The following is a 140,597-nucleotide window of genomic DNA, read 5'->3' on the forward strand; positions in this document are numbered from 1 at the left end:
GACAGTCAGTGAGAAGAGACACGGGGTTGATTCAATGTCACTCCCACCACATGGATTGTAGCAGACTGGTTAGTCAGTCTGAGTAGCTATAGAAGGATTAACAGTAGTGGTGAATCCAATAGAAGTGTAAATAGTTTAATAAACGTGTTGAAGTTATCTCCACATCTGAACCTTCCTTTGTCAAGTGCACCACAAGGAAGCCGCTTATGCTACGCTTAGAGCATAACAAGACAGGTATGACCTATTTCTCTATAAAGCATTGCACATTTTCATTTGGTGCAAGCTATACTTGCCATCACTTCTGCCCCACCTCCCCATCCACACCATGCCAATCACACAACCACCTTGGAGAGAGAGAGAGAGGAGATAAGGAGAGAAAAAATTTTTTTAGGGTCAGACATTTTGTCTAATTCTTCTCCTTCCCCCAGTTCAAGAAGGCAGCTCACCACCACCCTCCAAAGGGCAACTACGGGTGGGAAATAAATGCTGACCTAGCCAGCAAAGCCTAGATCGCTTGAATGAATAAAAATAAAAGAATTGGCACATATATCCTTTTCAAAAAACTTCTTAACAGTCAAACCAGGAGTAGGAAAAGAGGGGAGCCAATCAACCCCTCCTCACCATATCATAACACCACCTGCAAGCTGAACTGTGATTTTAAAAAAAAAAATCATTCCTCCCGAAGCAATAATCTCTCCTTTCCAGAGAATTTCCGAAGAATCCAGAGGTGTCAACAGCTCCTCCTGTACATGAAAGACTAAGACAGTGAGTATCGACATGCCACTTGATTTTGGGCTTCATCCCAGGCTGATCTATATCCTGCCCTCTCTTCATGTCCACGGCAGTGCATTTTCTTTCTGGTTCGGTGAGTACCAATTAGTGCAAGAACTCTGACTGATTTCTTTCTCCTCCCAAGCTCTGGGGCACAGAGAAACGGCACTATTCCAATTACTGCCTTGGCTGAAAACAGCCAGCTCAGCATAAAATGGAAATGGAGCTGAAACCTTCCGCCCTGAATCGGTCCTTCCCACACCGAACGGTGCAGTTAACCATTTCATCGGCAAAGCTTCATTATCTGCAATTCCATCAATTCTAAGATAATAGTGGTGGAAAATATAAGAAGCGTTCCCAGTTATATTAGCATGCTTTAAAAGATCAGAGCCACCCTACAGCTTAACATTTATAATAAGGATCTGTGTAGGATTTGGGTGACAATTACAGTTGTGACCTGGTCAATGTGCTATAAGGAGAACCACATAATTTTGGGGAATTTAAACTAATTATTCAAGGAGTTTCAGAATACTCAAAATAAAAGAAAGACTTAGATTTATAAATACACCTCTTATAACCAAAGTTATTTGTCACTATAACTTTTGATATTTAAGTCACTGTTGTAATGTAGGAAACGTGGTAATGTCTTTGCCCATAGTCAGCTCCCACTCACAGTAATGTGGTAATGAGCTCCTCCTCCTCCTTCAGACACCATACTATAAGTGGTTTGCTTTTGCCTTCTGCAGTATATCTGGCCAGGTAACTCTCCTGGTGTTTTGGAAGGATTTACAGGCAGACAATCAATCTGGTTAGCTATGTTATGCCCACACCGTCCATGGGCATCAAGTCCTGAAGCTTGACTTGAACCTAAAAGTAGGGGTGATCCACTACTCCACAAAACGTCCCTCATGGTAATGACCAAATAATCTGTCTTTGTGATATTAACCAAGGGATAAATATTAGGAAGGTCATTGGGATAATTCACTGAAATAGAACATAGAACATACAGTGCAGAAGGAGGCCATTCAGCCCATCAAGTCTGCACCAACCCACTTAAGCCCTCACTTCCACCCTATCCCCGTAGCCCAATAACCCCTCCTAACTTTTTTGATCACTAAGGCAATTTATCATGGCCAATCCACCTAACCTGCACATCTTTGGACTGTGGGAGGAAACCGGAGCACCTGGAGGAAACTTACGCAGACACAGGAGAACGTGCAGACTCCGCACAGTGGTGAATCTGTAATAAATCCACAGAGGCAGATGTCCCATCACCAGAATTCCTTCTATTTACAAACCCAACATCTAAACAACCATGACCATTCAGTCTGCTGTCTACACCAGGAGTGCAGAGGATTTGTCACTCCCTGTTATATACACAGAAAGGGGTTCCCTGATTGGGCCACTAATCAGGGAACTCGTATTCTAATTGGCCAATCTCAAAGGCCTGGCCTAAGTCATTACAGGATCGAACCTGGGACCCTGGTGCTGTGAAGCCACAGTGCTATCCACTTGTGCTACCATGCTGCCCATAGTGCCATGGGATCTTTTACAACCTCTTTGAGGACAGTTTAATGTCTCATTGAAAACACAGCTCCTTTACCAAAGCAGCACTCACGTAGAACTGCACTGATCTGTCAGCCCAGATTTTGACTTTCAAGTCTCTGGAGAGGGATTTGAACCCCCAAAGGCTTTGACTAAGCCACAATATCATTAGATAAGTGACTGACAAATGAGTTAGTAATTTACTGCATCTGTGTGACACTACCAAAGCTGCTTCTTGAATATTAAAGGATAAAGGCCAAACATTAAACCATCTTTACCTCACATGTGCAATGGGACAATGCCCTTGCACTGTTAAAAAGTAGTTGGTCCAGTATCTGTTCTGCATAAATATCATTGATCTGAAACATTGTGCAGAATCATCCCAGAAATCAGAAATGTCCAATGTAGGGCGGAAAAAGCGCCATTTGACCCATTGACATCAATGGCAGGTTTTTAGGCTGTATTGTGCAGCACTTAGTGCAAAAGATAAGCAGGCACGGGTTTAACGTCAGGTCACTTGTGGGCTGGCTCTGATTCACTGGCCCTGCCATCACCAAGTTTGCTGATGACTTAACCGTAGTGGGTTGGATCTCGAACAAAGATGAACCAGCGTACAGGAGCGAGATAGAGAACCTCGTGGCATGGTGTAACAACGACAATCTCTCCCTCAATGTCATGAAAACTATTGACTCAGGAAGCAAAGTATTGTATACACCCCTATCTACATCAATGGTGCCGAGGTGGAGATGATTGACAGCTTCAATCACCAACAATCTGTCCTGGTTCACCCATGTCAAGAAAGCACAACAGCGCCTATACTTCCTCAGGAAACTAGGAAATTCGACATGTCCACATTGACTCTTAACAATTTTTACAGATGCAACATAGAAAGCATCCTATCTGGCCTATGATCAATCATACTGTCAAACCGTCGACCGTACATATACTAGTGGAATTTCTTCACACTGAATATAACTGCTAAGCCCTCCTTCTCAATCTGGGTGCAGTTTCGTTCTGCTTCAGAAACGGTCCCTGAGGCAAAGGCAGTAAGACGTTCTGAACCATCTACCAATTTGTGGGATAAAACAGCCCCTGTACCATAAGGGGACGGGACACATGCCAGCCCAATTGGTTTCCCCAGATCAAAATGTGCCAAGAAGTTTGCCGACTCTAATGCTTGCTTCACAGCTTGAAATGCTTCCTCTTGAGGTTCCCTCCAATGCCACCGCTGATTCTTCCTTAATAGTTGGTGTAATAGTGGTGTTAGATTCAAAATATATCTTCTATAGTAATGGACCATACCAAGAAATTAACTAGGCTCGCTGACATTTTTGGGTGTATGGCCTATGGCCGTGACCTTTTCTTCCAATGGGCATAACCCTGTCGCATCAGCACAAAATCCTAGGTACGTCACTTCTGAGGCCTGAAAAGTACATTATTTGCATTTTAGGTGGATCCCTGCATCACAAAACCTCTTTAACACTTCCTCTAGGCTGGTCATGTGTTTTTCCGGGGCAGTGCCAATGACTGGCATAGCATCAAGGTAAACTATCACCTTGGAATTTCCCCGGAGGAGATTTTCCATTGTACGCTGGAAGATAACGCAGGCTGCAGTGATGTCGGAAGGCATTCTGGAAGAGCCCTTTCTGGGTATTAATTACAGCAAACTTCTGAGACACCTCGTCCAACTCTAGTTACAGGTAGGTGTGACTGATGTCCAATTTTGAAAAGGTGAAGACTCTCGCCTGCTTGGCATAGAATTGTTCAATTCAGGAAATCTCATTCCAATCCACGTGGGAAGCTTAATCTATTGTCATTTTATAGTCCCCACAAATCCTGTTCGACCTATCAGGTTTAAGGACAAGGACTATTGGCGCTGACCTCTCTGAAAATTGAGCTGGTTTAATTAAATCCACCTCTTCCAATCTCTTTACCTCTGCTTTAACCTTCTGATCCAATGTATATGGCACTGGTCTAAAGAACTTGGGTGCCAAATCGGATTGATATTTTGATTTTTACCCCTTAATCCAGCCCAATTCTTTCTGAAAGACATCTTCATACCTCCTTCAGACATCTTGGAGGACGCCGCAGATATTTTGAAGATTTCCCACCAGTTGAGACTAATCATCAGTCACCAGTCCCTTTCCAGCAGACTGGGTCTATGTCCTTCCACCACAACCAAAGGCAGATTGGCCTCTTGCCCTCCGTAGGCCACGGAGGTCTTGACCGTTCCGAGGATCATCAAAATTTCCCTGGTGTATGTCGAAAGCTTGGCTGTAGAACTTCAAGTTTAAAGACTGTGTTCCTGCACAAAGGTATTGGGAACTCTGCTCACCCACTACAGTCATTGAAGCCTCAGTGTCAACTTCCATTTTATGGGGATTACCATTTACCCTTAAGACAATTTCAATCGAGCCATTTTATTCAATTGGACTGCATTCAACCGATACACAGCATGATCTTCTTCAGAGTTCTTATCCATCGCCAGAGCGATCTTGACTGCTTTTTCCAACATAATTGTGTTCTCCACCTGAAGCTTCTTCCGGATATTAAGGTTATGGATCCCACAAACTAGTCGATTGTGCAACATGTCGCTAAGCGCAATCCCAAACTCACAGTGTTCAGCGAGCTGGTGGAGGCTGGCTACAAAGGCTGAGACAGACACTTTATGATCCCTCACTGCAAAGTTAAACTTGTAACGTTGGAGGATAATCCAAGGCCTTGGGTTGTAATATTCTTTAACCAATTTTACTATCTGGTCTAAGGTCTTTGAGTCGGGATGTGAGGTTCCTAATTGAATTATGGGTCTGGCGCCCACAAACTGTCAGAAGTATCACCTTTTGCTTGTCCTTGCCTGTGATGTCATTCGCGGTAAAGAAGAAATGGAGCTCTTCGATGTACTGACTCCATGACTCAAGCCCTTGGTAAAATGGGTCCAGCTTCCCAATGATCTGCATTTCCATCATGGTTTAAATGATTCTGACTCTTGCTGGATCTTCTCTACTTTCTCAACTGTTCCTTCCTTCACTCCCCCCCCCCCCCCCCCCCCCCCCCCCCCCTCACTCATGGTGACTGTTGGCTGCAATGGAAGACCTTTATCTTGTTGCCAATGTGGTGGCTCGAGACATACACTGTACAACAGGGCTGGATTCGGCGCTCCCCGAAATTGCGTTCGGCGACGGAGCGGAATATCCATTTTGGCACCAAAATTGGGAGCGCCACTGGTTCTTGAATTCTCCGCCGCCTTAAACTTGGCGTACTTGAGGAATACGCCACGCCGAGTATCCACCGCCTCAGGCCATTGCCTGATGCCCGCCCCGCTATGCTCCGTTGCCGACCGGCAAATTCCCGATGGCGTGGGTTACGTGTGCTCACACCGTCCGGGACCTTGTGTGGCAGCTGCGGACTCAGTCCGGCGGCGCCACATTGGTGGAGGGCCAATCAGCGGGCAGGGGGGGCTGGGGGCAATGTGGGCGGGCGGTCCAGGGTGCGTGAGAAGTCGGAGGGAGGCACTACTTTGGTGGTCCAGGTCCACGGGCTGAGTCCGCCATGGAGCACACGTGGCCGCTGTAGGCCGGCGCCGTGCACATGTGCGGCCTCTAAACCGGAAGTGCTGGGGGCCTATCTGCAGCTGAGCTGTACACCGGCTCACTGCTAGCCCCCAGCAAAACAGGGAATCAGTGACCTTTTGACGCTAGTTTTCCGGCGTGGAGACTTAGTCTCCAAAACGGAGAATCCAGCCCCAGATCTTTACACTTCAGCTGCCTGACCCACACTGCCCAGGGTCCTGATCGCAAACTCCCCATTGGCTGGGGTTGGCGCGCTCCCAAGCCGGTCACCTGGTCTGTGGAGCCTGCCCCTTTAAAAGGGGCCATGCTACCACATCCCCCGATAATAATGTCTCAGCCTGCTGAAGATGTGGAAACTCTTTGTCCCTGGGGTACGAAGCCACGACAGACGAGCCTGTTAGAAAATCAATCATGTCCTCGGAAATATTATACGTGCTGATTTTGCCGCATTTTCTAATCTGTTCTGTAGTTGCGTTTTAAAAATGATAGCACAGTGCTCTCTTTGAAAGTCACGCTCTCACAGAATAAATCAAACAGAACGTTCTTGGGGGAATTTGGTGATTAGAAGAGCAAAGGACATCGGTGACGGTGAAATTAGTTTTTTTTAAAAACATGTCGCAATCAGTGTTGAGACCCCTCAGATCAAGCGAAGGTTCAGATTGTACAGTGAAAACCCCCTCTTCTCTGCCCCTCTGGGTATCAGCCTCGGAAGAGTGCTTGAATTTGCAGTAAGTGTTACATTTCTATTTCCCTCAGCATCTTTCATTAATACCTCAATTTAGTAGCTGTCACTTAAGTGTGAAATAATATGCAGTTTTACACTGTGACTGTCCAATCACCCGCTGCTTTCAGACCGCCCAAGATCATTTGGCTTGGGATCCTTAAGCCCTCAGGGAAGAGAGGAGACTCTCAGAGCATTCATTTGTTTAGGATCTGAAACCAGCCCCCCCCCCCCCCCCCCCCCCCCCCCCCCCACCCCAGGTGACAAGACAGTGTTTTAATATACTGCATTGCTCAGACACCAGGGAGAGGTTTGTTTCTGATTTTTAATCAGCGATGGATGTATTGCCTATTTCCCGGAGATCATGAGTCGTCTCTCTTCCCTCATAATGGAGGGCAGCACGGCGGCCTAGTGGTTAGCACAGCTGCCTCACGGCGCCGAGGTCCCAGGTTCGATCCCGGCTCTGGGTCACTCTCCGTGTGGAGTTTGCACATTCTCCCCGTGTCTGCGTGGGTTTCGCCCCCGCAACCCAAAAATGTGCAGATAGGTGGATTGGCCACGCTAAATTGCCCCTTAATTGGAAAAAATAATTGGGTAATCTAAATTGAGATTTAAAAAAATAATAATAATGGAAAACCCAAGGTTGGCATCAGTGAAGCGAAAGAAGCAAGTTACCATTTCAGGTGCAAAACTTCCTCTCAACTCAAAATCGAAAGCGAAGTATATTTGAATAAGATAATAACAAACAACACCAATAACAACAGCATATATTTATATCCCCAGGTTCTTCAGAAGAGGATTATAAAACAAAATTTTTCCCCAAACCACATAAGGACGATATTGTCCCGAATTCTCCGGCCGTTTGCTGGTGGGGGAACCACTGGTCTCGCCGGCAGCGCACACGCGCCCGTGAGTTTCCAGGCAGCGTGCAGTGGCTTTAATGGGAAATCCCATTGACAAGCGGCAAAGCAGAGAGTCCCGCCGCCAGTGAACGGTTCGCCACCTACCCCTGCCAAGAAACAGGTGACTGTGAGGGAGATGACCAAAGCATGGTCGAGGAGGTTGGGTGGGGTTCTCCCAAACCGCCGCCCCTTCCCCTCCGCAGACTCCGGAAAGCGGTGACCACACAACCAGTATTTTAGTACAATCACAGTTTATTTATTGAACATCGGGGTGGGATTCTCCGACCCACCACAGGGCCGGAGAATCGCCAGGGGGCGGCGTGAATCCCACCCCCGCCTGCTACCGAATTCTCCGGCACCGGGGTTTTGGTGGGGGCGGGAATCGCGCTGCGCCAGTCGGCGGCCGCTGGCAGTGGCCCCCCCCCCCCGCCGATTCTCCGGCCCGCGATGGGCCGAGTGGCCGCCCGTTTTCGGCCGGTCCCGCCGGCGTAAATCAAACCAGGTCCGTAACGGCGGGACCTGGCTCTACGGGCGGCCTGCAGAGTCCTCGGGGGGGCGGTGGGATCTTGCCCCGGGGGGTGCCCCCACGGTGGCCTGGCCCGCAATCGGGGCACACCGAACCGTGGGCGGGCCTGTGCTGTGGGGCCACTCTTTCCCTCCGCGCCAGCCGCTGTCAACCTCCACGATGGCCAGCGCGGAGAAGAACTCCCCCGCGCATGTGCTGGGAAGACGCCAGCACACGCTGGAGCTCCCGCGCATGCGGCAACTCGCGCCGGCCGGCGGAGGCCCTTCGCCGCTGGTTAGCGCAGCGCCGAGCCCCTCCACGGGCACCGGCCTAGCCCCTGAAGGTGCGGAGGATTCCGCACCTTCCGTGCGGCCCGATGCCGGAGTGGTTCACGCCACTCCTCGGAGCCGGTACAGCCCACCCTGCTGAGTAAGGGAGAATCCCGCCCAAGATTAGTTCTGTACTTGATAAATTACACGCTACTACACATTAGACTATATCTAGCAGTTTAAACGACCTTTACTTAATTTCCAAGTGACTGGCGCTGTGCAGGTTAGATAAGGCCTTTACCTGGTTCCCCATGTGTGGCAGCTGGAGGCTGTCTGATTCATCTAGGCTGAGTGTCGTCTTTCAGGTGGAGGTCGCAGGTCCTTGAACTTGGCTGGTCGAGGTGCTGCAGGTGGTACACAGAAGCCGGTCCCAAAAGAGACAGAATGTTGGTTCCTCAGTTCTTCTTATCCTCTGATCTTTTGCGCTCTTATGGGCGGTCCCAGGTAGGGATCCAATGGATCAATAATATTTCAATCACCCTAATTGATTCTGGCCAATGAGGGGTGGGCACCTCGATAGCTGGGCGGGTTGTTATTGTCCAATGCACATAGGCACTCCCAAATAAGGCAAATAGGCACCCCTGAGACTGTTACTAATGCTAAGTTTCAATCTGAAGCCCATTGTCCTGGGGAGACTTGTGAGTGGCCTCTAGCTGGTGCATGTTTCTGCATAAGTCTGAGATGTTGTTTGCAATCCACACAGGCTGTGTCCTGTCTGTGTCCCAACCTGACCACAATTCCCATCATCCTTTGTGGGCGACCATTTTAGATTGCCACAGGACTGACTGAAAGGAGGAAAGTGATGGAGAGAGGCGGAGAGGTGTAGGGAGTGCATTCCAGAGCTTTGGACCCAGGCACCAGAATGCACGGCCACTCCAGAGCACTCAACCGACTAGAATTAGAGGAGAGCAGATATCTCAGAGGGTTATGGGCCCCTGGAGAAGAGTACAGAGAAAGGGAGGGTGAGACTATGGAGCAATTTGCAAATAAGGTTGAGGATTCTAAAATCAACATATTGCTTGGCCACTTCAAAGGGAAGATGAGGGGGGGAAAATACACATCCAAGAAGAAATATGGATAATATGGACTGTCATTTACATAGAATTTACAATGCAGAAGGAGGCCATTCAGCCCATCGAGTCTGCACCGGCTCTTTGAAAGAGCACCCTACCCAAGCCCACACCTCCACCCTATCCCCATAACCCAGTAACCCCACCCAACACTAAGGGCAATTTTGAACACCAAGGGCACTCTAGCATGGTCAATCCACCTAACCTGCACATCTTTGGACTGTGGGGGGAAACCGGAGCATCCGGAGGAAACCCACGCATACACAGGGAGAATGTGCAGACTCCGCACAGACAGTGAACCAAGCCGTGAATTGAACGTGGGAACCTGGAGCTGTGAAGCAATTGTGCTAACCACCATGCTACCGTGCTGCCAAATTTGTTGAGAGGAAATGGCTGGAATTATCTCAACAAAATACAATGAGACAAAGGGTAATAAAATAAATTAAAGGCATAAAAGCTGGAATTGACCTTTGTCAGCAGTGTGAAATTGGCTCAGTGAATTAGAAGCTTGTATCTGAGTGGCTTATGCATTGAAGTTAGTGGTCAGGCATAGTGTGAAGTGAGTTGCCGATTCACTAGGAGCCCATTTCATGCTACTACTGTGTAGACTAATTTCACCCCCACCAACCCCCTTCAGTCTGTGCTGACTTAATTTTTAAAAATTAATTTAGGGGATATGGGTGTCGCTGGTTAGGCCAGCATTTATTGCCCATTCCTAGTTGGCCTTCAGAAGTTGCCTTCTGAAGGGCAAGTTGGTGGTGAGTTGCCTTCTTGAACCTTTGCAGTCCTTGTGGTGTAGGTACACTTATGGTGCTGTTCGGAAGGGAGTTCTAGGATTTTGCCCCAGCAACAGTGAAGGAATGGCGATATATTTCCAAGTCAGGGTGGTGAGTGATGGTGGAGTTCCCAGGTACCTGCTGTTCTTGTCCTTCTAGGTGGTACTGGTTGTGGGTTTGGAAGGTGCTGTCTAAGGAATGTTGGTGAGTTATTGCAGTGCATCTTGTTCATGGTACACATGGCTGCCACTGTTCGTCGGTGGTGGAGGGTTTGAATGTTTGTGGAAGGGGGAGCAATCAAGTGGGCTTCTTTGTCCTGGATGGTGTCGAGTTTCTTGAGTGTTGTTGGAGTTGCACTCATCCAGGCAAGGGGAGAGTGTTCGACTACACTCCTGACTTGTGCCTTGCAGATGGTGGACAGGCTTTGCTGGGTCGGGAATTGAGTTACTAGCCGTAGGATTCCTAGCCTTTGACCTGCCCTGGTAGCAACTTATTGACATACAGTGCATAGAGAACATACAGTGCAGAAGGAGGCAATTCGGCCCATCGAGTCTGCACAGACCCACTTAAGCCCTCACTTCCACCCTATCCCCGTAAACCAGTAAACCCTCCTAACCTTTTTGGTTACTAAGGGCAATTTATCATGGCCAATCTTCCTAACCTGCATGTCTTTGGACTGTGGGAGGAAACCGTCGCACCCGGAGGAAACTCACGCAGACACGGGGAGAATGTGCAGACTCCGCACACACAGTGACCCAGCGGGGAATCGAACCTGGGACCCTGGCGCTCTGAAGCCACAGTGCTATCCACTTGTGCTACCGTGCTGCACTAATGGCTAGTCCAGTTCAGTTTCTGATCAATGGTAATCCCCAGGATGTTGATTGTGGGGGAAGTTCCCAGACCCTGGATTTTTTGCAGACTGGCAATATTGATATTCATGTACCATTGGGTGCCAGTACCTGCGCTTTTCTGAATTGTTTCATGGTATGCTTTTTTTCCTTAATTTCCATTCTCTCTATGTGCATGCAAAATATGTAGAGCAAAGGGTTAACGTTAGAAGCATCCGTGAGGCAGATGTAGTCAGATCATAGATTGAGTAGTAAGATCTTGAAGAATGCAGAAGCTCTTACCTCGTGTGGAGGTGCAAATGTGTAAATATTTACTGTAAATAAATAGTTCTAGTTAAGATTCAGCAGCATACTTTTGGGAGACTAGACAATCCCCAAACCTACCACACGACAAAAGAAAACATAGGGGGCGGGATTTACTGACCACCCCGCCATATGTTTTTCAGCGGGGGGGGAGGGGGGGGGGGGGGGCTGCCCGCCAGCGGGAACTACCAGTCCCGCCGTGGTCAACAGGATTTCCCGTTGACAGCACCCTCCTTGCCAGGAAACCCATGCATCGGCGTGGGACCAGAATTTCCCACCAGCGTGAACAGCTGGTAAATCCCGCCCAGGGTCTCAGGACTATTTGACACTTTCAAATTTTAAATAACTTGATTGATGTCATAATATATACCAATAGGGCAGCACGGTGGCGCAGTGGGTTAGCCCTGCGGCCTCACGGCGCTGAGGTCCCAGGTTCGATCCCGGCTCTGGGTCACTGTCCATGTGGAGTTTGCACATTCTCCCCGTGTTTGCGTGGGTTTCGCCCCCACAACCCAAAATGATGTGCAGGCTAGGTGGATTGGCCATGCTAAATTTCCCCTTAATTGGAAAATGAATTGGGTACTCTAATTTTTTTTTTTTTAAATAAAATAATATATTTTAGGGATTTAGGGATTAGGGATAGTCAGCATGGTTTTGTGAAGGGTAGGTCATGCCTCACAAACCTTATCGAGTTCTTTGAGAAGGTGACTGAACAGGTAGACGAGGGTAGAGCAGTTGATGTGGTGTATATGGATTTCAGTAAAGCGTTTGATAAGGTTCCCCACGGTCGGCTATTGCAGAAAATACAGAGGCTGGGGATTGAGGGTGATTTAGAGATGTGGATCAGAAATTGGCTAGTTGAAAGAAGACAGAGAGTGGTAGTTGATGGGAAATGTTCAGAATGGAGTTCAGTTACGAGTGGCGTACCACAAGGATCTGTTCTGGGGCCGTTGCTGTTTGTCATTTTTATAAATGACCTAGAGGAGGGCGCAGAAGGATGGGTGAGTAAATTTGCAGACGACACTAAAGTCGGTGGAGTTGTAGACAGTGCGGATGGATGTTGCAGGTTACAGAGGGACATAGATAAGCTGCAGAGCTGGGCTGAGAGGTGGCAAATGGAGTTTAATGTGGAGAAGTGTGAGGTGATTCACTTTGGAAAGAATAACAGGAATGCGGAATATTTGGCTAATGGTAAAATTCTTGGTAGTGTGGATGAGCAGAGGGATCTCGGTGTCCATGTATATAGATCCCTGGAAGTTGCCACCCAGGTTGATAGGGTTGTGAAGAAGGCCTATGGTGTGTTGGCCTTTATTGGTAGAGGAATTGAGTTCCGGAGCCATGAGGTCATGTTGCAGTTGTACAAAACTCTAGTACGGCCGCATTTGGAGCATTGCGTACAGTTCTGGTCGCCTCATTATAGGAAGGACGTGGAAGCTTTGGAACGGGTGCAGAGGAGATTTACCAGGATGTTGCCTGGTATGGAGGGAAAATCTTATGAGGAAAGGCTGATGGACTTGAGGTTGTTTTCGTTAGAGAGAAGAAGGTTAAGAGGTGACTTAATAGAGGCATACAAAATGATCAGAGGGTTAGATAGGGTGGACAGCGAGAGCCTTCTCCCACGGATGGAGGTGGCTAGCACGAGGGGACATAGCCTTAAATTGAGGGGTAATAGATATAGGACAGAGGTCAGAGGTGGGTTTTTTACGCAAAGAGTTGTGAGGCCGTGGAATGCCCTACCTGCAACAGTAGTGAACTCGCCAACATTGAGGGCATTAAAAAATTTATTGGATAAGCATATGGATGATAAGGGCATAGTGTAGGTTAGATGGCCTTTAGTTTTTTTCCATGTCGGTGCAACATCGAGGGCCGAAGGGCCTGTACTGCGCTGTATCGTTCTATGTTCTATGTTCTATATACCAGTATATCATGGTGCAGACACACACTGATGGACACACACAGGGACCAATCAACATGTACAAACACCGCAGCCAATCACCAGTTAGAATACACACACTATGAAGGCAGAGGGCACCACGGTTCCCGCTCATTCTGGGTGCTGCCTCTGAGTGTAACAGGAACTTATTCAGCCCAGCACGGACTCACAGCACGTGCTGAGAGAATGAACTGGTTCGGACAAGGCTTAGGTCTCTAGTTCAAGTTAGCATTATTTAGACCCACAGTCATCGTGTGTTAGTTAGTTAGAAGTAGTTAATAAAATTGAGTTGAACCTTCATCTGTGTTGGAAGTGTCTGTTCATCTCTCCAGCCTACACAAGCCAACACATCAATTGATGCAAGTCCAAAGATGTGCGGGTTAGGTGGATTGACCATGCTAAATTGCTCCTTCGTGTTCAAAAGGTTAGGTGGGGTTACTGGGTTACAGGGATAGGATGGAGGCATGGTCTTGAGTGGGGTGTTACTTCCGAGGGTCGGTACCGGGTCGATGGATCGAATGGCCTCCTTCTGCACTGTAAATTCTATGATTTTCTTACAGGTGTGATTTGTATGCAATAAAAGAAGATGAGATGATCCCATCCTTTTCTGATGATTGACTGTCGACGGCCTTGCTGAAGGAACTAATTTAGAGGAAGGTGGTCCTCGTTCGATCTGAAGATCACCCTTACACTGATTCACAGATCCAAGGTAACTGGATGGAACGTCTCCTGAAGATGAGTGAATGAAGATCCCCTGTGCAACTTGAATGAAATGGTGAAGAAGTTGAGCTTCACCAATAGAATTGCCAAGGGAAGGATGTTGACTCGTGTACGCTCACTATTTGCACGCAGAGAATCGAAATGCTCATCCTCTGCAGCTTTACTGAGATGGTTTGCGAAAGATGCTTTTGGTGATTCACAACAAATGAGAAAGGGCAAACACAGGTGATGAGAAAAGTTAGATAAAGTGTTGCCCAGACTCAGAGTCAACACTGTTTTGCTGCTCAAAACCAAAATACTGGGACTGCCAGAACGAAAATGCTCCCAAGTATCCAGCAGGTCAGGCAGTGTCTGTTGATGAGAAACAGTTTTTACCTTGTCCCATTACCACTTTAGCCTGGCACTATGAACTCTTTCGTCCTTTAATAACTCCTATCTACCACCCTATCGCAGAGACCATTCATTTTATTTTATTTCTACTCTCCCCTTTCCTTGCTTAAATTACTATTAGATCACTGTTGCATTGCTAATTTCCCCCTCTATTTTGCTGAAAGGTTATTTAACACTGTTTTCTCGCCACAGGCTCTGCTACACCTGCTGAGTATTTGCAGCCCTTTCTGTTTTTATTTCAGAGTTCCAGCATCTGCAGTATTTTGCTTTGGTAGCGGTTTACATTGTTGGTTTTTGCCAGAACAGTGTTTGTTTCCAGATACCACAGAGCTTGGGGGACTGGCCTTTCTGACTCGTCCAATGCAGAATCCGGAGAAATATATGCAGGAGGGTATTTCTACGATCACTGCGGTTGAGTGAATTACTCCAATGCACAGCACCGGAAAGTAGGTACTTGACGTCCTTTCCGGCCTTTTCAGCAGGACCTCAAACATAGAACGAACAAGCACAAAACAAGTGTATCCCCTGGAATCATTGCCGCTTTTGCCTGCCCTGTAGCCCTCTGGGATGGCCACTTACAACCAAGGACAGAGAAACTCGCAAAGCATAGCGGGCAAAATGGACAAAGCAAGATTCAGGCAGGCTCAGAGCCTGAAATGTATATTTGCAAGTGAGGAGTCCGGACGGTATTGAAACTCTGACCAATCAGCATTTTGATGGACTGATTAGCATTTGATGGCCCATCTTCACCAAGACAAAGGACTGGTACTCGAGCGACCGGTACAGTCCCAGACATTTTGGCGCAACTCCCTGTTCTAGGGAAGCGTAAACAACAGGGTCAGTGACCGCTTGGGACACGCCCAGCCATCCAGGCACCCGCCCACTTATTGGTTAGAAATTGAACGTAGTGATCAGGGATCACCCAATTAGTGGGGTCCAAACTGAAGGACTGCCCAAAAGAGTGCAAAACCCCCCAAGCATAAGGAGAGAGTCCACCATGCGTTCGTCCTCTTTTGGACCTGGCGCCCCGTCAACGACCATCTCCAATCACAGAACCACCAGAAACAAGTCCAAATTCAACGCCCGCTACCAGACGGATGAGCCTAGCTGAGCAGCAGTTACTTCTCCAGACTTGATAGATCCAGAATCGAACAGCGGCCACTGTTCCTCTGACCTAAGCCAGGTGCCTGAAGTTAAGTACAGGTTGTCATAATCGATAGGTGTAGTTTAACTAGTAGTGTATATTGCATGACTAATTGTGCGTGTAAATAAAGTACCGTTGACCTTGAACTAACTAACTGGTGTTTGGCTCTTTGATCTCTAGCTGGTTGAACCTTGTGGTGGTATCATTTGATACCTGGCGACTCTGAGCATTAGAAATATAGATATCAAAAGAAAGAAGGGCAACCCCACTGATTGCCATAGTTACAGCAGAGCCTCAGAAAAGGCAACAGCCCATACTAATATGCTACTATACAGTCGAGACGCAGACAGTCGTGTAGTGGTAATGGCACCAGGCGTGTAGGACGAGGCTAATCCTCTGGGGTGTGAGTTAAAGTCCCACCATACCAGCTGGTGAGAGTTAAATTTAATTAGTCTCAATATGAAACTAATTGATTGTTGTAAAAAAAAAAAATCTGGTTCATCAGGCAAGAAATCTGCCAATCTTACCTGATCTGGCCGACATATGACTCTCGACCCACAACAATATGGTTGACTCTTAACTGCCCTCTGAAGTGGCCCAGCAAGCCACTCAATCCAAGAGCACTTAAGGAATGCTGGCCGTGCTGGCAATGCCCATATCTTATGAAATAATTAATTTTAAAATTGACAGAATGAGAGATTAGATCGGTGATGGGAAGGGGGCGGTTTAATTGGCATGGGAGTGACAACATGTTGACTGTAAGCAGATTGTTCACCATCTGGCTGGGCTGCCCAGTCCGTGCGGAATGATTCTTGGGAGCTCTTACATTTATCTAAGGATATGTGCCCTCTCAAAGTCACGTTGCCTTTCTGCTGGGAAAATGATAAAAGTGTTTCCCTGGCAAGTTGGATTTATTTAATAAAGAATTGCATACTTACTTGACTGGCAAGAATCCCTTGCAGTGGCCTAAAAGGATTCTCGAGCACAGAAAATGTGACAAGAACATAAGAAATAGGAGCAGCGGCTGGTTATATGCCCCACCTCCAACGCCATACCCCCACCTCTGAACCTGCTCTGCTATTCAATAAGATCCATGACTGGTTCTAATGTTAATGTGACCTTCACGGCCATGGGAAGATCCATTGCAATCTTCAGAGTTGCTAGTTAATCAACCAGTTTGCAGATGGTACAGTTTGGTCACAGTTCCAGCACTGAAATGAAGGAGGTACTGTTACAATCGGGATGGGAGAAGTGCACAGATTCTCTCGCCCCACTCCTCCACAGGTCAAACTGTAAGTATAAATGTTTAATTCACTCACCAGAATGGCCAATTGTTTACCTTCGCTACGGCTAGACCCAGAATAAAAGAGACTCTAACCAGGCTTCTTTCAATAAACTCAGAATAATTGATTTATTATTTTTAAAAACCGTGTTTAAAAAGTACATTGCAAAACTGATTAACCTACAGCTTGTAATTCACAAATATAATGATTTATCCCCTTTCAAACACACATACTCACACACACAAACACAACAAAGGACAAAACAAATTATGTCTCCGCAGAGGTTGGTGTAAGGAAACACCATAAAAAAAGGTCTTGATGCTGTCAATCTGACAGAGCGCTGATCACAGCAGTTATCTGGAAGTCCTTTTGGATGGATCTTTGGTGAAACACTGCCTTTTTTAACTTTCACACGACAACGCAGAATTGCCGAGCAAAAACTTATAGCTAAGTTCCGCACGCATGAGTGCGGCCTCAACAGGGATCTTGGATTCATGTCGCATTACATCCACCCCCCACCATCTGGCCTGGACTTGCAAAATCCCACCAACTGTTCTGGCTTGAGACAATTCACACCTCTTTAACCTGTGATTATCCCTCTCCCTGGATCTGTAGTGATTTGATTACCTGCAAATGCTCGCATTCCGAGCATTGTCCAGCATCTCTGACTTTGTCTATATAAATGTTTCTGGAACATACCTCGCCATTCACCTGAGGAAGGAGCTGCGCTCTGAAAGCTCGTGTTTGAAACAAACCTGTTGGACTTTAACCTGGTGTTGTAAGACTTCTTACTGTGCTCACCCCAGTCCAACGCCGGCATCTCCAGATCATAACTTTCACTTGCCACTGCTTTGTCAGCTTTCAGAATACAGATGAGTTATACTGAGATGAGAATTTTAATTTTCTGAGTCAAGACCTACAATTTGGGGACCCCTCCACTAGTCCAGCGGCACTCCGCATTATTGTGACTTGTCTTTTCCTGACAGGGGACATTACAAAGGCTCATTCTTGTTCCATCTTCCTTACGGACCATTCCAGATGCCCCCTCTCCTCACATGGGCATTTATTGGACTATTGCAGTGCAGCCTATTATGCTGACAGTCCCACCTTCGCAGGACAGGCCTCATTGCCAGTTGGCAAACACACTCTGACACCTGGCATCTCTGCACTTACCCTTGCCGGCAGCAGACGATCATTGAAACCTTTGCGGCACTGCAGACAGGTGTGGTGCATGCTGTGCCCACTTATCTCAGCAACCATCTTGGTCCAGATCTTCTGGGGCAGCCTTCTCTTCCCATCCCGAGGCATCAGGATGTTGGCACAGACCTCCTGCACCAACACAGACAGGCACTCATCTGTAAACGGTGGGGGGCACTTAGCCCACCAGTCTTGCCCCCCTGCCTTCTGTGGTCTCCTGGTGCTGATTAAATTCCTGGATAGCAGTGACATTCTCGATATCCAGCCGTACATTGTGCTCAGCCTCTCCGAAACCCCTGACAGCTTTCAGGGAGCTGCCTCCTCCCATTTTTAACCCGCTCGACGCGTTCCCGCCATGATCCGCACCGAGACACCACCGGAACACATGATACACACTGGACGGGCCTTGACTAGCCAACCAGCGTAATATTGCGTTGGCGACATGACCATGGACGGGAGCAGGTTTCACATCTGCTCCTGCTGAGGTTGGGGCGGATCCCGAGGGTAAAATGCAAACCAGAGAGCCCTTGGAGATATGGATTCCTCGCCGTAAAAACATACCTGTTCTCACACGCCCAGGTGGGAAGGGGGGGGGGGGGGGGGGGGGGGCTAGTTTATACAGAAAGTTGTGAAATTTGGCATGGAATCTTGGTTTAATTATTACTGCATTTAAATCAGGCTGTCCCCTCCCTCCTTTGGCCCATGTAAATGGCACCTCACAAAATTAGGCTCGCTATAAATCACGAGCTCAGCGGCTGCCATCCGATTTCAAGAACCCGTGGCTCTTTATTGAGACTCTGTGATGCCAGTAAAGCCTTGTTGAATCTGAACTCATACATAAACAGGGCACTCCAGATGGTACATATGTTTTAATGCTTTATCAACAGCAAGAATAATAGCAAGAACTTGCCCGTGTGGCTGGCCTACACAGAGAGGTGTTGATTTAACTTGAACCAACCTACTTTGAATTATTCTCTTACGAATTATGTTCTATCTTTACGTAGGTCCCCCTGGTAAATCTGAACTCGGTCACATTATGCTTGTGAGGGGGCAGGGAAATTAAACACGCCCGCTTTCTTTACATATTTAAATGAGTCATGAGGCTCAAATGGGGCCTGATTGCAAATGTGAAGAAGTAATGTTTCAGTTACACAGAGATTTGATCAAACACCCATCTGGAGTACTCCGTTCAGCTTCAGGTCCTCCACCTCAGGAAAGATATATTGATCTTAGACAGGGTGCACAGGGCAGATTCACCAGAATGATATCGGAGTTCAATTCTAAGGACAGGTTGCATAAACTTGGGGTGTATTACTCTGAAAATAGAACGTTGAGGGATAATTTGATTGATGTGTTGAAAATGTTAAAAGAATTTGATAGGGTAGACCCAAAGGAATTATTTCCTCTGATTGGGTCATAGTTGAAACAGTAGAACTAAACTTTCTAAGACATAAACCAGAAAGCATTTTTTCACACAAGCAGAAGTTAAAATCTGGAACGATATTGAGACAAGTAGAGGTGTCAGGAATGAGATTAGCAGATTTCTGGTGAATAAATATTTATTGGGTGGTATTCGCCGGGTGGGAGAATCGCTGGGGCGCCACACGAATCGCGTCATGCTGCCCCGACCCCCGCACGTGATCTTCCCACCCCCCCCCCCCGAAACCAGCGCCACGATAATCGCTCCGGCCCGCTTGGAGAATCGCCGCAAACGGCGAGCAGCGATTCTCCGGCCCGGATGGGCCGAGTGGCCGGCGAAAAAAATGACAGTCCTGCTGGCGCCGTCCTCACCTGGTTGCTGCCAGCGGGTACTTGTCGCAAAGGCTTGGGGGCAGCCTGTGGGGGGATGGGGGCTCCTTCACTGGGGGGGGGGGGGGGGCCTCCAAAGGGGTCTGGCCCACGATCGGGGCCCACCGATCAGCAGGACGGCCTCTTCCCCCCCCCCCCGCCCCCCCTCCCCCCCGGGCTTACTTTCCGCCATGGCCGGCCCCTGAACACCGACCCCATGTTGGGTCGGGGCCGGCGTGTGTAAGAAGTTCCCTGTGGGGGCCAGAATAGGAACGCGATGGCGTTCACGATGGCACGAACACTTGGCCTCAATATCGGAGAATCGCCCCCTTTGTTCTTCTTTCATGGGGTGTGAGCATTGCTGGCATGGCCATCATTTGTTGCTCATCCTTAATTTCCCTTGAGACAGTGACTGTGGGCCACCTTTTTGAGCCACTGCAGTCCATCTGGTGCAGGTATACCCAGAGTACCGTTAACTAGGGGAAGTTTCAAATTGTTGACCTATTGACAGTTGGCGATATGGTTCCAGTTCAGGATGGTGTGGGGCTTGGAGGGGAACTTGCTTGGAGCAAACATGGAGCAGTTGAGGTGCAATTGAATGGCAAAGCAGGCTCCAGAAATGAAACAGTCTCAGTTTGTACCTCCAATCCTATATTTCCAGTGTTTTTGGTTGAATTACACAAATCCGATGCCTTCCTTAAATTAGCGCCATGGGATCTTGTACTTTCACCCGAGAGGTTTAACTTTGCCTCCAAGAGATGGCAACCTTCAACGGTACAGCACTCCCATCAGTAAGACTGAAGTATCGAGCTCAAATCTCTGGAGTACAATTTAGAACAGCAGAGGTGAGAGGGCTACCACTGGACACTTTATCATTGGGACTAGAGATCAGATTATCTAAAGTGAAGTTTAACATAGAGAATAAGAGATATCTGGAAGTAATTCCAAGTAATTAATCGAACCAAGGTGCTCAGCTGGCTTCCAGAGGCAGTATAGATACGTTGCCAAGATCATAAGGTGGAAATCTAATCATAGAGTTCAGACGATTGGTCGTTATCATCAAGATTAGATTACATGCTTGGGATAATTCCCTTGGTGCTACTTTTTATGTAATTTGTGAAGAGGTTTTATTCAGGGCTGGTCATACTCGTGCATTTGTTCGATTTCAATGTTCAGAGAGAAATGTATAACTTGTCAGCGCTGAGCATCCAGTAAGTAGTGGAGCATGCGAGAAGCCATTCCGAATATCGCAATGCCAAAGTTCAATTTCCACCCAATGTTCACTTGGTATCAAAAGCTCGCAGGCCTTAAGGTTTGGACTTCAACAGCACGGATGTAAATGGATGCGCCTCATGTTTTATAGGTCAGTATTTGCCTGCAGGTTTATTCAAGTGCATTGCTGGCTTTGATGCCTACTCAGGTCTATTGATGTGAACTGTGTGAAGTAAATGGAAACGACATTTTAACTAGCTGGAAAAAATTGAGGCCACCCTACTTCAGTGGTTGATAAATTTTTGCACACTGTGTTCCATCTGAAATCGTCGTCGCAATCACCGGGATCCCCCGTCCTAGTTTCCGAAAAACAGTGTCAGCTGAAAAGAAAACATTGCTATGATTGCAGACTCATCCTGAGATGAAAGACACAGATTTGGGGCTGGATTCACCGTTTTTCAGGCTAAGTGCTGACGTCGGCATGGGAACTGTGGCGTTTTACGATGCCAAAATCAGCGGCGACCCTTCACCTTTTAAAAAAAAATATTTTTATTCTCCTCCTTTTTCACAATTTCTCTCCCGAATTTACACCCAACAACAATCAATAACCAACAACAAATATCTCAAACCCCATAACAGTAACAACGATCCCATCCTCCCACCATGCCCAGACACACCAGCCTGCATGTTAACATAAACAAATGACAAAGAAAATAAAAAGGAATCAGGGATTACCCACAGCCATCTTCAACATACACAGCCCCCCTCCCCCCCCGCACTCCACCCACCCTCCCCTCCCCCAACTAATGTTCGATGTTATCCAGTTCTTGATTGTGCATAATAAATAGTGCCCATGACTTGTAGAATCCCTCCAAGCTTCCCCTCAGTTCGAACTTAACCTTTTCAAGGGTCAAGTATTCCAACAGGTCCCCCCGCCACGCCAGGGCACAGGGTGGAGAGGCCGCTCTACATCCCAGCAGGATCCGCCTTTGGCCGATCAACAAGGCGAAGGCTATGATATCTGCCTCCACACTCGTTTCCAACCATGGCTGGTCCGACACCCCGAATATGGCCTCCCGGGGACCCAGGTCCAGCTTCACATGCACCACCTTGGAAATGACCCTAAAAACCTCCTTCCAGTAATCCTCTAGCTTTGGACAGGACCAAAACATATGAGCGTGATTAGCGCCCCCCCCCCCCCCCTCCCCCCCCAACCCCGCAACGTTCACACACGTCTTCTACCCCTTCAAAGAATCGGCTTATCATTGCCCTCGTGAGGTGTGCTCTGTACACCACCTTCAGCTGTATCAGCCCCAACCTCGCACACAAGGTGGAGGCGTTCACTCTCCGGAGCACCTCACGCCAGACCCCCTCCTCTATAACCTCTCCCAATTCTTCCTCCCACTTCGCTTTGATCCCCTCCAGTGGTGCCTTATCCTTTTCCAACATAGCTCCGTGTACCGCTGACACTGTCCCCTTCTCCAGTCCCCTTGCCACCAGCACCTCCTCCAACAACGTGGAGGCCGGTTCCTCCAGGAAACTCTGTATCTCCTTCCTGGCAAAGTCCCGAACCTGCATATAACTAAACACCTCTCCCTGCTCCAGCCCATACTTCGCTTCCAGCTCCCTCAATCCTGCAAATCGAACCCAAGGAAACAAATCTTTTAGAGTCTTAATCCCCTTCTCTTCCCATTTCTGAAAGCTTCCGTCCCACCTCCCTGGCTCAAATCTGTGGTTCTCCCGGATCGGCATTTCCCTCGACCCTGCCACCAACCTGAAGTGTTGGCGAAACTGCCTCCAGATTTTCAATGAAGCTATTACTACCGGACTCCCTGAGTATTTCCCCGGAGCTATCGGGAGCGGGGCTGTTGCTAGTGCCTTCAGCCCCGACCCCCTGCACGAACGCTCCTCCATTCTGACCCACTGGGAATCAACCCCTCCGACCCAGCCCCGCACCATCTCCACATTCGCCGCCCAGTAGTAGTACATCAGGTTCGGGAGACCCAAACCCCCTGTCTGCTTGTCCCTCTGTAGCAGCACCTTTCTAACTCTGGCCACCTTCCCTCCCCATATAAACGAGGGAATCCTTCCCTCAATCTCCCTGAAAAAAGACTTTGGCAGGAAAATCGGTAGGCATTGAAAAATAAACAGAAATCGCGGCAACACATTCATTTTAACCGCCTGCACCCGACCTGCCAGTGACAGAGGGAGACCATCCCACCTCGCCAGGTCGGCTTTCACTCTCTCCACCAAACTAGTGATGTTGTATCTGCAAAGCCTTCCCCACTCCCGGGCCACCTGCACCCCCAAATGCCTAAAGTGAGTCCCTGCCCTACGGAATGGCAGCCCCACCACCCCTGCCCCCACCCCCGGTTGAGACTCCACAAAATGCTCACTCTTGTCCAAGTTCAGCTTGTACCCAGAGAAAGACCCAAATTCCTGCAGCAACTCCAATATTCCTCCTATCGACGCACTCGGCTCCGACACATACAGCAGCAAGTTGGCGGCATACAAGGACACACTATGCTCTATCCCCCCCCCCCTCATTATTCCTTTCCATGCTCCCGAATCTCTTAATGCGATGGCCAACGGCTCAATCGCAAGCACAAACAGCAGGGGGATATAGGACATCCCTGCCTCGTCCCACGGTGGAGAGAGAAGTATCTCAAACTGATATTGTTTGTGCGGACACTCGCCTTCGGCTCCTTATATAATAACTTTACCCAGTTCACAAATCTTGGTCCAATCCTAAATCGTTCCAGCACTGCCATCAGGTACCCCCATTCCACCCGATCAAATGCCTTCTTGGCGTCCAGTGCCACCACCACCTCTGTTTCCTTCCCTTCCGCCGGTGCCATAACGACGTTCAAGACCCTCCTAATATTCAAAAACAGCTGCTTCCCTTTCACGAACCCTGTCTAATCCTCACCTATCATCTTCGGGAGGCACCCCTCCAGCCTACCTGCCAGTACCTTTGCCAATACCTTTGCGTCCACATTAAGAAGTCAAATGGGCCTATACGACCCACACTCCGTCGGGTTCTTATCCTTTTTAAGCGACAGCGAAATTGATGCCTGCCCCAAGGTTTGCGGTAGCACGCCCTTCCCTATCGCCTCTTCAAACATCCCTACCATCAGGGGTGCCAACGTATCCTTACATTTTTTATAATATTCCACCGGAAACCCATCCGGCCCTGCCACCTTCCCCGACTGCATCCTCCTAATCGCATCTTTTATCTCCTGCTCCAGTATTACTCCTTCTAATGTAGCCTTGTCTCCCTCCCCTAGCCTCAGGTACTCCAACCCATCTTACAGGTAGCACCTCTGACATAACAAAACATCACAAGTTACTTCACAGGAGCTTGACAAAGTAAGTGTGAAAGCAAATCACATCAGGAGGGATTAAGTAAGATGACCAAAAGAGGTGGTTTTAGAGAATCTCTTAAAAGGTTAAAGCTAGGTAGAAAGTTGGAAATATGTAGGGGGAAAGTGAGGTCTTAGGCAACCAAAGTCACAGCTACCAGGTGGAAACAGTAAAAGTGGGGATACACAAGGGGACTGAATTATCAGAGGACAGATATCTTGTGGGGCTATGGGACTGGAGGAGATGACAGAGATAGGGAGGAGATGACAGGGATAGGGAGGAGCAGAACCATGTATGGATTTGAAAACATGTATGGGATGTTCAAAATCAAGATGTTGGTTTACTGGGAGTTAATGTAAGGCAGCAAGTATAGGGCGTGATAGGTCAACAGGATTTGCTGAGCATTAGGACACGGATAGCAGAGTTTTGGATGATCTCAAGTTTACGGAGGGTAAGAATGTCGTGAGAAGCCAGGGGAGGTGGGTATATCTGAGCCCAGACGTAACAAAGGCCTGAATAATCTCTTAAATAAATGATGTGCTTTGACATTCAAACTTTGCCTTCAAAATGCGTACCAATGCTTACCAAAGGCCTACCTGTAACAAACGAAAGTGGACAATAATAGATTGATGAGTCATAGAAGCAAAGCCCTATGTCAACAACTTGTGAGAGAAACTAATAATGGAACACGTCTCTGGCTTTTCACCCTCTGGAATTAAAAGGGCATTTTGTTCCCCAAAAAATACTAAGTCCAGTACGACAAAAGATTTTCATCTAATGAAAATCCTAATTAAAGTTATAAAATTGCCTTCCACATTTATGACAGCTGGCTATAACGTACAATATAAAGGATGTAACTAATTGGAGATTTGGATGTAAATTTTTGTCTCCAGGATCAAATGACCTCAATAAAGTTACAGCCAACTGGCTCTCCTTCAGGACGTTTGGGCTGTTCTACTTCAAGCAAATGGCAGACAGGAAAGCCAAGAGGAGGGAAAGACCTTTCACCATCTCAGGATGTCCCACTTCTTATTACAAGTAATGAAATCTTTTTGAAGTACCGTGTACTATCATTGTCATGTAGGAAACACGTTAACCAGTTTATGCACAGCATGGTCCCACAAACAGAACTGTGATAATGACCCAATAAACTGTTTTTAGTCATGTTAATTGAGGCATGAATATTGGGTAGGATTCCATGAAGGGCTCTCCTGCCTTTCTTCAAAGTAGTCCCCTAGGATTCTGCACAACTGCGTGAAAGGGACAGCATGGCCTCAATTAAATATTTAATTTATAAAACAGCACCTCTGACAGCACTGTACTTCCTCAGTAGTGATTCTCTTACAGTGCAGCACTCCCCCCCTCCAGACACTCTAGTACAGTACTCCTTCAGTACTGACCCTCTGACAGTGCAGCACTCCTTCAGTACTGACCCTCTGACAATGCAGCACTTCCTCAGTACTGACCCTCTGACAGTGCAGCACTCCCTCAGTACTGACCCTCTGACAGTGCAGCACTTCCTCAGTACTGACCCTCTGACAGTGCAGCACTTCCTCAGTACTGGGCCTCTGACAGTGCAGCACTTCCTCAGTACTGACCCTCTGACAGTGCAGCACTCCCTCCCTCCTCTCACAGTTAGAGTGCAGCACTCCCTCAGAACTGACCCTCTGATAGTGCAGCACCCCCTCAGTACTGACCCTCTGACAGTGCAGCACTCCCTCAGTACTGACCCTCTGATAGTGCAGCACCCCCGCAGTATTGACCCTCTGACAGTGCAGCGCTCCCTCACTACTGACCTTATGGCAGTGCAGCGATCCCTCTGCCATTGTGGGGGACTCAGCGATGGTTCAGCCATTGAATGTCAAGGGGCAATGGTTAGTTCCTCTCTTGAAGGAGATAGTAATTGCCTGACACTTGTGTGGAGTGAATGTTACTACCCCTAGTTGTTGATCCCTCTACTGAGGGGAAACATCCCTTCCTAGCTACCTTATCTATGTCCCTCATAATTTTGTACACTTCAATCAGGTCCTCCCCTCAAACTTTCCCTGCTAGAAAGAGAACAACCCCAGGTGTCATATTGGCTTCTTAATGGCCACCTATTTGTGAGATATGGCACTAGAAGTGATGGCAAATGCTAGCTGCTTCTCCTCTAATATTCAAAATGGGGGATGGCAACAAATTATGCATTCCCCCAACATTCATAGCACATTTCTCTGGATGTATGTGCTAGGTTCCCGAAACACTGACAACGAATGCTGATAATGAACATTAGTTTATTCCACTAGCTTATCAGCTACATTATGATTGTACTCTGCCCGTGTTCCCGGTGAGAACTCCTGCGCACATGGCACGTGGCCCTTTTTGTAGGAGCGACGTCACGTGACCACTCAGTCCGCAATGTGGAACCCAAGTATGTGACAAAACAGGAGCCAATCTTGCAGCAGAAGAAACAGTGTTGGAATTCTGCTCTCAGATACGGCTCACTACGACATGGAGAGACTGGGTAATTCCAGATGTACCAGTTGAAGTGTAATGGTGCATTCAACCTGAACCTCCTAGCCCTCGGGGCAAATGTTACAAAACTGCATCATAATCCACCCGTCACAGCTTTTTAACTCTGCCTGGCACAGAATGATCCAGTGCTTGAATCTGAATTCCATCCTGTTTGTCCTAGTTTTTACAAATCTGTGTTTATATCGAGCTCCTCCATACCACCTTTGGAATCCCTGTACATCCGGGAATCCTTCATAATTTGTCCTAGACCTGAGAACGAGTGACTCGTTCCAGTCACTGATTATCACCGCCTTTACCTACAAGCCCCGATGGGTAATATGATGCAGTGTGTGTGCACCCAGGCACTTCCTTAATTTCAAGAACACACCTGGATTTTCGGTTGTGATCTGCCTTGATTTGTGTAATGGTGCAAAGGAAGCGGATTGCGCGCACTGCGGGCGTGATCCAGATCGCGACATTTCACAAGGTTCAGTTGAATCAGATGAGATGTTGTGAGCATTGGAAGTCTCGTGAGATGCCTCACCAAGTCGGGTCCGGTAAATCGCGCTGGTCTTTTATAACAGACTCCAGCATCAACCCCACTACTGATGTCAGGCTAACTGGCCGGTAATCCTCCCCTTTTTCTCTCGCTCCCTCCCTTTGTAAATAGTGTAGTTACATTTGTCATTCTCAGGTCTGTCGGAGCTGCTCCAGAGTCTATAGGATTTTGTAAGATGACCACCAATTGGAGACCCCTGTGTGGTCGTCCTCTGGGCAGGCTGGCACCCTGGCACCGCTGGTGGAACCTGGGTACCTTGGCACTGCCAGTCTGGCACCCTGGCAGAACCACCCAGGTGCTAGGCTGGCAGTGCCAAAGTGCCAAGCTGACATTCTTCCCACGCTGGGGATCGGGCACATGGATGCCGGAATGTGGTGTGGTGCAGTGAGCACGAGGACTCCCCAACAGTTGAGTTGGAGCATTGGGTGGGGGGGGGGGGGGGGGGTTCCGGTGCCATGTCGGGGGGGGGGGGGGGGGGGTGAGAGATCTGAGCGCCATTAAAAAATAGCACCCTGATTTATTTCTATGTTGAGGAGTTCTGCTCGTCCGAGCACCTCAATACAAGATTTGTGGCTAAGTGCGGCCTTGGAGGGGCGTTCCCCATCGGGCGCCAGAAAATAAACAGAATGGATGCCACCTTCACAAGGTGGAGACTGGGGCAGCATGGTGGCGCAGTGGGTTAGCCCTGTTGCCTCACGGCGCCGAGGTCCCAGGTTCGACCCCGGCTTTGTGTCACTGTCCGTGTGGAGTTTGCCCATTCTCCCCGTGTTTTCGTGGGATCTTAGGGATGGGGAATTGCTACGACCTGTATGGGCGACTACTGGGAAGACACAGCACTGGACGAGACAAGGGAAATGTGAGGGGAGGACCTAGATTTTGAAATAGCTGGGGGCTCTGGAGCGAAGCGCTGCACAGGGTCAACTCCACCTCACTTGCACAAAGCTGAACCTAATGCAGCCATAAGTGGTACAGACAGCTTACTTCACCAGAACCCGACTGAGCAGGTTCTTCCCGGAGGTGGAGGACAATGCAAACTGTGCCAAGGAGGCCCAGCCAATTTCGCCTACGTGTTCCGGTCTTGCCCCAGACGTGTTGGGTTCTGGACAGCCTTCCTCAAGGCAATATCCAAGGTGGTGATGATGAGAGTGGCGCCTTGCCCAAGACTCACAGTCGTCAGGGTATCAGAACAGCCAGATCTCTTCATGGGGAGGAGGGGCGATGCCCTTGCCTTTGTCTCCCTAATCGCCCACAGCACTGCAACAAACGCAGACAAAAGAGGGGGGGGGGGGTTCAGGAGGGGGGAATGGGTGAGGGAACAAACAAGCATGGCGCTCAACCATGCCCAGCAAGTAACAAAATACACGCCGCCACGCCAACCAAACAGGAACAGGATATAAGAACTGAAGAGGGAAGAGGGCATGCCAGATGACTAGAGGGGGAGGGGGAGAAAAGTGGTAGAGGAAGGCTGGGGACCCAGCTAGAAGTAAGAGCCCACAGAAGAACGCAAAACAAGAAGCGGCAACAATTGTAAATAACAAAAGACGATCAATGTATATTGTGGCGCTAACAATTGCACTCAAAGACGAGAGACAAGTACAATCGAGGCTTTATTGCTGTGTGATGCTATTCCTCCGGCTGCAACTGTAGACTAGGGTCTGAGTGACTCATACGCATATTTATACACAAGCTCCCTGTGGGCGGAGCTAGCCGGCAGGGGCTTACCGGAGGAACCTGTATTACAGGTACAGCCATACATCCCCCTACTGCAAGTATGCATATCTACAGTGGTTATCACCACATTCACCCCCTGTAAAAATGAGTCCGGCGGGGGTGACGTGTAACTATAATACAAAGGACGATATATGTACAAAAGGGTTCAAATAAAGAAAATCAAGAGTCCATCCGATTAGCAGGTTACAGGTTGAGCCGAACCGGCGGTCGAATGTTCCGCTATGATCGGCGTAGCTGTGGTGGCGACGTCGGTGAAGGTGCTGGCGGTGTTGGTGCTGGCTGCTGGCGGGATGACTCTGAGAGCGAGCCAAAATCTTCCGTGTCCTCCAGTGTGGGCAGGGGGACGAGGGATGGACCTGATGGGGACGAATAAGGGGGTGCCGGGGAAAAGGAGGGTAGCACGGGGGGAAAAAGGGGCGTGGGCATGGGATCGGCACCTGAGGGAGCCAGGTCCCGGAGCGAGACTGTGTCCTGGCGGCCGTCGGGGAACTCCACGTAGGCATATTGAGCGTTGGCGTGGAGAAGGCGTACTTTGTCCACCAGGGGTTCGCCTTGTGGTGCCGGACATGCCTACGGAGAAGGACTGGACCCGGAGTCGTGAGCCACGTCGGGGAGCGACACCCTGGATGTAGACTTCCGTGTCCGGGTGGACGAAGCTCTCGGTGATCCTGGAGTCGATGAGGCAGGAGGTCACGTGGCCGTTGACCAGCACCGATGTGGAAGAGGGTGCCGTAACGGAGGCGAGTAGCGGGCGATCGGCGGTTGAGTCAGATGAGTCTGACGAGGAGCGGTAGCGACCCGTGTCCCATGGCCCCGTCCCGGGGGAGGACAAAATGGCGACGTCTGGAATACCTGTGTAGGAGAAGGTGGTGGTGGACAAAATGGCGGCGCCCATGGAGCGCACGTTGTGGGGTCGGGACAAAATGGCGGCGCCCATGGAACGCACATGGCGGTGGGGGATGAAGATGGCGGCGCCCATGGAGCGCACGTGGCGGGGGCGGCGAAAGATGGCGACGCCCATTGATCACACGTGGGGTCGGGGGAAGCGGACGGCAGGGCCCATTGTGCGATCGGCTGAGGCGAGGGGAACAGGGGTGCGATAGCGGCAACCGTCCGGGACTGACACACCACTGCAAAGTGGCCTTTCTTGCCACAAGCTTTGCAGGTCGCGGTGGGGGCCGGGCAGCGTTGGCGGGGGTGCTTCTGCTGACCGCAGAAGTAACAGTGGGGACCCCCAGGGAGCGCGGTGCGGCGAGCAGCGCAGGCGTAGTGCGCGGGGGCGGCTGCTGGGGGGGGGAGTGCAGTTGTGGGGTCCGCGAGGGGTAGGACGGGTGGGCCTGGGGGGCCGTTTGCGGGGTCCACAAGGGGTAGGACAGGTGGGCCGAGCGGCTAGCGGAGTAAGATCGCGCACTACGGGAGGTGGCCGTCATGGAAAGCGCCAGAGTCTTTTGTGGCCGCGAAGTCGAGGGCTACCCCTTCCAGCAGTCGTTGCCGGATGGGGTCCGATGCAATGCCTGTAACAAAGGCATCGCGCATGAGTAAGGCAGAGTGTTCCGTGGCTGTGAGGGCCCGGCAGTCGCAGTCTCGTACCAGAGGTATAAGGGCCCTCCAGAAATCCTCAATCGACTCACCCGGCTGCTGGAAGCGAGTAGAGAATTGATGCCTCGCAAACAGGGTGTTCGTCGACTGTGCATAGTTCTCCTTGAGCAATTCCATAGCTCTGGTGTAGTCAGTCACATCTCGAATTAGCGGAAAGACACCGGAGCTATGTCTCGAGTACAGGAGTTGCTTTTTCTGAGCCTCCATCGGGGGAGGGTCCGCTGAAAAGATGTAGGCCTCGAAGACTGCAAGCCAGTGAACAAAGTCTTTCCTGGTGTGAGGCGACTGCGGATTCAGCTGCAGACGGTCAGGCTTGATTCTGATGACATGGTGAACGGAAAATCACACAGCAATAAATTGTGGCGCTAACAATTGCACTCAAAGACGAGAGACAAGTACAATCAAGGCTTTATTGCTGTATGATGCTATTCCTCCAGCTGCAACTGTAGACTAGGGTCTGAGTGACTCACACGCATATTTATACACAAGCTCCCTGTGGGCGGAGCTAGCTGGCAGGGGCTTACCGGAGGAACCTGTATTACAGGTACAGCCATACATCCCCCTACTGCAAGTATGCATATCTACAGTGATTATCACCACATATATTTATATATTTTTTGTTTTAGATGTACAACCACAACTACCTTTGTTCTGTATAACATAAAAAATCCTGAATAAAAACATCTAAAAAAACCAATAATAAAATGCAGAGATGGAGCACCAATCAGGAGTCACAACTCCTGGAGCCATTACTAGACCAATGGGGGACTAAGGCAAGAAGGGGTGTGACCAGAAACATGCATGTATAACAAAGCTTGACCCTTTGTGTGAATGGTTCTTTTCTTTGTTCTCTTTCTTTTGCTCCTTTGGGCCTCTGTTTGTGTTTTATATCTGAATTTGCACTAAACTCCGCAATAAACTCAATCTGAACCTACAAAAAAAAAACTTGCATTGAAACAGTTAATATTCATCCATCCATTGTAACATCATCAGGCTGATATGAAGACCCAAAACTGTTGTTTGGGATCATCCTTGACAAAGCCACAACACAAATTAGAGAGATAGATAATCCTGATTTGAAGGAACATTTAAGAAAAGCACAAAACTGCATCAAGCACTAACTCTTCAATGCGTTAATCCCACGTAATGTAATTCTTATGTAAATGGCGTTTTAATGAATTTGCTTCTGGGGAAAAAAAACAGTGAAATGGTTTAAAGTCACATTCGATGCTGGTTAAAGATTTCAAATTCCTTTGTGGATGGATTTAAATACATTTTGAAAATTCCAATCTGAATAACATTAATATTATTCTGAAGAGCCGAGGTGTTTTAATGGGGTGTTAAATTTGTGCAAATGTATTTTGCAAAGCTTTGTTTGTGGAAGATGAAATGACTTGTGTGTTATTTTTGTTACAATGACATGGCTCATAAATAATGGGAGAAATCTGACCAAAAAAAAGAGTCTGTTCTGGGCGGGAATCGAGGGGTTGTTCCCTCCGCCGCAGGTGGCGCTATCACAGATATGAGTCTTCAGCCAATACAAATCACTACATCTGATATCAAGAAATGACTGAAGGCACTGGATACTGCAACGGCTATGGGCCCTGACAATATCCCGGAAATAGTACTGAAGACTTGTGCTCCAGAACTTGCCGCACCCATAGCTAAGCTGTTCCAGTACAGCTACAACACTGGCATTTACCCGGCAATGTGGAAAACTGCTCAGGTATGTCCTGTGCAGGTGGGCAGCATGGTGGCGCAGTGGGTTAGCACTGCAGCCTCACGGCGCCGAGGTCCCAGGTTCGATCCCGGCCCTGGGTCACTGACCGTGTGGAGTTTGCACATTCTCCCTGTGTTTGCATGGGTTTCGCCCCCACAACCCAAAAAATGCGCAAGCTAGGTGGATTGCTGCTCTAAATTGCCCCTTAATTGGAAAAAATGAATTGGGTACTCTACATTTTTCACAAAAAAAAAGGTATGTCCTGTACACAAGAAACAGGACAAATCCAATCCTGCCAATTAACGTCCTATCAGTCTATTCTCCATCATCAGCAAAAGAATGGAAGAAGTCATCAACAGTGCTATCAAGCGGCACTTACTCAGCAATAACCTGCTCACGGACGCTCAATTTGGGTTCCGCCAGAGTCACTCAGCTTCTGACCTCATTACAGCCTTGGTTTAAACATGGGCAAAAGAGCTGAATGCCAGAGGTGAGGTGAGAGTTACTGTCCTTGACATCAAGGCAGCATTTGACCGAGTATGACATCAAGTAGCCCGAGCTAAACTGGAGTCATTGGGAATCGGGGGGGGGGGGGGGGGGGGGGGGGGGAGAGAAACACTCCTCTGGTTAGAGCTACACCTGGCACAAAGGAAGATGGTTGTGGTGGTTGGAGGTCAATCATCTCAGTTCCAGGGCATCACTGCAGGAGTTCTGCAGAGTAGTGTCCTAGGCCCAACCATTTTCAGCTGCTTCATCAATGATCTCCCTTCCATCATGAGATCAGAAGTGGCGATGTTTGTGGATGACTGCACAAATTTCAGCACCATTCGAAACTCCTCAGGTAATGAAGCAGTCCATGTCCAAATGCAGCAAGACCTGGACAATATCCAGGCTTGGGCTGACAAGTGGCAAGTTCCATTTGTGCCACACAAGTGGCAGGCAATGACATGTCCAACTAGAGAGGATCTAACCACCGCCCCTTGACATTCAATAGCATTACCATTGCTGAATCCCCCACAGTGAACATCCTGGGGATTGCCATTGATCCAAAACTGAACTGGACTAGTCATATTAATACTGTGGCTAGCAGGGCAGGTCAAAGGCTAGGAATCCTACAGCGAGTAACTCACCACCTGACCCCCGAAAGCCTGTCCCCCATCTACAAGGCACAAGAGTGTAATGGAATACTCTCCACTTGCCTGGATGAGTGCAGCTCCAACAACATTTGAGAAGCTCAACCACATCCAGGACAAAGCAGTCCGCTTGATTTCTCCTCCTTCCACAAATACAAAAACCCTCCACCACCGATGAACAGTGGCAGCGTGTGTACTACCTACAAGATGCACTGCAATAACTCACCAAGGTTCCTAAGACAGGACCTTCCAAACCCACAATCTCTACCATCCAGAGGACAAGAGCAACATTTATTTATTTTTTTGTTCATGAGACATTGGTGTCGCAGGCCGATCCCTAAATGCCCTTGAGGGGTCTGTTCAGAGTCAACCACATTGCTGTGGATCTGGAGTCACATGTGGGCCAGACCAGTTAAGAACGTCAGATTTCCTTCCCTAAAGTGACCCAGATGGGTTTTTACGACAATCGACAATGGTTTCATGGTCATTATTAGACTTTTGATTCTAGATTTTTAAAAAAAATTTAAATTTCACCATCTGCAGTGCATTACTCTGGGTCTCTGGTTTACTAGTCCATTGACAATACCAGGTTTTCCGGGGCACTGATCTCCTCACTGCAGAAAATGGCGCTGAATGTGGCTTAGGGAGCGCGTTCCCTGCTGAGGCCCCATATCTAACCGGATGGAGATTAGATAGTGGGGAGTTTCTCGGTGCTCACTATGCGACTGTCCCATGTGGTTAAATCGGGCTCTTTATTATTATTATTTTTGGTCCGTGGACTCACAATCAGAATATTCCTTCAAGGTGGGGACTTAAACTGAGGCAGCCTGCTCATCAGGATGTGTTTTTTTGGAGAGGAGAATACAGACTCGTCGAAGAACAGTTTATTGGGCTCAGCCAAGATCCTCAGGTATTTAAAATAACACCTAATTTTATTTGTGTTGTCAAGTGGGGCTGGAATTAACCATACACTAGCCCAGGGTATCATGACAAGGTCAATAAAAAATAGCAGGAATAAGAATTTGCTGTTTGGGCTGCGTTGGCAGAACCCAGGACTGACATGCCGACCATAAGTTGCAGTTTGGACACCCCCAGTTCCAAAGTTAACTGGAAGTGACTCATTCCTTATTGAAAAGCCCTACTCCTCATGACTGATCACCATCAGCGTCTCCTAGAGTAACGCAGGCCTTCCTGGCTCTGGATTGCTTGGTGGATATTGAGCCTATTTTCTGGGTTAAATGAAAAAATGAAATGAAAATCGCTTATTGTCACGAGTAGGCTTCAAAAGAAGTTACTGTGAAAGGTCCCTAGTCGCCACATTCCGGCGCCTATTCGGGGAGGCTGTTACGGGAATTGAACCGTGCTGCTGGCCTGCCTTGGTCTGCCTTCAAAGCCAGCGATTAGCCCAGTGAGCTAAAAAACGGGAGCACAACAGGACAAACCCTGCAAAGGAAAATTTGCTTGATTTTAAGCAGTTCCACTTCATAATTAGTTTTTTGTGTGTTATTACTGAGCTTAATCAAATAAAGAATCCCCAGAATGATGATAATGAGGCTAAAAATACAATTAGTACATTTACGGTACCTTTAGGAACCTGCATGTTTTTGTAATCAGGACGTGGGGCTCGCTGGCTAATTACAGGTTTCCTGGTAACATAAGTTAAATTGCAACCAGCATTTCTGTAGATGGAACATTTCTGACCCATACTGGGTTGGAGAAGGGAGATGTTTCTCTGTATACAAATCCTGCCTGACATTAAATAGGGTTACATGGAAACCAGCAGTAAAATGGCCCATGGGAGGATGTGAGATCATTGGAGGCACAGTGGCTAGCACTGCTGCCTCACAGCACCAGGGACCCGTGTTCAATTCCCACCTTGGGTGACTGCGTGAAGATTGCACGTCCTCCACGTGTCTGCGTGGGTTTCCTCCGGCTGCTCTGGTTTCTTCCCACTGTCCAAAGATGTGCAGGTTAGGTGGATTGGCCATGATAAATTGCCCCTTAGTGTCCACCGGTTAGGCGCGGTTATGGGGATAGGGTGGGGGAGTGGACCTGTGTTAGGGTGCTCTTTTCGATGGTCCGTGCAGACTCGACGGGCTGAATGGCCTTCTTCTGCATTGTCGGTATTCTATGATCAGTCTAAACCAGGATTACTGTTTCTGCTTTTGGGACTGCCAGCACCCATTCCTTCCATTTCTCCACCACTTATGTTTGGCAGTGAGTGGGGGGGAGGGGGGTGGGGTGGTGTGTGTGCTGCTGTGGCAGGAGAGTGGTGGGGACACTGGTTTGCATGGATTTTCCTTCTTCCAACACAGGCATTCTATTTCTCGGGCCACATCATGCTTAATGGTCGCACTCTCACTTCTGATGGAGAAATTCATAGGGTCAAGTCCCATTCTGCATATAACCTATGCTGACATCCAGTGCAATGTGGGGGGAGTGCTGCACTATCAGTTGTGTCTCCTTTCAGATAGTATATTAAACTGAGGTCCTATCTTCTCCTGCAGATGTACAAAATGCCTTGGTGCTATCTGAAGAAGAGGAGAGGCATTCCCCTGGAGTACAGTTGATCAAGACCTCAAACAGATTATCTGACTTCTTAATTCCTTGCTGTTGTGGGATTATGCGCACATTGGTTGCTGTGTTTTCAACATCACTTATGGGGTGCGGTCAGTTTACCCAGTCGGCTGGACAGCTGATTAGTGATGCGGAGCGGCGCCAAGAGCGTGGGTTCAATTCCCGTACCGGCTGACGTTGGTCCTTCTAAACCTTGTCCCTCGCTTGAGGTGTGGTTACCCTGAGGTTAAATCACCGACAGTCAGTGCTCTCTCTCTCTCAAAGGGGAGAGTAGCCTATGGTCCTCTGGGACTATGGCGACTTTCACATTGTTACAGCCGCCGTTACATGTCAAAAGTATCTAAATTCTTTTGGACATTCTCTGATCACGAAAAGTGTTGTATAAGACGCAGGTCTTTCTTATAAGCCCTTAAAAAAAATAAGCACAGAAACCAAGCTTTCATGGAATTGACTTTGTGTTGAATTTTGGGGATATGGCTATGTGTCAATGTATCGGGAATGCCTAGAAACAATGGAGCATAGAGGCAATGATGCACTGGAACACCATTGTGTAGTGACACGGTGCTGATGCACAACTTCACAAATAGGACTCTTCTGTACTATATAAGTGAAAGGATTATGTAATATGAACCAGGAAATGCTCAATGACCAAGAAAATAAGCTCCTGACACATTCATGTTAACAGTGACAGCCTGTGGGGTCATGAAAGAGCAGTTCCCGCTTCATAAAAGAGACCATAACAATCAGCATGCTAGGAAGTCATTTATTATCAGAAAGTGCCACAGTGATGGGCCAGCACGATAAAAAATGAACATCTCAAATGATTGCACTTGCTCTGTTGATATTGATGAAAGATGATAAATGAGGATGGATGAGCCAACAGCTGGGATGTGACTAGTTCCATTAAAAGGCATTAAATAGCGTTTGAAGCTGCATTAATATTTTTGCTGCTTTGCATTTTTTCCATTAGGGTTTCTTGCTTTCCAGAAGAGCTCCGACCCTTGAGGCAAGGAAGTGGAGAAGCTGACTGAATGATTGAGTTGCCATGTTTTTCCTGAAAACGAAGGTTGCGCCTGACTGTTGAGAAGATATAAACAGGTGACAACTTTACACAGACTGCCTCACCTCCTGGATCTGCGATTCATGGCAAGGGGGTCAGGCGGAGGGGGAGGAGGGTAACTGAGGACCGGACATTTAAGGCAGAACTGATGTTTCATTGCAAGCGCGTTAATTATCTACTATGGGAGTGAGGGGAGGACCGTCTAAAGATCATTATAAAAGGGAGGCGGAGGAATCACTTGGAAATAAAAATCCCTTTTGAGAGAGCAAGCTAATGTCATGCTGTTTGACATAATAATTCCAAAGAACAATGTCCCTGGCTTCACCTGTCGTACAAAATATTTTACGCACAAATAAATAAACCAGAATGCATTGAAGCAACTGATTGTGACAAGTTCACTGCATAACTAACTGTGCATTGCTGTGGTAAATTTTAATAACTGGTCCTAAAAATGAATATCAAAAGCACCTTGCCAACATGGTGCACCGAATGCCTGCTGCTGTATTATCCTACCCTAGTCGTCAACATGCCAGAGACTCGTTCTTCCCCTGTGTTCATAACAAAGGCCTTCATCAGAGAAGTGCACCTGGAATTAAATTTGTTGTGTTTTTGGAAGGCTACTGGAATAAGGAAGCAGTGCAGAATATACCTCCCATCACGCGATGTCACCAGTTAACACTGAACCTGTTTGGACCGACTTTTAATCTTTATTTTCACTGTGGACAAAGACAGTTAGCAGAGTCTGAACATAAGGCTACAGCCCTGAAACTGAACTGTGGTGACGGAATGCTTGGCGCTTATGTATGCAGCAGTGTGTACCATCCATAAGATGCACTGCACAAACTCAACAAGCTTCAAGTGCACCTTCCAAACACAACCCCCCACCCCCCCCCCCCCCCCACCCGTCCATACCACCTAGAAGGACAAGGGCAGCAGACACCTGGGAACACCACCACTTGGAGGTTCCCCTCCGAGTCACCCGCCATCATCACTTGGAAACATATCTCCGTTCCTTCACTGTCGCTGGGGCAAAATCCTGGAAATCCCTCCCTAACAGCACTGTGGGTGTATCTGCCCCTCAGGGACTTCAAGGGTTCAAGAAGGCAGCTCTCCACCACCTTCAGAAGAGCAATTCGGGATGGGCAATAAATGCTGGCCTAGCCAGCAATGCCCACTTCCCAGGAATGAATGGAACACAAAACATTTGTAAATGGGCCAACCCTTAAGTAGAAGAGCAGGAGGATGAATTTCAGGCTAGCAGAATAAACACTCGAACATTAGTGTGTAGCCACCTGGGTTGGCCACTTCCCGACTTTAAAATGGAGATCCGCTAAGAATGCAGGGAGAAATGGCCAAACGTAGGAAAACAAGCAGGTGCAAAATCTCCTGTATATTAGAACTTGCAGAAACCCAGACAGCACTGAAACTGACGACCATCTACATATTGATGAGCGATCCCCGGGAACAATTGAAACAGTTAAGATAATCGAGGCCAAGCCAGACTCCTCGGCGCCAGCGGGAGACAAAACAAAGGAAGGCCAACGGACACTTAGGCATCGCCCAGCGATCAGGGAACAGCTCCAGTATTGGAGAAATCGGTCCAAGTGATCAGAACTCAGTCCAATCACTTGGAACCAGGTACGGGGTCCGCCCAAAAGGGCACGAAGCCCATGGGGACTATAAAGTAGAGTCCCCAAGTTCAACTCATCCTTCTTGGCAGGGTCTCTCAGCAGCTCGAAACAACTCTTGACCGTGACCTGCCTAGCAGCTGCACCAACCAAGTAAGTGTCCAGTCAACGCACGCTACGAGATAGGGGATCCTAACCATTAGTCCATACCAGCTGGAAGCCTGCAGACTCATAAGCGAATGAAAGACCATTTGTTCCCCATACCTGGTGGGCCAGTTTCCAAAGCTACGTATTGGCCTATTAGTGTTAGTGATAGTCTAGTGAGTAGTATTTTATGCATGAGTAGCGATTGACTGTGTATATAATAAATGTGTTTTGATTTGAACCTTACTAACTGGTGTATTGAGTTATTGATCAGCACTTGAACTTGAACCTCGTGGTGGTATCATAAAGATACCTGGCAACTCCAGAGCAAGGTTATAAAATAGAGCAAATTAAGTGTAAAGCACACTTAGCACAACGAGCAACAAGTGTCCCTCTGCATAATTTCTGGATTCATTACATACGACACGATGGAGAAAATTTGATGCGTGCATTATATATAACACAATCATAAACTATTATTTATAAACAGGTTTATAATTTCTCACAGTTCACAGAAAAAGTTTTGATCCTTTTCAATTACTAGAAAAATAGTGACCTATTTTCATTACAGTCACTATTAGTCAAACACTTACCTTGTTATAACACACAAAATACCTGGGCCGGGATTCTTCCCTAACCGGCGGGGCGGGGGGTCCCGGCGTGTCGGAGTGGCATGAACCACTCCGGTGTCAGGCCGCACCTTTAGGGGCCAAGCCCTCACATTGAGGGGCTAGGCCCGCGCCGGAGTGGTTCCCACTCCGCCAGCTGGCGGGAACGGCCTTTGGCGCCATGCCAGCCAGGGACGAAAGGACTTCGCCGGCCGGCGTACGTCCGCGCATGCACCAGAGCGTCAGCGGCTGCTGACGTCACCCGGCGCATGCGCAGGGGAGGGGGTCTCTTCCGCCTCTGCCATGGTGAAGGCCATGGCAGGGGCGGAAGAAAAAGAATGCCCTCATGCCACAGGCCCGCCCGCCAATCGGTGGGTCCCGATCACGGGCCAGGCCACCCAGGGTCAGATCGCCCCGTGCCCCCCCCAGGACCCCGGAGCCCGCCCGCACTGCCAATCCCACCGGTCAGGTAGGTGGTTTAAACCACGCCGGCGGGAGAGGCCTGTCAGCCGCGGGACTTTGGCCCATCGCGGGCCAGAGAATCACCGCGGGGGGCCCGCCGACCGGCTCGGCGCGGTTCCCGCCCCCGCCAAATCTCGGGGGGTGGAGAATTCGGGACACGGCGGGGCCGGGATTGACGCCGGGCCCGGGCGATTCTCCAACACCCCGGGGGGGGGGGGGGGTTGGTGAATTCCGCCCCTTAGCTGGAAAATGAAGCACTGTTGGTTCTGTTGGTACACCTTCTACTCACATTGGAACAACGTTAGGTGCGTTAAAAACTTCAAGCGGTGTGGCACTAGCTGTGCACACAATGTGACTTGTGTTCTGAGGTATGTATTTCGAAAATGTACACCATAAGTCATTAACATCTGACTCACATCGGTATTAGCTGAGATCTGGCCCACTGCTTTTACTTTGTGTTGATAAATTAGCTGATTTTCAGCCCATTTAAACACATATTATGCTAAGAAATTATTGTACAACGGGAAGAAGCAGTAGGAATTTGATACTAAATAATCAAGAGGTAAAACCATTCTCAAATCAAAAATCACCTCAAGATTTGTACCTGTTTGGTAGCCAGAGTGAGAACCCCATCGCAGGATACCGGCAAGGTTGAAAAGAGAAGACAAGAAAACGGATAAGTAAAGTGTTGATCAATGGTGATGCCAAACCTAGAGATGAAAAGTTTCAATTTAGTACAATCAAGGGATGGTCAAAGAATTGCACAGTGTAATCCCAGAAAAGAATGAGAGTAGAAGACTGTACAATGTCCTGATTTCAACACTATGAGGATTCAAGAAGGAAGAGGATCACTGCGTCATATAACATTCTAATGAACTAAATGTTAATTCTATCTGGGCTCTATTAATCTTTTTAAAAAATTTAGAGTACCCAATTATTTTTTTCCAATTAAGTGTGGCCAATCCACCTACCCTGTACATCTTTGGATTGTGGGGGTGAAACCCACGCAGACACAGGGAGAATGTGTAAACTCCACACGGACAATGACCCAAGGCCGGGATTCGAACCCGGGTCCTCAACGCCATAGTCCCAGTGCTAACCACTGCGCCATGTGCCGCCCTGGGTTCTTTTAATCATAAAGAAGATTATGAGCACGATTCAACGGGACAAAAACAGAGGGCACAATTCTCCGGCCGCGTTGCACTCAAGTGAGAGCACAACGGGGCCGGAGAATCCTGGGAGAGGCATGCAGCGAGTCTCCCGACAGGCTCCGTGCCTCGCGGGATTCACTGAAGTCCTGCGAGACGTCGGAGATGGAACTCCGCCCCAAATGGCCATGACCGAATGACGCTCGAGGAGGTAGGTCGGAAACCTACTTACGACCTACCTGCCTGGGATCTACCGGCCTCCATTGATTCACCGGCCTCCCCAGGGAGGCTGCAACTGGGCGCCGATCAGTGCTGGTCCACACAGACATGTACGAGGCTGAATGGCACCCGTGGGGTCTCCCAGGCCATCGGAGACCCCTGAGTGATCAGGGTCAGTGCAGGGTGGCAGCTGGCCCTCCACTGGAATGTGAGAACCTTGGTATTGCCCAGTTTTCACCTTGGCACTGCCAAGATGGGGGGTGTACCCACAAGCTCACTTAGAGATCGGGGTACCCTTTCAAAATGGCGGCCCGATCTCTGAGTTCAGCTCCCCAGTGTTGAAAAGAATTCTAAGAGCTGGATTCTTCCGCCCCGCCCACCGCAAGACCGTCACAGGCGAGATGCCGACAATGGAAAAATCCATTGACCTCGGGCGGGATTCTCCGGTCGTCGGGCAAACGAGGACAGAGAATCCCACCCTAATTGTGGGCTAAACCAGTGAGAAACTCCCCAGGGGCCAAAAAAGTGTCATTGAATAGCAATGAGGAACTCGCCGCGGAGCCGACGGGAAACTCCCTGAAAAATCTGCCACAAATTAACTGAGAAAGTTTTGGGGAGAATTGCCCACCTAATCCCATTTCGGCTGCATTTGGCAGGGTGTTTCTCTTCACTTGCAGTGCCGAGTGAGACCCAGCTATTCAATGGCACTTTACCGTTTGTTTGGGCCTCAGTGGGGAACGCCCTGTCGAGGCTGCACTTACCATCATTTATAGACAACTCGGGGTTTAGGGCATCACTTTTAAAGGCAGCCCTGATCTTTCTACCCTCTTCAGTTACCTCACTGCGGTCTCTGGACACCCCGCCCCTCTGCACCCTTCCGGGGTCCTCGAGCCCCCTTCACCCCACCTCTTACAGGCAAGGCACCCCAGGCCCGACCCCTGGCACAGGCAACCTGGCACCCGGGAACCATGGCACTGCCAACCTGGCAGTGCTGCCAGGGTGGCACCACCAGGGTGCCCTGGCTGGCACTGCCAAGGTACCTGGGTGCCAGCAAGAGTGCCAGGGTACCATCTTGCCCAATGCCTGACCACCCGAGGGTCTCCAATGGCCTGCGAGACCCCCAAGGTGGCACCTTTGTGTGGACCAGTACAAAGTGGCGCCTGGCGAATTCTCCCAGGATCTGGATCATGCCTGGTGAGGGTGAGATGCAGATCGTGACGTCTCGCAAGGTTCCGTTGAATCTCGCAAGACCCTTGGAGCGTCGTGAATCCCCCGAGAGGCTTCTCACAAGATTCAACAGCCACGTCGTGTCACCAGGTTGGGTGCAACGAGGCTGGCAAATTGCGTCCATAATCTTACTCCAACTAATGTGCTTCATTATAACACATTTTAACAAGGAAGGGAGAACTCTAACGTAGAAAAAGAAAATATTGTGTTTTTGTAAGGATTCTTCAACTTTTCAGAGAAAAGCTCAATGTTTATGATTTATACAACTGTGGCATTAACCACTATGATTTACCTCATGGTCGCTCCCTATCAGTGGGGCAAAAACTGGGGTCAAGTTCAAAGGGTACAGGTCAGCAATACAACTACGTTTATTGGTTCCCCACTCTTAAAAATTCAGCACGGTGGCGCAGTGGTTAGCACTGCTGTCTCACGGCGCCGAGGTCCCAGGTTCGATCCCGGCTCTGGGTCACTGTCTGTGTGGAGTTTGCACATTCTCCCCGTGTTTGCGTGGGTTTCGCGCCCACAACACAAAGGTTCTATCCAGACACCGAGTTGGGGAAAGTGAAGCCTGGACGCTGCCTCTTTAACTGGCTCCATTTAAATCATACATGACACAATATTACACAATGAAGGATCATTGTGAATGAAAGACCAACTGCAGTGAAAAGACTTAATCAAAGATGGAAAATTGGGCCTATTCATCAATAAATGGATGAGTATACGTTGTTTGAAATCATTTTTCTTCCAAAGCTAAGTATTCCCAGATGGGGTGACACTAATTTTTCCAGCCTGTTTCATTTGGGGAGACAGATCTCCCACACACAGAATCTCAGCAGCTGGGACCTTTTCCCAAGGCAAGTTTAAATGGCCTGACAGCTGATGGGACCTCATTAATCAACAGGGGACACACACGGGTCATTTCTCTAAAGCAAAAATTATTATCGTAAATTGTTGCTATTTATCATCCACACTCACATGCTTAGTGGCTGACGAGGGTAATGTACCATTCTCCAAACGTACCGGCGCTCAGTGCTCCACACTACTGTAACTCAAATTCATTTGTTAAACACACATCAGTAAACATGACAGCAAGACCCAGATTCGATTGCCTGTGTCATCTTTGAATCAGTGTTATATTCTGTTTCATGGCAATTATTGAGCTTAATAAACTGTTCGTTTGAACATTCTGGTTGGCAGACTGTGACAGGATGTGGTTGTCTGCTGTGGAATTATGCTTTAAGCCAAGTTATACTTTTATTTTATTATTGATGGTGACTGAAGTGTTGAGTGCATTTTTGACATTGCATATGATCCATTTACAATATTTATCCTGTCCCCTTTTTTGTTTTGATTGAAGAGAGTATTGTTAGCATTAATAAACATTGAAACCCGTCTCTTTTTTCCATCCTGCCTTGGACGTTTGGATACTTTCACCCCCTGCTACATTGGCTACGTGGACATTTTTCAATTACCTGCCCTAATTCCCCTGCATAGACCACTGCCTGTTCCTCTATCTCAAGATATTTCAGTGCTTTGAAAGGTCGATATAAATTGTTGTTTGAGGTATTTGACGACGGGCGTATGGGGGAGCAAGGCAATCAAACCTAACCTGATCTTGTCTACGTTCCCACATGCAGTCATTTTCTATCACAAGGTAGCAAGCAGGAGAAGGCATAAGCTAACCTTACCCTGTCAGCCCAAGGGCCATGAGGTGCCATTGGCAGCACATAGAACAATAGAAAACAGAAGCAGGAGGAGGCCATTTGGCCCTTCGAGTCTGCTTCACCATTCATTATGATCACGGCTGATCATCACCCGGTCCCGCTTTCCCCCCATATCCCTTGATCCCAATGTTTTGGCCTCAACTACTTTCTATAGCAGTGAATGGCACAGATTTATCACTCTTTGGATGAAGAAATTTCTCCTCACCTCAGTCCTGAAATGTTTACCCCTTATCCTCAAACCTCTGGCCTTCCCACCATCAGGAACATTCTTTCTGAATCTACCCTGTCTAATCCTGTAGGAATTTTGTACTTTTCTATGAGCATGACATAGAAGGAGACCTTCTGGGCGCGATTCTCCGCAAAGGCGGAGAGTCGTGAAGGCTGCCATGAAAACGGCCGTGTTTCACGGCAGCCTCTGCGCCCCCACCCGGGATCCGATTCTGCTCCCCGGTCGGGGCTAGCATCGTGGCCCCGTGAACTACGGCATCGCGGGCTTAACGAATTTCACTAAGCCCGAGCGCCAAAGTTAGCGACGGCTGACGCATATGATGACATCAGCCGCGCATGTGTGGATTGGACGACTCCAACCTGCGCATGCGCGGATGACGTCATCCGCGCATATGCGTCAGACCCGCGCATGCGCGGTCTGTAATGCCCCTCAGCCGCCCCGCGGACTGATCCAGCGGGCGGCGGAGTAACAAAGAGTGCACAGGGTAAGTACCCGCTGCCCACGATCGGTGCCCACCGATTGCGGGCCCATGCCACCCTTGGCACGGCCGTGGTGCGGTCGTGCCAATCGGTGGCATGGTTGTGAAGAACGGCACTTTGGCACCGTTTTCACAAACTTGTATAGCAAGTGTATTCAAATTCGTGAAAACGGCCGTAAAGGCCTTGGAAATCGGCCCATCGGCCAGGGGAGAATCGCTGCTCGCCGTAAAAAAACGGCAAGCAGCAATTCGTGTCGGGGGGCGGGCGTGGGGGGGGGGGGGGGGGGGGGGGGGGGGGGGGATAGCGGGAGGGCGTCGGACCAGCGTCGCCGTAAAAATTTGCACCGCCCGCTATTCTCCGCCCCGTCGTGAGGGCGGAGAATCGCGCCCTCTGTTTCTTCTGGTTTGGCATTGAACTAACGAAAGCATTTATTCACTGAGCCAGTGAGGTTCATTCAAGTCGTGCCTGTGAGAATTCATTCCTTAACCACTATCACCACAGCCGTGTGACGGCATCATGGCTGGCGGTGCATTGCGAACACATCCGACAGGAAGATGTGACTTCCAGCGATGAGTCAATTCGTAGACCAGGTTCTGGGTAGAATTATATCACGGAAGACTGCTTGAGTGCTTCCTGCAAGGTTGGAACACAACAACATGGAACAGGAGTAGGCCGTTCGGCCCCTTCAATCTTGCTCCGCCATTTAATAAGACCATGGCTGCCCTGGGCCGGAATTCCCTGTTGCGAGTCCACCCTGCTGCCAGTGAGAACGGAGAATTTGCCACGGGTTCCGTCCCACAACATCATGCGGCTTAAGCACCCCATGGAACCTCCCCCACCCCCATGGACACAGGACACCCCCTCCCTTAACAGCCACGGTGTTCTCACGTGTGATGGTAGTATCTGTAATTTTCTTTGATTATGCTGATGTTGAATCTTGATGTGGTAGTGTTAACAAAGAACATTACACTTTGTTGAACAAAAAAACTATTTATTACTAACACTATGAAGGATTACTATAATATCTAAGATTAATACAGTTGGAAATAATGGTCCAACACTAACTTACACTAAGATACTACAGACCTACTCTAATTTGTGACTGCTATCAACTCCTTACTGATACCTTGTCCTGGAACACATGGGGCTGGATTCTCCGATTTACAGGCTATGTCCTGCTGCCAACATGGAAACAGTAGAGCCCCCCCCCGGCTCTAGCTGCCAATACAGCTGGAGAATTGCCGGGTCCACGCCCCCAACCCCAAACCTTCCCAACAGAACCCCCACCCTTCCCCGGCACGATCAGAGTACTTACTGTGCATGTCCCTTTCCCACCTTGGAGCTGTCTTACCTGGTCATCCCCGGCAGGTTCTGTTTACCAGGTCCCTGTTTGTCAACACCTGTTGTAAACCCTAAGTTGAGCGGTGGGATGTGTGTGTTTGTGTGTGTTGTGTGATACAACAGGGAAGCCTGCTAAGTGAATGCTAATGTATGCCAATAGGGTTCCTGACCTTTCATGGGGGGGGGGGGGGGGGGGGGGGGGGGGGGGGGTACAATCTCAATTGGAAATCCCGATGGGATAAAAGGATGTCCCGAGACGTGGTACATCATCAAGACCATGCAGACGCTGCGACATCAAAAGAACGGACTCTGCGCAAGAATTGCCAGACAGGAGTATTCCCTTCCCATCTCAAAAAGAAAGCATCACCGATTTCTGCGCTAACATTGATTCTCCGGCCGATTGCCGAACGCGATTTTGGCGTCGGCAACCGGAGAATCCCGCCCATGTTGCATCTGGATTACGTGCCTGCATACTCACACCACCTGCTGGTCAGATGCTAGAACTGCAACAGTAAAACATATAACTTATAATACTGTACACATACAGATGCTGATGATGATACTGATCTACTCACGTTACATACAAATGATAGTCCACCTGTCATCACTTATCCATGTCGATGATCCGACATGTCTTGCAGAGGTTGCCACGGCAGCGCTGTCACTGTTCTCCTGAAGGCTAGGTAGTTCTCTGGTCTGTTTGAGGTTAGGTGGATGTTGAAGGCAAATAGTTGAGGTGCGGTGACGGCTTTGGCGAAATGTTTGTCGTCATCGATGACATGTTGACGGGTCTGAAGAAGATGTTGTAGTTTCTCCGCTCTATTGATGTACTGGATGACAAAGGATACTCTGTCGGTCATGTCCCGTGTTCGTCTTTTGTGGAGGTTTTTGGCAGTGGTACGTCAGGACTGTTGATCGGTGAGTCAAGCACCATCTCCCATTCTTACGAGGGCATCCTTCCCTGTCTGGGAAGAATTGTAGAAACATAGAATTTACAGTGCAGAAGGAGGCCATTTAGCCCATCGAGTCTGCACCGGCCCTTGGAAAGAGCACCCTACTCAAGCCCCACGCCTCCACAATATTCCCCTTTATCCCTGTAACCCAGTAACCCCACCCAACCATTTTGGACACCATGGGCAATCCAGAATGGCCAATCCACCTAACCTGCACATCTTTGGACTGTGGGAGGAAACCGGAGCACCCGGAGGAAACCCACGCACACACGGGGAGAACGTGCAGACTCCAGACAGACAATGACTCAAGCCGGGAATCGAACCTGGGACCCTAAGCTTGAAGCGACTGTGCTAACCACTATGCTATCATTGTATCTCCGGCCGTCGATATGAAGGGTGAGGTCCTGACGAGATTTGAATTAATTTACTACATGGACAGGGAAAGGTACCTGATAACCTGTTTCCTTTAATTACCTGTGTAATACTTGCATGTGTTTTCATTATCTGTCCTTTATATTTACCGTCAGTATAACATGGGCCAAAGAGAGCTGTCAGATACATCTGCCCAACCCCCTTCCCTGCCAATCATCCCCTGCCTCCCCCACCCTTGCAACCTGTGCCACCAACAGGACAGATGCAGAGTGCAAAGGTCACAGGACCAGCTGCCTCAGCCTGTGCCTGCAAATAGCACTTTGGCCTCAGACACACTTGTCCCAAAATGAATGTCTAATTCATGCATCAATACCGATAAATTATTCAATGAGATGAACAACCTGTCTGACCTAATCTGCTAATGTGCACAGAGAAAAAGAAGATCGTAGAATGATCTGTTCCCCTTCCACCCAGCGTACTCACTCTTCCAACTTCTCCCATCAGGCAGGAGATACAGAAGTCTGAGAACACGCACTAACAGATTCAAAAACAGCTTCTTCCCCGCTGTTACCAGACTCCGAAACGACTCTCTTATGGACTGATCTGATTAATACTACACCCCTGTATGCTTCACCCAATGCCGGTATCTATGTATTTACATTATGTACCTTGTGTTTCCCTATTATGTATTTTCCTTTCATGTACTAAATGATCTGTTTGAGCTGCACACAGAAAAATACCTTTCACTGTACCTCGGTACACGTGACAATGAACAAATCCAATCCAATCATGTACTCAGCAATACGACCATAATACGTCCAAATCCTTTCTATTAGGTTAGATATTGATTTACATTTAGTTTTGTGCGATGTGAGGATTTTACTCATGTGAATCTCTGCCGATGGAGTTGCCCTGAAAGTTAGATAACCGGAGAGGTGGGTGTCATACGTATTTATGGACTAGCCCGGATTAACAAGGGGCCTGCTTTCAATCACTTCCTGTAGATGATAACAGGTAAAACAGCCACTCCAAATTCAGTGGTAGCCATATTAACCAGATTCAACCAAGTTGAACTGTGCTCCATGATCATGGCAGGTCTCGTGGTTCAGTGGGTAGCATCTGGGCCAGAATCTCTGGGTTCAAGTCCCGTCCCCTGGGCTTCATGGCCAAGGAAGGTGTGTTCCTAATGCCGGCCAACCAAGGTTTAGTATCGACCCGTAAATCTTTCCCAAAACACGCCAGTGCAGGCAGTAAGAGCGGGAGAAATCCCTGGTCAGCCAAGTGATAGGAAGAACATTGGAGCCTCTACCATCACTATTTACAATTGCAGACTCCAACATCAGGGCCGGCTCAAGGCACCGGCAACTCGGGCAGTCGCCCGGGGCGCCATGTGCTAGGGGGCGCCAGAGACTCGGGTCCCGCGCATGCGCAGTTGGGCCGGTGCCAACCAGCGCATGCGCGGTGGCCGCCCTCCCCCAGGCCGCCCCCCCCCCCCCCCCCCCGGTCCGTCCCCCTCGGGTCCGTCCCCCCCTCGGGTCCGCCCCCCCCTAGGGTCAGGCCCCCCCCGATCCCCATTCGGGTCCCCCCGGGTCCGACCCCCCCTCCTCGCCCCCCCCCCCCACCCCCCCCTCCCCCCCCCCACCCCCCCCGGCCCCCCCCCCCCCTCCCGCCCCCCCCCCCCCCTCGGCCCCGCCCCACACCACCCCCCCCCCCCCCCCCACTCTCGGTCCCCCCTCTCGGCCGCGGGGCCCCCCCCCTCTCGGCCCCCCCCCCCTCGGGCCCCGCCCCCCCCCTCTGGCCCCCGGCCCCCCCCTCCGGCCGCAGGCCCCCCCCCCCTCGGCCCCGCCCCGCCCCCTCTCGGCCCCCCCCCCCCCCCCCCCAAGGGCGCCGAAGTTTCAGCTTGCCCGGGGCGCCAGCAACCCTAGGGCCGGCGCTGTCCCAACATGCATGTAACAGTGGATGTTTGCAACAGTAACTGCGACTTCCTGAGTGAACTGTAACACAGCACCACCAGCTGGTCATGAAGAATCCCAAAAGACCTGCTAACTTCTGCACACTTATCGCAGGAAAGTAAGCCAAATAAAGTGCCCTGTATCGAAGATCATTGCAAGGCACATTCAAGAAGCCAGTTATGTGGCTGTTATAACTTAAGTGCGAAACTTGGTCCATGTTAGCTTGAGTATTCTCTGGACAGTAAAACAATAATGAAGCGCAGCGTGGCACGATGGCACAGTGGTTAGCATTGCTGTCTCACAGCACCAGGGACCCCGGTGACTGCGTGGGTTTCCTCTGAGTGTTCTGGTTTCCTCCCATAATCCAAAGATGTGCAGGTTAATAATAATCTTTATTAGTGCCACAAGTAGACTTTCATTAACACTGCAATGATGTTGCGGTGAAAAGTCCCGAGTCGCCATATTCCGGCGTCTGTTCGGGTACACGAGGGAGAATTCAGAATGTCCAAATTACCCAACAGCACGTCTTGTGGGAGGAAACCGGAGCATCCGGAGGAAACCCATGCAGACACGGGGAGAACGTGCAGACTCCGCACAGATAGTGACCCAAGCCGGAAATTGCACCCGGGATCCTGGAGCTGCGAAGCACCGTGCTATTGTGCGCTAGGTGGATTGGCCATGCTAAATTGCCCTTTAGTGTCCAAAGATATGCAGGTTAGGTGGGGTTACGAGGATAGGGTGGGGGAAGTGGGTCTGGACGGTGTAAAATCCCACCTACGGGGTGGGCATGCTTGTCTTCCCTGTGCTCCTTGTGGAGTACGAGCTTCCCCGCTAGGGACGGGTAATCTCAATTAACTAGGGTATATAAGGTCGACCAGTAAGACACCGCCCAGAGAGGAACCCGGTAGGGATCTACCGGGTACCGTATACATCGGTTTGCGTAAATAAAACTTTAAAAAACTCGGTGTGGACTCTCCTTGTCCTTATTAAAGGTGGGGGGTGCTCTTTCAGAGGGTCGGTGCTGACTCGATGGGCCAAATGGTTTCCTTCTGTACTGTAGGGATTCTACGGCTTCTATGGAAGAGGGTGTTAGCAATAAAACCCTTCACCCATTGTAGGTTCGCCCAGTTCTGCTTCCTGCCATTACATATCCAACATCACACTCGGCAACACCAAGAGACACAGGTTCAATTTCTACTTTGCGGCATGATTGTCAATTCCAGCACCCATTTCAAAGGTGATTCATTATCTCTCACGTATTTCTTTTAAAAAATAAATTTAGTGTACCCAATTATTTTCTTTCCCAATTAAGGGGCAATTTAGCATGGCCAATCTACCTAACCTGCACATCATTGGGTTGTGGGGGTGAAACCCACATAGACACGGGGAGAATGTGCAAACTCCACATGGACAGTGACCCAGGGCCAAGTTTCGAACCCGGGTCCTCTGTGCCGCAGTCCCAGTGCTAACCACTGCGCCACATGCCGCCCCTCCCACATACTTCTGCTCGAACATGTTTGTGTGTTGCTGAACACAGAAGCAGCCAATATAATTGCGTGGCATTTTACAACATAATTCTTCACCAAAGAAAACAAAAATCCTTGCTAGATTTAAGAGTGGCAACTCACTGCAGTTTGATTAATACAGCCGAAAATGGGTTTGTCTAAAAAAAACATTTTTAATTGCAGCGTCAATCTGCCACCTGTGCGTAATTAGGTTTCAAAAGGCTGAAAATGACTTTTAAAGAATATCTGAAGGTGACAACGCTTCGAAAATATTTATTTTGTCCGAAAGCTCTTTGGGATAGGCTGAGGTTGTGAAAGAAGGCAAGTCTTTAGTTTCGTCCTTTATCTTCTGGTTAGATTTGGGTACAGTAGCCAGTTCCTTAAAAAAAACATTTGAAACCTGTCAACATGTCCCTATTCGTAATGCGACATCCAGAAGATCCAGCTTAATTTTGGAGCCTCCAGACAAGGGCCACAAATGAGGGGCTTTTCACAGTAACTTCATTTGAAGCCTACTTGTGACAATAAGCGATTTTCATTTCACTTCATTTTCACTTTAATTTAACAATGGTGGTTCATTCACGCTGAGGATTTGACCAGTTTTGAGGGCGAGTGGCTTGTTGCTGGCACGATTAACTTTACAACCTACACAAAAGAAACCCAATTTGCTGAGCACAATTTGTCCTTAAAATCCCACAATCTTTGCCACTGGTATTAGGAGAACTGCACTGTAAAAAAAAAACAATGTAATTATGTGGAAACTCGAGGTCACAGACTCGAGGTCACAGACACGGTATGTGCAGTGTGTTTTATACTATGCATTCACCTGGGAGGGGGGATCTCAGTGACAGCATAGCTATAGGATGATGGAATGAAAGCTGCCTCTGGTTTACAGAGTATGGATGGCCGATATGAATCGAGTTTCGGCAGTTTCTCTTTTTGATTTATCACAGGCCAAAACACAGCGTTGGTAACAAATTGGCAATTTGTCAGGATGAGTGAAATGGAGAGGTATCACATTGTAAATTTTGGGGTGCTTGTCCGAGGTCAGGCCAGATGCAGACACCGTACCTTGTGGAGGCTTGAGCACATGTTCTAAGCTGTATGCTGGTGCAGTACAGAAGGAGTTCACATCTATTTATTGCCAATGTATCAGGGAGCATATATGAATATTCACTATCATCAGAATGGGAGAAAAGTACAAAGAACAAAGAAAAGTACAGCAGAGGAACAGGCCCTTCGGCCCTCTACGCCTGCACCGACCATGCTGCCCATCTAAACTAAAATCTTCCACACTTCCGGGGTCCGTATCCCTCTGTTCCCACCCTATTCATGTATTTGTCAAGATGCCCCTTAAATGTCACTATCGTTCCCGCTTCCACCACCTCCTCCGGCAGCGAGTTCCAGGCACCCACTAAAGTACATTCACTAAAAGTCTCAGAAGGCCTCCAGGCTGGCCTCTGAAATGAATAATTATTTAGTGCTTGCCAGCTTTGGCGAATAGTCCTGATCCGCACATAATGGGGAAAAGAATTAGATTGGTGAAAAGGGTCCCACAACATCTTGGTGCCTATGAAACAATTGTTACACTTGGGGCACAATGGTACCCAGGAGCGAACACAGACACAAGCCGACATCACTGCGTGTAGATAATATGTTAAAATAGCTGTATGCTAAGCTTTGTACTTACATGATGTAAGACTTTCAATGGTCATTGCTTAACAAAGCACCCTGAGCAATGTCACGGAAGTTCTGCTCGTATTTTGAAACAGTGCCAGTGCAGCAACCTAACAATGTTGGGGGCTCAGCTGCTGTTTTAGTTTAATTACAATTATCTCTTCAGTTACTGCGAAGTTCTCTGTGGTCGGAGGTTGGAGGGTGGCTGATGACCAGCTGAGGTTCCCAGCTTTGGGCAGATTTAGTCAAAGCCTCCCTGTACTGGGCCAGCAGCACCTTCAGGCCATTTGGGGATTAACGTCATTATGTTTTTGAGATTGTTACATGTCTCTCTCTGTGGCTTCCCTACCTCTGCCTCTTCATTCTGTGCAGCCAATAAATGCTAGCTTATCTTTGTCAAATGCTGGTTAGGCCACAGCTGGAGTACTGCGTGCAGTTCTGGTTACCACATTTTAGGAAAGATGTTACTGCACTGCAGAATGTGCAGAAGAGATTTGCCAGGATGCTGCCTGAGCTTTGAGGAGTGATTGGACAGGCTGGGGCTGTTTTCCTTAGAGCAGCAAAGGTTGAGATGGGACCTGATAGAGGTGTATAAGATTATGAGGGGCATAATAGGGTGTATAGGAAGGCACTTTTCCCATTAAGTACAGGGGTTAATAACCAGGAGGCATAGATTTAAGGTGAGAGGTAGAAGGCTAAGGAGGGGGGGGGGGGGGGGGGGGGGTACACCAGGTTGCCCTGCGCTATGTCGGGGGTACACCAAAGATGGGCTGGGGAATCACTCTTGGAACTTCCCAGGTAAGCATTTGCACAGCAATTGCCCAAAAGTGCTGACTTCCTCTGGGCAATTGTGCGATGTTCTGAACCATTTGAACATAGAACATAGAACATAGAACAGTACAGCACAGAACAGGCCCTTCGGCCCTCGATGTTGTGCCGAGCAATGATCACCCTACTCAAACCCACGTATCCACCCTGTACCCGTAACCCCCTCCCCCTTGAACCTTACTTTTTAGGACACTACGGGCAATTTAGCATGGCCAATCCACCTAACCCGCACATCTTTGGACTGTGGGAGGAAACCGGAGCACCCGGAGGAAACCCACGCACACACGGGGAGGACGTGCAGACTCCGCACAGACAGTGACCCAGCCGGGAATCGAACTTGGGACCCTGGAGCTGTGAAGCATTTATGCTAACCACCATGCTACCATGCTGCCCCCGTGAAGATGTGACTTAAATTGCAAACTTCGGATGGCCCCAGCTGTGTTATGCAAAACGTTATCCCAAAAATGTCTTCTAATTTCTGGGTATGTATTGTCAAGACAAAGACCAACCACCCCCGTGAGATTTCCCCAAATCCCCCAACCCCCAGGACATTACCCCCACCTCCATGGCACCCCCTCTCATTTCCCCAATGGCAGTCTGGACACTCACCCTGACCCAATTCCCTGACCTGCGACCGGACCACCCTCCGATCTGACTCCACACCAACAGGCCTGAGCCAACCCTCAGCTGTCCAACCACACCCTGAGTGCTGTTTGGAAACCCCTGCCTGATATCCAACCATTCCGATATCCAACCACCCCAAGTCCGCAACCTCTCAAATCCTATCCACTTAGCTCAGGCACTTACCTTTTTCATAGTATCCCTACAGTGCAGAAGGAAGCCAATCGACCAATCGAGTCTGCATCGAACTTCTGGAAGAGCACCTTGCCTAGTAGGCCCACTCCCCCGCGCGATCTCCATAACCCCATAACCTGCGCTAAGTGGCAATTTAGCATGTCCAATCCACCTAACCTGCACATCTTTAGACTGTGGGAGGAAACTGGAGCATCCGAAGGAAACCCACGCAGTCAAAGGGAGAACGTGAAAACTCCACAGTCACCCAAGGCCGGAATTGAAGCCCGGTCCCTGGAACAGTGATGCAGCAGTGCTAACCACTGTGTCACTGTGTCACCCTGATCTATCATTTTGTCACGGGACATTTAAACTTACCTGCTTTATGGCAGCTAGTGCCGTAAGAAGGGGTGCGCCCTGCTTCAATCTGAATCTGCTGGACTGCAACACTAGGCCACGGGGACAACTGAGCTGCTGGGATACCACCTGACCTGAGTCGGCTGATCGCGCGAAACAGGCATGGAAGAAACGTGGCACAGGTAAGTGAGCACAGAGGGGGAATCCAGAGCTGATTGCCACTCTGGGTAAGTTGGGGCCCATAATACTGTCCTGATTGAATACTCCATCAGCTGAAGTTTTATACAGTACAACAGCAATAATGATGTGCAGCAAAAGAAGCAGATCATAAGAAACAAGGGACACAATAAATGTGCGAACGCTTATCACGCTTCACTTAATTTCACTTATCAGGATTAATTTAATTCCAGTGACAATTCATTCTATGTAAAAAAAATGAATTTTAATAACCTTTTCTGTGAAATGAATTATTCTAATTGTGATGATCTAACAAAGGGACACCAACGGTAAAAATAAAGACGTCCATTTATAGCACTTTTCATGAACGCTGGGTCTCAAACCACTTTACAGCTAATGAAGTACTTTTGAAGTGATTATTGTAAATGCAATAAAAACAGTAGCCAATTTGCACACACAAACTCCCAACAACGGTGTTGAATCCGTCATAAGTGGAATGCGTAGACGATAGTAGAAATTGCGATTGGGGTTTATTTCATCATTCCGATACACCTCCACTCCCCCAAGGGTCTCTGTCCTCTATCTGCACCTATGCTGAGATTTTTGTACAGCCAGGATTCTCCTTGTAGGAGAAGCCCCACCACTTAAAGGTCTGTCCCTGCAGGGTAGGTAGATTGGTCATGATAAATCGCCCCTTAATTGGAAGAATTAAAAAATATATAATAATAATCTATTATTGCATATTTTAATAATAACCTAATTAGTGTCACAAGTAGGCTTATATTAAGAATGCACTGAAGTTAATGTAAAAATCCCCTAGTCACCACATTCCGGCGCTTGTTCGGGTACACTGAGGGAGAATTCAGAATGTCCAATTCATCTAAAGCACGTCTTTCGGGACTTGTGGGAGGAAACCGGAGCACCCGGAGGAAACCCCCACGCAGACACGGGGAGAACGTGCAGACTCCGCACAATGACCTAAGCGGGAATCAAACCCAGATCCCTGGCGTTGTAAAGCCACAGTGGTAACCACTGTGCTACTGTACTGCTTGTCTTCTGCCGAAGTGGACAAGCTCCCATTTTCCCACGTTATACGCATTCCAACCCACCTGGAGTACCGTGTTTGGTCTCCCAGGAGAGGATTGCTTACGGGAGCAGAGCAATTCAGAGAGAACTGACTCCGGGGACGATATTCCATTTTTCAGAGCGCATTTCGATATTTTTTATTTTGTCTCTCTCATGCTGGATCTGCCAGCATTGGCAGCGTCTTTCCTGCTGTCACAGCCAGACTTTGGGAAGCCCAGCTGTTTCCAGCCACTCCACTGTTGCCAATTCCCACTGGCCGGCTCGGGCCCTGGCGCCAGAGCGGCCCCTGCTGGTCGGGCGCCGGAATTTCCGCTCGGGGACGGGGTTTCCGGAAATGGCCGAAGCGGGTCGGCGGTCGGGCGACGCGCTGACGTCAACAAGGAAAGGCGAAAGGTCAGAACGACGTGCGTCAAGATGGCGGTGGATGCTGGAGGCTGGGTGGAGAAGTGCTTGTTTTGATCCCTGTTTCCCGAGCGTTTGTTTTTGGGGAGCGGGCGGATCCCCCTCCGCCGGGGTTGTTGTTGATAATATCAGTGTTTGGAGCCCGGGGCAGTTTGGGAATGGCGGAGGTGGCGCTGGACGAGCTCAGTAAGCTCGAGTACCTGTCCCTGGTGTCCAAGGTCTGCACTGAGCTGGACAACCACTTGGGCATCAACGACAAGGACCTGGGTAAGAAACTGGAGCGGCCAGACCGCCCCCAATCCCTCTGCTTCCCCTCAGCCATCCAACTGAAGAAACATTGAAGCTGAGCTCCAGGTGCTGAAGGTTCCAGCTGCTGCTGACACCCCCCCCCCCCCCCCCCCCCACACCAATGCCCCCCCCCACCAATGGTGAAAAAAGGATGTGGGCGCACCTGGGCATTAAATGCGTCTATTAACTGGTGACTGCCACCATTCCGAGAGATGAGAGCCACAGACTCGTCGGAACACTGCCACCCGCAAGTCTTCCCCCCACATCTCGACTTGCGACGCCGCCGTTCCTTCACCGGAATCAAAAGCTGGAGGGGTCTGTGCTCCATGGATCTTAGAATAGCTGAGGGAGGATTTCATTGAAACTTGCAGGATACTGAGAGGCCTGGATAGAGTGGGCTTGGAGAGGATATTTTTACTAGTAGGAGAGACTAGAACCCAAGGGTACAGCATCAGACTGAAGGGACGATCCATTAAAACAGAGACGAGGCAAATTTCTTCAGTTAGAGGGTGGTGAATCTGTGGAACTCTGCCGCAGAAGGCTGTGGAGACCAAGTCATTGAGTGTCTTTAAGGCAGAGATAGATAGATTTGTGATTAATAAAGGGATCAGGGGTTTTGCAGAGAAGGCAGGAGAATTGGGATGAGAAACATATCAGCCATGATTGAATGGCAGAGCAGACTAAATGGGCCGAATGGTCTAATTCTGCTCCTATGTCTTATAATCTAAATCCCGCCCTCACATTGTGGGTGCACCTATGGTACATGGACTACAGCAATTCAGGGTGCTAGCTCACTGCCACCTTCCTGAAAGGCAACTTGAATGATCAAAAAAACTGCTCGTCTCGCCGATGATGCTTATATCTGTTGAATGAAATTTTTTTAAATGGTCTGACTGTAGACCACAAATGAACTGGAAGATAAGTTCCTGATGATGGTCTGAATTTGTAGTACAGTGCTGGGGTTCTGTGATTCTATGAAAACGTATTTAGATGATTTGTCGCACTACTTAACATTAAAAAGACTGAATACATTAAGGGAGAGTGCTTGCTGTACTTTCCTAACTTAAAGTTGCCATTTGGGGTCCAGGGATCTGCATTTGAAGAGCAGCCAGAGTATGATTTATGACCCAGAAATGCCAAGAAGTCACTTGGCCTTGCTGGCTGTGCTGAAGATTCCAGAGTTACTGGTCTATACTGATAAAGCGGTAAAGCTGTAGCCCAATTGAAATTTGTGATATAAAAGCTGTAAGTACTAAACACGTCAGGCAGCATCAGTGGAGAGGGTCGCAGAGTTTAATATTTTTCAGGTCCATGACTTTTTGTCAGAGCAGAATGGTTTGTGATCTCTGATTCACACTTGATCAAAAATCTCATGCCCTGGGTCACTGTTCGTGTGGAGTTTGCACATTAGAACATAGAACAGTACAGCACAGAACAGGCCCTTCGGCCCTCGATGTTGTGCCGAGCAATGATCACTCTACTCAAACCCACGTATCCACCCTATACCCGTAATCCAACAACCCCCCCCTTAACCTTACTATTACACTACGGGCAATTTAGCATGGCCAATCCACCTAACCCGCACATCTTTGGACTGTGGGAGGAAACCGGAGCACCCGGAGGAAACCCACGCACACACGGGGAGGACGTGCAGACTCCACATTCTCCCCATGTCTGTGTGGGTTTCACCCCCACAACCCAAAGATGTGCAGGTTAGGTGGATTGGCCATGCTAAATTGCCCCTTAATTGGCAAAAATTAATTTGGCACACTACATTTATATTTTTTTAAAAATCTCATGCCTAGCACTTTGCAACTTTGGCTGTGGAATAATGTTTTAGGAGCTCAGTCTGTTTTAGTTCAGTAAAAATGTAAATTAATCAACTGATTCCTGAGTCGGTTCTGAAGGTAAACATGTATTTTCTATGTGTCAAAGATGAGAGACTCTCAAATAGGTTATGTTCCAACCTCTTGTGTGGATGGGGAGGGAGGGCAATATAGCAAAAGGTATGAAATTACGTGGAAAGGAAATAGTTGGATATCTGTGTTGTTGTTAGGTTTCCTGGTGAGTGAGTAAGAGTTGAGTTGCAACAAACATTTTCAGGTATTCTCTTTGCCAGTCATTGATTAACTGTTCCCATATATTGACACTGAAGACCAACAGCCTTCTGTGCCTCTTATTTTTGAAAACAATTAGCTTTGAACACATTTGAAATCTGTGTGAGAATCTTTATGTCTGGAGTGTCTGTGCCAAATATTGAAAATATATGGCAGGTCTTCTCGGGTGAAATTAGGGGCGGGGAGCAAATGCTACCAGTAATGCTCACATCCCGAGAAACAGTTTTTTTTAATTGAAAGATGAAATGCTGTTCTTCCATTAACCTCAATTGGAGCCCATGGTCAGAGTGAGAGCGTGATGAGAAATTAAAATGGCAAAGGACTTGAAGTTCAGGGTTATGCTTGTAGACTGAACAGAGCAAAGTGATCACTTGAGCCCCAGTGTAGAGGAGGCCACATTGTGAGAAGTGAGTACTGTGTATCAAGTTGAAAGAATTGCAACTGAGTTGCTGCTTGATGTGAAAGAGTGTTTTGGGGTCCTGGGTGAAGGGGAGGGGGGCGGTGAAAGGTGTCTAATTAAAACTGGTTTCAGTAATTTTGATTTTCCTGTTGATTCAATTTGAGTTGAACGACTGTCACTATTTGAATTTTTTAATGCATACTTTTAATTATCTTGTATATAATCAACAGTGGAATTTTAGAGATTTAGAAATTGCTAACAATCTTTAAACTGGGAAAGGAGCATGAATTCCACACCAAGGACTTGTGCACAACATTTAAGCTGATGCTCGAGTGCGGCGATGAGTGTGTGCTGCGTCTTTTGAATGAGACATTAAACCAACCTGTGCTCTCCGATGGACATAAAAGATCCCATTGCACTATTTCAGAGAACAAGGGAAGGTTGCTGCAATGCCCTGGCCAATATCTATCACTCCGACACCATCACTGAAAAGGGATTAACTAGACATTGTCTCATTGCTGTTTGTGGGACTTGCTGTGTATGAATTTTGTTGTGTGCTACATATTTCCTACATTATAAGTGACTACGTTTTAAGAAAAGTACTGAGTTGTCTGTAAGTGCTTTGGACACTGGGAAGTGTTACATGAGCCCGAACATGAACAAATCCTTTCATTGGGGGCGGTATTTGTGCTTAAATCGTTAATAATCTTTACCATTTGTTTCAAAATTATTAATTTGTGATTTCTAATGCAAGGAGGGACTTGATTTTATGCAATGCGATGAGCAAAATGAAAATCAGCCGCTTTTATTCTCAATGTGCCATTGTTTTTCTATTTCCAGCTGAATTTATCATCAGTTTGGCGGAGAAGAATGTTACTTTTGATACTTTTAAAGGAGCACTGGTGAAGAATGGAGCTGAGTTTACGGTAAGGTTGATAGAGGGAGGAATCCAATTTCAACTTTATTAATAAGCATAAAAACTGGAAATATTCAGCAGCTAGGGTAGCATCTGTGGCGAGAAAATGAAAGTTAACCTTTCATCAGAACTTATTCTGCTATGCAATTCAATTGGACCAAAATGATCCGACATATTTCCTAAAGCCCCCTGAAAAGTGGGGGGTGGTTATGGTGGCACAGTGGTAATGTCGTTAGACTAGTAATCCAGAGACCCAATTAATGCATGAGTTCAGATCCTACCATGGCAGCTGGTGGAATTTGAATTCCATTAGATCTGGAATTGTTAGCTCATTTCAGTAACTTTTGCTTCCAATTAAGGGGCAATTTAGCACTGCCAATCCACCTAGCTTGCACATCTCTTTGGGTTGTGGGGGTGAAATGCACGCAGACAGGGGAAGAATGTGCAAACTCAACACGGATAGTGACCCGGGGCCGGGATCAGACCCGGGTCCTTGGTGCCGTGAATTAGCAGTGCTAACCACTGCACCTCTGTCCCGCCTAACCCGTTCCGGTAACGGTGACCATGAAACATCGATTGTTTTGAAAACCTAGGGCTGGATTCGCCTGTCCCCAAGCCGCGTGTTTCTCGGCAGCAGGAGGCGGCGCGCCATTCGCCGGCGCGCCGTTCACTGGCAGTGGGGTACTCTGCTCCCACCGCTGTCAATAGGAATTGCCATTGAAACCAACCCACGCTGCTGGGAAACCCGCGGGCGGGGGTGCGCTGCCGGCAGAACCAGAGAATCTTGCCGCCAGCAAATGGACAGGGAATTCCAACCTTATTGTCCCTCACAGAGAAGAAAATCTGACCTACATGTGACTCCAGACCAGGTTGACTCTTAACTGTGCTCTGAAATAGCCTAGCAAGTCACTCAGTTGAAGGGCAATTAGGGATGGGCAATTAACAGCAATGCCCATATTCCATGACAGAATATAAACAGGTAATTTGGCGGCAGAAGAAACGGTCTATTTCTGGTTCTCCTCTGTTTCAGATGTTAATTTCTTCCAACTAATCTGCCCGAACATGAGCAGTACTGAAATATAGCCTTTTCAAGAATTGAGCAGAAGGGGCATTCCTAAATAGTTCGACATAACTTTTTATTTACTAGCTTATGTGCCATTTTCACGACCTGCTGTTTTCATTTCTGTAGACACTTGTACACAAATTCTTCTTTGTTCAAGTGTGCAACTTACACAACTGAAAGAAACATTGCTGGAAGTGGAAGAAATCAAGGGCCAATGAAAGATACTGTGAAAGGTCCAGTTAGTAGCCGAAACAGCAAAGAAATATTTTGGATAGAACAGTAGTATTAGCAAAGGAGCTTGATCTGAAAACCTGCTTGCTGACCAACATTGTTTGCTACATTGCCAAACGATTGTTGTTGTTACAAGAAAGAGGACTTATTTCACTACTTTGCTCAGATTCGCAGCATCTGGATAAATTTACAACACAGTGCTGTTTTTCCCAGCAATGGAGGCAGTAGTGGAAATGTAAACATGGTGAGGAGATTCCCATATTTGCAACCCCAATATTTTATGTTAATATTCAGAAAATTATGGCAACACGGTGGTGCTGACTCATGGCGCCAAGGTCCCAGGTTCAAAATCCCGGCTCTGGGTCACTGTCCATTTGGAGTTTGTGCATTCTCCCCGTCTTTACATGGGTTTCGCCTCCACAACCCAAAGACGTGCAGGTTAGGTGGATTGGCCGAGGTAAATTGCCCCTTAAATGGAAAAAATTAATTGGGCGCTCTTAAATTTTTTTATTAAAAAAAATTCAGAAAATTATGGGAGCTTGCTGGGCACTTTACTCAAATTCCTGATATGCATTCCCATTGCATGAAGCTCCCCATCAAAGATGCTGAATCATAGACCTAGATGTTTGGCTGGCCCGTCTTTTGGGGCACTAAGTGACTTCCTAAGCTTGGTGGGCAGGGCACGCATAATGATTATGAGCTAGAAATTGGTGAATGCCAGAAAATTAGTGTGCAGCTTTCCTGCCCGAAATAGGAGTCATCTCCTTGGCACTTCAAATAAAGGGCTCAATGTTTGCTCGAGGACCCCAAAAATTTGTAGTGTTCACTCATAATTCTTGTCAATCATTTTATTTAAGAAGTCAAAGTTGCTTAATTCAGTTGAATTAAAGTTTTTTTTGCTCTGAAAGCAAATTCTACATGATCAGAGGCAGATGACAACACCTTTTCCCACCTCCACATCTTCACATATGACCACATCTACGATTTAAATATTATCATGCAAATTAAAGGAATAAGTTGTTGCGAGGAATGATCCCCTTATGAGTACCCCACTTTATTTTGTACTGTTAATTGTTTGCTCTGATTAATATCAGTGTATTTTTTTGCTGTCTTCCAGGATTCGCTCATCAGTAATTTGTTACGTTTAATACAGACTATGCGACCTCCAGCCAAGCCATCGACCTCTTGCAAGGGTGAGAAATACACTACCATCTCTTCTTGTATCTATGTAACTGATTGAGTTTTCGTGGAATTTCAGAGCACACCAGGCCATTCGGCCTGTCATTGTTGCACTCTGAAAGAGCTGCTCATTTAGTGTCGGCTCCTTTTTCGTCCTTTATTTACGCATTTATGTGAATCCTTCTTTCTGTTAATATCTTTCGTACAGTGGAAATAGTCAAACCAAGATCGGAAAAGGAGAAAATGAAGGAGCTGTTCCCTGTACTGTGTCTACCTGATAATCCATCTTCAAGGGTATGTTCTGCATTTACTTCACTTCCAGTTTCCTTAATGGGGGATTTAATTGTTTCTGTGGCTGCTCTTTCTAACATCTGGCTGTCCTTTGAGGACAGTTGAGGAGGACTTCACTGAACAGGCTCATTTTTATTCTTGCATTGAAATCACAACAATAAATGTTAGAATGTAGCCAGTCAGTATCTGAAAGCGGAAAGACAGATGAAACTTTCACGGCACGGTAGCACAGTGGTTAGCACTGTTGCTTTGCAGCGCAAAGGACCTGGGTTGAATTCCCGGCTTGGGTCGCTGTCTGTGCGGAGTCCGCACGTTCTCCCAGTGTCTGCGTGGGTTTCCTCCGGGTGCTCCGGTTTCCTCCCACAAGTCCCAAAATACATGCTTGTTAGGTGAATTGGACTTCTGAATTCTCCCTCGGTGTACCCAAACAAGCGCCGGAGTGTGGATTCCCACAGTAACCTCATTGCAGTGTTCATTTAAGTCTATTTGTGACACTGATAAAGATTATTATTATTATGTTACCTTTCATCAGAGCCCAACTCTGATTTGCAAAATTCAGTATTTCTTCTAATCTCTACCATTAACACTTTGACAATATATTGTATGGCCATTATAATGGCGAATTGAAGGACAGTTAGATTTGGAAAATATGGGGGCAGCACGTTGGCGCAGTAGTTAGCACTTCTGCCTCACGGCACCGAGGTCCCAGGTTCGTTCCCGGCCCCAGGTCACTGTCCATGTGGAGTTTGCACATTCGTGTTTGCGTTGGTTTCACCCCACAACCCAAAGTTGTGCAGGGTAGGTGGATTGGCCAAATTAAATTGCCCCTGAATTGGAAAAAATGAATTGGGAACTCTTTAAATTTAAACAAAAGATTTGGAAAATGTAACCTTTAGTTTCAGCTTTCAAGTAACTTTGAGAGGATGCTTGGTTGCATTAGTTGTCTAAATGGTTTCTTCATCATAACAATGTAAGAAATAAGAGCAGGAGTGGACCATTTAACCCTATCGACCAATGCCTTGAATATACTCCATGACTGGGTGGCACGGTGTCAATGTGGTTAGCACTGCTGCCTCATAGCGCCAGGGACCTGGGTTCAATTCTGGCCTCGGGTGACTGTGGAGTTTGCACGTTGTCCTCGTGTCTGCGTGGGTTTCCTCCAGATGCTCTGGTTTCCTCCCACAATCCAGAGAAGTGTAGGTTAGATGGATTGGCCATGCTAAATTGCCCCTAAGTGTGTCCAAAAGATTAGGTGGGGTTACGGGGAAAGGGTGGGTGCCTGACACTAGATAGTGTGTTCTTTCAGAGAGCTGGCGCAGACTCAATGGTCTGAGTGGCGTTGTGCACTGTAGGGATTCTATAATTCTTTGATTTAATATCCCATAACACGCTGCAGTGGAGAATTCCAAAGATTTGCATCCAATTTAGTGAAGAAATTCCCCCTCATCTCTGTCCTAAATGACAGATCCCTTATCCTTTAGCCCCTGACCATTAATCTTGGATACCTCAACCAGGTGAAACAGTTTCGGAGCATTTACAGTGTCCAGCACTTTTAAAAATGTTACACTTTAAAAAAAAAAAATTAAAAATAAATTTAGAGTACCCAATTATTTTTTTTTCCAATTAAGGGGCAATTTAGCATGGCCAATCCACCTAACCTGCACATCTTTGGGTTGTGGGGGTGAAACCCACGCAGACTGGAGAGAATGTGCAAATTCCACACGGACAGTGACCCGGGGCCGGTATTCGAACCCAGGGCTTCAGCGCCGCAGTCCCAGTGCTAACCACTGCGCCGCGTGCCGCCCTATGAATGTTATGATTTTTAATGAAATCATCTCTCATTGTAAATTGTGTTAAACATAGGATTTGTTTCGCTTTTAAATATAATATTGATTCCATTAGGTGAAAGGCTGCATTAACGCATACTGCCCTTAAGAGATACCAAGGCTCCAAATTCCCATGGCAGGAATGTCAAAATATTGGCGGCTTTGCTCTGTTTTGTATTGTCAAATGAAATAACTTTCTATTATTTTAACCTGGACTTATTCAGTATTACTGCAGAAACTGGTAGCTATCTTGCTGGATGATCCTGAAGCATTTGAATGCTGTATGCATTTATGATAATCAAAGGTCTCTAGCACTTAACCGCTGACAACATAAAGTACATGCAACAAGCTATTCTTTAGTAATATAAAAACAAATTATAGCGGGTGCTGGAATCTGAATCAAAAACAGAAAATTTTAGACAATCTCAGCGGGTCTGACAGCATCTGTGGAGAGAGAGCGGAACTAATGTTTTGAGTCTAAATGGCTCTTGGCAAAGAATCATCCAGGCTCAGAATCTTAGTTCCATTCTTTAGTAATCTTTGAATGGCCTTGTTTCCATGTTGAAGTCTTGCATTATTTTGGATGAAGCCATTTATGAGTCATTCTGTGGATATGTCTCCATGACGACTATTGCATCTTGTTAACTGTTCTGATTGAAACCCAACCCGGTGTTTGTTTTGTAGACACTGCTGGATGAAGATGACATAAAAGTAGCCGCAGATGCATTGAAGGAGCTTGAGGCCTTGATGCCATCAAAGAATGATATTAAGAAGAGTAGCAAGCGCAGGTAGGTATGCAATGGGCAGTTTCCTTTCCATGTGGTTTAGTAACTTCCCTTCATTAATAGATGAGTAGAAAAATGCACAGTTTGATCTGGCAATAAGTTACTCACCAGAAAGTCCTTGGTTTTTTCCCCGATCTGTGCTGAACTACCCGGTGTCTGTGGTGTTCTTTGTGTTGCTTGTGTTTGGGTGGTTGGCGTAGTGTTCCACAAAGGCAGTATAGCTTTTACTTAAATAAAGCTATGATTTAATTTGCACTACTAAACTGGGTTTTCCCATTTAGTCCTTTTTAGAATACTAAATTGATCAATAACATCTAACTACACTCATCTACTGCTAATCTCACTAACATGTAAAACTATAATCTTACCTTCCCACACTAACTGGTCCTATGACCTTCACTAGCTGTCTCCTGCATACGTTCCTCCCCCAACGTCTAGCATCACTGCTTTATATAGTAGTATCCACAGCTCCGTTGAGTGGCTAGTCATGGTACTACATTAACCCTTGCAATGCTGATAGTTATGATAATACCACAGTGTCGAGTGTTTGGACTTTGAATCCTAGGTTAAGGGAGGGGTGGAATCAGCCAGGGGTCCCCACTTTGGATTCCTGTTCAGTGACTTCAGCTGAAAGGTGTGCACTAAGTGAAAGCCAAACTGAGTTTCCCTGTGATCCCCTCAGTCAGACACTCTGTTGGTGTTAGATTCAGAGGTGAACACCTACTTAGTCAAGGTGTGGGAGATTTCCTGTGTGCATGGAAGTATAACCTTAGCAAAGTTAACAAGCCAGTGTACATTAAGCTGCATGTCTGCCAGTGAATTAAATATGGAAATAGGTTTAATTTGGGACTTGAGTTACAATGGTATTAAATTTTATATTTACGTTTCAGCTCCAGTTCTGAGCAGGATTCTGATTCCCAGTAGGGTCAGGGAAAGCTGGCTGGAAAGGGTCTTGTTACCCAAGTGGATCTTTTAAGCCAGTTATGGGTGGTTTCTTTTTCCCTGATAAAGCAGGAGGTACCTTCTTTATTACTCTTTCTTTCATTCTATCTTATCCTCATCCTCCCAAGAAAATTGATCTCCTGTTAAACCAGTAGTTTTATGAAGGAACTCTTCTATTTCTAAATATATGAGAATGGTTTAATGAAGGTCTCTAAATCTAGAATTGCATGAACAATCTCAGCCTATATGAATTACTGTCACACAAACTAGAGATGGTGGCATAGGAAGAAGTACAATTTCCAAGTGATATCTCAACCTCTTGTTCCTTCAACTTCAAATATGCTATCTTAATCAATGGACCCTATTTAATTTGATTTTACCTTTTGAACATTCATCTTGTGTCTGATTATTGAAATTGGAGTTGTGTTTTACAGATTTATTAATTTTAATTTGAAATTACATTTTTATAGTTATTAAATTGTGCAGTTAAGGAACCATAATTCCCGCAAGGAATAATTGACTTCAAAGTGTTTGGGAAGTTGGTTAAACTCATTAATGGATAGGTGACACGGTAGCACTGCTGTCTCATGGCGCTGAGGACCTGTGTTCGATCCCGGCTCCGGGTCGCTGTCCGTGTGGAGTTTGCACATTCTCCCCGTGTCTGCCTGAGTCTCACCTCCACAACCCAAAGATGTACAGGGTAGGTGGATTGGCCATGCTAAATTGTCCCTTAATTGGACAAAAAGGAACTGGGTGCTCTAAATTTTAAAACAAACCTCATTAATGGAAATTTGTTCATGTTCTTTTGAAAACAAAAACTAGATGTAGTAGGGTAGTAAGTTTTTGCTCGGCCAAAACGCTGATGGTTAAAGGTTCTGGGTATAACTAGCCTGTACTTGTATCGGGTTTTCTAAGGCCACACAGTAATACATCAAGTATAATATTGAATTGATTGGCAGGACTTTTAAAAGAGGAATTTATTGTTTTTTTAAAAAAATAATTTTTATTGAAAAATTTTGAATTATACAACAAGATCAAACCATACTAAAATACCAACAATAGCAGTAATTACAACAATCATGAACCTTCGCCCCTCCTCAATGAACAACCCAACATATTAACAACAACTTAAGTTAACACAGTGTTAAGTTACATAACCGTAGCGAAAAAAATATAGAAACTATAGTAAGGAACACCTTACTATACCCTTACTTACTTATATACTTACTTACCCTTGCGCGCGCGCCCCCCCCGGTTGCTGCTGCTATTGACCAAGATACCTATCTTTGAGCCAGGAAGTCCAGAAAAGGCTGCCACCGTTTATAGAACCCTTGTACTGATCCTCTCAGGGCAAATTTGACCCTTTCCAACTTTATAAATCCCGCCATGTCATTGACCCAGGTCTCCACACTTGGGGGCCTCGCATTCTTCCACTGCAGCAAGATCCTTCGCCGGGCTACTGGGGACGCAAAGGCCAGGACATCGGCCTCTTTCGCCTCCTGCACTCCCGGCTCCACCGCAACTCCGAAAATCGCGAGTCCCCACCCTGGTTTGACCCTGGATCCAACCACCCTCGACACCATCCCCGCCACCCCCTTCCAGAATTCTTCCAGTGCCGGGCATGCCCAGAACATATGGGCATGATTCGCTGGACTCCCCAAACACCTGGTGCACCTGTCCTCGCCCCCAAAGAACCTACTCATCCTAGTCCCGGACATGTGGGCCCGGTGCAGCACCTTAAATTGGATGAGACTAAGCCTCGCACATGAGGAGGAAGAGTTGACTCTCTCCAAGGCATCCGCCCAAGTCCCGTCCTCTATCTGCTCCCCTAGTTCCCCCTCCCATTTAGCCTTCAGCTCCTCCACTGACGACTCCTCCACCTCCTGCATTACCTTATAGATGTCAGACACCTTCCCCTGTCCGACCCACACCCCCGAAAGCACTCTGTCCATGGTCCCGCGCGAGGGCAGCAAAGGGAATCCCTCTACCTGTCGCCTAGCAAACGCCTTTACCTGCAAGTATCTGAACATGTTCCCTTGGGGAAGCCCAAATTTATCTTCCAGTTCCCCCAGGCCCGCAAACCTCCCGCCAATAAACAGGTCCCTCAATTTACTGATGCCCACCCTTTGCCACCCCCTAAATCCCCCATCCTTGTTCCCCGGGATGAACCGATGCCACCCAGTGGAGCCTCCATCGAGCCCCCTGTTTCCCCCCCTATGCCGTCTCCACTGTCCCCAGATCTTTAGGGTCGCCGCTGCCACCGGGCTCGTGGTAAACCTCTTAGGGGAGAGCGGCAACGGCGCCGTTACCATGGCACCCAGGCTCGTACCGCTACATGACGCCCCTCCCCCCCATCATCACCCATTTACGCACCATTGACACATTGGCCGCCCAATAGTACCCCAAAACGTTGGGCAGCGCCAGCCCGCCTCTATCCCTCCCTCGCTCCAGGAAAACCCTCTTCACTCTCGGAGTCCCATGTGCCCACACAAAGCTCAAGATACTTCTAGTCACTCTCCTAAAGAAGGCCCTGGGGATAAAGATGGGCAGGCACTGAAAGAGGAACAAGAACCTCGGAAGCACTGTCATTTTGACGGACTGCACCCTCCCCGCCAATGACAATGGCAACATGTCCCACCTCTTGAACTCCTCCTCCATCTGATCTACAAGCATGGTGAAATTATAGAACATAGAACAGTACAGCACAGAACAGGCCCTTCGGCCCTCGATGTTGTGCCGAGCAATGCTCACCCTACTTAACCCACGTAACCCGTATACCCGTAACCCAACAATCCCCCCCTTAACCTTACACTACGGGCAATTTAGCATGGCCAATCCACCTAACCCGCACATCTTTGGACTGTGGGAGGAAACCGGAGCACCCGGTTATGTTTGTGAAGAGTCCCCCAGTCCCTGGCCACCTGCACCCCCAGGTACCTAAAACTCTCCCCTTCCCGCCTAAGTGGGAGCCTACCAATTCCTTCCTCCTGGTCTCTAGGGTGCACCACAAACACCTCACTCTTGCCTAAATTTAGTTTATAACCTGAAAAGGTCCCAAACGCAGCTAGCAGCTCCATCACCCCCGGCATCCCTCCCACCGGGTCCGCCACATACAGTAACAGGTCATCGGCATACAGCGACACCCTATGTTCCTCCCCACCTCGCACCAAAAGTGCGAGGCAGCAGGGTAGCATGGTGGTTAGCATAAATGCTTCACAGCTCCAGGGTCCCAGGTTCGATTCCCGGCTGGGTCACTGTCTGTGTGGAGTCTGCACGTCCTCCCCCTGTGTGCGTGGGTTTCCTCCGGGTGCTCCGGTTTCCTCCCACAGTCCAAAGATGTGCGGGTTAGGTGGATTGGCCATGCTAAATTGCCCGTAGTGTCCCAATAAAAGTAAGGTTGGGGGGGGGGGGGGGTTGTTGGGGTTACGGGTATAGGGTGGATACGTGGGTTTGAGTAGGGTGATCATGGCTCGGCACAACATTGAGGGCCGAAGGGCCTGTTCTGTGCTGTACTGTTCTATGTTCAAACCTCTCCACCTCTCTGAATCCCTCAACGCCATCGCCAGCGGCTCGATTGCCAATGCAAACAACAAGGGGGACAGGGGGCAACCCTGCCTGGTCCCTTGGTAAAGCCGGAAGTACTCCGACCTCCTCCCATTCGTGGCCACGCACGCCATCGGGGCCTCGTATAGCAGCCTCACCCATCTAATAAACCCTTCACCAAATCCAAACCTCCCCAACACCTCCCATAAGTACCCCCACTCCACTCTATCGAAGGCCTTCTCCGCATCCAGTGCCACCACTATCTCTGCCTCCCCCTCAATCGCCGGCATCATGATGACATTCAACAATCTCCGCACATTCGTGTTCAGCTGCCTTCCCTTCACAAACCCTGTCTGGTCCTCGTGTACAACCCCTGGCGCACAGTCCTCTATCCTGGTGGCCAGGATTTTTGCCAGCACCTTGGCATCTACGTTGAGGAGAGATATGGGCCTGTATGAACCACACTGCTGGGGGTCCTTTTCCCTCTTTAAAATTAACGAGATCAGCGCCCGCGACATCATCGGGGGCAAAGTCCCCCATTCCCACGCTTCATTAAGTGTTCGCACCAGCAAGGGGCCCACTAGGTCCACAAACTTTTTATAAAATTCCACCGGGAACCCATCCGGCCCCGGTGCCTTCCCTGACTGCCTCTGCCCGATCCCCTTAACTAGCTCCTCCAGCTCAATCGGCGCACCCAACCCCTCCTCCTGCACCTTCGGGAAAGAAAGCCCGTTGAGGAACCTCTTCATTCCCCTCCTCTCCCCCGTTGGCTCCGACCGGTACAGTTCCCCGTAAAAGTCCTTGAAGACCTCATTCACCTCTACCCCCTTCCGCACCACATTCCCACTCTTGTCTCTCACTCCAGCAATTTCCTTTGCCGCAAAAAAAGGAATTTATTGTTAAATTAATTTTGTAATATCTGTTGTGAGGGGAGAGAAAATTACTTGAGAAAAATGTTTCCAAAAATTGTACTGCTGTGCATGCCACCTCCGAAGAGACCAGAGGAGGGCACACTTGCACAATGGTCATTTAGGTTTTCTGGTTGAGGAAGCTTATGACTGGTTCAATACCTTCAAATTGACAATATGTGAGGTGAATTATCTAATCGACGTCACAGAATTTCACAGACTTAACTACAGTAGTCCCCCTTTATAACGCGGGTGTTGGGGTCCAAGACAGCTACCCGCGTTGCATCCGAGCCGCGGATATCCACGATGGGGGTTTTAAATTTATTTAAAAATCTATGCATGCGCTTCCCATTGTGAGTCTACGGGGGGCGGGGGGAAGAGGTCAGACCCCCGTAGACTCACAATGGGAAGCGCATGCATAGATTTTTAAATAAATTTAAAACCCCCATCGTGGATCTAATTAAAACAAGCACTGCTGCATTTTTAACAACTTAAAAGTTGGATTGGAGGGAGAGAGCAGCCGGCAGTGTCAATTTCAGCGGCCGGCTCACTTTGATCCGGAGAGGGAAGCTGCTCTCTCACTGAAACAATCAGCCGGCCGCTGAAGTTGACACTGCCGGCTGCTCACTCCCTCCAATCAGCCGGCAGTGTCAATTTCAGCGGCCGGCTCACTTTGATCCGGAGAGGGAAGCTGACAGTTGGGGTCCATAAGCCCCCCCCGCCATATATCGCGAACCGCGGTATTGCGGAGCGCGGTATAACGGGGGACTACTGTAGTTGTTGAAAATACAGTGGTTCAAAGGGACTCTCGCAAAATTGTCTGGGAAAGATTCTTGTCATTTGATCTATATGCCCAAATTGTAAATGTGTAGAAAATAACTCGGTTACAAACTTATTATAAAACTTTGTCCACGAAAACTGGAAATTTGGGGTGGGGGGTGCGAGGGCACAGTTCCAATCATTTATTTCATTTGGCTTGGGATCTTCAGATAGGTGGGGAGTAACAGGTTTATTGTTTATGTTGCCTTGCAACAGATAACGGATGATAAGATTGGAGTTAAGTCAGGTAACTGTATGATGTTACAGAAGTTTCAAACCACAATTGTATCTGAAGTTTATAATGTGCTGTTTATTTTTTTTTTAAATTTAGATTACCCAATGGTTTTTTCCAATTAAGGGGCAATTTAGTGTGGCCAATCCACCTACTCTGCACATTTTTGGGTTGTGGGGGCGAAACCCACGCAGACACGGGGAGAATGTGCAAATTCCACACGGACAGTGACCCAGAGCCGGGATCGAACTTGGGACCTCAGCGCCGTGAGGCAGCTGTGCTAACCACTAGGCCACCGTGCTGCCCCTTAATGTGCTGTTTCTAACAAGTTTTGTTAACTTAAATGTTGGTCTTTTGATTACTGGGTTGGTCCCCTTTTCCCTTTTTGTTTTTGCAAATTTTGTCCTTGGGTTTGTTATGGGGCAATGTCCCATTCCGAAAGTAAGTACTCCCTGCAGGAAAACCGGAGTGGTTCCCACTGGTGTCAGGAGCGTCTCCGAGGTGGGATTCCCTCACCATTAGCATGCTTAAATATGCATAGCGGCTAGCACACTGGCCAGCCTGCACTTGATGAATTTGGGGTGCCATTTGTAATAGGTGCCCCGATCCTAGTGTCCAGAGTCAGGTACTACCCTCCCCCGCCTCAACCAACTCTCCCTCAGCCGCTTCCCCCTGCCCCCGTTCAGCTGCCAACTTCCCCATCTCTTCCATATACAAACAGTTTAATGGTGTATGATGGTTTTATTTATTTATTTATTTTTAAATAATTTTTATTGAGAATTTTCCAAAACATATCAAAAACAGAAAATAACAACAAGAAACCAGTATTAAAAACAACAAAAAGAAAAAACACTAACCCCCAAAACCAAATCCCCCCCCCGGTAACTACAAAAAGAAGAAATAGATAACCACCCGGCATATTCAATAAACACATATACACATTTCTCCCTTCCCCCGAAACCAACCCCCTCCTCTCCCTCCCTCCCTCCCTCCCTCCCCCACCGCCACGGGTTGCTGCTGCTGCCGGCCTATTTTCCTACCGTTCTGCCAGGAAGTCCAGGAAAGGCTGCCACCGCCTAAAGAACCCCTGTACTGATCCCCTCAGGGCAAATTTCACCTTCTCCAATTTGATGAACCCTGCCATATCATTGATCCAGGCCTCCACGTTTGGGGGCCTCGCATCCTTCCATTGAAGCAAGATCCTCCGCCGGGCTACTAGGGACGCAAAGGCCAGAACACCGGCCTCTTTTGCCTCCTGCACTCCCGGCTCCACTGCAACCCCAAAAATTGCGAGTCCCCAGCCTGCCTTGATGGTTTTATTTATCTAACCATATGATACTTTATGTACACCTTAAAGTAAGAGTCTAAGATTTTGAGCAGAAGACCATTGGTTTATATCTCCTCTTATTTTTAATCAGTTCCCTTACTATCATTCTGGAACTGTATATCTGTATATCTTTAATAGGAATTCATCCAATTCTTCTTGGAAACCTGCCCTGAATCCTTCTGATATCTTTAACTTCAAACTATATTTCCTGCTCCTTGAATTTTGTGCTTGACAGAAAATATATGTTGGTTCAAAATTCTTCATGTTCTGATTGTCCGAAAGACCTTTATCAGATCTTCCCTTTTTCCCTTCTGAATTTCATAACTTAACTTTCTAACTTCAGAAATTATTAGTGTAACTTTATCCAGGACTCCCTCTAATAATTATATGTCTTTCCTGTAATATGGAGACTAAATCTGAAAATATACAGATCAAAACCAATGAGGCTCTGAATACTCAGCCGGTCAGGCAGCTTAAAAACAGAGTTAACCTTTCTGGTTGATGACCCATCACCCACAGTACTGCAGATGTGGCCTCTCCAAGGTCAGATACAGTTTTGACATAATTTAATTCCACTTATGTTGCACCTTACCTGTACGTCCCATTATTTTCTTTTCTTCATTACCTGTGAATGCTGAAACGCCAACCGCAATACCCTCCCAATCCTGTTACCTCATTTTCCTGTAACAAATCCATGCTGGCTTTGCTTAATTAGCTTGCATTTGCCAAAGTGGCAATCAGTTTTGTTCCCCATTATCATTATTAAAAGCTTCCATACCGCTGAGGTTAAACTAACTGGCCTGTAGTTGCTGGTAGTGGGAAAAAAAGACCCTGGACTCTGTTGCCGTGCTGTTATTAGGGAATATTATTTTTCTAGCCTTTTTCATCTCTTGACATGGATATGTCCTGTCAACATTTTTATCCTGATTTATTTTGATCCATTGCAATTTTGAAAGCAAATTTCTTTTTTCCTCAAAGCTCTCATGAAAAGGGAAAGCGAAAGAAAAGGAGTCGGAGTCGCAGCCGAGACCGAGACAGGAAGCGGCATCGCCGATCGCGGTCCAGGTCACACTCCAGAGATCGAAACAAAAGTAAATCCAACAAGTGGTCCAGAAGCAGGAGCCGGAGCCCGAACCCGAACCTGAGCAGGGACCATAAAGATCGAGGCAATGTCAATGAAAAGAGTTGTGAGAAGAGGAAAGACAGGCACATAGACAGGCCTCCACCAGAGGAACCATCAGTGGGCGAGATCTACAATGGCAAGGTCACCAGTATCATGCAGTTTGGGTGCTTTGTCCAGCTGGAAGGTCTGAGGTACAGTACACCGCAAAAGAAAAAGTACACAAATGTAGGAAATGATGGGGCACTCTGAAGCAATTGAATGGGCTGAGAAATGCATTGATTTATAATGTGTAGTAAATAGCATTGTATTACTAAGATAGCTCTGAAAGGGTTTTTTTTGTTGTTGTTGTTTTTGTTTTCTACATTTGAGCAAAGTTTTCCGAATCTCTCAAGTGTTTAATTCTAATTTTTGTCCAAGCAGTTTAGAAAAATCACTTGGCAAACAAATGGGGTGTTTATTCCCTGCCACATGTACTGATCAACCAATACTTCAAGCATTCTGGTGGACTTAAGGAAATATCAGATGTGCTTAAAACTATATACTTAATCTTACATTTCCAAATTATAGTCAAGCTGCCTTTATCTGTTGGTCCACGTGGGTCATATATAGATTTTTAAAAATCTGTTTCCCAGCAGTAGCACATTGGGTAGCACTGTTGCTGCTTCACAGCACTAGGGACACAGGTTCGATTGCCGGCTTGGGTCACTATCTGTCCGGAGTCTGCACGCTCTCTCCGTGTCTGCGTGGGTTTCCTCCGGGTGCTGTTTCCTCCCACAAGTCCTTAAAGACGCACTGTTAGGTGAATTGGACATTCTGAATTCTCCCTCCGTGTACCCGAACAGGTGCCGGAATGTGGCGACTAGGGGCTTTTCACAGTAACTTAATTGCAGTGTTAATGTAAGCCTACTTGTGACAGTAAAGATTATTATTATAATGACAGTTAAGGTTACATGGATCTATCTGAAGTTAATAAGATCATAGAAATTGGTTCTTTAAAGCTGTGTTTGTCCCAGAAGTGTTTGATTGTTCCAATTCGTTAAAGCCACATTATTTTAGAACGGGCAACACTAGTTTGAGATTGGACAACCTTGTCAATCTTTTGAGGTATTTCAGTTTTAATTGGGGCACTGGTCAGAGCTTTATGCCCGAGGTACAGAACAAAGCTGCGGACGTGCCATACGTTTTCCTTGACCTTTATTAAAATAAAATGTTGTAATTGTTACTGGGGGTTAGCGTTGTCCTTGATTCCCGTGTGTCCTCGAGCTCGATTTTTGAATTTTAAAAAAATCTTTGACTGTAGTTAATTTGCTTATTGCCTCTTAAGTATGAATAAGTTTTTTTGAAAATATTTAACTGCAAAGCCAAAACCTGCCTATTGATTATTTTTATCTCTGTTGTGTTTTTCTTGGATGTTTCAGATATCAACCATTTCCCAGGTGTGTCTCCGAATCCGTTAAAGTAACTGGTTTAAAAAAAACTTAATGTAGATTTTCCATTTCTATTTCAAAATGCTTCATTCACTATGTAAAAGGACTTGTGTGTAAATGTTTTCACACTTAGTTTACCGATAAATAAATGCTTTTTCCTTTCCCCCTCTATTTTTTAGAAAACGATGGGAGGGCTTGGTACACATCTCCGAGCTCAGGCGAGAAGGGCGTGTGGCCAATGTTGCTGACGTTGTTAGCAAAGGTCAAAGAGTTAAGATCAAAGTGTTATCATTCACTGGGTCTAAAACCAGCTTAAGCATGAAGGTAATTGTCCTTTGCGTCTTTCTCCAGGTGGGTGTTGCCATGCTAGCTGGGATGCTAGTCAATGGAAGAAGTGTGGGGAGGAGGTTGCGGCGGGTTGCTGGAGGGGAGAGGTAGGAGGGAGCTTGATTCGAAGGGAGGAGGAAGGAATGGATTGGGAGGGTGGGCAGAGTGGTGGGGGGTTAGCTGGAAGAAGAATGTGCTGGTGACACCGGTGGCTTTGTGGCAGAGTGCAAGTGAGAATGGAGGGGCGGTCATTTTGGGTGGGCTCGGACAAGAGAGGGGACTGGAGGTGGGGGGGGGGGGGGGGGGGGGGTTTGTGTTAGGTTGAGATGGTGACTGTAATTGGCGGGGGGGGGGAGGTGGCGGGGGAGGTGGCGGCAGGAGACTCATCTGTGGTTAAAGGGCCAGGTGAGGTTATGAAAGGGTTGGAGAGGGCAGCACGGTGGCCTAGTGGTTAGCACAGCTGCCTCACGGCACTGAGGTCCCAGGTTCGATCCCGGCTCTGGGTCACTGTCCGTGTGGAGTTTGCACATTCTCCCCGTGTCTGCGTGGGTTTCAACCCCACAACCCAAAAATGTGCAGGGTAGGTAGATTGGCCACGCTAAATTGCCCCTTAATTGGAAAAAATAATTGGGTAATCTAAATTTATTTTTTAAAAATGAAAGGGTTGGGTTGGCAGACGTTCCACTCGGCGTTTGATTCCAATTCGAGAGAGGTTGCGATTTTGTTTAGTGAAAGTGTGGTATTTCTGGTGACTAGCGAGGATCGGTACGTGGGAGGGAAGTACATGATGGTGAATGGGATTTGGCCAGTGGTCCTAGTGAATATCTATGCGCCCAACTGGGACAACGTGGGATTTGTTAAAAGATGTTAGCTTTCATTCCGGACCTGGATTCGCGTCAATATAATGGGGGATGATTTTAACTGAGTGTTAGATCCCAGGATGAGTAGGTCGAGCCCAAAGTCGTTGGCCAAGCTGGGAATGGCAAAGGAGCTGGGGGTACTCATGGACAGCAGGGGGAGTGGACCTTGGAGGTTTAGGCATCCGGGAGAGAGGGAGTTTTCCTTCTTTTCCCATGTGCATCAGGTATATTCCTGAATAGATTTTTTTGTGGTGGTGAAGTCAATACTTCCGGGGATCGTGGAAGTGGAATATGCAACGATTATGATTTTAGACCACGCTGCATATAAAAGGAAGCAGAGATGAGGCACTTTTTAGACAATCTGGTATTCCTGCAGGTGGAGCGGCAGAAGGGACAGGGATTGGAGGTGCCACTGGGAATGCAGGAGATATTGGAGTCCATTGGGCTGATCCAATCGGGGAAGGCACCAGGGCCGATGGTTTTCGGGTGGAATTTTATAAACAGTTTTTGGCAGTGTTGGACCCCCCATCTGCTGGCGATGTATAGAGACTCATTGGTGCGGGAGGAGCTGCTGACCACGCTGGCTCAGGCATCGATAACTTCAAACCTGAAGAAGGATAAGGACCCAGTGGACTATGGATCTTGTAGGCCCCTCTCCCTTTTAAACGCCGATGTGAAGCCGCTGGCCAAGGTGCAGGCAAGGTGATTGGAGAGGTGTGTGCCGGAGGTGGTATTTGAGGATCAGACAGGTTTTATTAAGGGGTGGAAGTTATCAAACAACATTAGGCAACTGTTGAATGTGACGATGACTCCATCTAAGGAAAAGGCGCCAGAAGTTACTATTTCTTTTTTATTTTAGAAATTGAGAGTGAGATATTCCCAGTGAATGACCAGGGGAGGTGTGCTAATTTAGGAGGCCTGCCATTCAAGCTGGCCGAAACAAGGTTTCGGTATTCGGGAATTCAGGTAGCCCACGACTGGGCCACGATGCAGAAGTGGAATTTGGTCAGTTTGATAGAAGGGGTAAAAGGGGATCTAAAGAGGTGGGATGACCTAACAATGTCCTTGGTAGGGAGGGTGCAGACCATTAATGTGAACATTCTTCCTAGGGTTTTTATTTGTCTTTCAGTCTTTCCCGATATTCCTTCTCAAGACATTCTTTTGGAGGTTAGATCAGTTAATCTCTGACTTTGTACCCAGGATTCAGAGGGCTTTTGTACAGAGAAGACGGCGAGTGGGGGGTCTGACGCTTCCAAACCTGCTATATTATTTTTGGGCGGCAAATGTGAAAAAGGTGCGACGGTGGTGGAGGCGGAATGGGTAGAGGTGAAGGAGGCCTCCTGTGTGGGGGTGTGCTTAAGGGCCCTGGCGAAGGCCCCTCACCTGTTCTCCCTAATGAGGTACACCGTTAGCCTTGTCCTGGTTATCGGCCCTCAAGGTCTGGAACCAGCTGTGGTGGCACTTTGGAGTGGGCAGTATGTCTATGCTGGCCCCATTATGCAGGAATCACAGGTTTGTATCAGCAAGAATAGCCGTGACACACAGGAGTTGGCATAGGGAAGGGGTAGAGTAGGTAAGGGATCTGTTTGTGGAGGGGAGGTTTGCTAGGCTGGTGGAGTTGCAGGAGAAGTACCAGCTGCCGAGGGGGAGTGAATTCAGGTACATGCAGGTGTGGGATTTTGTGCACAAGGAGTTCCCCTCATTCCCTCAGCTGCCAAGGCATGCGGTATTGGACGAGCTGGGGGAAGGGAGGGTTGCGCATATTTACGGATGGTTGTTGGAAATGGATAAGGCGGCAGTGGAGGAGATGAGACTGAAGTAGGAGGAGGGGCTGGGGATAGAATTGGCGGGGGATGGGGGTGGGGCAGGCGTAAAATTATGCGTTGGGTGAATTCAATATCATCCTGTACCAGGATGAACCTGATGCAGTTTAAGGTGATGCATAGGGTCCATATGATGTGGGCTCGTATGAGCAAGTTTCCCCCTGAGGTAGGAGACAAATGTGAGAGGTGTACAAGGGGGCCTGCGAATCATGCCCATGTTTGGTCTTGTCTGAAGATAGGGGGAATTCTTGATCTCAATCTTTAAGATATTGTCGGAAACCGTGGGAGTGAGGATGGTGCCGTGCCCAATAGTGGGATCTTCAGAGTTTCGGAGCTTCTGGAGGGGAGAGGGCCTGATGTTGTGGCCTTCCCCACTCTGATTGCCTACCGGCGAATCCTATTGGGTTGAAGGCTGGTGGTACGCCCAGGGTGTTGGTGTGGTTGAAGGATATGGCAGAGTTGCTACAATTGGAAAAAAATAAGCTCACTCTTAGAGGGTCAGAGGAAGGGTTTAATGTAAGATGGAGAGTTTTGGTCTCAATTCAAGGATCTCTTCGACACCAGCGGGGAGGGAATGGGGGGTGTTTTGGAAGGGTAGGGTTGTGTTAGTTGGGAGAAAATGAGGAAAATGACAAACTGTAATTTGGTTGTGTCTTTGGATGATTGTGGTTTGTAGATTGTGTTTGGAATAAAATACATAGATTTATATGTATATTTTAAAAGTATGAAGGTAATTATAAAGAATGTGAATTTGGATTAAATTTTGGATTGCAATTGGTTGTTCAAAGTAAAATTTAAATTTCATGATCTAAACTAGTTAAGGCTCTGTACAGGTGTCAGAGTTAAACAAATAGCCAAGCCCTTTTTTTTGAGTTTAGGGTTGGTTGATTAGCTCTGAACTAAAGATGTTCCTGCTTCAATATTTTCCCTTAGGATGTAGATCAAGAGACTGGAGAGGATCTAAATCCAAACCGGCGTCGAAATGTTGGCGGAGAAAACAATGAGGAAACAACCATGAGGAACCCTGACAGACCCAGTAATCTCTCATTGGTCAACACCCCCGAGGTTGAGGACGATGTACTAGAACGCAAACGGCTCACAAAAATCTCCGATCCCGAGAAGTGGGAGATCAAACAGGTGGGGGCCAGTTGACACAGACTAATGTACCAGAGTAAAAACTGAAAATGCCGAACAGCACAATATATATCAGATGCCATCTGCAGGGAAAAGACATGGCTGTTTCAGATGAAACACTGTTCATCTATATTTTTAGAGGCTGATTTGTGCCATTGTTCTATTTTTTCGCTCAACTGCCGAATGTTAAACGTAATGCTAACTGGAGAGATTTTAATATAGTTTTCTGAAACTAACACTGAGGTGGCATTTCAGAGAAGATTCCACTTGGAACAAAGCAGTGGCGAAATTCCTGCACTATGGGTTTCCTGCCACTAGGTGGCACTAATTCATGACATGAATCAGGGTTGATAGGTGAATCGTGCTTTTCAAGGAATGCACAATGAATTTGAAAACGGAGCAGAATGCTCTTATTAATTTTTTTGTACATATGATTCAAATTTCAGATGATTGCAGCAAATGTTATCTCAAAAGAAGAGTATCCTGACTTTGATGAAGAAACAGGCATCCTTCCTAAAGTTGATGATGAAGAAGGTATGACTCATCGAGAGTTCTTATTTTCTACTGGGCACCTTGATTTAAAGGAAATATGCTAACACCCAAGTCGCATTTTTGTATTTGCTTACTTTAAGCTTAGGTTTTCATCATTTCACCACTAGCTGCTGCACCTTCAGCTGCCTAGCTCCTCGGCTCTGGAATTCCTGACCTAAACCTCCCTGATTCTCTACCTCTCTCTTCCCCTTTAAGATGCTCCTTATCTTGTGATCAGCCTATGGTGCTTGGTCTCAGAATTTATTTGATAACACTCCTGTGAAACTGCCTTGGGATGTTTTACTGTGATAAACGCACTTTATCTAAAAACAATTGTTGGTTGCTTTTCACTAATTTGTTAAGACCTTGTAAATTCATCACTTTTAAATTGTTTAGTGGCACCATGCTTAGCAAGCTGTCAGCTGGACTGGTAATCCAGAAACCCAGAGTAATGCTCTGGGGGCCCAGGTTCAAATCCCGCCACTGCAGATGGTTTGAAATTTGAATTAAATAAAAAGTCTTGAATTAATGATGACCATGAAAACCATTGTTGATTGTCTTAAAACCCCAACTGGTTCACTAATGTCCTTTTAGGGAAGGAAATCTGTCCTTACTTGATCTGGCCTACCTGTAACTCCGGACCCACAGCAATGTGGTTGACTCTTAATTGCCCCCTCAAGGGCAATTAAGGATGGGCAATGAATACCGGCACAGCCATGAAGGAATTAAACATTTCTTTTAGTTGTATCAATTAAGCCCTAACAGATCTATTTGACTCCTATCAATTGGTTTATTGTGTTTTCACACATCTCCTGCTTTATAACATACAAAGGTGGATGATGAAATATGTGAAGGGAGAGTATTACACAATTGAACTCAATGACACTCAATGACTGGATTAATTCAGTAAGTCACAACCGTTTGTCTGTAGAATAATGTAGGCAGTTCTCTTTGAGCTACCCAACCCATCCCCTGCCTTTTCCCCGGAGCCTGAATTCTTTTCTCTTCAGGTGTTTACCCAATTCCTCTTCGAAAACCGTGACTGAATATACCTTTGCCACACTCTCGGGCACTGCAATCCAGATCCTAATCACTTGCTGCATATTTTTTTTTATGTTTCTTGTGTTATTTTGTATTTTTCTACATTTGCAGTATTGTGGATTGGTTCAGGACAGTCAATTTATCAAATTGAGATGTCTTGGACATTTCTGCAACAGTAAAAATCAAATATGAAAAATTGAGTGATATTTTACATGCAGTCTGATGAGTTATTGATACACATTGTCAATTATCTTGCAGATGAGGACCTTGAGATAGAGCTAGTGGAAGAAGAGCCTCCATTCCTCAGGGGACACACCAAGCAAAGCATGGACATGAGCCCTGTTAAAATAGTAAAGGTATGCAAAAGAATTGAAGAATCCAGAATCTCTGTTGTCTCTTTGCCATTGCTCTGTGCTGAATTTGTGAAGCATGTTTTCTGCTTACTTTTGGGAATGTTGCATTAATCTGCAGCTCGTCTTCGAGCCAGGAAGCTCCATACGTTGTACTTTGCTCATTGTAATTATTCGGTTTGTGAGGGAGTGGATATATCTGTGTACTGAAGCTTTGTGCTCTTATGGATCCTGAAGTGCAGTCACTCTAGTGAGACAACCAGAGTTGTTAATATTAACTGTTAGTATATGATGGAACAATAATACAGCAGCAAGTTTATTCTGCGTCAAACTCCGCAGAGATACAAACTACAACAACTGTTCCAGCTGTGTCCATTTATACTCGTTGATGGTTGAGCCAATAACCATTACCTGTCTTTAATAAGGCAATTACTTGACAATATCACAGAGTGCCCTTGCTGATATGTTGACACTTTGAGACCCTTCCATTGCTGTCAGAGTTTCAGACATTTCCTGCTTTTAGTTGTTTTTTTTTACATAGCTGCTTCCGAGGCATATTTGCTGACTTGGCTTTTGCGTTAAATTAAAAGCTTTAAAAACTTTCCATGCCCAATTATTTGGTTCGCTGTTTTCAAAATATTGCGATTGAAGTGCTAAAATGTTGGTTTATGCTTTGAGTTTAGAATCCCGATGGCTCGCTATCCCAGGCTGCCATGATGCAAAGCGCTCTGGCCAAAGAGAGACGAGAGATGAAACAAGCGCAGCGGGAGGCAGAAATGGACTCGATCCCAATGGGACTCAATAAACACTGGGTTGATCCACTACCTGATGGTACGTTAATGGCTAAAGTAGGTTCTTTATGCTGAGGATGGGAAGGAAAGATATTGATTGTAAATAGTTTATTTCTGCTGATCTGGTTTTTTAGAAATTTGCAATTTGATATTTTAATGCTTTTCTAGTTTAAACATGCTAATTATCAACATTATTAAAAATATTGTAGCTTTTTTCCCACTCTTCTGCCTTTTGCTTTTCAAAGTGCTATTGCTAGGGAATGGAGCACTTTCAATTTTAGCATCCAATGAATATCACCGGCTTAACAGAAATGGAAGCAGAGGAAAGCTCTGATACTTGATGCTCACAATGTGTCTCAGACCTGAAGACCTCTCCCCGTTGCTTGAGTGCCGCGCTTTACACACCAGCCACCTTGTAGTCTCTCAGAATTAAATGATCAATTTTGTCAAATTAACAACAGTTTGCGTTGCGGCCCAACTAGGAACTTGCTGTACTGTTTTCAACTTAGACTACTACGGCTCACGAATAAATCAGAGCTTTGACTCATTATTCTGGATGGATTTGAGTTCCGAATGTAGAGAAAAATGCCTTGTTCACTGCACCTTTTACTTCTCTCCTCCTCACCCCAAATAACGTATTATTTTTGAGTGCAGTAAATTGCCATGCTTGTTGTACCAAATGCAGAAAGCACCTGCAGATCGTGGGGCAGTTCCAAACCATGTGGCTTTATTTTCTAGTTGATGGCCGACAGATTGCAGCAAATATGAGAGGCATAGGAATGATGCCCCAAGACATACCCGAGTGGAAGAAGCATGCCTTTGGAGGAAACAAGGCATCCTATGGTCGTAAAACCCAAATGTCTATTCTTGAGCAGAGAGAGAGCCTACCTATTTACAGACTTAAAGAACAGCTGGTTCAGGTAAAATAAATTGCATTAAATTGATATATAGTCACGCTAAACCTTATTCTATAGATTTAATTCTCCACAATTTTCTCTCTCCGTCATCTAATTGGCGATTGATTTGAAAATAAATTTTTTTATGTGAATTATTCCATAGATGCTGTAGTTGCAGGCTACAGCTATCAGGTAGTGATAGATAGATAGAACAGTACAGCACAGAACAGGCCCTTCGGCCCTCAATGTTGTGCCGAGCCATGTTATGGCTTTACTTTACCCTGTATGGTGGGGAATTCCAACATACAGTGAACAGCACCATCTCTTAGATCCATTTTCAAGGTGAATCAATCCAAAAAGAATCAAATGATAGCAGCAGTCAGATTGAATGTACAGTCCACTGAAGGATTGAAAGAAATATCAATGACCCAGATCTTCAGGCCCCTGGAGGGTTGTGCCCTGGAAGCTATGCCGGGAATACCTTGGAAGTCCCTAAGCAAGGATAAATGGGAATTGCCTGGAAAATTTCAACTTCCTTTCGGCAATTGCCCTCCATCTTGGAATCTCTAAAAGTCTGATTTAAAGTCGGAGACTTTGCATGGTTCCGACTCACCTTAGCACAATAGTTATACAAGAAAGGTTAGCAGGGTTAAAACCAGTTCTAACTCCTGGGTAAATATGCCGCTGAATTCACAGGATTAGACCAATTTAATTTTGCTGTATCCAATCCAGGGAACTTTAACTGTTTTGGCAATTGTTCAGTTTGTGATTGTTGCTTCTTTATCCACTTCCTTTTTTTGTAAGTGTTTTGATACCTAATTGTTGCAGTTGCTGGCTGAGAGGACGTTATACATCCTGTTGCTAGCCATCTGCTAGTCATTGCTGTTTGACCAGAATTATGAGATTCAAATACTCTGCTTGACATCCTCTCCTGACACTAGAAAATCCCTATGTGAGGCTTCTTGGGTGTGAACTAGAAATTTATGTTTATGTTAATTATATGTATAAACGTGCAGCCGACTCATTGGGTTGTAACATTAATCTGTTCAATCTCTTGGAATTAGGAACTAGCAGATAGAATCATTTTGTTTTTAAACTTTAGAGTACTCCAATTTATTTTTTTCCAATTAAGGGGCAATTTGGTGTGGCCAATCCGCCTACCCTGCAAATCTTTGGGTTGTGGGGGCGAAACCCACGCAAACGCAGGGAGAATGTGCAAACTCCACACAGTGACCCAGAGCCGGGATCGAACCTGGGACCTTGGCGTCGTGAGGCAGCAGTGCTAACCACTGCGCCGCCGTGCTGCCCTATAATGAGAAGCACTTGATGTTTCTGCCCAGTTCCGAACTGGGGAGCAGATAGAATCATAGCGTCAATGTATTTATTGTTTGGCATTTGTGACATGCTACAACTATGCAGTTAGGACAGTTTGGTTAATTTTCCTCTGCTCTGCTAAGGTACAGAATGCTGTGGATTTGTGCAGAGGGTTTAACTGGGGCCGGACTAAATTTATTATAGAGTTAGTTCTCTATTTAGTAATATCTGCAAATATTCTGAAAATACTTAAATTGTGAAATTGAACTCATAGAACGTTCAAAGATTTCTAATACTTTGTAAATTTGGTATTTTGAAAACGGGCATCTTGATTTTCAAGACATCTGGAAACAGAAATCTTGATTCTCTCAATATTGTAAAGCAATTAAAATCTAAAGGAAAACTCCATTCAGGTATTTGAATGAAAAGCTCATCACTTGGACTGAATAAGTATAATATTTCATTTTATGAATGGCATGTTCCATGTAAAAATAATCAGTTGCTTAATTAAGTATCATCGAATCTACAGTGCAGAAGAAGGCCACTCGGCCCATCGGGTCTGCACCGACCCCTGGAAAGAGCACCCCACTCAAGCCCACGCCTCCACCCTGTCCCTGTAACCCACACCCAACCTTTTTGGCGACTAAGGGTAATTTATCATGGACAATCCACCTAACCTGCACATCTTTGGACTGTTGGGAGGAAACTGGAGCACCCAGAGGAAACCCACGCAGACACGAGGAGAACATGCAGACTGTACACACAGTGACCCAAGCCTGGAATCGAACCTGGGACCCTGTGAAGCAACTGTGCTAACCACTGTGCTGCCAAGTATGACTTGGGGATAAAGAAGTATTAGAGGTGGAGGTGACCATAATTTATGATTTGATTTTAAAACTTGGATTAGATCCTTGTTACAAAGCAGAAGACACTGAAAATACCCAGCAGGCATGGCAGAAAGAAAGTCACCTTTGCAGTCCAGAACTGGTTAAATCCTTGCATCAGTTATCGCAGAATGCTGCAGTGCTGTAAATGGCAACTTAGATTTTGAAGTCAACGTCCCCAATTTAAATGAGCATTTGTTATTTCAGATACACTAATAGAAGCAATAAGCTGGAATCTCGTACAGAATGAACTGCCTTATGCAACCCAATCCTTTGTAATTTCCACCGTTTCCTTTTGTAGATTGTTCTGCTGTAATACTTTTAAAAAATGATATGAAGTTACTAGAAATTGTATACAAGCTTTCGTGTCCCTGCCTTTTTGAAAGCTAATTTCTGGTAATGAAATTGTTTCCTTTTCCATAGGCCGTGCATGACAACCAGGTTCTGATTGTCATTGGGGAAACTGGTTCTGGTAAAACTACTCAGATCACCCAGTACTTGGCAGAGGCAGGGTACACAACCCGGGGGAAAATCGGGTGCACGCAGCCAAGGCGTGTGGCTGCGATGTCAGTTGCTAAGAGAGTGTCAGAAGAGTATGGTTGTTGCTTGGGTCAAGAGGTAAGCTGAAATTGCCTGGATGTTTTATATTCATTTTCCACTGGAGATCTTGTTTTTTGATGGTTCTCATTTTGAAGCTTTTTCACCAGTGGGCTGTTGAAATGAATTGATATATTTCAGATTTAGTGACGGGATAGTATTCTATTGTACATGCTCTTGTCCAGATTAATGTTGGCATATGGTTTTTAAGAACCACTTCAAATTGTTGTCCATGCTATAAATATGAATTTGTGGGAACATATTAAAGATAGCCCCTGAAGTCCATGATTTGCACACAGCTCACATGGACAATAAGTATTCCTATGATAACAACACACAGTAATTGTTACCTTATGTGCCCTATACACTCTACAGTATATGGTAAAACTCTAGTAAAATGGAGTGGTTCAGTTGACTATATAACCTGCAATATATGGCTGAACGATGAGAATGCCACAACCTTTTAATATGTTCTAGTGAACCTATGCAATGCAATCTATGAAATTGTGACAATTTTGGAGTATATGAGTAATCTGCTGCATTCAGTACTGTAGATCATGTTGCTGTGATATTCTTCCACTGCAGCTTCTCTTTCTAGTAATTTTTCACTCACTTTTCTCCGCCTGTTTACATGCCTCAATGCTCCTGAAAGAAATATGAGGGATTTGTATAATGTGTGACTGCATAGATGACTTTGAACTGTGTGTAAAAAGATTGGGTAATGATAGGAACTGGTGGGATACTAGAATTGTGAGCGCATTCCTATTCCGTCTTTCTGCTGAACATTGCAGGTTGGCTACACCATTCGATTTGAGGACTGCACCAGTCCAGAGACTGTGATAAAGTATATGACTGATGGTATGTTGCTGAGAGAGTGCCTAATAGATCCTGACCTGTCTCCGTATGCTATCATCATGTTGGATGAGGCCCATGAGAGGACTATCCACACTGATGTTCTGTTTGGGCTTCTGAAAAAGGTAAGCGGTCATTGAATATTTTTTCACTGCTTCAAGGCCACTGAAATATTGAGCAAAGCGTATTAAAACATTGTAATTGAACCAGCCCCATGTTGAACCAATTTGCCGGCGTATAGTGTTTCGCTCTGGCGTTAATTTTGATTACTGGGTGCAAAAGACAACATTTAGAACGTGACATGCAGGCCAGAAGAAGTGACTTGTATAACTAATCTAATAAAGTTGTTCAGGCAACATTCTAAATTCTGAGAATGAACTTCGATTTTATGATCCTTCTCTAAACCTCAATTAGATTACAACCTTGAACTCAGTCAGTTATCCATTTCAAATATATAAAGATTTAATAGCTCAGCATATTCTCAGTTTATCTTTGTATTGCCAAATTGTGCACATTAGGTTCGAGGTACTGCAATAAGAATTTTTTCAATGTTTATCCTGTGGAAGCACTTTTTTTCTATAGCTAACAGTTTTGATCCTATGATTCAAAGCAATGAATAGCGCTGTTATATATATTTCGTTAGGACAGTGCTATGAGTAAAACATTTCACCCTTTTAACTCACTATGCTTATTTTTCCTTTTTAGACTGTTAAAAAACGTCCTGATATGAAATTGATTGTAACATCAGCCACATTGGATGCAGTTAAGTTCTCCCAGTATTTCTACGAGGCACCTATCTTCACAATCCCCGGCCGAACATACCCCGTGGAAGTACTTTATACTAAGGAACCTGAGACCGATTATCTAGACGCTAGTCTAATTACAGTGATGCAGATCCATTTAACGGAACCACCAGGTATTTCCCATTACACAGTTCTCACTAGTGATTAATTATCTTATTTTTGTCCTATCATTCTCACGAAAGCAAGTGAATTTTTATTTTTTGAAAACTTTGGGCGCGATTCTCCACTCCCCATGCCGGGTGGGAGAATAGCGGGAGGGCCGGGCGACTCACGACATGCCCCCCTGGCGCCCCCCGCGATTCTCCCACCTCCCCCGCTCGGAAGAATTGCCGCTCGCCATTTTTCACGGCTCCCGGCGATTCTCCGACCCAGATGGGCCGAGGGCCTGCCATTCGCGACCGGGTTACGACGACAGCAACCACACCTGGTTGCTGCCGTCGTGAACATGGCACCAAAAGCTGGATTGAAGCTTGTGGGGGGCGGAGAGGGGAGTGAGCACCACGGCCGTGTTCGGGAGGGGACTGGCCCGCGATCGGTGCCCACCGATCGTCGGGCCGGCGTCTCAAAGGGACGCCTTCTTTCCCCTCAGCCGCCCTGCAAGATCAAGCCGCCACGTCTTGCGGGGCAGCGGAGGGGAAGACAGCAACCGCGCATGCGCGGGTTTGAGCCGTCGTGACGTCAGCCGTGCATGCGCGGGTTGGAGCCGGCTAACCTGCGCATGCTCGGCGGACGTCGCATAGGCGCCGCCGTTGTGTCACTCTCGGCGCACTGCCTGGCGGCCGAGAATTACGGAGTGCTGCTCCTAGCCCCGCCGGGACGGGAGAATAGGGGGCGAGGAGTGGCCTCCGAGGCCAGCATGAAACTCGGCCGAGTTCATGACGGCCCTCCCGATTTTTCCCGGGAGCGGAGAATTCCGCCCTTTGTTGCTGATCTTCAATGTCATTGCTTCCCAGAAGCTTGAATAATATTTTCATAATGCAAGTGACTTAAAAATTGAACTACTCATTTATAATCTCAATGACTAAATTGTTTGATATTTGCCTGGGCGTAGCAGCAAAATGAATAGTAAGGCTATCAGATGCTCAGCGTTGATAAAGAGTAAAAGCACCACATATGTACAGTGAAACAGGGAAGTAAAGAAGTTGTTCTCTAAGAGACCTACACCTGTAGAAGTATCATTGTGCTTCACCAGGAGACCCGATATTCACAAACAGAGAAAGAGCACACATTAGATAAATACAGGGCTTATCTTAGCATAAGAGAATTTTTAACAGTGTGAGAAGTCTTATTTTTTTCCAAACACTCCAGCACTGAAAATTATATTTTACAAGTGTACGGTCTCATTCCCTCAGTTTTAATGTTGGAGTTTATTTTTGCTTTATCTTTTTTCCCACTTCCTTAATCCATCTCTTTCTCTCTCTTTCATTTTTACTTTCTGTACAACATTTGGCAATTAACTAAATATTTCAGATTACACTTTCTATTTCAGACATTGTGTAGCTTAGTAAGGATTCAGACAGGTTAAGGAGATACCTAATTGCAAGCCCCAAATACCCAGCAAAAGGCATCCACCACCTTGAATTGCACGTTCCAGTGCAAAAACCCATAGAAGATCCATGAATAAGTTGAGCTCAATAGAATGGCGCGTGTCATTTATTTGCCACTGACTGCAAAATCAAGGCCATGGTGTATAGTATAGTTGCGTGCAGTTTTCTGCTTGAGGTACCATCTCCCTTCCTCTCTTCCCACCTATCACCCGCATCTTCCCACCACACCCAACCCCTGACAAACAACGCCACACCAGCTGCAACCTATTTACCAACAGAAATTGCGACTTTCTCTAAACGCATTTAACGTTATGCTGCTCAATACTTCTATGCATTATAAGCTCTTTTTTTAATTCTAAAATTTAGATTTGCTGTCTCTACAAAAAGTTTCCGTGCAATTTTAAAGCGTGTTGTAAAATTATTTTTGGATATAGGTGACATCCTGGTTTTCCTAACTGGTCAGGAAGAAATTGACACTGCGTGTGAGATTTTGTATGAGCGAATGAAGTCCATGGGTCCCGATGTGCCAGAGTTGATCATTCTGCCTGTCTATTCTGCTTTGCCAAGTGAGATGCAGACCAGAATTTTTGATCCCGCTCCTCCTGGCAGCAGAAAGGTAAAATTGCAATCCTGTTATTTTAATGTTAAACAGGCAGTGTGGTTTCATTAACTTTGAGCTGTGTAGGTAGAATTACGAATATACTTAAGTTAGAACTGAAAACGATGCGAATTGAATCAGGGCCGCACAGTGACGCAGTGGTTAGCACTGCTGAATCACGGAGCTGAGGACCTGGATTCGATCCCAGCCCCAGGTCACTGTCCGTGTGGAGTTTGCACATTCTCCCCATGTTTGCGTGGGTCTCACGCTCACAACCCAAATATGTGCAGGCTAGGTGGATTGGCCACGCTACATTGCCCTTTGATTGGAAAAAATAATCGGGTACTCTATATTTATTTTTAAAAATGTTTTAAAAGTGAGCAAACCCATTGAGCATGGAATGTCTGGTATGTGACATGGTTAGTACATTTGTCTGGACAGCTGGTTCGTGATGTGGAGCAGCGCAGCTTCAATTCCCGTACCAGCTGAGATTATCCACGATGGCCCTGCCCTCTCAAGCTTGCCCCATGTCTGAGATGTGGTGACCCTCGGGTTAAATCACCACCAGTCAGCTCTCTCTCTCTCTCTCAAAAGGGGAAAGCAGCCGATGGTTGTCGGGGACAGGAGCGACTTTTATTTTCAAGCTTCCTTGTAAAGAAACCCAGCATCTGTAGAACTTCAGTAGATTCCTCGCCGCCTGATGTTACTACTTGTAACCACTCCTTCAAATAAAACCTTCCGTAACCTGTCTCTATCGACAGCTACATTTAAAAAGACCACTGAGAATATTTAGTGGCATACAAGGATCGTAAAACTATATGACGATCAATGTTCCCTTTAGTATTCATTCATGGAATTATGATTAAATATATACTAAACATTTAACTTCTGTCCCTAAGCACACTTCTGCTATTTGTTACCCTTCAATTTTCTCTTGTAACTTTGAAAGTGCTGATTTGGGTTGGTTAGGAGGGTGGTTACAATTTCGCAGGTGTCAACTGCCCTCTAATAGTTTTGATGTGGAGATGCCGGCGTTGGACTGGGGTGAGCACAGTAAGAAGTCTTACAACACCAGGTTAAAGTCCAACAGGTTTGATTCAAACACGAGCTTTCGGAGCGCAGCTCCTTCCTCAGGTGATATCACCTGAGGAAGGAGCTGTGCTCCGAAAGCTCGTGTTTGAATCAAACCTGTTGGACTTTAACCTGGTGTTGTAAGACTTCTTACTCTAATAGTTTGTTCAAGTGGCCATTTTCCATGTGTGATCTGAGATTGGGGAGGGTGTGGCCGAGGGGTCGGGAGGGGGAGAATTCCCTGTTATGGGATTATGTGCACCCATTGGGAAGTGAAATGGAGCCTCGGTTAAACATTGCATTTGTAAAACAATGCCTCCAGTTCTCCTTGTTCTAGTCAACATTTATATCTCAATCAGCACAACTAAAACACAGTATTTGGTCATTTAGCACCTTCACATTTGTGAAGCACAAACAGAGGGCCACATTTTCTTTTGGTTCAAAAGTGACTAGTCTGCGAAATACTTTGGGCCATTCAGAGGATGGGGCAGGAAGTTTTTCCAAATCATTTACTTATTTACTAACTTACTAGCAAACATATCAATCAACTTAAATGTGTATGGATCATAACAGGTTACTGCATAATTGCAAAATAACTGAAAGCAAATACACTATGGAATTAAAAAGTGTTTTGTGGAAAGATTAATTAGAACCATCATCTCAATTGAGAAAGGTGAAATGCAAGATCCCTCCATACTCTGGGTTTGGAGAAAAGGAAATTGAGTAAATCAACAGAGTTCCTGTTCCTGATCATTACTCAGTAGGTTTAGCTAGACACTTGAGCATGTGGGTATGTTTGGACATACAACATCAGACACAGCTCATAACACAGGGCTAAGGAAGTTCTGTACTGTTGAAATGGTAGCTGAAATTATGTGTTCAAATTTCTGAAGTGATCCTGGGACGCACAACCTTCTGACTCTGAGACAAGTATCTGCATCGTTTGTCCTCTTTTTCCCTCACCCCCATCATCCAACCAAGTTTTCTCCCTTTTATCAATGTAATAATTTGTTAATTTTGTAATCACCAGAAACAAGCGAGTACCTTTCAAAAATATCCATTCTTTGAATGAATCTCAACGTTGAGCATTGGCAAAGAGTTCAACTGTCAGTCATTACAGACAAACCAGAACCCTCCCCTTGCTTGAAATTCACAATCCGAGGCTTTCCAATAGTAGGTGGATAGTAATCAAGATCATAAACTCTAGTGAATAGTTTTTTTTTCTTTTTAAGTCCAGTCCAAGTTTTGCTTCCATCATCATTTCAGATGAGCAACGCTAACTCAGCACAGATGCGGAGGGCTCTCCTTGTCTGCATTATTCAGTAGTGTAATTATTCACTGAGGGAAAGTTTTCTCTCCTTACTATTGACCAGAATTACTGGAACATCAGTCCATTGTTTCATCTCAAGGCTTAATCTTTGTAAGTTTCTGCTGTCTGAGCACCTTTTTGCCTCACTCCCTCTACTCCATTTGTGCCTGATTGTTCAGCTGCTATTCTCCTCTTCTACTTGCCTTGATTCTCTGCCTTGCCACACCCCCCTTTGTGCTTTCAAATGTTTCTCAAAGTCCTTCTCATCAACAATGCCATCAGTCACCCCAGCTCCTTCTCTATTGTTAGTTCCCTAGTCAGTGTCTGCAGATGTTATATTTTCTATGTAGAGTGTTTTGAGACTATCTCCTGCACTTAAGAGCTCTGAAGAAGTGGCAACAATTGTTGGCAGGTGCTCCCAAAGTTATAGTAGATTAAGAAGGGCCAAAATGTAGATGGTTTAGTGGTTCTATCTCTCTTGTTTTTTTTTTTTTAATTCATTCATTCGATGTGTTTCCCTAAACCTTTTCTATCTCTAACTTTTTTTCAATTGTAGGTTGTAATTGCCACCAACATTGCTGAAACATCACTGACTATTGACGGTATCTACTATGTTGTGGATCCTGGGTTTGTTAAACAGAAAGTCTACAACTCAAAGACTGGCATTGACCAGTTAGTGGTGACTCCAATTTCACAGGTTTTCTTTTTAAACATTTGTTTTGAATGTAATTTGTTGTCATATTGTATATCTTGTTAGAAACAAAGCCAGCATCATTGTGTCTTTAAGATCTCTAGTAGACTGTGCCATATGTGTGCAGTAGCCTATAACTAATAAGCCATCTTCTACTCCTACCAGCATTATAGTTTATAATAAACTAGTTTCCTTTTATTCCTCCATCCACCAGTCAATTTTCTTTGCTCCTCCCCTGGGATATGATTCTGCTGGTATCTGTTATGTTCGGTACCTTTTCCAGATAGACGTTATTCTGTGTGAACCCTGAGAGAAGCCACTTAATCGCAGGGGTATCATAGTTGAGCTCCATCCTGTCTTTACCTGGCAACTAAGCAGACCCACTGCTTTCTTGCACCAGCATGGTAACACATTAAAGGCATTCAACATTCCAGTTGGATGGTAGCTTGAGAGGTGCAGCCTGCTAAGAGAATCAGAATCACAGAATAATAGTGGAGAAGAGGCCCTTCAGCCCATCGAGTCTGCACCGACGCATGGAAAAATCTTGACCTGTCTATCTAATCCCATTTGCCAGCACTTGGCCTATAGCTTTGAATGTTATGACGTGCCAAGTGTTCATCCAGGTACTTTTTAAAGAATGTGAGACAACCCGCCTCTATCACCCTCCCAGGCAGTGCATTCCAGACCTTCACCGCCCTCTGGGTAAAAAAGGTTTTTCCTCAAATCCCCTCACCTTGAACTTGTGTCCCCTCGTAACTCACCCTTCAACTATGGGGAACAGCTGCTCTCTATCCAGCCTGTCCAAACAAGGGATGAACTTTAGGCCGAATATACTTTTCTTTAACCGTTCTTGTACTATATAAATAAATACAACAGACAGTAGGGAAAGTTTAATAATTGACCTTTAAAACTGATCATTTTTCATAAAGAGGAAAGGAGGAAAAAATCTTGAATTGTAATATTTCCACCTAGTGCTAAATTTTGTTTGCCATAGTTGTTTCATTTTAAAATGATGTAGGAGCAGAAATAGGCCATTCGGCCCATAGAGTCTGCTGCGCCATTCAAGGAGATCATGACTGATCTGGTTTGATAACACTCAACTCCACTTTCCTGCCATATCCCCATAACCCTTGTTTCCCTTACTGATTTGAATACTGTCTGTTGTCCACAGGCTCAAGCTAAACAGCGTGCTGGCCGTGCAGGGAGGACAGGACCAGGGAAGTGCTATCGCCTGTACACCGAGCGTGCCTATAGGGATGAAATGTTGACCACAAATGTTCCTGAAATTCAAAGAACTAATCTTGCTAGTACAGTACTGTCACTCAAGGTAAATTACATCTCTATTTCAGTTACATCTTTTAAAATTTAGAGTACCTAATTCATTTTTTCCAATTGAGGGGCAATTTAGCGTGGTCAATCCACCTAGCCTTTGGGCTGTGGGGCGGAACCCACGCAAACACGGGGAGAATGTGCAAATTCCACGCGGGCAATGACCCAGAGCCGGGATCGAACCTGGGAACTCGGCACCGTGAGGCAGCAGGGCTAACCCACTGCGCCACCGTGCTGCCCTTACTTACACCTTCAAACATTGTTAAATGCTCTGGATGTAACTCGGTTAAAGTGTGAAGAGAGGAGACAAATCTGTGATCCCCGCCTCATTAAAACATGAGTGTTGAGATAAATTTAAGACTGTATATTTTCAAAACCATACAAGGACAGCACAGAATTAGCACTCTATGTCTGTGCTGACTTTTGCTGCTTTTTGCTGCAGATTTTGTGTCTTTGGAATTATTGAAAGTTTTTTGCTAAACTGAAATGGAGGTGAGGTTAGAATTGGTCATTTTAGAGTTTGATATCTAGCCAATGGTTTCCCTAAAGTTGCATCACAACTCCTCTGAAACCTTGTCCGGCTCTACTGGAGTATAGATATCTCTCTTGACACTTATGTTCTGGATTTGCCAATAAGCCAGGATTTTTTGATTAGTGTCTGTTCAAAACTGTAACATTGCTAATTGAATGAAGTCCATTTAATATTTAATGGTTAAATCTGAGTTTTATGGTGCTATTAAACTCCTGTTTGCTTATATTTCTGTTGTTGGATATAATTTCGAACAAGAGTTTGATCACCTTTATTAATTTTCCCTTGTTTGCACAATTTCTGTTTCTTAATTTTCGGCTTCTGTTGTGTGAAGTGCCTTGATGCAGTTCCTACATTAACAATGTTATCTAAATGCTGCTGTTGGTAGACAATGAACTGATCTCACTACTCAAATCATAGAATCCAGTGCAGATGGAGGCCATTTGGCCCATCTGCACCAACCCTTGGAAGACCACCCTATGCAGGCCCAGTCCCCCATCCTATCACTGTAACCCAGGGGTGGGCAAACTTTTCCGTGCAAGGGCCACATTCAGAAATTCACAATTTTAAAGGGCCGCATAGTATATTAAGTAAAATAATTACTTCACCCGGTTATGATTCTGGGCGCCTCATATAGAACATAGAACAGTACAGCACAGAACAGGCCCTTGGCCCTTGATGTTGTGCCGAGCAGTGATCACCCTACTCAAGTCAACGTATACCCGAAACCCAACAGCCCCCCCCATTAACCTTAAAAAAAAAAAAAAAAATTTTTTAATGACTTGGTGGGCCGTAGTTTGCCCACCCCTGCTGTAACCCCATCCAACCTTTTGGACACTTGGGGAAAATTTAGCATGGCCAGTCAACCTAGCCGGCATATCTTTGGACTGTGGGAGGAAACCGGAGCACCCGGAGGAAACCCATGCCGACATGGGGAGAATGTCACCCGAGGGCACATCCTTGGCAATTATTCGCCAAACAATGGAAGGTGCTGTTATTTTTTAAATTATTATGGCTAGGACGAGGAGACAGACCCTGAGTCTGCCTCCACTGAAACGGAGATTGAAGGCTGTGCAGTTGCCTTTAATCTGATCCCCACACTAGCCATCTAGCCATTGAGCTAACTGGCTCCCATACCAGGATTCTGAGTTCTTAAAATCTGCCCTGCGATTGTCATTTTGTTACTAAAAAAAAAGTCAATTGTTAGCGAAGGTTTGTGTGTTGATGACGTATCACTTTGCTATGTAAACACCGCCACTAGTCTTGAGGTATTGTAAGTTGTGCATGATGCCGCTCATCTAGCTTTGTATAGTTCAGAAGTAAAGTCTGAAGAATTTTGTACTATCAGGACATGACATAAGTAAAAGCTACATCCGAGTCTGGGTTAATTGCTTTAATAACTATAGTAGTCTAGCATTCAAAATATATGTACTTTCACAATGAAACCTTTCTCTGTCTCAGGCTATGGGGATCAATGACCTGCTTTCATTTGATTTTATGGATGCCCCACCTATGGAGACCCTTATCACTGCCATGGAACAACTGTACACATTAGGAGCACTGGATGATGAAGGTTTACTGACGAGACTCGGGCGCAGGGTAAGGGGAACTTAGTGGATCTTTGGAAAACTAACTTTGGCTTGATAACATCACATTTCTAACCGCTGTTGTATTAAATGAGGGGAATCAGTTCAGGTGATTGTACTTGTGTTTGGGCTGGGGAGTTGTGCTGGTTGCTTATTTTGTAATAGAAAATTTACCAAGTTATTAAGTTGAATGACTATTGATGCCTGAAGTTTGTTCATTTAAATATCAGTAATCTTAAGTACTAAGCAGGAAGTGGTTGGCTTCTCATTTAGGTCCATTTATTACTCAGCACATAGGTCAGCCACGCAGCTATTAACATTGCAGTGTCTGCTGATGTCGCTGTGATCATAAAACTGTCTTCCATAGAATGAGATGTGTCTGCACAATTTTGCAATGGCCAAATTGGCTAGCTGGACAAGGTGATTAGGCTTATTAAATTTTCTGTTGATTTAAGTTTTTTGTATTGATTTTATTTTGATTGATTGTCAGAGCTGAGCTATGAGCTCATCCCAATCGGATACTCAAGTTCTTTAGCAAAAGGATCTATAACCCACTGTATTTTGTTTATAACTCATTTTGTCACAAGAGTCTGGAAATCGTGTCCTGGACATATGGACATGGACTGCATCAGTCTTCACTCAGCTTGATACAGTCTACTTCTAATTCAAAGTTACTTGATTTGAATTGCCTGTTAAGTTAATTAAATTGACATCATGCAAAGAATGACAATTCCGAGTTTATTTTTAAACTAAATGTTGACTTGAATCGACAGAAGATCATACTGCATCCCAGCTACCTTTCGCATTAATAAACAATGTGAAAAATTGAATTCTGATTAATTTTGGTATTAAGCTGTATGTACCATTTCTACACACCTTTCTCAGATGGCCGAGTTTCCTCTGGAGCCCATGCTATGTAAAATGTTGATCATGTCTGTACACCTAGGCTGCAGTGAAGAGATGTTGACAATTGTGTCCATGCTGTCCGTACAGAATGTTTTCTACCGCCCAAAGGTAAGCAAATCTAACTGGGCTGATAATTGAAAGTGCTAACTAAACCTCCTGTGCATCACTTAATGTACAACAGGTTTGTTTCGAATCACTAACTTTCGGAGCACAACTCCTTCATCAGGTGAGTCGCTTTCCCGATGAAGGAACTGCGCTCTGAAAGCTAGTGATTAGAAACAAACCTGTTGGACTTTAACCTGGAATTGTAATACTTCTTACTGTGCCCACCCCAGTCTAAAGCCCGCATCTCCACAACATCACTTAAATGTGTCCCTGTTATAACTCCATTCTGGGCAAATACAGAGCACATCCATGGAATTGAGATCGCAAGCCTAATTTTGCACGTACATTTTCTTTAAGATAGGGTTTTCTGCAAAAACTAGAAATGCGGGAATTTATCATGAGGTACCTGGTTTTCTACCCATTTAGAAACCAATTTTTTTTTTACATTAAAGCAAGCGGAAGAAATCAGTTATTGAGCAAATAAATTACCAATAAATGTGAAAACATTAGTTTCAATTTTAAAAAAAAATCACACTTCCATCAGCATCTGTTAAGAGAAAAGATAGGCTGACGATTCAGTTGTAGAAACTTCATCAGAAATGGACCAATAAAAGGCCAACACCTGAGTTGCTAGCTTGCCTTTTCTTTTTACAGACTTAACTGACCTGTGCATTTCAGTGTCTTCTCGATTTGTGGCGGAATTCCAGCAGCTGTCATTTTTTAATTCTGTTTAAGCATTTGCAGTTGGCAACTTAATCTGTGCTCTCTCGCTCATTGTTTGTTTATGCTCTTAAATCACTGCTAGGATAAGCAAGCTCTTGCAGACCAGAAGAAGGCCAAGTTCCACCAAGCAGAAGGAGATCACCTCACCTTGCTTGCTGTCTACAATTCATGGAAAAATAATAAGTTCTCCAATCCATGGTGCTATGAAAACTTCATCCAAGCACGTTCCCTTCGCAGAGCTCAGGATATCCGCAAGCAGATGCTGGGTATCATGGACAGGTATCGCAAAATCTTTCATTATTTTACGGGACATGGGTGTTGTCAGCTGGGCCAGCATTTATTTCCCATCCTTAATTGCCCTTGAGGGGGCAGTTAAGAGTCAACCGCATTGTTGGGGATCTGGAATCACATGTAGGCCAGGTCAGGTAAGGACGGCGAGATTTCCTTCTCTATAGGACATAATGAACCAGATGTGTTTTTTAAAACAATCGACAATGGTTTCATGGTCATCGTTAGACTTTTAATTCCAGATTTTTTTAATTGAATTTAAATTTCACCATCTGCTATGGTGGGATTTGAATCCAAGTCCCCAGATCATTGCCCTGGGATTACTAGACCAGTGACTCTCAGGAGTATATTCCTTAGCGAGGTGAAGTTAGATACAATATGCATATTGTATCTATTAATTTAGTTATTGGTCCAATGAACAAATCCATAATGAATGAACTTGTTGGGGCAGCACGGTGGCATAGTGGTTAGCATTGCTGCCTTATGGCGCTGAGATCCTAGGTTCGATCCCGGCTCTGGGTCACTGTTCGTGTGGAGTTTGCACATTCACCCCGTGTTTGCGTGGGTTTCGCCCCCACAACCCAAAGATGTGCGTGGTAACTGGATTGACCACGCTAAATTGTACCTTAATTGCAAAAAATGAATTGGGTATTCAAAATTTAAAAAGAAAATGAATGAACTTTTATGTATGATGACATATTTTGACTACCTGGACAATTTAATTAGTATGCAGCTTTATTTGATAGTCTTGCCTGATGTTTTGCACTTTTTCACTTCTCATTGAATGTGAAAGATCTCCATTGAATGCGCAATATCCCTAGCAGAGGATGACTGGAAAGATAACACACCAGACCTCGGGTATTCAAGGCTCTATCATTTTCTTATCAGTTGCTGGAATATGCACAATAGCAATCTGAAACATCCCTCTTTCAGTTCATAGATCATAGAATTTACAGTGCAAAAGGAGACCATTCGGCCCATCGGGTCTGCACTTGCCCTTGGAAAGAGCACCCTACGCCCACGCCTCCACCCTGTAACCCAGTAATCCCACCTAACCTTTTGGACACTAAGGGGCAATTTAACATGGCCAATCCACCCAATCTGCACATCTTTGGACTGTGGGAGGAAACCGGTGCACCCTGAGGAAACCCACACAGACACATGGGGAAAGTGCAAATTCCACATAGTCACCCACGGTTGGAATTGGACCCGGGTCCCTGGAGCTGTGAGGCAGCTTTGTTGGTTGTAAAGTACTATGAGACTTCCAGTAGTTGTGAGAGGCATTGTACAAATGTTAACCTTTTAAGAAATGTTGGGGTGGATAAAAGTCTGGGTTGGATCTTTTAAAGTATATCTGTGCCATTAAGTGAAACTAAACACTTTTTGTATTGTGACCAATTTACCAATCTTTTAGTTTGTGTTTTCTTATAGGCATAAACTGGATGTTGTTTCATGTGGAAAAGCCACGGTGCGAGTTCAGAAAGCAATCTGCAGTGGCTTCTTCCGCAATGCAGCTAAGAAGGACCCACAAGAGGGATACCGTACACTGATTGACCAGCAGGTGGTGTACATTCACCCTTCCAGTGCTCTCTTCAACAGGCAGCCTGAATGGTATGTAATGTTAATGAGATAATTGCAGTGTCAAAACTAACCACCCTGCAGAACGCCTCTGTCGACTGTTGGGTCTGGCCCACTTTGTACGGCTGAAATCTGTTTACCTGCAAGCAATGTAAAAGTATTGCAGATTAAATTTGTGATACGTTTTGAGATTGTCCAAATGATGAGCAGTTTCCCAAACTCTCGAGACAAATGTTGTGCTCGGAGTTAGAGGAGGCACTTAAGCCACTGGTGCACGTGTCTTTATTTATTGAAGGAAGAAGGTCGGGGGGGGGGGGGGGGGGGGGGGGGGAATGGCATTTCCCTGTGAGGGGCCACACAAGACTTTGGTATTTTTTGATTGCTCAGTACTTGAAATGAAATGAAAATCGCTTATTGTCACGAGTAGGCTTCAAATGAAGTTACTGTGAAAAGCCCCTAGTCGCCACATTCCGGCGCCTGTTCGGGGAGGCTGGTAGATATGCATGTTGGTCTTTTTTTAAGATCCTGTTACGTTCCTTGCCTCAATAGTTGCTCATGGTAGCACACTCTTCTGCATTGGGGGTGGAATTCTTCCTAATTTCTGCCTTTTTTCCTGCTATCCTGAAGCAATGTCCCTTGTTGCCAATTTGCCAAGGAGGTAAGTTCTTACTATTTGCCCTATCAATTCATAATTTTGACAAACTCCCATTATCTTCTCAGTTCCATGTGTAAGCTGTTCTTCACATCTATGACTTCTTGTTACTACTGTAGATTTATCATAATTTTGCTGTATCCCTTTGACTAATGTCCTTGCAATAATGGAATGAGTCAAACCACACTTAAAGTCCTCCAACTATACCCTAACCATCTTTGTTTACAAATTCAAAACCAGCTGCATATTTTGTAGTAATGTCCCACAAATGCACTACTTCACATTTTTCTGCATCTGTCACAGACCTTCTCGCTCCACTAACCTGTGTTCTTCTGCTGCCTTCTTCACTGTTTGTCAGACGCTTTGTGTTTAGTACCATCAATAAACTTCAATATCCTTGCTCTTTGTATTTGTCCAAATCGTGCACGATCTTAGCTTCATTTTCCCCTGTCATACTGAAACAAAATTATTTACTTATTACTGCCATTCCTTCACTCTCAATTATAAGATGGTTTCTTTGTTTCAAGTGCTGCCAGCCAACCTATCAATTCTTTATGTATTTGTAAAAGCTTTTTGCTACTTTTTCCTTATGCCAATCTTTTTCCATATTCACCTATATTAAGCTCCCTGTTTGATTTCTGTTTATTTTTTATTTTCTTTATTATTTTACACTGTATTTATCATTTGCATATTTTTAAACCATCATTTTTACTAGTTTCTCCTCATTCCTGCGTATCTTTTACCCAGAAGAGGGAGACATTTAACTTTATTTATCTCCTGTTTAAATATGCCCTACTGTTTGATCTGCCATTATTTTTTAAACAAACAATTAATCCAGGCTGCGTTGCTTTTCAAGTCATACATTTAGCCTTTGCATTGAGTGACAAACTGAACCGTGCTATTTATTTTATGGCACCAGTGGGATGTCATCATCTGCTTGTATGTTATTGCTGGAATATTGGGCAAATATTCCAGAACGTCTATTTCACAAGTGGGACTTTGAGGTGATTTCTCCTATGGCATGTCCTTGTTCAAACCTTTGGTGTTTTTTTTCCATAGAGTTTTTTTCCATAACGCGTATGACAGTATTTTTTTTACTGCAGTGTCTGTAGTACACGTAAACAGTTTACATTACACGATACTTGCATATTTGTGGTATTTATATGTATGACAAAGATCTCTTGATGGCTTGCTGAATAAAAGCATTGTGTATGGTACCACGCTATACAGATCAGTAAGGTTCCTGGGGTTGAGCAGAAGGTATCTGGTCACAGTGGATAGGGCACACCACAACTGGATTTTACATCTGAGGGCTGGCAGGAGGAAAAATTGGCTTAAGTTCCTGTTGCTGATTGCAGTCCAGTGACCCACCCCACTCCACACACTCTCCTCACTGCAAAGTTTGCACGTTTAGATGCCAGTTGGGGACATCTGGTGCGACTATGAGCCAGCATTTTGAATAATTTGCTCATATTCCCTGCCTATGCTCACTTAAAGCATGGGGCATGATACTGGGAGAGCTTGGTGACCATGGGAACTATACTCCAGCATGGATTTGCATCTATTGTGCAAGAAAGAGTACATTTGGAGCAACAAGGGAGGCAGTTGAGACAAGAAAATATTGTTGTTGTTGTTAATGTTAACTGTTAATGTTTCCATTTAAGTAGCACAGTAAGAAGTCTTACAACATTCGGTTAAAGCCCAACAGGTTTGTTTCGAATCACTAGCTTTCGGTGTGTAGCTCCTTCATCACCACCCCAGTCCAACGCCGGCATCATTTAAATAGCAGACAGAGAGCTGTCACACATGTACATTGAATCATAGAATCCTTATAGGGATTGCATAAACTCCACACAGTCACTCAAGGCTGGAATTGAACCCAGGACCCTGGCACTGTGAGGCGGCAATGCTGGCCACTGTGCCACCCCTAAGGGTTTGTCCATAGATATCACCAATAATTGCGGGTAGCAGCGGGCAGCACGGTAGCATGGTGGTTAGCATAAATGCTTCACAGCTCCAAGGTCCCAGGTTCGATTCCCGGCTGGGTCACTGTCTGTGCGGAGTCTGCACGTCCTCCCTGTGTGTGCGTGGGTTTCCTCCGGGTGCTCCGGTTTCCTCCCACAGTCCAAAGATGTGCGGGTTAGGTGGATTGGCCATGCTAAATTGCCCGTAGTGTCCTAAAAAGTAAGGTTACGGGGGGGGGGGGGGGGGGGGGGGGGGGGGTTGTTGGGGGTATAGGGTGGATACGTGGGTTTGAGTAGGGTGATCATGGCTCGGCACAACATCGAGGGCCGAAGGGCCTGTTCTGTGCTGTACTGTTCTATGTTCTAATTTATAACATTGGTTCTTTTAATAATTGATAATGAGAGATATATCCAGGGTATGAAAATGTAATTAGCTGCTCAATTGTGAGTGTTGTACCATAGCCCAGTGCTTTACTAGGAATTGGGTGGAGCCTGGACAATCTCCATTTTGCTTAATCACACATTTAAGCATCAATTTATCAGCCAGGACTGATTTTGACATTCAAATCCCAAGTTTAATAAGGCACCCTTTACTCCCCCCTCTCCCTTGTTCTTACCTATTTCAGTTTTAAACTTTATGTTTACATACAACAGACACATGAGGGAATCACCACCAAGAGGCAATTAGAGAGCAAATTCTAGGTCTAGGCTGCTGAAGGCATGGACTCCAGCAGGGGAACAATGAAATTTGGGGTGCGGGGTGGGGGGGTGCTGGCTTGGGGGAGTATAGAAATCTCTGGTGCAGGGCTGGAGGAGGTTACAGAGATGGGGAGGGAGGGGCAGCTAGGTCATGAAGGGGGAAATAAAACAAAATCATGTGATCATGAACAAACATCTGATATAAAATGTTTGAGCAGTGAAAATGAGATGTCGATGGTCGACTGGAAAATCTGCATCGCATACAGTGTGGTCCTGAGATAAGCGCTGACTCTTGGGCACATCATAAGTATAGTGACCTGTATCTAATGGGAGAACAAATTACCTGAGCTTCCACAAGCGGAACACAATAAAACAGAACAGTATTGGTGCTCCCCGTGTCTGAGTGGGTCTCACCCCCACAACCCAAGAAGATGTGCAGGGTAGGTGGATTGGCCTTGCTAAATTACTCCTTAATTGGAAAAAAGAATTGGATACTCTAAATTTATTTTTAAAAAGAACAATATTGGTGGAGACCCAGGAGGTGTTGAATTTCTTAACTCTTTTGTTTCCACAGAGTCAGTGGAACACCACCAAAGAAGCTGACAGAGAGAGTAAATCTTAAATTAGTTTTAAATGAATTGTCAATAGTGGCTTAAAGTTTTAGGATTGAATTTGTGAGATTTGAAAAAGGATAAGGGCTAAGAGCCGCATTTGGAGTATTGCGTGCAGTTCTGGTCGCCGCATTGGAAAGGGTACAGAGGAGATTTCCCAGGATGTTGCCTGGTATGGAGGGAAGGTCTTATGAGGAAAGGCTGAGGGACTTGAGGCTGTTTTTGTTAGAGAGAAGAAGGTTAAGAGGTGACTTAATTGAGGCAGCCAAAATGATCAGAGGATTAGCTAGGGTGGACAGTGAGAGCCTTTTTCCTTGGATGGTGATGTCTAGCACGAGGGGACATAGCTTTAAATTGAGGGGAGATAGATATAGGACAGATTTCAGAGGTAGGTTCTTTACTCAGAGAGTAGTAGGGGCGTGGAATGCCCTGCCTGCAACAGTAGTGGACTCGCCAACACTAAGGGCATTTAAATGGTCATTGGATAGGCATATGGATGATAAGGGAATAGTGCGCCGTAGTGTTCTATGTTCTAACTGATTAGCTAGAATCACACTATATAATTTCAGTGGGAGAAAGAGAAATTTCAGTGGGAGAAAGAGATACTAACTCCATGATGGTATTTTGTATTATTTCAATACATGGATTGTCTTCTGATAGACTTATGGACAGTCAGCTGGTATGCCCCAGTGAATTGCAGTATGGTGAGCTCTTTGGGATAAGTGAGCCACATCCCCGCTTATTTAATTGATTTGTGACATTTGGCAGCAAAACCTGTCATCTCTTTACATAGCACAAATAGTCATTTCCAGATGTGTGTTTGCAGGCCTTTGTTTCATTTGAATCCGTAGAATCCCTACAGTGCAGAATCTGGCCACTTGTCCCATTGAGTCTGCACCGACCCTCCGAAAGAGCACTCTACCTAGGTCCCACCCCTGTAACCCTGTGCATTGATCATGGCTAATCCACCTAACCTGCCCGTCTTTGGACTGAGAGGGGAAACCGGAGCACCCGGAGGGAACCTACACAGACACGGCAAGAACATGCAAACTCCACGCAGTCACCCAAGGCCGGAGTGGAACCCGGGTCCATGGCGCTGTAAGGCAGCAGTGCTAACCACTGTGCCGCCCTTGAAAAAATAATTAAACTTCATCGCTTCTTGGCCTTTTGGCTAAGACCAAGCATCAAATCAAGCCCAAGATGAGGTGCAATACCTTTTCTTGTCAGCTTGGATCTTGTATATCTCTCTTGTGGGGACTATGAATTGACTACAATTTGAAGTGGCTTCTGGAGCAAGGAATGAGATTGATTAAGGATTTCCCCTGTCCACTCTGCACATTGGCTTTGTAACTTTAAGGATGGAATTTAAAGAACTTTTTTAAAAGAAATAAATAAACTTTGATATGCTATATACCCACTCATTTTGTTTATGCCCTGATTCCTGCAAGCTAAGATTTGTATGTTTAATTGATATTTTTCTCTTTTCCATGTGTATGTGTATATATATATATATATATATTTTGTAGTTCACCTTTATATTATCCATTTCATAAAGTTTTGTCGCTCCACATGTTTTAATTGAGCTTCACAAAGCTTTTTGGGAACTTCCTATTTTTCATCTCATTTCCTTCCTTCGGGGATTAGTCCTGCTAATTCTAGGCTTTGTTTCAGATGGGCATGTCCCGACTTCACACTAGTTAGTTCTTGTTCAGGATTCTGCCACTGGGCCTGTTCTGGTGCCGAGAATGAAGTTGGGAAATGGGATAAATCATTTCATGAGTTGAGGTGCTGTTTTTCTCCTCTTTTTTTTTCCCCCTGCAGTGCTGCATTCTAGCCAATATAACGTTCTGCTCGAAGTTTTGCCGTGGACTCTTTTCGCCAAATTTTGAAATCACATTGCTTTCATACTTATTTTCTAATGTGTGTGGTAAATGAAATTGTCATAGATGTCGACAAAATGTTGCCCGTTGAACTCTTGGTAAATCCTTCCAAAAACTGGGATTAATTATATGGTGAGCATAATAATGAACCACTGGCTGGATGTGGGTGGTCGGCAAACTTTGTTATTCGCCACGTGGGGTCTGCTTTGTGTGGGTGTGTCTCCTACCCGTCTTTGCAACGCAGCCCAAATCAGCTGCTTGATTGCTTACGCCCAATTTTAAGGTTCCAGTAAGTGAAACATCCATTTGTGGGGTGAAAAATTGAACGTGTCTACTAAAACGTGTGCGTAGCTTGTCGTGGAAGGAAAGGGTTGGGTTGACTTGTACGTTGAGTAGATGGAAAGACATGATTTTTGGGGCTGATAAATGGGGTTGTCTTACATGCCAGCCTGACTTGTATCTCGCTATCTATGGTAATGTTAGTGAAAAACGACACAAGAAAGTGTAATATCCTTCAGTGGTTTGTTGTGTTATCACCTGACTAATGAATTCAGCACCTGAGAGAACTCGTTTGCTCTTTGAATTGTACCATGAAATCTTTTATGCCCACATGGAAAGGCAGAAAGGCCTTGATTTGCTGGGTAGTGGGGGCGAAACCCACGCAACCATGTGGAGAATGTGCTACCTCCACACGGGCAGTGACCCAGAACCAGGATCGAACCTGGGACCTCGGTGCCATGAGGCAGCAGTGCTATCCACTGCACCAGCATGCTGCCCCAACATTTCCATTTTTAATACCAGCCACTCTTGTGATGTTTCTGAATCAGATTGCCAATTTGTGCTGAGTTAGATGTCACTCTCGCCCCAAGTCAGAAAGCTGTGGGTTCAAGTCGCCCTTTCGTACTCGAGAACAAAAAAACCAAGACTGACACTCATTGCAGTATAGAGGAAACACCTAGGGTGAGATGTTAAACCAAGGCGCTGCATAGCACCTCAATTGAACCCAAAAGATCCCATGAGTCTATTTTGTAAAAGAGGCGGTGGGAGGGGCAGGTTGTGTTCTGTCCAATATTTAATCCATTTAATCCTCAATCAACATTCGAAAAAAAAAAGACAGATTATCAGGTCACTGCTATCTGTGGGAGCTGGTCTTGTGCATATTGACTGCCATATCTCCCACATTAGAACGGTGTGACTGCACGTAAAGCACATTGCTGGATATAAAGCATTTGGGAAGTGCTATGGTTGTGAACAGCACTATATAAATGCAAACCTTTTAATTAAAGATTTTGTTGTGCTCATTTCATGTAAATGATGTAGTAGCCAACCGAGAGAAGAATCATTCAGCCCATCAGTATGAGTTGATTCAAACCAAGATTCTGGAGATGAAAGAACAATGTTGGTATTTCACAACAGCTCTTTCTCCATCCTGTCCCTACCCACTAAGATCCAGTGCTAGAGCTGTTGTTAATAAGAGACCAGGGAACCCATTTGTGAAATAGTTAACTTGATGGAGATCCTCTGTGTTGACTGTCTTTGCTCTCCAGCTGTTTTGGACCTTGTGTGATAAAACTAAAATTGTTTCTCAATGTGAAAAGCTGAAATTAGCAACCCAAAATTGGATTGACAAGAGTTTACAATATTTGTATCTTCCTTTCAGGGTTGTATATCATGAACTTGTCTTAACGACTAAGGAATACATGCGGGAAGTGACTACCATCGATCCACGCTGGTTGGTGGAGTTTGCACCTGCCTTCTTCAAAGTGTCCGACCCAACTAAACTCAGCAAGCAAAAGAAACAACAGAGGCTGGAGCCCCTCTACAATCGCTATGAAGAGCCCAATGCCTGGAGGATCTCCCGTGCTTTCAGACGACGTTAGGCCTTTGGTCGCCACCATTTCAAGGCGGAGTGGGGTAGGAAGCGGGAGGAAATGCTCAAGAGGGATTGCAGGCTGAAAAGTAGCACTCCACTCTGCACCCTAAAAACTGAATATTTGCACCTCCAATATTTAAAAGACTTATTTTTATGTGTTGCCCTATGTGATGAATTCTTGCCGTTTTCTGTGTCCCAGTTTGATCTTGAATTGTTGCATATCTGTTTTACACAAACCTGGTTATAACTGCTGTTTTATCTGTTTCTACAGAATAAAGTAATGTACAGTAACAATTGAATCCAAGAAAGTACTTTTCCACTTCATCAACGAGAATGTGGCAGAATGTCCTTTTTTTAAAAAAATGCAGCCTTTTTTAAGTACATATCTTTTTCACCATGATTGATATTTCAGAAACAGGCACAAAGTGCAATCGAGAATGTGTTTGACCATTTTCAAATATTAAACATTTAGAACCTCTGGAATCAGGTCAAGAAATGCATAACTACAATATATATCTGGATGTCAGGATTACAAAGGAAGATATTAGATTAATATTGTGGTTGGACATTTCTTTCCTGTCCTCCTAATGTGTTGAAAGATCTGTTCTAAATCTTCCTCCTCAACCCCTCGTCTTCCTAGATTTGTTTTACCCTGAACATTATAGCATCTTTTTAATCCGTCAAGTTATTTTATGACTCCCAAGAGCTATAATTATTGAAATGGATTAAATATTGAAGCGTAAGACTCATCGGCCCACTAACTTTCGAAGAGTTTAATGATTCTTCCAGTGCATTGTAAGGTTCAAGCAGTAGCACTGCTAATACAATTATTTTCTTTTAATAGTTGTGTTTAATTTCAAAGGAAGTGGCAAATCCTATACTTAAAAACGATTAACATTTTCCATGTACAGTGTTTAGTCCTGACTGGCGGTTTCAAAGAGCAGGTCTTGCAGCAACTGGGAATGAGCAACCAAGGCAGGTTTTTTCATTGGAAGACTTCAGTCAGTTTCATCTACAATTCAGATATATTTATATCAAGGTTTAATGTACATATGCATTGTAAAAAAAAAAAAAAAGTTTTTCTTTAATTATGTAGTATCTCCAGGACACAAATAAAACTGGGCTGTATATTTTGTATGGAATATGCATGTATGTTTCTATTCCTCCTTTAGCACCAACCCTGCAATTCTTTCATGGACGATTACAAAGTAATAATTTCAGCCATGAGTTCAGATGCTGCCGGGTTGTTGTTGGTGTGTGCGCCAATGCGAGATTACTGCTCGGAAATGCTTCCACTTTTCAGTGCTTTATAATCAGGAAGGGAGTCAGTGGACAGAGTCCACGGGAATAAATATAATGTTTCAATTTAATTTGGCCCTTGCTTTCCAATTTCATGGTTCCAAAATGATGGCCCCAACTGTCGAGCTGGACGGACTGTGTAGAATGTGTGACCTTACCCATGTCCTTCACAGACCAGTCAGGGAACTGAAATCTGTTTTTTGAGCAATGGCATCAGACCATTCATTCTCTTTTAGAATTCTTGGAACCTATTCGCAGCTTCAGATAGATGCTTGCAAATGCGGAAATAATTCTTGTTGAGGAAAATAACTTTTTTTTAGAATTTACAGTGCAGAAGGGGGCCATTCGGATAATCGAGTCTGCACTGGCTGTTGGAGAGAGCACCCTATTTAAGCCCATGCTTCCACCCTATCTCAGTAATCCCACCTAACCTTTTTTTTCCTTTGGACACTTGAGGGGCAATTTATCATGGCCAATCCACCTAACCCGCACGGGAAACCGGAGCACCCAGCGGAAACCCACGCAGACACTGGGAGAAAGTGCAAACTCCGCACACAGTCACCCGAAACCGGAATTGTACCCGGGACCCTGGAGCTGTGACAAAGCAGTGCTAACCACTGTGCCACCGTCCCAGATGTCATCCTTAGGTTATGGCAGTAATGGGCGACCTAGGCTAGTGAGTGGGGCGCATGAGTGGCCCTCCTTCATCTCAGTGGGCCGCAAGATTGAAATTGGGCTTGTTCACTAACCATGACCCACGAATAAAATTAAATACATATCAAATAATTAATAATGAATTATAAAAAATGCTTATACATATGTTATTTGAAGTCAACTTCAAATGGTAAACACAAAAGTGATATTTACACTTTGGCGCAGAGGGAGCTCATGGCTCTCAGTCGCTGTTGTGAGCAATCAGCACGCACCTCACTTCACTTACCCTTGCTTTATGTGCTTATCACCTCAGTCATGCATGTAGAAAAAAACAACGCGGACAGAAATTAGAGGAATATGTGCGGAATAGCACGTGGGCAACAGTCAACAAAGTGTCTGTTGGGTCGCACTCAGAACGCTCATGGGCCACATATAACACTCGAGGCCGAGCTACAAATCATCGTCAATGCATTCACCGAGGGATATGAGAGAATGGTCCTCAGACTAACATCCAGAAAATTAAGGTTCTCTACAAGCCCGCTCCTGCCACACAAAACTATCCCCCGACCATCAAAGAACAAAGAAAAGCACAGCACAGGAACAGGCTCTTCGGCCCTCCAAGCCTGTGCCGACCATACTGCCCAAGATCCACAGTGAGGCCCTAGACAATGTGGATCATTTCCCATACCTTGGGAGCCTCCTCTCGGAGCAGACATCGACAATGAATTCCAGCATCGACTCCAACGTGCCAGTGACGTCTTCAGATGCATGAAGAACAGAGTGTTCAAAGACCGAGATCTCAAATCCAGCAGCAAGCTCATGGTCTACAGAGCAGCTGTGGTCCCCGCCCTCCTATATGCAGCAGAAACATGGAGAAGGTGCAACATACACTTCAAATCCCTGGAGAGATATCACCAACGTTGATTTGCAAAATCTTGCAAATCCACTGGCAGAATAGGTGTACCAATGTGAGCGTCCTCTCCGAGGCCAATCCCCAGTATCGAGCACTAGTCATACTCGACCAGCTGCGAAGGGCAGGTCACATTGTCCACATGTCTGACATGAGACACCTGAAACAAGTGCTCTACTCTGAGCTCCGCAATGACATGCAGTCACTGGGAGGGCAGAGGAAACACTACAAGGATACTCTGAAAGTCTCCCTAAATAAATGTAACATCTCCACGTGGGAATCGCTTGCCTTAGAACGCACAAACTGGACGAAGCATTCACGAAAGCGCCAATCACCTCGGGTGTCACAGGATGGAGCACACGGAGGTCAAGTGTAAACAGTGGAACGAGATTGCAGAATCCAGAGCGTCCCATTCACCTACCTCAACAAACACCACCTGCCGAACCTGTGGCAGAGTCTGCAGATCATGCATTGGACTATTCAGCCATCGCAGAACCCATTTCCCTGGAGTGGAGTGGAAGCAAGTCATCCTCGACTCTTGAGGAATTGCCCAAGAAGAAGTGTACAAGAACAAGGCTGACATTCTACTGCACTACTGAAGGAATGCTACACTGCCAGAAATGCCACCTTTTTGAATGAAACGTTAAACCGGGGGCCCTGTCTACCCACTTAGATTGAAATAAAAGATCCAATCCTGCTATTTCGAAGACGACCAGGAACTAATCGTGTAGACGTTATATTGCTTCATGTAGAAGCTTGTTGTGCACAAATTTGCTGCCACATTTCCTACATTGCAATAGTGCCCGCACTTCAACAGATACTGCATTGGTTGGACAGTGCTTCGGGATGACCCGAAGTCAATAAAGGAAGGCACTGTAAGTCTATTTTTCTGACAGATCTTCCATCACATGCACACCTGTAGAGGTAAAGTTGAGGCATTTGACAAAATGAGAGTGGCCCTTGTGTAAAACATGTTTTGATTTTTTTTCTTTGAAGCAACTACAAGCCCAAACTCGATTTCTAAAATGCAAAGCACTCTCTTAGACAGACAGAAGCACAGTCACTCCATCAACCTTTTTGTTGTTCTGTAAAGATGAAGTAATTTGGCTTCAATCCATCGCCATCGAATGAATATTCTAAACTGCAATAGTAAGCTTTTACTTCAGGATATGAAGTAATGGTTTAAAGACAGCCTGTTTCTTTGGTATTGATTGGTTGAACTGTATCACACCACATGCTTATTTGAGAAATCATAAAGTTTATGGGCTAAAATGTACAATAAGGTCCAAATTTTCTTGGAATGTAGAAGGACGTAAAGAACAGAAATGTGAAATTTCTCTCTCACAGGCCCGTTATGGTTGACTTAATGTCTTTAATAAAACTAAATTTCATGTACCTTGTAAAAAAAAAATTTTTTAAATGTTTTCTTCAATGTCAGGAGCTGTTCCCTGGGCACCACCATTTAATTGGGTTTTCCTGCCCAATGTGTGACGATTAACAGAGAAAGTCGATAGTTTGTGATTTTGCTGTTGGGCAGCACAGCTGTCCACTCACTTCCATGTAATAACAGCCAATCCTGTTGTGACCCAAACAAATGGAGCAACTTGTGACCACACCTGACATTGAAAAAGTTTTTTCAAAAGTCAATATTTAATTAACGGCACCAAACCAATAATTATGTGGGAAAGTGCTTGATTTCCTACATTTCCTTCTCTCTTTTACAGACCATATCATGGCCATTACTTCATTCAAATCCAGTGGCTTCATTCAAATCCAGTTTATTTTTAATCGACTCAAAGTTTTTATAAAGTCAATTGAATGGGCTGGTTTGCTAGTACTGTTTCTTTACCAGAATTTCTGAAATCATAACATTTGGTTGATCATGTGCTTGTGGGTGGCTAACTTTTGGCCACTGTAGCTGTTTACCCAGTGTGTACACTAGTTTGATCGCTAAATATAGGCTATTTCTCTTTATTTAGCCTTGTTTTGGACACTCCACCCAAATTAATTTGGTTACTATAAACGCATCTTTAACTGTTTACTCCCGAAGGCAGAGAGTTTTCCCATTTCTTAAGATTCAGTTTCAAATTGAGGTCGTTGAAATTTCTGTATGAAAATAAATCTTGATGTATAAAAATCATTTGGGAATTTAAACTCATTTGGATAAAGCAAAGTTTTGTTTTGTACAAAACTTGGGGTCCAAATATGATTGATTTAATCATAGTAGATTATTTCTAAATCTGCCGTCTTTGCCTTTTAGCATACAGAAAATCAAGCATTTGATAGCTGTGTTTTAAACTAATTTTAAGAATCTTTATTTCAGATGTAGGCTTACGTTAACACTGCAATGAGGTTACTGTGAAAAGCCCCTAGTCACCACACTCCGGCGCCTGTTCGGTACACAGAGGGAGAATTCAGAATGTCCAAATTACTCAACAGCACGACTTTCGGGACTTGTGGGAGGAAACCGGAAGCACTGACACAGACACTGGGAGAACATGCGGACTCCGCACAGACAATGACCCAAGCCGGGGATCGAAACTGGGACCCGTGCTGCCCGTGCGTGGAATGTTAATTATGGGCGGGATTCTCTGGCCTCGCTGCGGCGTGTTTCACGTGGCCAGCAGCTGGATCCTATGGTTCCACCACAGTCAATGGGGTTTCCCATTAATTTCACCCCACTCCGCTGGGGACCCTGCGACGAGGGTGCATTGTCGACGGGACCTTGTATGAAGAGCCGGAAGATATCGCCTTTTACGTGTATAGTGATGGCAATGGATTATAGTCTCATGCTGAGGTTCAGAGAAAGTCATAGAATTGAAAACTGAAACTTTAACCTTGTAATGTAGGTGCTGTTCTGAAATTGCATCCTATTTGTTACATTGAACTATTTATTGATCTAATTGCAATAAATATTCTCGACTTTTGGCTAAGATCACGTGTCAGATCAAGCCCAAGATGAGATGCAGTATCTGCTTGGATCTTGTAGGTCTCCCTTGTGGAGACCATGAATTGGGTTCAAGTTCAATTTGAATTGAATTGGTTTTGTAACTTTCAGAATGAGATAAAACATTTATTTTTAAAACAGCCAAAGGAAAATACTGCAGAGGTTGGGAATCTGCAATAAAAAGAAAGTGCTGGAAAAACTCAGCAGGTCTGGCAGCATCTGTGGAGACTACAGGGGAAACATTGTTCACGTTTCATGTTGACTATGACTCTGAGATTTTGAAGAGTCTGTGTGATTTTGCTGTGTTCAGCAGAAATCTAGACGCTAGCAAAACAAATGGAGCAACTTGTGGCCTGTACCTGACATTGAAAAAAAAATTCTAAGGCAAGTATTTAATTAAAAGAACCAAAACTATAAATATAGAATTTTATTTTTTTTAGCCTTGTTTTAGAATGGTCCACCCAAATGAATTTGGTTACTTTAATCCTATAGACTATAATTACATGTGAAAGTGTGATACAGACTAATTGACACTTCACACTTGCTGCTAGACCTGCTGAGGTTTCCTGCACTTTCTGTTTTCATTTCTTGCTGTCTGGCTGAGTGGCTGCTTTATATTGTCATGAGAATGTCACTTTAAGAAATGTCTGTCTGCTCATGTTACTGCAGTGATGTCAGAGTGTGGGTGGAGCTGAGCTCTAGCTATGCTTTTTAGTTTCACTTTGAGAAAAGCTTGGGTGTGTCTGTTTTTTTTTTGTGGTTTCGTTTTTTCAGTGTTGGAGCGGAAGCCAGACAAAGCAGCTGTACTGCTGTTCTCTCTGCCATGAAAAGACTGTCACTTGATCATTTGGTGAATTCAGAATTATAAATATTTTCAGTAGTGAATGTGAACCTGATGTGCTTCTGTTTAAAGATTTTTTTTTGTCTTCTGGATGTTGTTTGGGAAGTTATTAAGGATTACTTAGTGTTGTATTCTTTGGGGGTTGTATTTGAATTAATGGTTGCTAAGATGTTCGCTGTATGTTTTAAAAAGATTAACTTGAGTTCATAGAATAAACATTGTTTTGCTTTAAAAAATACTTTTCCATTTCTGCTGTACCACACCTGTAGAGTGGGCCATGTGCTCCCATATCACAATCTATTAAAAGTCGTGGGTCAGGTGAACTCCATGATACACTTTGGGGTTCTCTAAACACTGGCCCATAACAATATCCATTCTAATTTTAATGCTCTAGGGACGACTGAGAATGTACAATTCACAATAGGACATTATATTTCTTTGTGCCATTGTTGTTGACAATTTATGGGCAGCAAATCAGTTGCTTAATTTTATATTTAAATTTTCTCCCGGTGGAGGAGAAGATGTGGTTTCATGGCACAAACAGCCTGTTGAACAAGTGGCGATTTTAGTTTGTCCGTGAGTGATAGTGGCCTATCTGATCTTGGTGAAATTAGATGAGGTTGCATTTGTTAACAACGACCACATCAAAGAGAGGTAAGTGCAGTGAAATGGCTTGCTTGGGTGATTGGAATGCATTTACACCTCTTTGATGTGGTCAGTATTTTTTTTTATTTTAAGTTTTTTAATTGAGGGTCAATGTAGCATGACCACTCCACCTACCCTGCACATCTTTGGGTTGTGGGGGGGGGAGACCCATGCAGACATGGGGAGAATGTGCAAACTCCACACGGACAGTGACCTGGGACCAAGATTGAACCCGGGTCCTCAGCAACGTGAGGGAGCAGTGCTAATCATTGCTGGCCCTGTGTAGTCAATGTTTACAGACATTGGGGTTTCACCACTTCGGCCACTGAACCGTGAAGGGAGATGAATGGATCAAAGCCGCAGATTGTTTGCAGAAGCTGTGAATCACAGACCACTACGAGAAAGCTGTGACTGGTTTGCAGTTAATGATTCTGTGGGACCCAGACTCCGGCGCAGCTGCTGTCCTTCGAGTAATGGACACCTGGAGCTGCATGGTAAATATTATAGCTACAATGCTTCCAACTGCCCCTCTCTGGATTGTTCTCTAGCTTCCAGACAGGACTCCCTTTTCTGGGGTGGTGGGGGGGGGGGGGGGGGGGTGTCTGTGTGTGTGTGTATCGGGGGGTTCCTTTTGGCAGCGGCTCCCCTATTACAGGGGGGCCCCTGAGGCCCCCCTATTATAGTGGTTCATGTGGGAGGGGGGGTGGTTCTGGTAGAGGAGGCGTGGGCAGGCAGTGCACTGTTTGGGGTGGGGGGGGGAGATGGCCCTCGGATGGGCTTGGGTGCTCTACCAGCGTGGCCCTGGTGTGGTGGGCCGATGGAGCAACCGTTGCCCCTTGGCCTATGCTGAGGCCCACAATGCCAGAGCCACGCTGGTTAAAAACCACAAGTGATCCATGCTCACGTGATTCCCGGCCATGAGGACCAGAGAATTGAGGGAGGCCAGACCATAGAGTGCCCGGCCCGCTAAATAGATGTAAATAGTTGGCATGCGGATGGACCTCGTTCCCACTGTCCTTGCCCAATTTTGCCTCGATTCCCGATTCTCCATCCCAGCTGGTTTAGCACAGGGCTAAATCGCTGGCTTTGAAAGCAGACCAAGGCAGGCCAGCAGCACGGTTCAATTCCCGTACCAGCCTCCCTGAACAGGTGCCGGAATGTGGTGACTAGGGGCTTTTCACAGTAACTTCATTTGAAGCCTACTCGTGACAATGAGCGATTTTCATTTCATTTCATTTCATCGGGAAACGCACTCTGGGCGCCCTGGGACAGAGAACCCCGCCCCAAAAATCTTAAAATGTATTCAACAGCGGAGCTTCCACCAGCCTCTGATGTAGAGAATTCCAAAGAGTCACCACCTCTTGAGTGAAGTAATTTCTCCTCATCTCAGTCCTAAGTGACTGGTCCACTTATCCTGAGAACGTGCCCCACCCCAACATGCTTTAGATTCTCCACGAGTGGAAACAATCTCTCAGCCTCCACCCTATCAAGCGCTTGCAGAATTTTGTAGGTTTGAATGAGTTTGCCTCATTCTTCTCAACACCGGAGAATATAGGCCCAATTTAATTAGTGAACCTTTGCAGTGCTGCCTCTGATGCAAGTGTATCCTTGCTTAAATGTGGAAACCAAAATTGCACAGTGTTCTGGATGTTGTCTCACAGAAACCCTGCACAATTGTAGCAAGGCTTCTTTATTATTATTCTTCAGTCTGCTCAAGGCCAACATACTATTTGCCTTTCTCGATGTTTGCTGCACCTACATCCTCACTTTCTAGATTCCTTGTAAAAGCACACCCAAGTCTCTTTCAACATCAGCACTTACAAGTTTCACACCTTTTAAAACATTTTCTGCTTTTTTATTAATTAAGAGTAGCCAATTATTTTTTCTTTTCCAATTAAGGGGCAATTTAACGTGGCCAATCCACGTACCTTGCACATCTTTGGGTTGTGGGGGGCGAAACCCACGCTAACACGGGGAGAATGTGCAAACTCCACACGGACAGTGACCCAGAGCCGGGGTCGAACCTGCGACCTCGGCGCCGTGAGGCTGCAGTGCTAACCACTGTGCCACCGTGCTGCCCTGAAACGTATGATTTCCACTGAAAACAAACTCAAAATATTTGTTCACTGCCGCTGCCATTTCCTTATCCCCATGATAATTTCTCCTGCCTCCACTCCTCAGAGATCGATGATTAATTTAGCTACTCTCTTCCCTTTTTATATATTTATAAAATCTCTTGAGTACTCTTGGGGGCTGGTTTTGCACAGTGGGCTAAACAGCTGGCTTGTAATCCAGAACAAAGCCAGCAGCGTGGGTTCAATTCCTGTATCGGCTTCCCCGAACAGGCACCAGAATGTGGCAACTAGGGGCTTTTCACAGTACTTCATTGAAGCCTACTTGTGACAATAAGTGATTATTATTATTATTACTATTACTGTTTTTATATATCTGGCTAGTTTACTCTTATGTTCTGATTTTCTTCCCTTTTTATTAGTTTTTTGGTGATCCTCTGCTGGTTTCTAAAACACCCCCCATCATCGGAATTGCTACTGTTTTTGCAACATTTGAAGTCTCTTAATCTAATCCAATTCTTAACTCCTGTGTAAGCTATAAAATGGGTCTTCCTTGCTGAGTTAAGTAGACGAGAGGGAATAGATTAAAAGGCTTTGCTGATTTGGTTAGATGAAATGAATTGGAAGGAGATTTCTGTGGACTGTATCTGACTGACCTGTTGGACAAAATGACTTATTTCTGTGTTCTAATTTGAGTAATCACTTTTATAACCTACAGTTTAACAGTGGACCATGACTATGATTAGTTAACGGTGATCGTCTTTGTTATAAATACCCCGTTCATGGTTCACGGTAACATTTTGGATGTAATTTTTAGTTTTGGGAATGTTTGTAGTAAAATACATTTTTTGTTCTTGGAAGCTTAAAGTTTGCTTGCTGAAAATGGGATAAATGTAACTAAGGCAGCTTAAAGATTATTACATTTAAAAGGTTAACAGCTCGAAAGGTAAGATCTGAAAACAGCATGTGGGCTTACTTAGCTGGAGCGCCGGGTCGGAGAATCCACACGCGGGCGCGAGAATCGCGCCCCGACGCCAGCTTCCGCATTCTCCGGCGCCGATTTCCGGGCGCCCACGAGTTTCCCACCGCGCCGGTCAGGAGCAGTTGACAGCACCCCCCCCCCCCCCCCCCCCCCCCCCCCCCCCCCCAAGCGATTCTCCAGGCCCTGATGGACCGAGTGGCTAACGAGTATGGCCCAGTCCCGCAGGTGAGGATTACTCACCTCACACACGGCGGGACCTGGAAGGTAAGTGTGCAAAGGATATTGGTAGTTGATATCCAGGGGCACTGTCGGCCTCATGAGGGAGACAGAATTTCAATTAAATTGGTTGACTCACAGTGCTTACTGACGTCTGGGTGGTTGCTGAGAAATCCATGGGATCGGCCTTGGTTGCATTTGCTATTTATTCTGTGATATGGTGTGTTCAACCACAGTTTGCTTTTTAATTCCACGTGGTCCTCTTATTATCCCTGAATGTTGGAGTTTAAGCTAGTTGTTGTAAATTGTTTTATCATTTGTTTTTGTCTGGTAAAATTTATGTTTGTCTGTTCAAAACCTGTGGAATCCTGGGGCTTTATTCTCTTAGCAAATTCCTTGAATCTCAAACTTGATCTACTTTAAACAAAATATTATTGGTCCCTACCTGGCTCTTACCAAAAACATGGAGGGCTGGTCTCGGGCCATAACGCCTTTTACAATATGCAACTAGAAGAGAGTGTAATATACCATTAGAGTCACAACCTGAAATAATGGTCTTGCCAATTATGGGACATATCACTGCTGGAGTCACTAGATCTAAATAATAATCCAGTTTAACAGGGCTTCTGAAATAATGTCTGTAACATATGTGTTACTCCTTGGCGTGAATGATAGGAATGAAGGCTGATGACAGAAGCAACCCATAGTTGTACAGAAAAGGCTGGGGACAAAGGCATATGTCATGGACCAAACCAACAAAGTCTTATTTTTAGAAAGCTGGAGCGGAGGTGTTGTATTGAGCCCTCTTCTGCAAAGTGCCTGTTGGTACAGTTTTTTCCCTCCTGTTAATAAACAATGGCAGCTCTGTCCATATGTTACGAGCCAGAGGTTGAGTCCTTTAGGAGAATGTGTAACAATGGGCTTACTGTGATCGGCAAAACATGACAGGATTTGGAAAACGGTAGGCTGGTGCACTGTTCCAAGATGTGTGCTGGAGTAGAATTGCTTACATCCTGGCTTAGAAGTGTACATATACATTGATTGGAAATCCATATATCGCATGTACCATGCAACATCTAATCCTTGCCAATCAAGGCCACAAGTAAGCCAATTAAATAAAACCCCCTTGAACTGCAGAAAGTTCAGCCTCACAATATATTAATCTTCCTACGCCTTACACAGACCATTTCTTTTCACAGACCTCATCTCAGAACTGGAGATGCTCAGCCTTTGAAAGCAGCTCTCTTTTGCTTCATTTGATTAAATTACTACATGTTTGGGCAATTATATATTCATTTTATTCTCTGCATTTTCTTTCCATTCTTTGAAGTGAGTTAAAGGCAGTGCCGTTCCCATCTTTCCCTGATTGACAACCATGATGCTTTAACCATCCCCTTGCAATTTGGCTGGATTTCAGTTGGAAGAAGTAACTCTGGGTGTGCGAGAAGCAGTTTTGATATTATTGCTCTCACAGTGCAATGTGCGAATATATCGCATAGTGTAATGCCCCAATCTGGATCTATTAACCGGCTCATGTGGAGGCAAGAATTGAAACTTGGCTCAGCATGCTTTGGACGACTATCAACACTAAACCCACAACGCCTGAAGGGCCAACAGAGGAAGGCCAGAGGTTTCAGGAGTTTCCCCAAGAACCAACAATAAGAACATGAACTATGAGCTCTCTGGATGTCCAAGCCAACCCTGCACTGCACAGAAGCAAATTACTGCGGATGCTGGAATCTGAAATCAAAGAGAAAGTGCTAGAAAATCTCAGCAGGTCTGGCAGCATCTGAAGGGAGAGAAAAGAGCTAACGTTTCAAGTCCAGATGGTCCTTTGTCAAAGCACTGGACTTGTCATGAGAGGTCCAACAGGAGTCGATTATATCATTTACAGCTTGGCATACTCGAACAATGAGGAGCGTACCACAAGATATTTATTATTGTTATTACTGATACTTTTCAAGGAAACAGTATTGAGAATCTACATCCATTTGAAACTTGATTGATTCAAAGGAACAATTTTTTACAGTCGAAATTCCAAATGGGGATGATTATGTTCACTAATGTAAAGTATTTTGCTGCTGTCCTGTGATGTGTTACGTACTCTGGGATAACACAGGCTGCAACTCGATGCAGCTTTGATCAAAAGATACTCCAGACTTTGAAGTATGTTCAATGTGATTTATTGAACCATCAGCACAGTTCTCTATGAGTTCGACTCTCCTGCTAATCTTGCTATAGTAACTCAGTCTAACTGCTCTAAGCCACGTGGTGGGTGTGATGCTTCTGATCTGTCCCTGTCCTTCTCTCTAAGTGTTGCCTGTGGAAAGAGACAGAGCATGTGTGCCCTGTCCTTTTATATGGGTTGCTCCCTCGTGGTAGTGTCACCTCTGGGTGTCTTGACTGCCCATTGGTCGTGTCCTATTCTATGTGTTCATTAGCTGTATGTCTGCATGTCATGACATCTCCGATGCTCCCTCTAGTGTTTACTTAGTTGTAGTGTATTAACATTAGTACATTAACCCTTTGTGTATATGTATACAGTGATGTATATACATATTGTATATGTGTGTATATATATAGTGATGTATATTCACCACATCCTGAAGGAATCTTTATAGCTCGGTTTTTGTAGTTTTTGAAAGTTTAATTGTGTAGCAGGTCACCATGCTGTGAAATGCACTTGTCTCTCTGTTCAGTTTGGGCCACTGTGAATTGAAACAATTTATTTAATATACACTCTTCATGAAATATAAGAACCAGATCCAGTTCCTGGCTTTTGGAATCCATTTTCACGATGGTAACTGATGTTTTCATGGTTGCGATTTTCCAAGCTTTCGAAAGTTATCAAATCATCCCAGAGAAGCAAACAATATACTGCCTGATACAAAGCTGGATTTTGCAGATTGCAGAGCTAAGGGAAAGCTTGCTACATGGGCATTGGTGCTAACAGTCTTGCTCTGTATTCATGGAACAAGATCAACTGTAAAGTCTATTAGGTGATACATGGCAGTAATATTTTGTTTCAATGAAAAGAAACTAGACTTGGATTTGTTCAAAACCATTACATCTCTCAGAAATGGGCAGCACGGCAACACAAGGGGATAGCACTGTGGCTTCACAGCGCCAGGGTCCCTGGTTCGATTCCCCGCTGGGTCACTGCCTGTGCGGAGTCTGCACCTTCTCCCCATGTCTGCGTGGGTTTCCTCCGGGTGCTCCGGTTTCCTCCCACAGTCCAAAGACGTGCCGGTTAGGTGGATTGGCCATGATAAATTGCCCTTTGTGACCAAAAAAGGTTACGAGAGGTTATTGAGTTACAGGGATAGGGTGAAAGTGAGGGCTTAAGTGGGTCGGTGCAGACTCGACGGGCTGAATGGCCTCTTTCTGCACTGTATGTTCTAAATGTCACAAAAAAACTTCATTTTTAAAAATAAATTTAGAGTACCCAATTCATGTTTTTCCAATTTAGTGTGTTCAATCCACCTACCTTGCTCATCTTTGGGTTGTGGGGGTGAAACCCACGCAAACACGGGGAGAATGTGTAAACTCCACACAGACAGTGACCCAGAGCTAGGATCAAACCTGGGATCTCGGCACCATGAGGCAACAGGGCTAACCCACTGCGCCACCGTGCTGCCCCCAAAAACACTTAATATACAGACAACTGTTATGAGGTGTAGTGACTTTTGCTATACGGCAAATGTGGGAGCATTTACAACCACACCCACATGTTTTGGGCTTGCCCCAAATTGCTGGGTTCTGAAAAATGAAAATCGCTTTATTGTCACGAGTAGGCTTCAATGAAGTTACTGTGAAAAGCCCCTAGTCGCCACATTCCGGCGCCTGTCCGGGGAGGCTGGTACTGGACAGCTTCTCCGAGGCAATATCCAAGGTTGTGGGGGTGAGGGTGAAGCCATTCCCAATAGTGGCAATCTTTGGGGTATCGGAGCAGCCAGAGCTACACATGGGGAAGGTTGGCCAACGCCCTTACTTTTGCTTCTCTAATTGCACGCCAGAGAATCCTGCTCGGCTGGCGATCGACAGCACCACTCAAAGCTGCAGACTGGCCCATTGAACTCTCAGAATTTCTCCACCTGGAGAAGATTAAGTACGCCATCTGAGGGTCAGAGGAAGGCTTCCTGGATACTTGGGGGCAGTTCGTCGGCCTGTTCCAAAACCTGTTCAAGGCCAGCAACGAGGGGAAAAATGGGGAAACCACAAGAGAAGAGGAAGGGTGCTGAAACCAATGGAGGGGGGGGGGGGGCAGAGGAGGAAGGGGGGATATCATAGACCGATCCAGAGGGCAGTAAAATGTACGTACAGTTAGTCAAATGAAGGACAAAACAACCTCTCTGCAAAATAAAGCAAATTAGCACAGGGCAAGAAAAATGTAATGTATATAAGTAACAACTGTTTATAAATGAGAAAAGCTAATAAAAAGATTTTCAAAAAAAAATGTGCGAACATTTCATGCACAGCAAGAACCCACACAGCAAGAGGATATGCTTCACCAGTCAAACTGTTTTGAGGAATGCTGCACAGCTCACCACAAAATTCTTCGTCCCTCTTTCAGTGAGTGACTTGGGAACTATAACATCACCTAATCCAATAGAACAGACACCTGAAGACTCACTTTAATGCCTCACTCCCTCAACACTAAACTGCAGTGACAGCGTAGATTATAAATTCATGTTCCTGATTGGCAGCTCAAACCAACAACCTTCTGACTGTGATGAATGGATGTTTTTGAAAATATTTTTGGGATTATGCTGGTATTCTGTAAAGAAAGCCATGTGTGTGTGTGTATGTGTGCGTGTGTATCCATTATTAATTAAACGGGGGGAAATTAATAGAAACAGCTTATGTGTAGGAACTGAGAGATAAAAGAGTAAAGGTGTTAGGTTTGTGCATTTATAAAGAGAGGTTGTGGTGTGTTTGAATCACAAAAAAATAGGCTGGGTCTAAAGTTTGCATTCTAAGATACGTGGGGACTTATATTTTCAGCTGGGAACATGTGAATGATTTGTATCTAAAGCAGTCATCCAGTTTCAAACCAGGAAAGTATTTGTTTCAGAAAACAAATTGATTCTGAACCTTTTAACTTCATACTTGTGACAATAAAAGGTTATTATTATTACTGGATATCTGCATCTGTGTAGAAGAGTTCAAGGAGTTGTGAGGTATACATTTCTTAAAGTGGCAGCAGTTCTTTACCTTGGATAATATTACTGCATTTTATTTATTTATTTTTAAAATAAATTTAGTGTACCCAATTATGTTTTCTAAAGGGCAATTTAAAGTGGCCAATCCACCTATCCTGCACATCTTTGGGTTGTGGGGGTGAAACCCACACAGACATGGGGTGAATGTGCAAACTCCTCACGGACAGTGACCGAGGGTCGGGATTCGAACCCGGGTCCTCAGCGCCGTAGGCAGCAATGCTAACCACTGTGCCACCGTGCTGCCCCATTACTGCATTTTATAGTTAAACTCTATAAGGGAGTTGTTGCCAAGAAGGTAATTTACTCGTGTAACTTTTGACCATATGGGCTTTTTGGTGGTTTTTCTGTAAGATTGTTTTAACTGTATAACTTTAATCTATGTGCTTAAGTTTGATCTTTTTAATAAATCTTTTCATTTTAAAATCCAAACTATGTTACTGGAGTTCTATGCTTTTGGGGTCAGTAGTTTTCCTCCTCGTTTTCAAAATAAAAGGAAAGAGATTTATGATCAGTTAAAAACCACACTCCCCTGGGATCTGGATTTATCAGCAATAACATCTGCTGTGGTCACACTGACTTAGAGGCGAATGAGGTGTGGGTTTCTTCCACGTGCTCCAGTTTCCTCCCACCATCCAACGCTGTGCAGGTTAGGTGGATTGGCCATGCTAAAATTGCCCTTATGTATCCAAAAAAAAATAGATGGGGGTTACTGGGTTATTGGGATAGGGTGGTGGTGTGGGCTTAAGTAGGGTGCTTTTTCGAAGGGCCAGTGCAGACTCAATGGGCCGACTGGCCTCCTTCTGTAAATTCTATGAGCGAGACCAAACTGAGCTGGCACATATTGGATGTAGCCTGTGGGGAAACATTGGTTGCTGTATGTCTTCCTCAAAGTAAAAGTATTGCATTTCCATAACACCTGATGATAACGGCAAAACATCTTCACTGTATACAATGAATTGCCTTTTGCAGTACAGTGATTTATAAATGTATATTCAGTAGCCATTCTCCAGCAACAATCTCCACCAATAGAGATGTTGATCTGTTCTCACAATGCGTTGATGCAGTTCATGTTAAAACACCACTGGATTAGAAAAGATCATGACAACGTTTGTACCCAATATCGCCACAAAACTGATAAGGTCCAGGTCTGGGTGTCTTCACCAACCACCTCCACCCTCACCTTTTCAATTAGGCTTTTTAAAACTTAGCTCCTTCACAGGATGTGGGCATCACTGGTAAGGTTAGCAATTGTTGCTCAACCCTAGTCTCCCTTGAGAAAGTGGCGGTGAGGCATCTTCTTGAAGATGTGGTGAAGGTGCTCCAACAGTGTTGTTCGGCAGGGAGTTCCAGGATTTTAGCCCAGTGATGGTGAAGGAACAGCCATATATTTCCAATCAGGATTGTATGTGACAGGTGGTGTCCCCATGAGCCTGCTGTCATTGTCCTTCGGTCCAAAGGTTTGCAGGTTAGGTGGATTGGCTATGCTAAATTTCCCCCTCGTGTCCAAAGATGTGCAAGTTAGGGGGATTGGCGATGATCAATGCATGGGTTTAAGAGTATAGGATGGGGGAGTGGGCCTAGCTAGAGTTTTCTTTTGAAAGGTGGGTGCAGACCCAATGGGTCGAATTCCTCCTGTACTGTAGGGATTCTATGCATACTAGCTGGTAGCAGTTGTGGATTTGGAAAGTGCTGTCGAAAGAGCCTGCTGAATTTCTGTAATGCATCATTTAGATAGTTCAAGCTGCTGCCACTGTGCCAATGGTGGAGCCAGTAAATGGTTAAGGTAGTGAATGGTGTGCCAATCATGCGTGCTGTTTTGTTCAGAATTATGGTGAGTTTCTTGCATATTGTTGGAACTAACCGTAAATGTCAGAAGTTATTATTGAAGAATCGATAGCAGGAAACTTGGATAAGCTCAAGGTAATCAGGCAGAGTCAACATGGTTTTGTGAAAGGGAAATCATGTTGAACCAACTTATTGAAGTTCTTTGACGAAGTAACCTGAGCTGAGGATAAAGGGAAACCGGAGAATGTACTGTACTTAGATTTCCAGAAGGCCTCTCCCCATGTCTGCGTGGTTTCATCCCCAAAGCTGTGCAGGATTGGCCATGCTAAATTTCCCCTTAATTGGAATACAAATAATTGGGTACTCTAAATTTATAAACATATTGGCATGGATGGAAGATTGCCTAGCTAATAGGAAGTAGAGAGTTCACATAAATGGGTCTTTTTCAGGTTGGCAAGATGCAAAGAGCAGTGTGCCACAGGGATCAGTGCTGGGACCTCAACTGTGTACAATTTATATGACTTGGGTGAAGGAATTGAAGAGATTGTTGCCAAATTTGCTCAGGGCACGAAGAAAGGTAGGAAAGTAAGTTGTTAAGAGGACATAAGGAGGCTACAAAAAGATCTGGATAGGTTAAGTGAGTGATTAAAGATCTGGAAAATGGAGTATAATGCGTGAAAATGTGATCTTGCCCATTTTGGCAGGAAGAATGAAAGGGTAGCTTAAATGATGGGAGATTGCAGAGCTCTGAGATGCAGAGGGATCTGGGAGCCTTAGTGCATGAATCACAAAAGGATAGTATGCATATACTGCAAGTAATTAGGAAAGCTAATTGAAGATTATAATTTATTGCGAGGGGAATTGAATACTAAAGTACGGTGGTTATGCTTCAGTTATACGGATCATCAGTGAGACCATGGGCGGGATTCTCCGACCCCCCCCACCAGGCCAGAGAATCGTCGGGGGGCGGCGTGAATCCCGTCCCACCGCCCCGACGCCGGCTGCCGGATTCTCCGGTGCCAGTTTTTCAGCGGGGGCGGGAATCGCGTGGCGCCGGTCGGGGGCCATTGGCAGCGTCCCCCCCGGCGATTCTCCGCTCCTTGATGGGCCAAGTGGCCACCCGTTTTCAGCCGGTCCCGCCGGCGTTAATCAAACCAGGTCTGTACCGGTGGGACCTGGCTCTGCGGGCGGCCTGCGGAGTCCTCGGGGGGGGGGGGGGGGGGGCCGTGGGGGGGTCTGGGCCCCCACGGTGGCCTGGCCCGAGATGGGGCCCACCGATCTGTGGGCGGGCCTGTGCCGTGGGGGCACTCTTTCCCTCTGCACCAGCAGCTGTAACGGTCCGTCATCGCCGGCGCGGAGAAGAACCCCCCTGCACATGCGCGGCGCCAACCCCGCCGATGCCGGCCTAGGCCCTGAAGGTACGGAGGATTCCGCACCTTTCCGGGCGGCCCAACGTCGAAGTGGTTCACGCCACTCCTCGGCGCCAGTACGGCCCGCCCCGCCGGTTAGGCGAGAATCCCGCCCCTGATCTGGAGTACTGTGCGCAGTATTGGTCACCTTAGTTAAGGAAGGATGTAAATGCATCGGAAGCATTTAAGAGAAGGTTTACCAGACTGATACCTGAAATAGATGGGGTGTTTTATGAGGAAAGGTTGAACACTCTGGACTTGTATCAGATCAGCCATGGTCTTATCAAATGCTCTAACTCACGTGTTAGTCTGCATATATGCGTCTGTATATTTGTAGATTCTGTAATCATCTATGTGGGAGACATGGCCTGTTCATCCCAGTTAAATTTTCTGAAGGGTGGTCTCCATGTTGTTGACCTCCAGCACGACGGAGGAACCTTGTTATTTGTGCTTTTGTCCTGGCATCAAGTTCTCATGATGGACCTCGGGTGTCTTTGCCGGAGGCATTCCAGAGCTTTGCTGTGGCACCTATAGCAAACCCAGGATTGTGCGCTGTGGAAGGCACATGAGAGACGCAATGAGCTGAATGGCCTCCTCTGCACCTTTGTGACTCTCGGAATGTCTTGGACCTAGGAGTACGGTGCACAACTTCATAGGTAGGGTGTTCTTTCAGAGGGTGGGTGCAGACTCGGTGGGCCGAATGGCCTCCTTTGCACTGTAGTGATTCTATAACCTGGAGGTCCATGGTTGTCAATGCCCTCTTAGGGCCTGGTACCTGAAGAGAGAGGGGACATATCAATCATATGGCATCCAAACAGGCAAGTAGCAGTCTTCTCATTTGTGTAAAATTCTGAATGTGAAGTTGTTACTCTAAGTTTAACTTAATAGTTTCCCAGTTCTAAACATATCCCTTCTCATGTTTTACCAAATGAGAGAGCAATCCGATGGGATTGATATAGAACTGCATAATTTTACAGAATAAGGTGATACAACAGATTATTAGTAATTGAAAGCCTGGGAACCCCTGATTACTTGTCATTGTGGTCCTCTCCTCAGTCTTTCCACCAAAATGTATCACCTCACATGTTCAGTGTGAAATACATCTGCCATGTGTCCATTGAATCCATCGGCCTGCTTCTGTCTTCTTGAAGTCTGTCGCTATCTTCTTTACTGTTTGACATACAAACATCATATTGTCATTTCAAACTGTTTTGGAATTGAGTAAGAAAATGTTTGCTGTAATTTGGTACTTTAAAATGGCAATTCCTGAAAATTAATGATCTGATTTTCTCCAGTTTATGCTATTTGCCAGCAGGTTGCATTAAAAGTATGGGCCTGAATTCTCTGGCCGTTGCGATTCAATTTTCCCGCCGACAGCACATCCCTGCCTGCGAGATTCCCTGTGGCGTGGGCTGGCTTCAATTGGGAATTCCTATTGACCAGCGCTGGGAAGAGAGCATCCCGGCATCAGCCAACGGCCCGCTGCCGAGAAGCAGGTGGCTGGGGAGAAGGCGAATCCGCCCCTGATCTATTGAAGGGATTGGTGCATTTGCATCACTGTGATTGAAATTCTGCCTCGCATGTTTTACTGAAGGTTGCTGCCCAGTGCTGAGCTTGAAATGTGCCTGTCTGCCGTGGAGCCTTGATCTGGTGGTACGTAGCTGACCTTGATGTGGCTTTTGCAAACTGTGCTGCTCACAATTTAGGCTTGTGTGCCACAGAATGTCGAACCTCGATGAATCACATTTTTTATAATGTAGCTGCCACACTTTTGATGGACTTGTTATTAATTTGTAGGGCAAGGCATCTTTAAAATGTAGCACACTTTCCTTGGAGGGCTGAACAGAGGAAATGCCATTTGCCTGGAGAATAATGAACTGGTGACAGACTGCTTATTTATTCAGTTAGTCCCTTCAGACAAAGGCCTGTGCTTTGCTTGAAGTTATCCTAACTGATTTATGAGCAAATGCCTGACCACAGCAACTAGCACACCATAAGTCTGCTATGTGTATGATTTATATCTGGCAGACACATCCGGGTACCGTTTCATTCAGCTGCTGGCTGGGGTAAGTGAACTCCCGAAGGTTATGATAATGATGCTCTAGCAAAGAATTGATTATGATGTAATAAATTGCTGGACTTAATAATTTTAGCGCCCTAACCAAGTGTCAAAAATATCTGGCATTGCATAGCTATTTCTTCACGTAAATGGGCATTTTAAAGTGAACTCCACATTCCAGGTCCAGGCGAGAAGTGTTAAAATAATTGTAAACAAAGAACAATGCAGCACAGGAACAGGCCCTTTAGCCCTCCAAGCCTCAGGCCCTTTAGCCCTCCAAGCCTGTACCGGTCATGATACCATCTTTGGCCTAAATCATTGTGTCGTATCCCTCTATACCCATCCTATCTATGCATTTGTCAAGATGCTTTTTGAACGCGGGCTGCACGGTGGCGCAGTGGTAGCACTGCAGTCTCACGGTGCCGAGGTCCCAGGTTCGATCCCGGCTCTGGGTCACTGTCCGTGTGGAGTTTTCACATTCTCCCCGTGTTTGCGCGGGTTTCGTCCCCACAACCCAAAGATGTGCAGAGTAGGTGGATTGGCCACGCTAAATTCCCCCTTAATTGGAAAAAATGAATTGGGTACTCTAAATTTATTTTTAAAAAAGATACTTTTTGAACGCCGTTAATGTATCTGCTTCCAGAACCTCCCCTGGCAATGGGTTCCAGGCACTCACCACCCTCTGCGTAAAAAAGCTGCCTCACACATCTCCAGTAAACTTTGTCCCACGGACTTTAAACGGACTGGGTGCGATGAATCTTTGACAATACTGTCCCACGGACTTTAAACCAGTGCCCCTGGTGACTGACCCCTCCACTCTGGGAAAGAGTGCCTGCCTGTATCCATGCCCCTCATAACCTTGTAGAGCTATATCAGGTCACCCCTCAACCTCTGTCATTCGTTTTCCTTAATACGGAATATCCAAATTGTAGTTGTCACCCTTTTCTGTACAAAAACCATAAAAGAGGAATCCAAACCTGCACAAAAGGAAATAAGTAGCAGTTTCCCAATCCAGAATATCTTGGAATTTCTCCGGAATTGCCTTGTTCACTTGGGAATTTTTACTCCTCCAGAACAGGACTTGACCCTTCTATTGGTGCATGTGTTATTCGGAAATACACATCACAATAAAATAGCAAAAAGCTGGGTTTTATAGTGAGATTTATTTTGAGAGTGAATAGTCAAAAATATATTTAATTCACACTTTGCCCCTTCAGTATTGGCCTCCAACAAGTACAACCATCTTGCTTTATGGTTGGAATACCTGGGATAAAGGAAGATGGTTGTTGGAGGTCAGTCAGCTCAGCTTGACAACATCACTGCAGGAGTTCCTCAGAGAAGTGTCCAAGGCCCAACCATCTTCATCTCCTTCATCGATAACCTTCCTTCCATCTTAAGGTCAGAAGTGGGGATGTTCAGTGATGGCTGCACAATGTTCAGCACCATTTACGACTCCTTAGAAACTCCTTATATAATGACACAGTCCATGTCCAAGTGCAGCAAGACCTGGGCAATATCCAGGCTTGGGCTGACAAATGGCAAATTACATTTGTGCCACACAAGTGCCAGGCAATGACAATCTCCTACAAGAGAGGATCCAACCATTGTCCCTTGGCATTAGTGGAATCCTCCACTATCGACAACTTGCGTTCCGAAGTACAGTGAAAAGTATTTTTCTGCGGCCAGGGGAATGTACACAGTAGACAAAAGAATAATCAACAAAGTACATCGACTAATAAGTAATTGGTTACAGTGCGGGACAAGGGCCAAACAAAGCAATTATGACATGAGCAAGAGCAGCATAGGGCGTCATGAAAAGTATCTTACAGGGAACAGATCAGTCCGAGGGAGAGTCGTTGAGGAGTTGAGTAGCTGTGGGTAAGAAGCTGTTCCTATGTTTGAATGTGCGGGTCTTCAGACTTCTGTATCTTCTGCCTGATGGAAGCATCTGGAAGGGGGCAAAGCCTGGGTGCGAGGGATCTTTGACAATACTGTCTGCCTGCCTGAGGCAGCGGGAGGTGTAGACAGAATCAATGGGAGGGTGGTAAGCTTGTGTGATGCGTTGGGCTGAGTTCACCACACTCTGCAGTTTCTTGCGATCTTGGACCGAGCAGTTGCCATACCAAGCTGTGATGCAGCTGGATAGGATGTGCTCTGTGGCACATTTGTAGATGTTTGTGAGAGTCGATGCAGACATGCCAAATTTCTTTAGCTTCCGGAGGCAGTAGAGATGTTGTTGCATCAAAGTGTGTGGACCAGGACAGACTATTATTGATGGTGACCCCCAGGAACTTAAAAGCTATTGACCATCTCCACTTCCGAGCCATTGATGGAGATGGGGGCATTCCTGAAGTCGATTATCTGTTCCTTGATTTTGCTGACATTTAGAAAGAGGTTGTTTTCGGTACACCATGCAACCGAGTGATCTATCTCCCTTCTGTACTTGGAAATGTATTGCTGTTCCTCCACTGTCGCTAGGTCAAAATCCTGCAGCACTCTCCCTATCAGCACTGTGGCTGTACCTACACCACATGGACTGCAGCAGTTCAAAAAGACAGCTCACCACCACTTTCCCAAGGGAAATTAGGGATAGAAAATCAATGCTAGCCTAACCAACAAAGCCCACATCCCTTTAATGAAAAGAAAAATGCAAAATTGCCAAACACCCGCCTCCACTTCCAACAATGAAAACAAAATGATCTCGCTCAGGAATTTTTAACCATCTCAGTTTCATGCTTTCCTCTACCTTCGCTTGTTGGGGAGAAAACAAAATCCCACTTTATTCAAGGGATTATAGTCATTTATTTTTAAATCCGAAACAAAAATACTTAGTTAAAATAAAAACTCTGACATAACCCGCTGAGGGGCTTTGTGTAGAAATACAAGCCCCCTGGTCCAGTTGACTCGACAGATCCTTTGGGAGCTGAGGGAGTAATGTGCATTTAAAAACAACTTAAAGACCTGGATCTGATATTTTTGGAAGTGACACTCTGTTAGGGACTTTTCTGAACTCTGAATGTTCTCAAATATGCAGATCTGGAGTTTGACCAGGAGGACTAAATGGCCCTACTGAAAAATTACTGTATGATTTTCAACAGGGTATACTGTGCTTTGATTTCTACTCTCAGTTATTTGTACTTTAGCGGAGCCAATTTTATTTAAAGGCTGTGAATGCATTTTGCTCCTGTGCATGTCAGAACAGACACCCTCTTTTTCCCTCTGCAGCCTTCATTTCCGATATTTATTTAATTTTGCACACTCTAACCCTTTTCACTCTTGTTTCTGTTCACTCTCAGCCTCTTTCTGTCCTGCCTATATTGTCTTCCAACACATCTGTTCATTCTCAGTCCCTGTATATTGTATCGGGCCTGTATTTACTTGAAAGAACTTTTCCACGTAATGAGTGACTCAGGTCTGGAATACACTGCCTGAAAGTGTGACAGAGGCAGCCTCAAACGAGGCATGTGAAGAGGGTAATAGGTTGTTTCTATTCAAGCTATTATGTGCAGGGGTATGGGGAGAGGGCTGGGGAATGGTATTAAGTCAAAATGCTCCTTTGGAGAGCCAGTAATGATACAAATGGCCTTCTCCGATTCTATGCTGTTTCCCATAGCCTCTGCTAATTTTCAGAGTTCTGTTTATTATTCATTGGGCAAATATGAGATCAGGCAAACTGCAATTGAGACAGAATCCTGGGAACAAGGAGGGTTTGGGGGTAAGGTTGGGAGTCAGCAACAGAAAAGGTGCAACCTAGAAGTGGAAGACCGAGGGAGCGGATGGCCAACAATTATAGAGGCAAAGTGGGATTCATCTCTTTATTTTTGTATCTATACTAGACTGGCTGTTCAAAACAAAGAGAATATAACCAACCAAAATAATAGAAAGGGTTTTGTAGGATTTCCTAAAGACATTAGATATGGTGCCAGAAAAAGGTTAATATATAAGATAATGGCTCAAGAGGTTGGGTGTAATATATTAGCACGGTTGGAAGATTTGTTAGCTGACACAGATCAGAGAGTAGGGACCAACAGGACATTTTAAAATTAGCAGGCTGTAACCAGTGGAATGCGACAAGGATTGGTACTGGGACCTCAGCTATTTATAACATATTCAAGTAGCTTTGACAAAAGACCAAGGGTAATGTATCCAAATTTTTTGACAACACAAAGTTAGTTTGGAATGTAAGCTGAGGGCACAAAGAGACGTCAGAAAGAGGGGTGGCATGGTGGCACAGTGGTTAGTTTCAATTCCGGCCTTGTGTTGGCACTTTCTCCCCGTGTTTGTGTGGGTTCCCTCTGGGCACTCCGGTTTCCTCCCACAGTCCCAAGATGTGCAGGTTAGGTGGGGTTGCGGGGATAGGGCAGGGGAATGGGCCCAGGTAGTGTGCTCTTTCAGCGGCTTGGTTCAGACTCAATGGACCAAATGGCCTCCGTCTGCACTGAAGAGAACTATTGTTAAGTGAATGGGTTTATGGGGATGTGTGAGGTTATTCATTTTGGTGATAGAAATAGAAGAGCAGAATATTTTTTAAAAGGTGGGAAACTTTCACATGTTGATGTTCAGAGAGACTTGGGTCGACTCACACAAGGAACACAGAAATTTAGCGCACAAGTGCACCAAGCAATTAGGAAGGTAAGTGGCACATTGGCCATTATTGAAGGGAGACTGGAGTACAAAAACCAGGAAGCCTTGCTCCAATTGGATAGGCCTTTGATGAGCTCCAGCTGGAGTCCCATGATCCAGTGACGATGAAGAAACGGGTTAGGATGTGGCGTAATTTGGAGCTGCAGGTGTTCCTGTGTTATTTCTACCCTTGGTCCTTTTTGGTGGCAGAGGTTGTAGGAAAGCGAGTTTCTTCCAAAATAATCTTGGTGAGTTCCTTGGTGATAAAATCCTGAGGGGTTTTAACAGGCTGGATGCGCAAAGGAGGTTTGCTCTTGTGGGAAGGCCTAGAACTTAGGGGGTCACGGTTTAAAAATAAGGGGTCACCCATTTAAGACTGGGGTGAGAAGAAATGTTTTCTCACAGAGGGCCGTGAGCCTTTGGAACTCCCTTCCTCAAAAGGCAGTGGAAGGAGAGTCTCTGAATGTTTTCAAGGCACAGCTAGATATATTCTCGATAAACAAGGGAGTGATAGGTTATTGGCGGTAAGCGGAAAGGTAGTCAGATCAGCTGTGTGAGTGGCCTATTCCTGCTCCTAACTCATATGTTCATATGTACTGCAGTATCACCTGTATGTAAGCATGTAATTAACCATTGTCTAAAACAGGACCATAGGCATTCCTCTCCATCAAAGAGCGGCAATTGATTGCAACCACAGTGCACTGGTGATGAAGAGGGTGGGCATTGGTTCTAGTGGCAGGATCACAGAAATACACAGTGCAGAAGAGGCCATTCCACCCATCCGAGTTTGCACCGACCCTCTGAAAGAGCATGCTAGCTGGGCCCACTCCACCGCCCTATTCCCATAACCCCACCTAACCCGAACATCTTTGGACACTAAGGGGCAAACCTAGCATGGCCAATCCAACTAACCTGCAGATCTTTGGACTGAAACCAGAGCACCCGGAGGAAACCCACGCAGACATGGAGAGAAAGTGCAAACTCCACGCAGAAGGTCACGCAAGGACAGAATTGAACTCTGATCCCTGGCATGTGAGGCAATAGTGCTAACCACTCTGCCACTGTGCCACCCATATCCTCATGTTCAATCTAAGGCAATCGCCACTCCTCAGAGTTAAATGTACCCCTACTCCCCCACCGTTGTGCCTTTAGCTGTTGTTGAGACTGACATTTTGAGAATTGTGAAGATCCCATTGTCTAGTAACGGTTGGTGAACTCCTGGTGATATGGTGGGAGGGTGTCCGTGATATATCATTCTGTCAAAACTAAAGGTGTATTATGCATGGTAGCACAGTGGTTAGCACTGTCGCTTCACAACTCCAGGGTCCCAGGTTCGATTTCTGGCTTGGGTCACTGTCTGTGCGGAGTCTGCATGTTCTCCTCGTGTCTGCATGGGTTTCCTCCGGGAGCTCCAGTTTCCACCCACAGTCCAAAGATGTGCAGGTTAGGTGGATTGGCCATGCTAAATTGCCCTTAGTGTCCAAAGGGGTTGGTGGGGTTGCTGCGTTACGGGTATGGGGTGGAGGTGTGGGTTTAAGTGGGGTGCTCTTTCCAAGTGCAGACTCGATGGGCAGAATGGCCTCCTAAGTTCTATATTCTATGTCCATGCATTACTGTGAGTTTCCAGTCGGCACATCCCGACCGTGATTCTCCAATAATGGGGCTATATCCTCACGCCGGCGTGAAAACCAGCGCCAATCACTCCGCCATCAACGGTCCCCAATAATGGGGAATGCTCCCCTTCCTAGGTGCTGGAGTCGTCCCCGCAGCTCCATCTGGCACGAGTTCGTGCATGCGTGCTACGGGCGGCGTAGGAACAGGCAGCGTGATTCGGCACGTGCGCGGGGTTCCACGCCGGCCCCCGGGAAGTATGGCGGAGCCCTACAGGGGCCCGGCGCGGCGGAACATAGGCCCCCACGGAACCAGCGTACCCGCCGATCGGTAGGCCCTGATCGCAGGCAAGGCCACCTTGGGGACCCCCCCCCCACCCCCGGGTCGGATCTCCCCCCCCCAGGACGGCCCCCGCAGACTCACCTTCCAGGTCCTGCCGTGTGGGACCTGAGTAACCCACGCCGGCGGGAGTTGGCCGAACTCGTCGGCCACTCGGAGAATCGCTGGTGGGACGCTTTCAACGGTCCACGACCGCGTGGCGAGAATCTCGTGGGCGCCCGAGAATCGGTGTTGGGGCGGCAGGGTGCTATTCCCACGTCCCCCTGAGGAATCTCCAACCCAGCGCCGGGTCGGAGAATCCCAGCCCAGATATCAGATACTTGAGTTTCTTGCAACACATTCTAGCTTGCCTGAAACTATTGACATGCAGCTTACAACATTTTAATAATTCATGAATAACTTGTAGAGATGACAATGTTCGTAATTTTCCAAATCCAGAACCCAGGTGGTACAAGTGACGAAATATAGATCGGCAGCAGCAGTTAATTCTCCACGGTGAGATTTAATGAAACCAGAATGCTGAAGTCTTTTTGGAATGTGCTGTTAACACAAAGTTTATTCCAACCCTGTGCCACGTAGTAAGACTTATTATTTTGCTTATGGCAACAAATGGGGAAAAAAGCTCACCCATAATTTGGCTCGTGTTTACCTTGAAAAACTTAAATCCAGGAAAAACTTAAATCTTTGGTGGAATTCCAAATGCTGTGAGCCATTGCTGACTTGCCAAGGCATCACTATCAACTGAGGGAGAGCTGTAAGCAATGGGCAAGCAGCCAACAGATATTGTCCCACAATGGTGACACACTCCTGTTCTTCCTGAATAGCAATCTGTAGCAGGTACTTTACCTGATTCCCTGATTAGTGGCTTTACTGTCCATGGGAACAGGGGCAAAAGAATGTTGAAAATCATGGCCGGGATTCTCAGTTGGGAGGCTAAGGGCGGGATTCTCCGTACATTGACGACGGAATCGGGAAACGCGATTGGCTGGAAAATCGTGCGAGGCAAAAATCGTGGCCAATGCCGGTCGCCTCACAGAATGCCACGCTGCGCTGCCTGGACAGCGGCCATCAATTCATTCTACTTCACACATACAATAAGGGTCATTGGCATATCATTAATGGGTCTGACCCGCTATTCTCCGGCGCACCCATGATGCTCTGCCTCCACCAGGCAGAATTACCGACGACAAGTTTCACTTGTGGTTTTAAAAATCGGGAAACAGTGGTGGCTGAGGGAGAGAGTAGGAAGGACGTGTTCCCAAAGGTGCGTCCGTGGGCTACCGGTCCTGCCGCTGGCATGGCTGGCTGGGGGTTGCGTCTGCCAGGGCTGGGATGAGGACCAGGGTACGGGCCATGGGGCTGGCGTGATGTTCTGGGACCGGGGTATATGGCCTGGGAGGTAATATTTTCCAAGACAGTAATCTAATTGGATGTTAAATAGCCACGAGAGAAAGTTCTCAAATTTCTCCCTCTGCAGTTTAAAGAATTTTTTTGTTGTTGATTACTTGAAAGTTGCCGCTATAAAAATTGTGGTGGAGAGACTCCATTTAATTCCGGCTGCCACACGGAAAAAACCTGAGCTTCTTCCAGTCTGTAAAGAGAAATCAATTTACTTAAGTTTATCCTGAAAGGAAGCCATGTGGAATGCATAGAAACGCAAATTGATTTGGTCCATAAAAATGTGCATTGTGGAGCTGTTCAAGCCAACTTAGACACGTACAGTGCCACAGACATGAACACTAGCCCTTCAAATTGGAATCTGAACTCTTTCCAGCTCACGCAAGACAGTAATATAATCTGTCACAAATTACTGAAAATTGACATTGAAAAGCTATCATTATGTGGATATGAACTCAAACAGTATGTGCTTCCACAGAGAGCAGTGGAGGGTGGGTCATTGAATATATCCAGGGCTGAGCTAGACAGAATTTTGATCTACGAGGGCTTAAAGATTATGGGATGTGGTTTTGGAGGGAGGGGTGGGGTGTGCAGCGGGAGGCAGGCAAGTGGTGATTTAAAAAAAAAATTTAGAGTACCCAATTCATTTTTTCCAATTAAGGGGCAATTTAGTGTGGCCAATTCACCTAACCTGCACATCTTTGAGTTGTGGGGGCGAAACCCACGCAAACATGGGAAGAATGTGCGAACTCCACACGGACAGTGACCCAAGGCCAGGATCGAACCCGGGTCCTCAGCGCCGTAGGCAGTAGTGCGAACCACTGTGCCACCATGTTGCCCTGCGGACAAGTGGAGTTAAAGCCACAATCAGATCAGCCATGATCTAATTGAATGGCAACGCAGATTCGATGCGCTGATTGGCCGACTCCTGCTCCTGGTTTGTATGATCTTATTATTTTTAGTAGCAGCAGCATTTGTCCAACCAAAACACTGACGTGATATAACGGGTTTAAAATGTATCCACACCTGAGTCAAATTCAAATATTTTCGGGGGGAAAAAATATTTGCCATACCCAGTTACTTTTTTCCAATTAAGGGGCAATTTAGTGTGGCCAATCCACCTAACCTGCATATCTTTGGGTTGTGGGGATGAAACCCATGCAAACACGGGGAGAATGTGCAAACTCCACACGGACAGTGACCTGGGGCCAGGATCAGGTCCACAGCGCTGTGGGCAGCAGTGCTAACCACTGCGCCACCACACTAATCTATGATTCATATTATAATTTGTGCCCACTATTTCCCAGGATGCATTGTGGTGCTGGGATCTTCCAATTTACCTAGCAGGTGAAGGTGCATGCAATTGAAGAAGTGAAAGACCTAAACAAAGACCGTGGGCAGGATTCTCTGACCCCCCCCCCCCCCCCCCCCGCCGGGTCGGAGAATCGCCGGGGGCCGGCGTCAATCCCGCACCCGCCATGTCCCGAAGTCCTTGGCACCAGAGATTCGGCGGGGACAGGAATCGCTCTTTGCCTGTCTGCGCCCCCCCCCCCTCCCCCCCGGCGATTCTCCGGCCCACGATGGGCCAAAGTCACGCCGCTGTCATGCCAGTCCCGCCAGCGTGGATCAAACCACCTACCTTACTGGTGGGACCAGGCGGCGTGGGCGGCTCCAGGGTCCTGGGGGGGGGGGGGGGGGCGCAGGGTAATTTGGCGCCGGGGGGGGGGGGGGGGTGCCCCCATGGTAGCCTGGCCCACGATCGGGGCCCACCGATCGGCCGGCGGGCCTGTACCGTGGGGGCATTCTTCCTTCCGCCTTCGCCATAGTCTTCACGATGGCGGAGGCGGAAGTGACCCCCTCCCCTGCGCATGCATGGGGATGACGTCAGCAGCCGCTGACGCTCCCGCGCATGCACGGACTTCCGCCAGCCAGCGAAGTCCCTTCGGCCCCGGCTGGCATGGCACCAAAGGCCGTTCCCGCCGGCCGGCGGGACGCCAACCACTCCGGCGCGGGCCTAGCCCCTCAATGTTAGGGCTTGGCCCCTAAAGATGCGGAGACTTCTGCACCTTTGGGGCGGCCCAACGCCGGAGTGGTTCACACCACTCCATCACACTTGGACCCCCTGTCCCGCCGGGTAGGGGAGAGTCCCGCCCCTTGTGTTCATATCCAAAGATTTCCCAGAGCAGAAATGTTGTTAAACATTAGTTTACGTTAACTTTAGTGCCTCCCAAGTTAGATGTGCTGTTTGGTGGGGAAATGAAACTATTTAGAGATGGTTTGGTCTGTTTTAGCAGATATCACCCAGGACTATGGTTAGGACTCTAAAGTTAGAGTCCCTGCTCCAAACTGCTGTCCTGCCACCTTGACTTTGCACTTGTGCTCATTGCTGCTTTAAAATATTTTACTTGTCTGCTTACGTAACAACTGTCTGTGTTTCAAATAAAGTTATACGTGAAATGTTTTGAAATATTTCAGAGAGGCAATAAATATGAATCCCCAAAATAGCTGATGGATAAAAGGAAACATGAGATGGTTACAAAAAACAGCCTTTAACAACTTGTCGATCTGATAATGACCCGAGAGTGTGTAATGATTTCAATTTATTGATTAATATTCATTTACAAATAAATGGCAACTACCACATTTGTCGTCATTCATCATTCAACTATTTTATGCAAAAATCCTTGAAAAACTGAGATTACATTATTTACATTTGCATGTTCACTTTGTCTTGTCAAGCTACTTGGTAAAAGAAATAACAATGGTACAGGATATCTTAGGCTCATACTATCATTAAAATGCATCAGTTTACATGGGCATCCAAGACCTCTCAGATTAACTTAATCAGATGGGGATGTCAGTGCTGGGGAGCTGTCACTTTTCTGTCCACACTTAAATGCTAAAGCGCTCCAGATTGAGATACCACATGGGTTGATCCTACTAGATGCTGTAGGAGCTTAGCTTCATCCTCAGGACAGTTAACTCTCATTGCATCACCACCACATTTTGTTATGCTGCCCACAGCAGTCGCTAAATGGTCGGTGAGAGCGAAGTTGCTGGCCTGATTGGCAAAAAGATTGAGGCTCATTTTTGTGTATGAGCAAGGAGAACCTCACTATGGGATGCCGGTGGATAAAGGACCCACGAGTAAACAGAGTGTAAAAGTCTGTGTTCAAAGGATAGCTCCAACCATTCCCTTTAAAAGGCACTTTTTTTTTTCTTTTAAATGCCCTATTTCTCATAACAGCTGTACAAGCTGTTACAATTGAGATTGACAACTGCAATATGTACAATGCTACATAGCCACTGATTACCGCCATATTGATTCCATTTTCTTTAATTTACATCTAGAAAACAGCTTTTGCTCAACATAAAACTTGTTTAAAAACAAATGTGTTTTGTTTTCTTGCCAAGCTCCTCTCAGCCCTTCCTGAAGGTATTGATTCTCAGCTTGAGGTCCTGTTCCAAAGATGCC

General features: G+C 46.0%; 1 protein-coding gene across 1 annotated transcript; it reads left to right on the forward strand.

Annotated features, from left to right (window-relative positions):
• The first annotated feature begins 56,717 nt into the window (after nt 1-56,717).
• dhx8 (DEAH (Asp-Glu-Ala-His) box polypeptide 8) lies at nt 56,718-109,247 on the forward strand. The gene is made up of 23 exons (XM_038778665.1): nt 56,718-56,818; nt 60,197-60,282; nt 62,684-62,759; nt 62,954-63,039; nt 65,547-65,650; nt 74,397-74,732; nt 76,148-76,292; nt 79,912-80,115; nt 80,559-80,646; nt 81,943-82,040; nt 82,718-82,865; nt 83,564-83,745; nt 86,343-86,537; nt 87,308-87,493; nt 88,074-88,284; nt 90,153-90,334; nt 93,253-93,393; nt 94,559-94,714; nt 96,707-96,844; nt 97,717-97,845; nt 98,648-98,844; nt 100,285-100,464; nt 107,898-109,247. Exons 3-23 carry the CDS (start codon nt 62,723-62,725, stop codon nt 108,115-108,117), a joined length of 3,363 nt encoding a protein of 1,120 aa, XP_038634593.1. The 5' UTR covers nt 56,718-56,818; nt 60,197-60,282; nt 62,684-62,722; the 3' UTR covers nt 108,118-109,247.
• Nucleotides 109,248-140,597: the final 31,350 nt, after the last annotated feature.

Source organism: Scyliorhinus canicula, chromosome 19 (assembly GCF_902713615.1).
Source record: "Scyliorhinus canicula chromosome 19, sScyCan1.1, whole genome shotgun sequence".
Taxonomy (NCBI): domain Eukaryota; kingdom Metazoa; phylum Chordata; class Chondrichthyes; order Carcharhiniformes; family Scyliorhinidae; genus Scyliorhinus; species Scyliorhinus canicula.

What these genes read in the sequence shown, in the direction of transcription:
- dhx8 (XM_038778665.1), top strand. Translation starts at nt 62,723, where the DNA reads ATGCGACCTCCAGCCAAGCCATCGACCTCTTGCAAGG. An exon ending in GTCCAGCTGGAAGGTCTGAG is followed by an intron (nt 74,733 to 76,147) that starts GTACAGTACACC and finishes TCTATTTTTTAG; the next exon opens with AAAACGATGGGAGGGCTTGG. An exon ending in TGTTTGGGCTTCTGAAAAAG is followed by an intron (nt 87,494 to 88,073) that starts GTAAGCGGTCAT and finishes TTTCCTTTTTAG; the next exon opens with ACTGTTAAAAAACGTCCTGA.